This window comes from Eretmochelys imbricata, chromosome 16 (assembly GCF_965152235.1).
Source record: "Eretmochelys imbricata isolate rEreImb1 chromosome 16, rEreImb1.hap1, whole genome shotgun sequence".
NCBI classification, from domain to species: domain Eukaryota; kingdom Metazoa; phylum Chordata; order Testudines; family Cheloniidae; genus Eretmochelys; species Eretmochelys imbricata.
Window position 1 is genome coordinate 23,246,771 of NC_135587.1, and position 121,748 is coordinate 23,368,518.

Genomic DNA, 121,748 nt, shown 5'->3' on the forward strand with positions numbered 1-121,748 from the left:
ATGGATTGTACCACTTGAAAGATCAAAGAAAAGGCACTCACATTCATAACATTTCAAATCCAACTCTTATACAAGACTATCTTTATAGGACATCAATCACAAGATGAGAGAAACTGTACGCTATTTTCTAGTAACACACTGCCAATCGCAAGACAAATGCCAGATGCCACAGAACGAGAAGCAACCATTTTTCAACTAGTGAATGTCTTCAAATATATTACAATAGAAGTGTGAAAAAAGATCCTTTCAGCTTCATCTGTTTTGACAGATGCCAAAACTTGGAGCATGGCATTTTATCTTCATACTGCAATAATCTTTATGAAACTTAAACAAGGCTGAGGATGGTGGCTTCAGCCTAAAATTACGCTCTTCACTGCACAATACACAAAACATTTCAAGCAGTCTGGCCATTGCAGGAGAAAAGATCTGCCTTTAAAACAGGAGAGGACAAGTCTGAGAAGATAAAAGTACTGCACCATCTGACATTAACATGGTCCAGTTCATATTGTTTCTAATTGGCTTAGTTTGTCTTCTCACTGCACTCTGCAGTACCACTACTGACTACCATTAGTAGGAAGTTATAGGCTGCATGCAGCTTTTCTCCAATCAAGAGCATAAACTCTAAATTTTGCTTGTGTAAATTCATTTAGCCCATTATATTAAACAGGTGTCAAGCTGCTAAATCCTCCACTGCAGCGGAAATGTATCCCCAAAGGTCATGTTCAGAGGAAAGATAAAATCTTGTGTAATCTCAGGTATTTCTAATATGCCCATCACTGCAGTATCTGATTTTCTGCATGCCTTAAAACTGGAAGCAGTAACTTTTCTGTGAAAATGCATGTGAAATCAAAATATACTGTACTCTTTTGGGCTTTTCATTGTCCTAAAGGACAGCAGGTTAGAGGTTAGGATGTGTAGGTCCGAAGGGAGACAGAAAAAACAGTCTGACACCACTGATGTCGTTACAGCCCATTGCATGAAGGCAAAATCTGAAATATTTAGGAAAAGTGGATATATTATTTTGGAAAGCCCTCAGGTACCACGGTGAAGGGTGGGATATAAAACCTAGAGAGAGAGAAACTGTCCCAAATCATCTGGTCCAAAACCAAAGATTGTTATACAATTTTCCCAAGACATTCCGCTTGTCTTTAAAATAGGGTGTGCAGATTTTCCTGCCTCTTTCTCTTATTCTAGAACTAACATCTCCTCTACTGCAGTCAATGCAAAAGCCGATCTCCCCTCTCCATTTGTGTTGCCCTATAGTAGGCTTCCTCTGTGGTGCCCTGAGGTATATCCATGGAGTACAGGATCATGTACGGTATTTCATTGTGTAACATCTTGTGTAGAACTTCAGCACCACAGAACTCCATTTGGGAGAACACCCTAATGATGGTGACCTTAGTGATGTTTAACAGAACTCTGAAACATCAAGCGGTAGTCGAATACCAGTGTAAAGATCACCACTATCAGTCTGACACTGAAGTATTATCGTTCTCGCCCCTCTGTTTAGGGGACAAGCGCATGGGTCCCAGGGTTCTCGCTGTGTTGCCTGGGAGACTATCAGCTATGCAGACTACATACAATTTCATTAAATATCACAATAAAGACAGTGGGTCAAATCCTGTCTTTAGCTACACTCACTGCAACCCCATGTAGGCTTAAGTGGGACTTAACTGATGTCCAAGCTTTTTGCTAGCATGCTGCACGTGAAGGAATGAATTCACCTGATTACCTCTGACAATTGAGAGAGATGAGATAGGTGAGTTAATATCTTTTACTGGAGCAATTTCCAATAAAAGCTATTACCTCAACTACCATGTCTCTCTCAGCACCCGGGACCCACACAGCTACACCACCACTTTGGAAATTCTAAGATTTGCCGTTTTCTTTCTTTACTAAACCATAACCAGTTTTTAATGAAAACACCTCTTAAAATGCCTCTTTTTTTGCTTGATTATTGAGTTACCTCAATCCTATAATAAAGAGGAAACATCAAATTTCAAAATTCGAAATTCTGAAATTTAATCAAAGATCAAGTTTCACAGCAAAAACTGCTGAAATTTTAATTTCAAAACATACCATTCAAAATCTTTTTTGCAAATAGCAACAATTTTTGTAATAAAATCCAGTAGATAATTACTAACATTTTTCTGAAATTTACTGAAAAATAGGTAATTTTATAACAGACCTGCTTGCAGAATTTTGCAGTAACCGTGCAAAATTTGGCCCATCCTATCTTAGATCCTTGTACAACACCTGCCACCACAGTATCGGAGCACCTCACCATCTTTACTGTATTTATCCGCACATTATCCCTGAAAGGTAGGACAGTGCTATTATTGCTGTATTACAGATGGGAAAATGAGGCACAGACAAAGTGACTTGCCCAGGATCTCTGAGAAAGTCAGTGGCAGAGTACGGAATTGAACCCAGGCCACTCAAGTCCCAGAATGCCTTAAACACTAGGCCATACTTCCTCCTCTTCATGTCCTGTAACTATGCTAGCTCGGTGACAGCATGGACAGCTTTCAAATTAGCCCTGGTTCTTGAATTCTAAGGAATAAAAGAAAGGATTTTTTCCTGCAGCCATTTGGGTAAGTGCATTACCATTAGCTGCAATTATACAATGGAAGCTTCCTTGTCAACCGTACAGAAGTTCTAAGTGTTAAAGTCTTGCTGAGGCTAGCCCCCCAGTAAGGTCAATGGGAGTGCAGACGAGTGGGTCCCACAACTTCTGTCCTATGAAATAGGAGTAAACTATATAATTGTGTTTAAAAAGAAATCTAGTAACATAATCCAGCAAGGATTACTGTGTTCTTTGTTCTAATACATATTTTTTAAAGAGAAATGTGAGGACATATGCAAAGGTACGGCTCTAGGGACCATTCCCGGTCCAAAAATGATAGCAAAAATATCCAATATGCAATTTGTCTAGCTTTTTACTGTTAAATCCATTAGTTACAGTAACAGACACTTGAAAAACTAACTCAGCACAGTTTGGTGCTGTACTGTGACAGAATATTAATGACGGCATTGAATGCTAGCCAAAACATTCTACAAGTACAGAGAAAATATGTACAGTAGCTGTTCAAATAATTATTAAAATAAAAAACAAAGTATGGAATTGCTCCTATCTGCAGAGCACAGTTACAGGGTAACATGCAGTGGCAGAGAGAGCTAGTGCTCATGCAGTAAATAAAGCACTAAACTGTAATGAACAATTCTAGTTGTTTTCCTCTCCAAAGGACCAAACAAGAGAATTACCTTCATTTTAATTTGCAGTCTGGCCCCAGAGCATCGCTCTTTTTTATTGCTGTAACGGTGCCCAGATGCCTTGAAAGCCTCTCAGTCAGACGGAGCTACACCGATCTACACCCACTAGGACCTGACCTAGATCTTCATGAATTCAGAGGTCTGCCATAATACTAAAATAAAGGCGTAACTAAGGGCCTAATCCAAACTAATGGGAATCTTCCATTGACTTCAACAGACTTTGCTTTCAGGCCCTATGGGCCTGACTCTACATGATGCTAAGTGCCCTCAACTCCCAACCCAATGGGAGTGAAGAGTGCTGTGCCCTGAATTCAAACTCAGACTCTCACAGAGGCTTTCAGGCAAGAATGCCCTCATACTTGTCCCAGAAGATGAAATGCTTGGATCAATCCAAATTTCTTTATTAATTGTGTTGGACCATGGGAAATTGGAGATCTCAATGGCGGGGTCCTCAACCATTCAAGGCCATGAAGATCATAACCAGCAACTTGGGATCTGATCCTGCCAACTGTGACTCACCAAGGCTTGACCCAAAGGCCACTTAAGCCCCACTGACTTCCTGGGGCTTTAGGTCTGGCTCCTAGGCCCTGACCCTGAAAAGAGAACAATGTTGGGGTGAGCCTTTGCAGTTCTCTTTGCAGGATCAGTGCTCATCACTCCATATGTATGCAGTCCTGCTGAAGTACCACCTATCAGTTTAGTGAACTTAATGGAGCTGGTTTTGGATATACAGGTGAGCAGGATTGGTAGCCATTTTAACCTTTTCTTTTGACATAAACACAGCAGTTGGAGTAACAAAGGCTGTGTACAAAGAGCTGGGTCCCAAAAGTAGTTATGATTTCAGCACTTTTGGATTGACTTTTTAAAAAATCCAATATGTAGCTGCTGGCACCCAACAGACAAAATCTGTATTAATACACACAAAACAAAATACAGTTAAACCCTCATAAAAGAGAGACAAAGCCTAAAATGTGATCAAATGCATAATTTTCACTTTTAGTTTTTAAAAAAGCACAAAATTTATAAATGCCAGTTTGCATCTCCTTACTTGATTTCAAAACAATGTCCAGAACACACAGTGCAGCTCAAAAACTATGTTGCTCATGTTGCAGAAATTGGCTTCTCCTAGACATTACTGAGGCTGAAATTCCTTCCGTGAGGTTGCTCCTCTCAGTCAGTGCTACCAACCCCATGATGCCAGTTATCGTAACATTGCATTTTTGCCCCTTTGTCTTCATAAATGATTTTCTATAAACTCTGAATAAAAGGTGCAGTTTGTCATTTCAGCTATCTTGTATGTCCACTGGGGAAATAATAAACAGCCATTTCCACTGAGAGTCATTACGTGGAAGGGGAAGTTTGCAATACAGTCATTTCTGAAGACCATAAATGAGGGAAAGCTGTAATAAATAACGGTGACTGTCAGATGGAAGAACTCAAGAGCATGTATTCAGGGATCAGTTTCCAGCCCTGTCATTGTCTTTTTTCCTTGATAGTGCCCATCAAGACCGATAATTTCTGTAATCTGTAAGTTTATTGGCAGCAGTCATGCGGTTCAGAAGAGGCGCAGGAGTAGCTGGGGTGAGGTGGAGTCCATTTGGCTGACAGGTAACCAGTGCTGCTCGGCGTTCCGTTATTCCTCGGCTGCAAACCAGGCGCTTCTCATCAAGGATGGCTAGATGGTATTCACAGAAATCAATCAATGATGCCACTTGCTCATGAAGTGGGAGTGACTTGTATCTTCTTTGAGCCAGGCAAAAGAAAGCTTCTACGAAGGCTTGCAAGCACATCCCTTCAAATAAGAAGAGAGTTTATATTAGAATCGTGGCACAGACTTCTCTCACACGCTGTAGTCTTGTAATCTAATATGTCTCATTTCTATACCCCTGTTCATCCCAAAGACTGGAAGTGAATGTACACACACACACACACACACACACACACTCTCTCTCTCTCGCTATTAGTTAACTCCTTTTTAATTCAAGAAGCAACTGCCTAGAATGGTCACAAGCAAAATACCCATCCTTTGCCCTTCAAAGACCAAAATGAGACATTTTCCTTGTATTTGACACATTAATCAAACAGCTCAAAGATTTAAAAGAAGTGTCCCAGAATAGCAAACATGCCCAAATTGGGTTATAGATGGGTGACATTCCTAAAAGTAGAACCTATTCATAGGGATATGCTGTGATCTCTACAAGCATCAGTCTGACCTGATATTCTGGCATCTGGAGGTAAATGGCTACAGGAACTACTGATTCTAAGAGGTTGTGAAATTGAATTGACACAAGATCAGCCCCGATTCTTGTTGCTTCAGACATTACATTGAAATTGAGTCTGACACATACATGCTGAGCTCCAGAGAATATAATCTGCCCAAGGAAAAAACAAGTCATATTTGCAACTGAAGTGTGTCATTTTAAACTTTGCCTTCTTAGAGATTGGACCAAACCAAAAATCTAAGATCTGAATATACTCCAGATTTCAGGGTGTTTCTGTTTATGGCTCTGTAAACCTGGTCCCATTAATGGGTGCCCTCAGAAATGTACAAGTGAGTTATCCTAAACTTCCTATCCTCTTTGCTGACACTGCCTTTTCCAGCTAGCCATATCTGGTCTTTCTGCTGAGATGCCCGCTAAGGCTACCAATTAGTGACAGTCCTGGTAGTGGTGTTGGCAATGTGGACACTTTTCCACTAGGAACTGGACTGTGACTCACCAACTCGTTTCACATAGGTCACCAAACAGCCATCAGATGGTAACAACTTGGTCTCTACTGACCTAGGTTGGATTCGAACTGGCACCTGGAAGTGAAAGGCTCAATGTTCCATCATCACTCCTCTCAGCAACTCAGTCCCTCCATTTTTTTTGAAATTTACACTCTGTTGTTGCACATGCAAAAGCAGAACTTTCCAGTCCACAATTCTTTGCAGCTGCTTTTCCTTTCCAACTAAAGGAGGCCACAAATGGGAGGTTGGGGCCTGGCTGGCCACACAGTACTTCACAGGCCAAGTGCAAAGACTGGAACCTGCACTGTGGGCACAGATGGGATATTCAGCTCATGGCACCTAAGTGCTCAGATGAATTCTCTGCAGCAGCTTTTTGGCCTACTTTGGCTTTTCTAAAGTCTCTTTCTCTGGCTCCAGGGAAAGCTGCTCCTGCTATGGTTTTGCATTTTTTAGATGTTTGCTGTCAGTCCTTACTGCACTAAGGACTGGTACTTTGACTTGAATGTTCTTCATTAAGGGATTGCAGATGAATACTCAGATTCTCTCTCCTTCCCAACAGCAGCCCTTAGCTCCTGCTGCCTTCTTCACCCTGCCTTGGTAAGACTAAACATTCAGTTGAAACACCAGCGCTAACACCCCTGCTTTGATGAGAGGTGCCCTGAGATCTTCAACAAACAGAAGGGGTTAGGAACTCAGGTTTCTCCCTCCTCCAGGAGATGGCACCTCCAGCCACACACACAGCATAGAATGCACACAGAACCCCTTACTGGGTCACCATCACCACTGCCTCCAAAAAGCTGGGTTCTCCTTTAGGTCTCCTATCCAAGTACTAACTCCCAGCCCTTCTTACATTTGTACGATGGTAAATTCATATCCCAAGGTGGGACAGACGAAGGCACACAGCAGATTGGTCATATGCACCTCAGTTATTCTAAAGGACTGGCTCCCCTAGTCGGCTCCAAGAAAAGAGCCTGCTAAAATTACTTGTGGGAAGATGAGTTCCACTCCTTTTTCTACATATGTCCCAGGTGAGTGTGTAATTTTACTGACATCAGGAAAGAGAATCTGCTTAACCTGAACAGAGCCCTCTAGCACAGATGATCTGTTTCAATTGTAGGAAACCCAAGCTCTTGGAGTGTGCAATAAGGGAAAGCAGAGCAATGGCAAAGATTCCTCTGCAAAGTTCAGCTTCCCTGATTCCCCGCAAACAACCCGTAGAGAAGCCAGACACTGCAGAACATAACTTCTAAGGTGTCCTCTGATTGTATCACATTAACAGCATGTTACAATGGCCAGGGGAAAGGGTAGCAGCACATAATGCTAATTCCTGCATTTTGGAACCTTGCCGTAATACCCTATTTAATTCTTAATTAAGGACCTATGCACCACTGTACCTTTGTAGAATGTCAGCAACAAGGAGCTGTCATATCTGGTTTGCATCTTAACTGGCTCACCCAGTTAGAGCACACACTTAAGGGGATTATTTTAAGATAAGATGCTGAGGGGTTTTTTTAAAACTCAATTTAGGTTTAATTGATGTTGCAAGAAAAAACATCTTTTTAAAAATTACCGTTACAGTCTGAAGTATAATTTCTCTTAACTAAGACGGCAATTGGGGTCACTTACAAGCTCCGTGGTAAAACAGCTTGGAAAGAAATTGTTGGGTTATCTGAACGCAGCAGCTGCCAGCTCAGTACATTATTTTATCAGTCATGGGGAGCTACCATGTGGGGAAAGGGCCAATTCGCTAGCACACACATTTCCCCCCATAAGTGACACTCATGCAGAGTATTTAATGGGAAAAGGTAAAAGCTGCTGTTTTACAATAACAGAAACAGCTACGGTGTGATTTACAGTTGGAAGTGGGCCAAATTCAAAGCCAAATTGCCACAGATCACTCAGGAAGATTATTATGTACAGATATATCACATTCCATTTTTATTTTTCCCAGAAAATTTCTGGTTCACTGTAACCCTAAACAAATCTGGTAAGTCTCGAATGCTGAAATGCTGGGCTTGACGGTTCACCTGCCTGTGATTCTGTTGCTAATACAGTTCGGTCAACTCATCTCAAATAAAAGACTCGGTCCCACAGTGAAATTCTAAGGGGAAGTCTGCACATTTTCTGTATGATTCCTCTCTGTAGAAACACCACCACCCTCCCTCTGCAGAGACAGTACTTTGAGCACCTGGAAACCTCATTACTGTTTTGTCATTGTAAAAATAAGGGGGTTCCTAATGTAGCTATACCAAGTACAGTGCAGCGATTCAGACATTATTAAACATCTGATGACTACTATCTTATTTTCAACATGCATTCAATTTTCCCCTCTGATATTAAGACTACATTTGTTCCCTCTATCACTCCTTTGAGCAATATATTTTATATATTCCCCCATGTGCCTGATGTGTATGTCATCTGTTATATATAAGGCTAGTATATAGTATAGTTTATCTTTTGATAAACTAGGTAAAATAATACCTGTCTAAGGGTGCAGGTTTCATTACCATCTGTGAAGCATTTTTAGATCTTCAGCAGGATCTAAGTATTTTTACAGGTGTGATATCTGGCCACATTCTAGCAAATTACCATTGTGTATCATTGAGACACTTGGTGTTTATGTAGGAGAGAGATAAGAGCCATTCTGTAGAAATAAAACACTGATAAATTATGGAAGGGAATTCTCAGCTGGAGTGATTTTTTATTATTCTACCGCTTTGTTCCTTAAAAAAAGAAAAAGTACATGCACATGTATATGTGTATACTTAGAATGACTCTATATGTGTGTGTGTGGAGAGGGGTTGTTTGTTTTCGATTGGAGGTGTTGGTTTTGTTGTTCTAAGTACACTGGGTTTAGGTCTTAGTTGAAAGATACTAGCCTGACAGCTCTTTAGTTTATTATAAAGCGAGCATTTGAGTCTAAACTAATACCACCTAACTGATATAGTGCTTTTCATCATTCAAAGTGCCTCACATCCTTAGTGTATTTATCCTCATCACAACCCCCCTGTGAGACACGGCAGTGCTATTATCTCCCTGGTTCGGATGGGAACTAAGGCACAAGGTGGGGAAGTGACTTACCCAAGTCACAAATGGAGTCCGTGGCAGAGTCGGGACTGAATCTGGGTCTCCCAGGACCTAGGCTAGTTCCAAACCACGGATCCTTCCTTTCTGATTCATAGAGCAAGTGCTGTACAACAGGCAGTGGCAATGCAAGGTTCCCTCAAACACCCCACTGTGACTTAATTCTCACCTTGAAACACCACCTTTGTCACTGTGAAGGCATTAGGTCTCTATGGTCATTCCATCCATAAAAATAGCGAGAAGTCCTTAGAGGTGCCCCAAGGACTCCACGTTATTTTTGCTGATACAGACTAACATGGCTACCTCTCTGAAACCTGATTCCATCCCTAGTTTTACAGCTATAGCTGCCAACAATGGCAATGGTATTTTTTGAGATGGGGACATCTGTCCAGTAAAAAACACCAGACTTATTTCACAAAAGCAACTAAGCAGCTGTCAGAAACATATAGCCTTATTTTCTTATTGGAATGTGATAGCAATTTTAGAGTTTAAGTTATAACACTTGATATATTTAAGCCATTACTGCAACAAGAAAATCACCTCTGAACTCTATCTTGACAAATTAGCGTGTCTCAGGTTTACGCATGTGAATGGAGCAAGTATGGAGATCATTATCCACTAAAACAGGCTAGTGAAACTAACTATCAGACAGTAGTATGCTTTCTTCATTTCATTAAATGACAGACAAGCCAGCTCACTAAGAATGGTGATTAGCAAACTGAGGCTGGTCCAGACCGAAAGGTCAGCCTAGACTCCCATTAAACAATGTAATTTATATTTCACCAGAATACAGACACACATTGCCTAGAGTATTGCTAATTTAGCTGAAGATGTCACAGCATCAACTCATCGTTCGTTGTGATTGTCTCATGGAACTTTGGCTGTGTAGAATACGATTGACTGCTCATGAAACGTTTTTAAAATGTATTATGCAGAAGTGATTTGTTAGTTACGGAAACATATTTTGCGGCATTCTTTATTTATTGAGGAAGGCAAACCTTGTCTCCCACTAATAAAAAAGGGTGGCAAGACCGTTAACAGGTAAAGTGATCTTAGATATTTCTATTTAAAGAGTGTTAACTGCAAATGTAAAAGTACTGTAACTATTTTATCAGACAGTAATAGACTGAATGTTAAGTGTTTACTGAAATCAGTGGATTTTGCAGAGATGTAAAATAGGTCCCAAAGGCTTTTACATAAACATCGACTTCTACCCCGTGAATGAATCAAGATTTGCTAACAGGTTCTTAACACAATCTCAACTAAATGTAATAGTAAAAAAAAAAAAAAATCCAATGAATCAAAGTCTGCCTTAAAAAGTTACAATAGTGTCCTGATCTTGACCTAAGATTTCATAGCATGGCTTTAATCCAATTATAAGGTACCTATGGGACATATTTAAAAGAATGATTAGTAAACATACCTCAGGCACATTACATATATACTAGACTACAACACCTTCAAATAATGAGTTTGTAACACTAAACCATACATTTAAAGGCTAGCTAAATTAAATGATTCATTACCTTAATATTGTCCTGCCATATTGTACAGCACACAAAGCGAAGTCTCATTTCAAGAAAGCACTTAAACATGTGCTTAACTCAGTCCGTGCTTAAGTCAAGCAAGTGTTTAAGTAACATTTCTGAATATGGATACTTTCCTGAAGTGGGGCCTGACTGATTAATATATTAATTCCATGTTGTAAGATGCTCTTATCTGTGCAAGTTTCTGTCCCGCACTGTGAATACTACCAGCAAATTACAGCATATTATATACTTATTAATCTGCTGATTATACAAGTAAAGTAATCACAGATGTGTTTTCCCAGAGAGGTATCAATATAATACCCACCTTAGTGCAACAAAGCAACAGTTGCAGAAAATAAGACTCTATAGCGTAATCATTTACATGAGGTTGGCCTCCATGATATACCAAAGCTTTTGATGATTTAGAATCTACTCTGTGACTAATTAAATATGCCATTCCTTTCTTCATATAGAACCTAGATGGCAAATCCAATGAGCAGCAATTCTGCATACACTCCCCTCCCACACTATGTATATGCAGCAGCTCTTTATACATTGCCCTCCTCCACCCATGCACAGGGATTTGAGGCAGGCAACAGAACTGTACTGTAAAGTCCCAAAATGGCATCACGTGGCTTTCAGTTATGGCTGAGTATTACAATTGGCTGTAGTGCAACGTGTTGGGCTGGCTATTTTAATATCAGCATAAGAGGAAGACAGTAGACAGCAGGGGATCCCTTGATTTTCTCCATTTGAGCCTCATGCTCAGATGCCAAGGTGATGGGTGCCATATAAATGCTCATGATAATAATAATAATATTTTGAAGGTGCATAAGAGCAAGCAGCTTTGTTTCCTATTTTACAGAGCTTAATCCAGACAAGAATTAATGGAAGAAAACTACTGTCTATCTCTAGTAGCCAAACCTTCTCATAAACAAATCATTTTCTTTGGTGACCTCAGGAAAATATGTAATGCAATTTGCGTTAAATAGCAGAAAATGCAGCCATCGTAATAGCATCTCCACTGTCCGATATTGCAAAGTCATTTAATGGTGCAGCAGTAATTTGCTGAGCATTAAGTACAAAATTGTAAATTAATTAATTTGGAAAACTAATTTTGCAAAGATTTTTGAGGAAAAAACCCTCCTCTATGCTTAAAAACAGAAAATGTTAAAACCCAAGTCAACCCAATGATTTATGTGTGTGCACTCATCTCTAGTCCCATGGGTTACCAATGTGTACTCAAATCTATTATTACCATTGCTCACCGGGGGGAAAAAAGTAATTACATAAAAGAAAGTCTACCCTTTAGTGGGAGCAAAAGATAAGTGCCATACTCTGGAAAGAGAAAAATGCTGAGATTTCAGTTAGCTTGTTTTCCTTTGAAAGGAAGTAACAAAAACACCATTATATAAGCAGAGGGAGTAAACACATAGCAACCCTTAGAATAGGCACAAGTCAGCTAAATACAATGGCCCATTTTTAAGACTAAACAATAGGATTTATACTGCAGACATCTGTGTGGTGTATTGGAGACTTTTGTTTAGGGGAGATGAAACCACTTTTAAGATCTACGTATAAAGCCACAAAAAGCATCAGGTGAATAGTATACTGAGCATGTTAATATACCACTATTTAGAATATATGTCTTTCAAAGAATTCTATAAAAAGAACGAGGAGGACTTGTGGCACCTTAGAGACTAACAAATTTATTTGGGCATAAGCTTTCCTGGGCTAAACCCTACTTCATCAAATGCATAGACTGGAAAATACAGTAGGAAGATATAGATATATATAGATATAGATATATACACACTGAGAACATGAAAAGATGGGGGTTGCCTTACCAACTCTAACGAGAAATCAACTGTCACTTTAATTGATTTAATTAAAGTGACAATTGATTTGTCTCGTTAGAGTTAGTAAGGCAACTCCCATCTTTTCATGTTCTCTGTGTGTATATATATATATATATATATACACATATATACATATATACACACACACACACATATATATCTTCCTACTGTATTTTCCACTCCATGCATCTGATGAAGTGGGTTTTAGCTCATGAAAGCTTATGCCCAAATAAATTTGTTAGTCTTTAAGGTGCCACAAGTACTCCTCGTTCTTTTTGCTGATACAGACTAACACTGGCTACCACTCTGAAAAGAATTCTATGGGACAGCTTATACAGAAAGTCCTTGAGCTTGAGAAATGGAGTTTGTATTGACTCCTGCCCCAGCTGGCATCAGACTCTGTACCTTTCATTGGAGACCCTCAAACCTATCATTGTTATTCATTATTTATACTGCCCTCATCAGGAGGAGGACCCTATTGTACTGGGTGCTTTACAAACACAGAGAAGACACAGTGCCTGTCCCAAAAAGCTTGCAAACTAAGAAAACAGAAAATATAGCAACATACAAAGGGCAGGTGAAATTTGGACATTAAACTCTGGTAGATTTCTTTTAATGAGTTAAGCAAAGGATTAAACTTCACACGCCCACTGTGTGGAAGGTAAATATTAATACTCTCATTTTACAGACCACTAGACTGTGGTACGGAGAGGCTAAGTGACTTGCCAAAGGTCACACAGCAAATCAGTGATGAAGCCAGGAATAAACCCTCTTACCCTAACAAACATTTTTCATTTGGCTTTTGGATTCAAGGGGTTCAGCGTTGTTCTTTCGGAAACATCCTGTTTGCAGCCTTTGCCCTGGGGTTGTTCTGACTCCCTTTCAGCTGCCATATTTTTTATTTAAACAAAAATTCCAGGTGAGCAATTTCTAATTTGCCTGACAGAGACTGTTCAACAGAAGGTGAAGTCTAAGTGGCAGAATGCCCTGGCAAACTCCACTCCACACTTGAGCTCTCCTCTCATCGCACTCACTCTCTTGGATTAGTGCTTTCTCATCTCTCACTGAGAAGTGGGAATCTGTAAATATTTCATTATTACAAGCTCTTCCATTTCTTCAGCCTGGAGAGGCCCTACTAATTCCCCTTCTCTAAAGCCGACTCTCGTGGATTGTGTCTGGAAAGTCATTGGGCCATGGAAACAGATGCAATTCTCACGAAGTTTCTCAGCCAAATTGGGAACTTATTTAAAATGTGGTTTAAAATCACAAGTTGGATGTAAAGAAGTTCTAAAGTGGGTTTTAATGACAAAGCAGCCTAACTCTGACTGATGGTATTTGGTGGGTATGCACAACTAGTCAGAATTCCAGGTAGGGGGGTGGTAGTAGCAAAACAACCAACTCGGGGGAGAGAATACGATAAAATTGGCTTCCTGCTCCATATTATTGCTGGTTTCAGAGTAACAGCCGTGTTAGTCTGTATTCGCAAAAAGAAAAGGAGTACTTGTGGCACCTTAGAGACTAACCAATTTATTTGAGCATGAGCTTTCGTGAGCTACAGCTCACTTCATCAGATACATACCGTGGAAACTGCAGCAGACTTTATATATACACACAGAGAATATGAAACAATACCTCCTCCCACCCCACTGTCCTGCTGGTAATAGCTTATCTAAAGTAATCGTCAGGTTAGGCCATTTCCAGCACAAATCCAGGTTTTCTCACCCTCCACCCCCCCACACAAATTCACTCTCCTGCTGGTGATCGCAAAAAGAAAAGGAGTACTTGTGGCACCTTAGAGACTAACCATTTTTGACACTGAGGTTAGCATTCTACAAAACACAAGCATCAAGACTGTTGCTGTAACCAAGGCCCTACAGACTACAAGACAAGACACAGAAAGATAAGAGGCCCTGGGAGAGCCAGAGGAAGGAGTGTACGGTTTATCTCTTGATCCAGTCCTTTTCTGTGTGTGCCATATGGACCTCATGGAAGAAGTGGGTCTGTAGAAGAGATCAAAATGAGGAAGGGCTTTCCATGCACTAGGGCAGAATAGTAGAAGGCATGAAGGCAAAGGGGGAGAAGGAAATTATGTAGAGGATCAACACCCTCCCACCACTTTGAATGAGAGTCTCAGTAATTCTACAAAAAGAAAAGGAGTACTTGTGGCACCTTAGAGACTAACAAATTTATTTGAGCATAAGCTTTCGTGAGCTACAGCTCACTTCATCGGATGCATTCACACTCACTAGGCTGGTACAAGTTGTTCTGCTTTGCCATTTACATCCATTTCAGGATTAGTTTGTACCTGATGCGGAATTTATGCTGTGGCTTACATCCTAACTGACTTTGGCCCACTGCCCTTCGTGGCTGCCTTCTCTGCGAGCTCCTGAGGTACAAAAACAAATGGGCAGACGTCCCCCAGGTGCTCCGCACTTTTGTTTCTCAGCAGACACTGCAGATATACCACAAACCCTGGAACATGACTGATGAGGAGAGCTTACATCTAATAACTGCCTTGGCATGGCTAGTTTCACAAAATTTGTTTGCTTTATTTGCCTATGTGCAGTTAGGGGTCCCAAACCCCTTTGGCTGACAATACTGTCATTCACATTTCCACTTCCTAATACAAAAGTTACATGAGGATATTATAAACCCAAGCCTTTCACATTTTTAATAAAAATGACAATTAGATTGGCTCACAAGCAGCAGAGAAGCTATTTAGAGCTACCTATTGTTCAGTTTCATCAGGGTCCCGAGTACATATTAAAACTCTAATAGAGAAAAAAGTCATTTTTAAAATAAATGTCATCGTTTTCTAAATGTGCGGGTTTTAATTTGCTTTTTAACACTCTTGCTTCCTTTATGGGTCCTAGGTGGGAGTCTGTTTAGCTCTGGCTCCCCTCCATGCAGGTTTATCTTCATTCAGACAAGTATCAGACATAAGGAGTTTATTCTTCCCTTGTTGTGTGCACATAAGTTTCATTAAGCTTATTGGAAATTCTATGAATGCATAAAGAGGCCCCTTTAGAGCTTCAAAAGAGACTTGTGAGATATACCAAAAACTAGTCTACTGTATGTGGTTGGTATGTAGAGTAAGACAAAGTATAAAGCTGATACTAGTGGGAATAAAGGTAGCAATCTAGTATAAATATTTTAGGTCCAACTTTTCTGCCCCTGCAAAGCTGAGGGGAACTGTATTCTTAGATCACAAGCTTTTTGGGACAGGGATTGTGACTTTATAGGAGATTATACAGCACATAACACTATCAGGCTCCAATTCTGTTGGGAGCTTCTAGGCACTATCACAGTATAAATGTTTAATAAGAGTAATACATAGTAATAATACTCTGCTTTAGATAAGGGAATTCTGCAGAGCAAGGAACAAAATCCTCACTGCTAAAGCACAAGTAAAGAAAAGAAGATGAAAGGGCATTAGTTGGGAAAAGTACCAGACTGGCCAAGATGGTCAAGAGTGACTAATGATTTTTGGGTGTCCAACCTGAGACACCCAAGAGAAGCCAGATTTCCCCAGTGTCCTGAGAATCTACTCTAAGTCTCAAATTGGGCGCCCAAAATCACTAGTCACTTTGGAATAGTTTGACCTCTAGTCCTATTTATCCACACACAGTCCAATGCAAGCTTGTCAAGATGGAGTAGACTGGGAAAGACTGAATGGTCCATTTTAATTACAATAATGTACCACGAAATCCCCTACTTTGAAGGGCTAAACCCCATTAGTACCTTAGAAGTGAAAGGTTCCATATCCCATTATCATTCTCCTGCATTATCAAGCCCTCACGGCTTTAGGACTAAACTCGGAACCATTATAAGCAATTGCATCTCCACAGTCTTCAGTAAGTAGCATCTGCTTCCATGAGAACTGAACTAGCCCTTAAGGCCCAGCCAGAACAATGTGAAGAGACTAAACAAATATTCTTACTATTTAATAAAACGGCAGCTCCCCAAGCTTCCAGTCAGGACTGGGAGGGCTCACGGTACTGGACACTGGACATGCTCACAGACAGTAATTCCCCTTTCCCCAAGCAGCTGACATCTAAGCAGACAAGAAACACAGGAAGGGGCGTGAGGGAGCCAATTAAATGGATATCTTTTTAGGGACACTTGTTGGGGAGGTGCTAGTTTTCTAACTATATAGATAAATCAGGACTTTTCCCAGCTGCCCTCAGCCTAGCCACTAAACATTTGCTGATTTCTTGAAGACATCATGGCAGAAGTGGGTCTTGAGAAGGGATAGGACACAGGAGAGGGTAGCAGTGTAACTGATCATTGTCATGCATAAAGGGTGTCACCTGGGGAAGTGTGAAGGCAGTGGTGAGCAGAGCAGACAAGTGGCAACTGAGGCTGGCATAACCAACAGAGCCCAGAGGATGAGGCAGCAACACAAGAAGAGAACAGATTGGTTAAGTAGGAAGAGACAGAATTAAGACAAGAAGCTTGAACCTGGGTAGGTGGTAAAGGGGGTGTCAAAAGCTGATCTGCATTTTGTGTGGGCCAAGGAGGGAAATGGAGGCGTGAGGGAAGCCAGAGAGGAGGAGGATGTTGCAAGCTGGAGTGTACAGAAAATAAATCTCTCCCCCATCTCCTTGTTCTGGTCAGCAAAACACAGAGAAACACTGAGAAACAAACCAACAATCTGTGCTAACACAACTACACGAGTAGACTGGACAGATTTTGCTTATACACAGTAATTTACGATGCAAACAAAACATGAAAAACTAATCCAGAATTAACAATGGGCCAGATGGTAATGCTAGTTTGAAGCAATAAACATGAAAAACAGCTTCCTTCTGCTACTACTGATCAATTTCCCTATTTAATAATGCAATCAAAAAAGGCATGTTTCTGCTACCACACATATTCAGCATTAGAGATGGGGTTTCTTTTTCTGTTCTCTTCTTCTTTGCTTAATCCAGCAGCAAAATTTCAGAACTCATTTAAAACATGAGAACTCTTAGCCCTTAAAATGATAATTAAGATGAATCCTTACCCACAAAGGTTCAGATTTAAGCCTCGCTCTCTATTGCCAACAAAGCTGTAGTAACTTAGCTGCCATCTGCAGTACCTTGATAGGAACACCTACCCTTGCTGCTCCAGTGAATTTTGTTATTTAATGAATTTCTCTTTTGAAAAAAAAAAAACAAGCTTTTTGATATCATTTAAATTTGGAGCCAATTTAACAGCTGAGTTGTAGTGTAAGTTCCTGCTACAACGCATCATACATCCCTTGCTCATCACAAAGCCAAGGACAGAGAATGAAGAGCTGTAGGGTGGAACGGGCTATCTGAAAAGTAAATGAATGCAGTACTTGGATTTTACCAAAAGTAACCCAGTTGGGGAGCAGAATTCACCAACAAAGCAGCTAGACATATCTGTTTGGAGCTCTTGAATTGATGTCTGTTTTATTAGCTGTGTAAATTACTGTCTGAATGCACGGTGCACCAAGTTATGCTGGAATGGAGACCTCACTGGGAGTGTTATTAAGGATACTATGGATTTGGTGGACCTGGATGAGGCATCACAGCATCTACCTATGTGAACATAAATGTAAGGCACTTCAGCATGTGCATTAACAGGTGATTGGCAAGTGCCTTGAATTCAGTGCAAGGCTGAAGACAAAGTGCCGTCAAACACCAGATGAGTTTGCAGGTGCAGACGACAGTAAATGCACCTCCAAAAACCAAAATTACACTTGCAAAACTGCAAGCACAAAGAAGAGGCTTTGTGAAACCCAGGTCCAATGAGGACCTGAAAACAAGGGTGACCTATCCTACACACATGAAGGGAAGCTAGTATAGAACTAATGGGCCAAATTCTGCAGTCAGATGCAGAGGCACTGTTCCCACAAATTTTAGTGGAAGCTGGATGTACATTTATAAGGGCAAAATCTATCTAGAAACAGGAACTTACACACTCTCCCAGTATGGAATGGAATTACCTGATTCTCTTTGGTCTAGTCCCATACTATTCCACCTTCTTGTGATATCGATGTACAGAATATCCACGGAAGCCATTGAAAAACTGCTGTTACTCAGCTTGCAGTTCCTGTTAAATATAAACCAAATAAAGAAAGAAAAAGTCTGATTACTTCCAAAGTTAGCTAAATTGTGGGAAGGGAACTGGGATAAAGGGTTTATCCAGGCCAGATGGGCAACTATTAAGGCACACAGAGCTCAACTGAAAGCCATGGCCACCTAGCTTGCTGCAGATATCAATCAGATTAGCACTCGTTAAATGTACATGGGCTATAACGGAGAAAGTCCTGTATGGTCTCACTTACAACATCACGTATACAACCAGCCTTCCCATTTGCTCAGAGCACTCGGACACCAGCTCTGATAGGGACTAGCTATCAGCAGATCCAGTGTTGTGGATACTGCCACACCTCTAAGTAAGTTGTGAATGTTCAATGTGTTCAACTTCATTTCAATATCCTGAAAACAACAGGATGAACAAGCTGCTATATACGTTTTTCAATCAGCTGGGTTTTGCAGGAGATAACCAAAAAATCCACTTACTATTTCTCATCAAAAATATGGCTTGACCAATTGTTATGACCTGCTACCCTTTAAAAGAGGGGTGGGCAAACTATGGCCTTTTAATCTGGCCCTCAAGTTCCCGGCAGGGAGCAGGGTCAGGGCCTTGCCTCGCTCCGGCGCTCCAGTCAGGGAGTGGGATCAGGGGCTTTCCGCGCAGCTCCAGGAAGCAGCAGCATGTCTCCACTCTGGTTCCTACGTGTAGGGGCAGCCAGGGGGCTCTACACACTGCTCCCGCCCCAAGCTGCCCTCCCTCCCCTCCCATAGTTCCCGTTGGCCGGGAACTGTGGCCAATGAGAGCTGCAGGGGCAGCGCCTGAAGACTGGGCGGCATACAGAGACGCCTGGCCGTGCCTCCGTGTAGGACATGGCACTGTGTCCGGGAGCAGCTTGAGGTAAGCGCCACCTGGAGCCTGCACCCCTGGTCCCCCTCCACACACACACCCCAACCCCCTGCCCCAGCCCTGATCCCCCTCCCAGCCTCTGAATCCCTCGGTCCCAGCCTGGAACACCCTCCTGCAGCCCAAACCACTCATCCCCAGCCTACCCCAGAGCCCACATCCCCAGCCAGAACCCTCACCCCCTCCTGCACTCCAACCCCATGTCCCAGCCTGGAGCCCCCTCCCACATCCTGAACTCCTCATTTCTGGCCCCACGCCAGAGCCTGCACCCCCAGCCGGAGCCCTCACCCCCTACCCCAATTTCGGGAGCATTCATGGCCCGCCATACAATTTCCATACTCAGTGGCCCTGAGGCCAAAAAGTTTGCCCATCCCTGCTTTAAAACAAACAAAAGGAAGTTTTGTTTCTCACAATGCACAGTCAACTGTGGAACTCCTTGCCAGAGGATGTTGTGAAGGCCAAGACTATAACAGGGTTCAAAAAAGAACTAGATGAGTTCATGGAGGATAGGTCCATCAATGGCTATTAGCCAGGATGGGCAGGGATGGTGTCCCTAGCCTCTGTTTGCCAGAAGCTGGGAATGGGCGACAGGGATGGATCACTTGATGATTCCCTGTTCTGTTCGTTCCCTCTGGGGCACCTGGCATTGGCCACTGTCGGAAGACTGGATACTTGGCTAGATGGACCTTTGGTTTGACCCAGTATGGCGACTCTTATGTTCTACCCTCCTGGAGTTATTATTATTATGAGTCTACCACTGAATGATACTCACTGATCCATTTGAAATGCCTGTATAAAGCTACACAGAGTATCTAAGAGATTGATCCTGCAAGATGTTTCTGCTGGAAAATATTACGTGTTTTGCTGTTTCACACTTCCAAGTAGCTTTTTAACCCACTTAGCTATAAGAGAGATGGTAATGGTTCTTTAGAGGTAAAGGAGATCTAGAGTGTGGGTTGAGCTGTTCTAGGTACCCTAGGTGCAGCCAAGCATGGGCTTAGGCTGTATTTCATAGTATTTCATTTTGAGTTCCTTTTGTGAACAAACTGAACCCACCGAAAGAAAGTAAAGCTTTGATTGGCTACAACTCGTGAGGACAGTTTGTAACCACCTGCTCATTACACACACACATTGATATACCTTCCATTTCATTCTTGAGGAAAGGAATCTAGCAAATGCTCTGACATGGGCAACAAGAACAGAATCTTTTATAAATTTACTAGAGGATTGTTGGAAGAAGGGCACAGAGACTGGAGAATTCTGAGAAAAATCTAGATTTTACTGATATTAGAGCTGAATTGAAGAGACACCAGAGAACATGAAGGAAGACATTCTTGCAGTGAGGTATGTTAGGCACCCATTGTGGGCCCACTTGCCCTGCCCAGATTTCTCTGCAATTTCTATGTGGCATGAAGAATGGTCTGCAGCTAAAGTCAGAAACCATTCTCTTAATAACTGACCACAACCATGTTTGTACCTGGCTTTGATTTGCCACATCACTCCTCGGTCTTTCTGAACGGATTCTGAATGAGCCAGGTCAGCGTGCAACTAGCCTTCACGCCTATGGCCAATGAGACGATCCCACATGCCAAAGGCAGACAACATCACACATCACTGACGAATGCCCTGACAACATTTGATGGTGGTCTGAGGGCTCTGTACTTCGCCAGTGAGGCTGCTGCAAAATGGCTTTGCAAGTTCAACATTCAAGGACAAGGAGAAGAAGAAGAAGAATTATGGAATAATCTTTCAGAAGAATATCTATCTGTCATTTATAGTGAAACGTTTATACTATGCTCGTCACCAAGGTATCTAAATCAAGGCTTTATTCAACAGTAAAAAACACACTGTAGTGAACAATCCTGCACTGGCCTGTGGATGGAGCAGATGCCCCACAGTCTTTTCTATCTATATAACTCTATTTGTTTTTATTCATTCTTGACTGCTAAGGGCATCTGCATGGAAAGAGGATCTCTGTATTTTAAGAGTGCATTTGCTCCTGCTGCTTATTTATTTTGTCATAGTCAATGAAAGACAGAAAATGGGATATGTGTACCATAACTGGAACATGTACAGCCATTAAAAAACAATGAAAATGACAAAATAAAAGTATATGAAAAAATAAATTGAATTCCTTGCCACTGCAAGTTGCAATTTCCTGATGCAAATCATTAGTGCACAGTGTAACAGTGAGCAGCATTTGGAAAGCCTCCCTCCTGGCTGGGAACAGCAGGGTATACACCCACAGCTAGGGAAATCACCCTTCTTCAATATCTCCTCTTCACAATGTCTCAATCCAAACACACTCACATTCCTCTGGTTTACTAGAAATTAAACAAGTAGATCTGGACTATGAAAAATACTAACATTTGTTAGAGACCATCAACTGGCAGTGGAGTAAAGGCCCAAGTGTTCCTACTGAATAAAGCTTTGGACCACAGGTCAGTCTATGCCCATCTTCTTTTAAGGATCTTACCTTTCTAAAAAAGCTAAACACGTATCTAAATAACAAGTATTGTAAAAGGAAATTATCTTTGTCTCCAATGCTATTACTTTCCTCATTTGTGATATCTGAATTATGTTTGCTACAATGTCCCAGAACTTACTTTTCCACATACAAATATGGGAGGAAAAAATAACTCTTCAATAATGTCTGTCCCCAACAGATTCAATCCACAATGCCAGCTGAACTGAGTGACAAGCCTAACCACTTCAGAACTGCCGTTTGTATAAGCAAAGATCCAGATTGACATTTAGCTGGATGTTTTCAAAGCAGCACAGGCAGGTACACAATCATTCTATCTGGAGCTTAATTCTTCAAAACAGCAGGCAGGAGTTTCCCAAAAGGGTGAGAGGACAGGTCAACGTCAGCACCAGGAGGTGTAATAGACTCCCTTACTCTGAACACCCACTTGTACTCTAGATTCCCTCCAACCTTCTCACACCTGCTCCATCCAAGTATAAGGGAGTCTCAGTTGCTCAAACATGCATACTGAAGAGCTGGAAAATGGAGCAAGAGGGAACAAGTTAAAGCAAAATGGAGGCTTTAAAAAAATAAACTAAACTAAGCTCTACGAATAAATTCTAGATTCCTGTTTAACTATTTTAGGAAGCCAGTCATACGAAACTAGAGTCCTTCTGCTCTTCCAGCTTGTTCCCCAGCCAAACGGATAATCCTCAATTTGTGGCATCACAACAGTTTTCATGACAGCTAATGCCACTGTCACAGACAGCAAGTACACCATCATCCAGTTGCATAAAAAGGGTACTTAATAAATGCTGACGTACACTGTTCTTATGCGCATAGTGAGACAGTGATTTAGGTGAGATAAATACACTTAGATATTCCCCATTTTACCAGAAGAAAAAAAAATATGGGGCTTGCCAGATATTAGCATAATTCACTCAATAAACTGCTGACTCATGTAGCACATTTCAAGAGATGGACACTGTGAAAACGAATTAAGACAGAGTATATTATGTTTATTTCCCCACTCTGTTCTGTTTTGGGAGGTACAAGTTAGAGTATCCGTGTTGCCAGAATATAGTGCAACTATATGGCTCCTGCAGATTATATCTACTGTATTTTCAGAGAAGGAAATATGATCAAAAAATTCATTTATAATGAGGCAGAATTTAAAACAAAAAGTACCTACAGAGAGAGGCTTGTTAGTAACTACAAAACACTAAATCCACCAGCCAAATAGCTTCGGAAACTCAGCTGTATCCAACGCCAAAGGAAGATAAACACAGATTACCAGAGTGTCCTTTCATTTTGAAGAGCTTTTGATACTGAATGCTAAATTTTGAAAAACATTCCACTCAGTAACAATTCTGTTCATAATATTTGAGCAATTTCTTCTTCCCTCATTTACATCAAAGGATACTGGTATGAGAAAAATACCCAAGATTTTATTTTTGAGACCTTCTGCTCAAGCTGCTTGTTCCTTTAAAGAGACAATCCCCAATTTAAGGAATGACAATTTCTACAGCTGCCAATGGCAATGTCACCTATTAGCCATTTCCTTTTCTTTTCTTGTTAAATACCAAGACAAACTGCAAAAAATGGGAACTCTCTTCTTGTTCCTATTAACAAGAATTCAGGTAGGGTGTCCCCCAATCCTATGCTTGTGACACCACAGTTCACTACCATGCAAACAAGTGTGTTCTCTAATACTGGATGAAGCGATCACTAAAGGAATCAGAGCAATAGACTGATTATAAAAGAAGAAAGCTTTTGTATTATGCACATGTATTTATTTCAGTAATCAGCAATGACAAGAAGGAAAATACAGAAGGGTGTGCAGCTGTTCAGCAGGATTTGGGGGAAAATGTTTTCTCTGGTCTTAACTATTCTATCACATAAACACAAGACTAGCAGTGCTATTGGATAGGTCTGGGAGATCTTAAATCCTTTACTACTAACCTTATAAATGTTCTGAAACCTGTTGGTCCCAACTTCATTGTCCCTTTTACTCCAAGGAATCGGATAAACAATGCAGCCATTCTGTCCACCAGTCGCAGATAGTTGAACTGTTTGGCATACTTTGGAAACACTTGCTTGAGACAAAGGGAGGGTAAGCTGGCTTCAGGATTTTTGCTGATATCATGTTCCAATTGGTCTGTTGATCCTGGTTCCAATAGGTCGTCTTTTGTGTCTGATGAATTCTCAGACAGTTGAGATCTGTAGCACAAACAGTAACTGTACCTTGTGAGACACTGTATCAATCCACTATGATTCTGTCAGCATCTTTATCATTAAAACCTATTTCCAGGGATTTAAAATTCATTCTGGGCTGGAAAAAACCATACAAGCAACTCTGTTCAAAAGTAGAAGATTAAAAAACACTCAGCTGAGCTGTCTAAGTTTCAAGAAGGAAAAAAGGATTTCTGGTTTCGGAGACCTTTATACTCATACTACTAGATGAGTAGGTAAAGAGAGATGGGCCAGTTTTCAAAATCTGCTGCCTAAAGTTAGGCACCTAAATTTATATTTAAGCACAAAACTAAATGTCCTGATTCTGAGAGCTACAGAGTGTCCATAAGTCCCATGTAAATGAAAGGGAGTTTGGGGTTCTCAGCACCTCTGACAATCAGACAACTTTTATGTAGGTTTGAACATTCAAGGCTGTATCTCATTTCCTTTTTTAATTTTAAAGTGAATTTCCACATTTGTCAAAATGCTGGATTAACAGCTCTGAGAATGTCAGCCCTGCATTCATCCAAAGACCAGGGACAGCATGAGCAGTGGCAGAGCAAGCTTCCCAACACGCTCCACTGATGTGCTTCCACCTGGACATGGAGGACCCACTTCTAGGGTGAACTGTTTTTTCACTCTCAATGCCAGTTCAGTCTGTCATTTCTGCACAATCTGCCATCAACAATGCCAATGGAGATGGTGGTTTTTGTGACATGGACCCTGGCCAAGGCAGAAAAGCCAAAGCAGGGACTGCTGGACTTTCAGGAAACTCTCTACAGTTTTGGGTGGACTCTCTCTGGCATGTGCTGTTTAGCTGTTTGCTCCAACCCTCTCCCTCCCTCAGTCTCATTGCCTCAGCAGCACTCTTTTTACCCTCTTCTCCACTTCTTAGACCCCCTAATCTCCTTCCCTTCAGCTGATCCCCTCTGAACTAACTCCCCACACATCCCCAAAAAATCATGGAACTAACATGACGTTTGCTGCCATCAAATTATTCACTCCACTCGTGTGTTATCCCTTTCCCCTACCCTGCATCGGTCTTGTCTGTTTAAATGTAAGCTCCTGGGGCAGGGTCTGTCTTTGTGTTTTAGGTTTGTATAGCGCCTATCAAAATAGGGTCCTGGCCCATGACTAGGCCTCCAAGGTACTACAGAAATACATATAATAAATCATAATAATAAAATGCTGAACCAGTACCCAGCATGACATGATGGGTCATGATGTGGATGGAGGATGAGCTGAAGCTGAAGTCCAGACAATTTCTGGTTTCAGAGTAACAGCCGTGTTAGTCTGTATTCGCAAAAAGAAAAGGAGGACTTGTGGCACCCTAGCGACTAACCAATTTATTTGAGCATGAGCTTTCGTGAGCTACAGCTCACTTCATCGGATGCATACTGTGTGCATCCGATGAAGTGAGCTGTAGCTCACGAAAGCTCATGCTCAAATAAATTGGTTAGTCGCTAAGGTGCCACAAGTACTCCTTTCCTTTAGACAATTTCTGGTTATTGAGATCCTATGACACTTTTTGAAAGAGTGATGTTATTAGCCTAGGTTTTCTGGGCACAGTCTGTTTTGGTTAAGAAGATCCCGCCTATTGAAAATGAAAATACAATATTCTTCTTCACTTCTATTCCTAAACTATCATGTGATGGTGCTGTGAGCTGTTAACATCTGCGACCTTTCACCCTAGAGTTAGGTGAATTGATTCCCATGGATAGTTATGCAAAGCATTTGAAGGGTGAAAGGGGCTAGATAAGAATGATCCTCTATTGTCAATATGGTTACCAGGGAATCTACAAAACAGCCAGGAACACAACTTTAATACCAGTTACCTCTGGCACCCAAAGTTGTTATTTGGAGGCAGAGATGATTAAGGTCTGGGAAGAAGAACAGAGCTCTGGTCTCTTTTGTCTGCCTCAGTTTCACTTCATTGTCACTATGTGAATGATCCAACAAAGGATTCCATTCTACGGCATTGTAAGTCCCACCACTATCATGTCAGTGCAAACTTTCCCACTTCTGGGTGTACATATACCAGGTGTCCTTCACAGCAATCTCATTTCCCCCAGCTCACTGTGGTAGGCTTCCATCCAATACCTCAACCTTTCTGAGTCTCATTTTTGTATTCCTTGTTACCTGCCTATGTTTATCCTAACAGCTCAGAAATATTTCTAATTATTTGTGAAAAGTACTTAATTGGGTAGACAATGCAGGACTAATGTCACAAATCACCAAAGGAAATGAAACCCCACACAGAAAAAAAATTCATGAGTTCTAAATTAATTAACTTTCTTGGACTAAAACAGTTCAATCCACCTATTATCATAATGTATTCTCTACTTCAGTTTTCCATGGTCACAAACAGAATGAAAATGTGATTTATAACAAATTATATCTTTTTCTTAATGCAGAAACATTATTATATAATCCATCTGAACACTCTTGTGCTACAAATCATTTTATTATTGCAATATCTGATATCCCAAAGTACATGGCATCAAACTGAGATAAGAAGAGCGAACAATTACATCCTTCCCCAGTTTTCACAAGCAGAAGATTATTCAATCTTTAGGCAACACTTTTCCTATAATACCTTAACATTTAAAATGAGGTCTTCTTTAGTTCCATTTACATAGTATGTTTGCATACAGTAATATGCATTGATTTACAAGATGAATCCAGTTTATGTTCTTTAAAAAGATCAGGTCTCTATAAATAGATTGGCTCAGTTATTTTAATGTCAGCCAGTGATTCATCTATTATTGTTACAAACTTTCAAAATTATACAGTGTGAAGATAACAATATTTTAGACTCGCTTTAGCGCTTCACTACTTCAAATTACAAGATGCTCAGTCAGTAACTGCCAATCTAGGCCCTTTGCAAGTTTATAGAAAACAGAAACATCTTCATATCTGGATGCCCTCCAGAATCTAGAGGAGTTGTTTCATTTACAAGCAAGATCCCTATATATTAAGGTACACAGGGAGAGATTACATGGAATTTGGCCAACTTATGCCTGTGACTTTATTTAAATAAATAATCACACACACAAAATACAGATATGTTTAAATTTTCTTATATCTCTGCATGCACTTAACGTCACTTCAGTAAATTACGAGGCAGAGAGCTCTAATGAACTAAAAGAACAGTGCTGGGTGCACCCAGCTACTGAGTTCTAATTGTGTCTCTGCCAACGACAATGTTATGTGGCATTCAACAAATTGGTTAACCTCTAAAAGTCCCAGTTTCCTTATCTGGTGAGAGGGGGGAAAAGGTAGGTTGGGGTGACAATATTTAATTACCTCCCTCAATGGAGTGTTTGTGAGGATTAATTAATTAATTAATGAACGTTTGAACACTTTGAAAACACAAAGCTCTACCTAAATGCTAAGTGCTAGCCAGCTACTCCTACCACTGCCAGCACAGTGATAGCAGAGAGCTCCCATCTCCACAATACGCTATTTTTCCCACTTACTTATATTTAATTTCTCACCCATTTTGTCCTAACATAGGAAAGAACAATTCCTCCTTGGCTGCCTGTCTGATGAATACCTCAGGGAATTCCCTCCCCCGATCTCGCACTGGCACAGTCCTTTTACTGCCTCGCTCAAAGCAGGACGCGACGGTGCTAATAACGCTGGTAATCAGTCTATAGTAGCACTCGCGAGACCAATGCAGGAAGAACGCCTCAAAATTCTCAGTGTAGACAAGACCCTTGCAGACAACCTACAAGCTCAGGCTCCAGTTCCAACAGCAAAATGTTTGTATCAGAGGGCAAATTAAGGTGTTAAAAATGTTTCTTAAAAGCAACACTTTCTCACATATTTAAGTCAAAGAGAAGAGGTATTTTATGAACCATTAAAAAACCCCTCACCTTTGTGCAAAGAAAACACACAAGAAATTCCTGCCCATCAAATACTTTTCCCAAAAAGTGGTAAGAACCTTTAAGCAGGCACTTAAATGAAAATCTCATCTCTGCCCTAACTATGGGTATCCTGTCAGCACGGCTGAACTACATACTGTACTGTACATCTTAGCCTCCCTGTGGCCAGCCTGACCATGGCATGTCTGGAGAATGCAGCCAACTGAAACCCTGCATATTTGCATTAAGGGCATGCAATTCACCCAGCTTCTGCCCTAGATTTAAAGCCAGCAGGAGAAAAGTAGAGGAGTAAACCTATGAGTATAAGCAACAGAAGCCTGATCATTTGCGTGAGCAGAAGAAAACTATCTCCAGGTGTCAAATCCTCCCCCACAAAATGTGCTACACAGATGACTATTCTGCCTGAAGTTTGCCACAGGTCTGTCTGAGGCCTCCGTCTGTTTTAGCACGGGGCGTCTGGGGTCATTTTACATGCAGAGTCAAAAATAAAGGCAAACTAGCACAGAAATCCTCATATTTATATAAGAATTATAATCTCATTACTACTCCTCATTATAGCTACAGGTATATAGGAGCTAGGTATTATCATTATATCATGCCCATGACATATTTCAAGCTTCAGCTGCTTTTTGTTTAAGTCCTCCTTAAACAATTTTTCTTCTTACAAGGGGCAAATGCATTCAAATCTTCCCTTAAAACACCTTGTGTTTTCACTGATAATTCACCAAAAACAAAGAAAAATTTCCAAAAGTCAAAATCTGCACCACCTTCAAACCTGGGCTTCTACCCTGCCAACCAGTGAATTGTGCATGGGCTAAATTATCACTGGTGTAATCCAAATGACATTATTGTGAAAACAAGAGTCATACTAGAAAAAGTTTAGGAAGTTTAACTTTAGGATTCCTATTAGATTCTTATTAAATATTTGTATAATGATAGTGCTCAGAAGCTTCAGTCAGGTCATGTGCTAAGTGAGACAGCAATACATATGAACATATGGTCCCTCTTCCAAGGAGCATACTATCTAAGAAAATATTCACATACAGTACAGTACATGTATCAGCTTCAACACCATATTAAAAAAGACAACGTGTGGGCAGTGCTGTTATTTTTTCCTCAAAATCTCTTGCATACACTGTCACAATACATTATTGTGCAGATCGAGGGACATGATCATTCCCCTCTATTCGACACTGGTGAGGCCTCATCTGGAGTACTGTGTCCAGTTTTGGGCCCCACACTACAAGAAGGATGTGGAAAAATTGGAAAATGTCCAGCGGAGGGCAACAAAAATGATTAGGGGACTGGAACACATGCCTTATGAGGAGAGGCTGAGGAAACTGGGATTGTTTAGTCTGCGGAAGAGAAGAAAGAGGGGGATTTGATAGCTGCTTTGAACTACGTGAAAGGGGGTTCCCAAAGAGGATGGATCTAGACTGTTCTCAGTGGTAGCAGATGACAGAACGAGGAGTAATGGTCTCAAGTTGCAGTGGGGGAGGTTTAGGTTGGATATCAGGAAAAACTTTTTCACTAGGAGGGTGGTGAAACACTGGAACGGGTTACTTAGGGAGGTGGTGGAATCTCCTTCCTTAGAAGTTTTTAAGGTCAGGCTTGTCAAAGCCCTGCCTGGGATGATTTAGTTGGGGATTGGTCCTGCTTTGAGCAGGGGGTTGGACTAGATGACCTCCTGAGGTCCCTTCCAACCCTGATATTCTATGATTCTATGATCGTATCTTTCTTGTTATTGCCCAGTTCCCTAAACAAAAGCTGAGATAGATAATGATGTTCTCAAATAAATGTTACGTGTTTATTCAGCATGATCAATTTTTACGTTTTTTCCTCCTTTTGGCATTTTTGGATATAACTGAAGGTTGCTATCATTATAAGTTCAGAAAGTCTAAAAACTGATGGTAATTACTTGGCACCTACTAAGCATACTCAAGTTTTCATCTTCTTTCCAATAGTTTTTTTAAGTGCCTATTATCAAGAATAAGTTAAATTCACACTAGGGTTCTAACAAATTACTGCTTTTAGTACACTGATCTTTTGTGTTCCTGACTAGATTTAGTGCACCTCAAAAGTTCAGTTCAAGTACCGAATAACAATCAACACAGCCATTAGCCACCTACAGCACCACAAAAATGATCAAGTCAGACATACAGTAAATCTGTACCGCGACATATTCAAATGGTTTCAGAAATGGAGCAGATTTCCTTAGCCCTGTTGCAGCCATTATGTGCTCACAGTCAACCTTAACACACCTGTCCCTATGTAATTATTTCCCTTCCTCTTCTTTTCTGCTAACTTTTCCCGAAAGATGTGACTCAATTGGCAAATCACATTTTGCCCTCTTTCGTTGAACTCCTTTTTGTTCTAGAGCTTTTTAAAAGTTCCTAGTAAAGTCTCAGTGGCTTCTGTGTCACACAAACTGCATCATCAGAAGTCATGCTCAAAGTGGAAAATGGCTGCAGCTCTTTCCAAAGTAAGAACGTAAACCAAAAGCACCACCACTCACTGCATGTATTCAAACTGCTATAAAAAATATTGGGTGAAATTTTCAAAAGTGCCTACATGACTTAGGAGCCTATGTTCCATTTACCTTCCCTTTTGAAAATAGGACTTAGGCTCCTAAGTCATCATGGCTTTTTTGGAAATGTTGCCAATTATCTAATTAATCCTCATACCACCACAGTGAGTTATGTAAAACTCATCCCAATTTTACTAATGGGGACTGAGACACAGAGGTTAAGGGTGGAATTTTCAAAAACACTTAGCGTTGGCGTAACTGTCCTCCCACTGAAGTCCATAGTAAAACTCACAGAGATGTCAATGGAAGCAGAGTTAGGCCAACACTGAGCATTTTGGAAAAGCCCACCTTAAGTGCCTTAACCAAGTCAACAAGGTGAGCCAGTAGCAGAGATGCAGGTTAAAACTAGGGAGTTCCCATCTTCCAGACTCCTCCTTAGTCCACTAGACAATACTACTATCTAACCTGCTCACCAGGGCATACTTAAAAATGATTTCAATGCACCAGTCTGAATATTTTCTCTCTAAGGATTGCACTAATGTCATATGACAGGATGATATGCCTATTGTATTTATATAGTGTATGCATTTTAAATCTGTTGTAAAAAATGAGGCAACTCCCAGTATATTACACATGTATGAATGAGGATGAACTACCACCATCAAAACAGAGCCCATCTCTGTGTGTCATTGAATGTCATGATCGGGTCCCTAAAGTATAATACATATCTAGAGAAGAGCTAAGTAATTTTAGCTCTCATCCCTATTAAAGTGCATGTGCCACACACATAATAACAAATATAAAGATGGGGGTTAGATAACCAGTGTTAGACGTAACAATGGGCCCAAAAGTGCTACCAGAACTAAAACCGCGCAACTAACTAGTAATACGGTATAACACTTTTTGCTCCTAGTGATGTATGTCCACATTTATGGCAACTTTCCTTGCAGGAAAACCGGTTGCACTAATCTACTTTATATATAACCAAAAATGAAAAAATATAATTACTAAGATCACATCTATTTTCTAAACATTTTTAGGGACAAATTTTCAGACCAGCTTCAAGTTGGACTCTGAATTTATGCACACATTTTACACTTGCAAATGTCTGAGCTGCGAAAGACAGCATCCAACTGCAAAAGCTAAATGGCTGAGCATCCACATTAGACAGTGCAGTCAATTGCAATCACAAAGTGAAAATTTGTCCCTAATGGTTTCCAGAAACAACACTTAGTTGCCAATCACTGGCTCGTGGTACTTTTCTTTCACTTTGTAAATGTAAGCATCTTGTTAGAAGAAACTATAGAGTATACTTTGTACTTTCAATGAGTTCACAGTAGTTCTTCATATCAAACATTTGTGTCTAGCCTCTCCTAGTGCCTAGTAATTGTAAATGCCAGGCCATTGCCTGCTCTCATGAGACTATCATGCTAGGTTACACAAAGCATCTGTTTTTGGAACAAGACTGTTTTGTGAAAACTCTAGAGATAATGGTCTGTTTTTTGTATATATGCAACCACAACGTGTTCACTGAAGCTGAATATTTCTATATGTGACCAATTTCTTAAGAGACACAGGACTCAAAAATTCTAACGAAGTACACGATAATGAAGTGCACTCCTATATGTTCCTCATATTCTCTCTGTAATACCAGAATCTACAGCAGTTAAATTGTTCCCTGAACCTAGTGCCTGTAGAGATTGTGCTTAATCCTGCAAGGCGGTTCTTTTCAAAATTTCATACATATGGATCTTCCCATCTGCTAGATGGTAACCTGCAATTTCTCATCAGCAAGTTATTCATCTCCTGTTGGCTACTGTAAAATTGACTGGAATAGGTGTGCTGGCACACATACCAACAATCCTCCTTCCTGTGTAGCACAGATGCTGTGGATTCTATTAAATCTGAGAGAAGTTGTGATATAAAAGACAAGGATAAGATTCCCATCATCAAATAAATAGGGACAATGTACCAATATGGTTAATAAACAGGCTTTATACATAGTCTTGTGAATATCAATAAGCAGATATAATGAAGCAAGAATAGTGAGCTCCATCAAATAAGAATTCCAAAAATGTAAGCTTGTCAACTAGGTGATCCCACTGACAGTCCCAAATATAACGAGAAATGTTATAACAATCTCTGGTGTACTCATTGTAGACAAGGGACCAAGCAAAAAGACTCAAGATTCCCTGAACGAGCCAGAAGAGTTCCATCACAAAAGAAAAGCTACAGTTATTTCCAGAATTCCCACCACATTGGGATTCTAATTGCTGGCACAACTTAGAAGAGTTGTTCTCCACAGCAATATCCAAAACTGTAAAATTAAGTGAATAAAATTTAAATAATAATAAAAAAATAGTGAAAACAAAGCTTCTTTTCTGGCTGGTGCTGGAGGAATAGCTGGCAGGAGATTGCTATTGTCTGTCCAGCAAGCGGCACAGCAGATAAGGATAATGTTATATTTGTTTTCAATTAAGTAAAGCAAAAATTATCACTAGCTCTCTTCTCTTACATGGAAGATCTGGTGGTGGTTGCACAGAACACGGCATACTCTGCAGTTGCCAAAGAGCATACATAAATGTACGCAAGAAACAGAAGAGATATACTCTATACAGGTTTACTGTTTTCTGTTAAAATATTTCTTCAGGAATTTAATAATCCCAAATTTTGATTTTATTGCAACTGGGCCTCAAACTAAACTTTTGCTACTCCAAAACCAAAACAAACGGCTGTACTTGGCTTACAACAGTCATAATTTTGCTTTCATTTTAGCCCAGTCTTTATGGCTTCCAGTGAACTTTTGCTGTTCTGAAAACACTGCATACTTTTTAACTGCAAATTCAAGATTATCTCGAACTGTACATTCATCTGTTAGTGTGGCCAATTATATTTTCAGTTTAGCAGTATTAAAGCTTTGGTTTTGTTGCAATTTCAGTGGCTGTGCTAGCTGCTAGCTCTTTACATTTAATTTTCAGAGGGAATCCTCAGGAGCCAGTTGTTAGACTGATCAACTGTGGGAGAAATCAACTATGCCAATGCTTATTGGTTTGTGTGGGTGGCTGACTTCATATGCGGTGTAGCTGAAGCATTGCTCATCATATCTCCATGGTTAAGAAAAAGAGGTATGGCCTGCTGAGACCACAGCTCCCATCGTGCAATCTTGAGCTGAAAGCCCAGACCTCCTTATTAAAAATTATGGCTACCGTATGCCCCATTTTATGGAAACTTGGGTGTGGCCCTCAGTTTTATAATCAAAGGCCTGATCCTGTCAGGCGCAAAGTCCATTCTGAGAATTTTGTGACTAATACGTCAATTTCAACTTATTTTCTTTTACAAAACAATAAATCTGGACGTTATCAAGACCAGGAACAAAGCCTTCCAGGAGAGAAGCAGGAGACAGCAGGGAGCCAGAGGCTTAAAGGCAGGCCCCATGAGCCTCGACAGCACAAGATTCAGGTCCTGGGGGGGGATGGGATCCCAGACTTGTGGGTAGAGATGCTACAGATCTTTCAAAAAAAAGTCCAATCATGTCATGAGCAAAGATCGACCTGCCTTGGAACGGAGGATGGAAAGCCAAGATAGCAGCGAGGTGGACCTTGATCGATGACAGGGACAAAACTTGGGAGTTTGAGGTGCAGCAGATAATACAGGATCTCCTGCAGTGGGGCCTGCTTAGTCCAACTACCGCACACGTGGGTGGGCGCACACCAAGAATGAATCGACATGAGCAAGCACTTGAAGAAGAACAAAGGGCTGCTTGTTCTTACAGATAGGATTAAGGGGTTAAAGATGGAAAAGACCTATTTAGAGTGTAAGCTCTTTGAGACAAGGACTGTCTAGTACTCCGGGTTTGTACAGTGCCTAGCACAACAGGGCCCCAGCATTGGTTGGCTCTTAGGCACTGACCTAACAAACATGATTATTACTAATAACAAAATCTCCCTGAAAGTGGAAGCTATTAGTCTCCAGAAAGGGGACATTTTAGATCGTAAACTAAGAAGACAACAAGAAAAGGAGTACTTGTGGCACCTTAGAGACTAACCAATTTATTTGAGCATAAGCTTTCATGAGCTACAGCTCACTTCATCGGATGCATACTGTGGAAAGTGTAGAAGATTTTTTTATACACACAAAGCATGAAAAAATATCTCCCTCCACCCCACTCTCCTGCTGGTAATAGCTTATCTAAAGTGATCACTCTCCTTACAATGTGTATGTTAATCAAGTTGGGCCATTTCCAGCACAAATCCAGGTTTTCTTCTCCCCCCATTCCCCTCACACAAACCCACTCTCCTGTTGGTAATAGCTTATCTAAAGTAACCACCCTCCTTACAATGTTTATGATAATCATGGTGGGCCATTTCCAGCACAGATCCAGGGTTTAACAAGAACGTCGGGGGGGAGGGGGTGATAGGAAAAAACAAGGGGAAATAGGTTACCTTGCATAATGACTTAGCCACTCCCACTCTCTAAGTTAATTGTATCCAATTTGCAAATGAATTCCAATTCAACAGTCTCTCGCTGGAGTCTGGATTTGAAGTTTTTTTGTTGTAATATCGCAACTTTCATGTCTGTAATCGCGTGACCAGAGAGATTGAAGTGTTCTCCGACTGGTTTATGAATGTTATAATTCTTGACATCTGATTTGTGTCCATTTATTCTTTTACGTAGAGACTGTCCAGTTTGACCAATGTACATGGCAGAGGGGCATTGCTGGCACATGATGGCATATATCACATTGGTGGATGTGCAGGGGAACGAGCCTCTGATAGTGTGGCTGATGTGATTAGGCCCTGTGATGGTGTCCCCTGAATAGATATGTGGGCACAGTTGGCAACGGGCTTTGTTGCAAGGATAGGTTCCTGGGTTAGTGGTTCTGTTGTGTGGTATGTGGTTGCTGGTGAGTATTGCTTCAGGTTGGGGGGCCGTCTGTAGGCAAGGACTAGCCTGTCTCCCAAGATTTGTGAGAGTGTTGGGTCATCCTTCAGGATAGGTTGTAGATCCTTAATAATGCGTTGGAGGGGTTTTAGTTGGGGGCTGAAGGTGACGACTAGTGGCGTTCAGTTATTTTCTTTGTTAGGCCTGTCCTGTAGTAGGTGACTTCTGGGAACTCTTCTGGCTCTATCAATCTGTTTCTTCACTTCCGCAGGTGCGTATTGTAGTTGTAAGAATGCTTGATAGAGATCTTGTAGGTGTTTGTCTCTGTCTGAGGGGTTGGAGCAAATGCGGTTGTATCGCAGAGCTTGGCTGTAGACGATGGATCGTGTGGTGTGGTCAGGGTGAAAGCTGGAGGCATGTAGGTAGGAATAGCGGTCAGTAGGTTTCCGGTATAGGGTGGTGTTTATGTGACCATCGTTTATTAGCACTGTAGTGTCCAGGAAGTGGATCTCTTGTGTGGACTGGACCAGGCTGAGGTTGATGGTGGGATGGAAATTGTTGAAATCACGGTGGAATTCCTCAAGGGCTTCTTTTCCGTGGGTCCAGATGATGAAGATGTCATCAATATAGCGCAAGTAGAGTAGGGGCGTTAGGGGATGAGAGCTGAGGAAGCGTTGTTCTAAGTCAGCCATAAAAATGTTGGCATACTGTGGGGCCATGCGGGTACCCATAGCAGTGCCGCTGATTTGAAGGTATACATTGTCCCCAAATGTAAAATAGTTATGGGTAAGGACAAAGTCACAAAGTTCAGCCACCAGGTTAGCTGTGACATTATCGGGAATAGTGTTCTTGACGGTTTGTAGTCCATCTTTGTATGGAATGTTGGTGTAGAGGGCTTCTACATCCAACATTTGAAGACAACATTTGATCTTAGCCAAGAGGCCAAAATATGGGTTACAGAAAATTATTATTATTATTAAATAATGTCAAAATAGAGGCATTGCTGTCGGGTTCTTCAATGTAGCTCTCACTTAGAATTTCCTTTCTTTCTTTCTCTAGTCAACATGGCTGTAAACCACCAAGCTCCTTTGGGAACCTGGGTAAAAATGTCTGAAAACCAATTTACTATTTGAAACTTGTATTAGAATAGCTCTTAAACACAGTTAGGGCTTAAAAAGTTTATCAAAAACATATTTCTTTTTCCAAGCACTATTGGATGTCTCATACACCTTAGAATGAAGGATTTTAATTCTTAATAGATTTTCCTAATGCAGTGATCAGAACAACTATACTTAATTCAAACCTCCATTGTTAAATCTTGAAGTTGCATTAAGTAAAAAGACAATTTAGTTCTTTCAAAGACCTTTTGTTGTTTTTTTATAGTACAATAAAATTTAGTTTTAATTTGTTTTGTATTAGCATTTACTTTTTCTCTCGGATTGTTACAATATATTTCTATTTTGATATGCTGTAGAGCTTAATTATATTAATAATATTATATATTCAAACTGTGAGGAAAAGTAATTCAAAGTGGTAATGATGAGGTCTGAGAATTTTGCATTTTAAACAATTATACACATGCTAAGAATAAACCATACTAAAGTCAAAGGCTTGTATGAGCAACCTACAAGCATGAGAGTTCTCACCCACATCTGTGAAATTTAATCAGCATAAAGTGGCCTATTCTACATGCTCATATTAACCACAAACATGTTCAAAAAACATATTCAAAGCTCAATTTTCAGTTATTACCCTAGATACCAAAATTGGTAGTTTTACTTTCTGGAGATTTAATCCCTTCAAGTTTTACACAACCAATTTCTGTTCACTGGTTGACTTAAATATGTGGTCTTAATGTGGCTAATTAAATAAAGCTACCTAGCTAAATGTACCAGAGCCAGACACACAGTCAGCTTAAGTTTGATCTGCATTTTTTTGGCCAAGGAAACAATGCACAACATATTTTCCTACCCTACTGCTAGATAAATTTTCCTTGTTTGCAAATGCATCATTACATTTTTCAGCTGCCATCTGCCATTTATGCAACACAAGGGTAAACTGGATGACATAACTCCCAAAGGGTCATTCAATCAAGGAACAGTGTGAGCACTGTCATATGTGCATTAATGAAGAGGAGAAAGTATAAAAAATTTCCAGAAACAAAGGCCAAGGAGAGAGCAATCACACAGACAATTTATGGCAGAATTTCCTTTTCCATTTCCACCATTATTTCAACAACTAATTGCAAAATACACATGAGCACAAGACATATCCCATTTTTCTAATGTTGCCTGTGAAGTATGGTACAATAAACTAAAGAGGAAACACAAACTCAAAACCTGATGTTCAACAAGACTCCTATGCAACATTTTCCATCCATTTCTCACCTGCTCCAAAAAGCAACTTCCAAGCAATGCCTCATTCAGTCCTTGATTCTGGAAGTCCCTGCATTATTGCACAAGGTTGTTATGCTGCAGTGTCAAGTGTGACTGGATGCTATGCATGGGCATAAGGCTAAACACAAACCATAGTTAGATACGTTTCAGGCTTGCTCCACAGCCACTCAAATATGCAGGATAACAAAGCAGTGGGGTACAGGGATAGAGAATGGGTGTGTCTGAAGGGACATGAAGTGAAATCAACAGGAGTTAGGTCACTGATCTCAATGGGACCAAGATTTCATCCACGCTGTTAAGCACTGTCCTTTATCTTGGCTCACATACATACTCTTACTGATAGGTAGAAGTAACCTGGGGGTTGTTCTCATTAATGCAGGGGTGGGTTCCCCTATATTCTTTGTTCTGCTCATCACCTTGTGCCTGGATGCAGCGTGTTACACACCAGTGCTGTGCAGGGTCAAGCCTTGAGATTCATTTTTATGTAAAATTACATTGCTCTGAGAGCATGAACAACTTTACAATAATTCAAACTACCAAGCCACAAAGCTGACTAATCAACCAAAGAAGGAACTCCTCCTGCCATACAACATCCCGCACTATGCTGGCACTCTCCCTCAGTCTAAACTCCAAGCAACAATTGAGCCTTGCAAGCATACCCTAAACTTCAAACTGTCTCTGCTGGACCAAAAGTTGGAACAAACTCTAGGACTTCAGTCCCCTAAAATTCTTACCAACCCCCCTCAGATAGATAGAATGTCCCAGTTGAACTCAACTGCCAAGATGGTGCATATGGAAAGAGGCTAGTTTTAATGTGGTGAAGACTCAAACCATACCTGCCTTTTTAGACCAAAACCGACTTTCTGAATTGCTTCTGGAAGTGCACTGGTAGCTACACATGCAAACATGCCTACTAGACTTGTTAATTACACATTTAACATACTTGCTAGAACACTGTGTATTGCAATTCAAATTCTCACTACCCCACTTTGAACCTTGATAATTAAAAAAAAGGAAAGAAGGAAATTAGATTTCCTCTTGCTGTGGTTCTTAGCCCTGGGTGCGTCATGGAAACAGCTTATTTTATCTAATAGGTTGATACATATATCTAGAGCTTTCAGATCATTCTTCTCTTGGTACTGGTGATTAATAACATTCTTTGAACACAGAAGCAGTAAGATGTGTTCGGATGCCATTACAGTGAAGTTTCATAAAGAACATTTTGTGAACAACAGAGATCAGAATATACTTTTTAGGGAGTGCTCTGCAGGATGATGGTGCTGGTGAGGAATCCACCCCAATGGAACAATCTGGGGCAAATCCCCAGGAAGAGAATCTTGCAGAGATTTCCTCTCCTTTAGTCCCCTCCTCCTGGGTTTCCGGCCAAGGAGAACTGGGGCAGGGCACGGCAACTGAGCCATATATTTTGAAGATATTATTTAGAATTAATTGTTTTGACTGACATAGTCGAGTTGGGCTAAATGAACAAAAGGTCAAATATCAGGTAATGCTCATAGTGGCATACAGAATAAAAACAAAGTTTAATTTACATATTAATGTCTGACCTCAATACATTAATTTCTGTAATTCTGTAGCTCATGACAGATCTCTCTTTAGAAAGGATCAACAGTGGAGAAAATATTAACTACATCTTAAAAAAAGAATTTCAATTTTAAATAAAGCTTATGGAAATGACATCTAAGACTACTTATCTTTTATACATGATTACTAATTTATTAATGTTTTTTCCCTGTCTGTGTTATATCCCCTTCATTCTTACTGGCCTTAATCTTTATGCAAATACAAGTTGCTGAGGGACAAACAAATTTGCAACTACTAATTAAAGGTTTCAAGATTCACAACATTGTGTATACCAGTATCTAAAATTTAGCTGTCAAGTTCAGAGTAAAATTGGGAACGAGTTGCTATATTAATATATCCAAGAATGCTCACTTGGTGTATTTCCCATTTGGGGCATTGCTAGAAGTTAAGATTAAGCAATTTTTGCATCAGCTGACTGTTACTTACCTAATAAAAGGAAATGCAGTGTTCTGGATTCTTAAGCTTTAATTATTCCCTCAGTTGAGCCTCTATTCTCAATGCAATGGATATACTAATATAGCTCAAAAATGCTGGAGATTTTGCATGACAAATGTATGTACATTCTAACATATTGTTGTAGTATTTGAGCACCTCCCAAGAACTGAAAACAAACAATAGTATCTATAAAAACAACAAGGAGCATCTTAAAAACTAACAGATTTATTTGAGCATCAGCTTTCATGGGTAAAAACCTCACTTCTTCAGATGCATAGTATCTTGTCTCCCATATCAGTAGCTAGGAATCTGTTACCAGAGAGAGAGAGACAGACAGACAGACAGACAGAGTGTGTGGTTTTGCATTTAGTCCTAGATGCAGTGAGATCTGTGGTCATTCTCATCTTTTGAGGGAGTAAGTCCCATAGTTTAGGTTCAGCTCATGTGAAAATTTTGTCTCCTTTTCTCAAGACTCTGCCCCCATTTGTCCACATTTCATGGTACCAGCAGAAGCAGCTCTTGAAGGAGAACATGGCCACAGGGGCCACTCTTACTGAAGGAATATCGGGCTCACAGAAACCATCCTCAAACCACTCACCACACTAAGGGCCAGTTTCCTCCAGGACACAATCGACTTTCTCCAAAAAATCTGCACATTAACAACCTCCCTCAAAACACCACATCTGCCACCCTGGATGTCACCTCCCTAGACATCAACATCCCTCACAATGATGGCAATGCTGCCTGTCTCAAATATCTACAAGACAATGGACAATATTGTAACGTTAACAACCTCCACCCAAAACACATCACCAAGCTCATCCATTTCATCCTCACCCATAACAACTTTACATTCAACAACAAACACTTTGATCAAACCACAGGAACTGCCATGGGTTCTAGGATGGCTCCACAATATGTCAGTCTCTTCATGGGCCATCTTGAGGAAACATTGCTAGACAAATGCAGCACAAAACCAAATGCTATAACTGAAATACAATGATGGTGTTTTCATCCTCTGGACAGACGACCTAAACTGCCTCATAGATTTCCATCACAACTCTAACCACCACCACCACCCATCCATTAAATTCTCTCTAGAACACTCCCACACCAGCATCAACTTCCGGGACAATACAATCAACTTCAACAAAAGACCCCCTCCAGACAACTCTACACAAGAAACCTAAGGATCACCATACTTATTTTCATAGATCCAGTATCCACCCCAAACGCACCAATAAATCGGTTATCTATAGCCACACACTCACATACCACTGAATATGTTCCAAGGAGAAAGTCGAGGATATGCATCTTAATACACTGCAAACTACCTTCACCAAACAAGGACACTCCACCAGAGAAGTAGATCACATAATGGAATGAGCCACCCAACTACCCCAAGTGAAGCTGCTTCAATACAGGAGGGAAAAAAAGAAATCTCCAACTACACCACTAGTTGCCATCTGTCATCCCAAACTGGAACTCATACAGCGTACCATTAGACAATTACAACCCATACTCGATGGGGACCACACCCTGAAATAAATCTTTCCCAAACCCTCTCTTCTGGTCTCCAAACTCACCAAACTCATCAGCATAAGAAAGCTCCCCCCAGACCAGGACATATCAACTCAAAGTAGCACCATACCATGCCAGAACAACAGATACAAAACCTGTAGACATATCTCCACTGCTACGATGATATGCCCCACAACACACCTTTCAGGATGCATGGCTCCTATACATGCCTATCACAACACGTGGCGTACCTCATCCAATGTGCTAAATGCCCCAATCACAACTATGTGGGTGAAGCAAGACAATCAGAACGCTCTCATATGAATTCACACAGGAAAATGATAAAGATAAAAACACCATATCACCTGTGGGTAAACACTTTCCACTAAACAATCACTCCATACCGCACCTCTCAGTCCTCATTCTCAAGGGAGACCTGCATAACACCTTCAAAAGAAGAGTTTGGGAGCTTAAATTCATAACTTTGCTAGACACTAAAAATCCTGGACTCAATGAAAACACTGGATTTATGGCTCAATAGAACAATCCATAACCCACTAACCCTCTTTTGTCCTATGACTTCAGAGGTGTTACCTGCCCACTTCACATTTAATGGTCTCTTACAACATGTGTTAACTCCTTAAGCTTACCAATCTATTCCACCGTATATTTAGTTGTGACATTCTGAGTACCTTTCCCAGACCTGAAGAAGAGATCTGTGTAAGCTTGGAAGCTTGTCTCTCTAACCAACAAATTCGGTCCAATAAAAAAATAGTACCTCACCCATCTTGTCTCTCTAATATCTTGGGACTAACATGGCTACAAAAACACTGCAAATAACCAATGTTATCATGTTGGGAGTGACATTTGATGTTAATGGAAGAGGATACTACTGTTAGTATGTATTATTTGTTAAGCACCTAAGAGAGCATACTCTGTGCTGTACAAGACACAGAAGATGACATGGTCCCTATCTCTAGAAGCCGAGTTAAATCATACATTACAATCGTGGCATTGTTGACAGCCAACTAGTTCCAAATTACATGCAGCACTCTGAAGCAATTTTATAATAATAGAGCATTTTCAGAGATAACAGAATGTTATTAATTGGCTCTCCATTATTAATTTATATCCAAGTCATTACATACATTTTCATATAACATTTATCTTCTGCATTTAAGACATTTTACATCAACCGAAAATCTTAATTTTTTTCTCTGTGATATTTCACATGGTCTATGCACTGGCATGTCCACAAAGTATTTCAGCTGTATTCAGTCTATTAGTAAATGCATCTACTGCTAGTAATTGATAAAAATAAATAGCAAAGGTCTAAGAACAGAACATTACTGTCTCATTAAAATGAGAAGTTCCCTGCCATGTTTACTGATTGGAGCATCTAGTTAAAATAATTAAACCATTGTACGCCACAGAGGACAGACGTAAGGTACAGGAGTATTTGTTCAATGCGAAAACAATTTCACTGGTAACATTTTATAAATGAACAATTTGTCAGTTTGTTTTGAAATCCAGATTATCTGTCAAAATTTAATTTATTCAGGATTTTCTGGTATATTTACATTTCTGTAAATTTGGGAAAATGGCTTATTTGTTTGGAATTAGAAATTCTTCAGGCTATTTACAGCTTACACAGAAGATGGTCATTTATTTATTTATATATAGCACCCACCACTGTAGCATCTGGGTACCTTACGTTAAGTACCATGGGGCAGACCTCAAAGACACACAGGGTTATGGTTCAAGGTCAAACAATCTCAACCTGGAAATCTTTGCCAAATGTGACCCCAGGCCAACACTCTGCACCAGAAACATACATGTGCTATACCCCTGAACCCTGAGGATGGCAGTAACCCACTCCGGGGTAGCCACATTTGGGTGAAAAAATTAAGGGGAATTTTTTTCCTTCCTTATGCCTGTAGCAGTTGCTTTAAACCCATGGAACTTCCTTGGGGAAAAATCACCTAGACTATGTGATGAGAGACAGAGGCATGACAGAGGAGCGCTCACCTCTGGGCATGCAATAAAGGCAATTAGGACATGGAAACAAACTTGGAGGTGGAAGGAATAGACAGGAAAAGCCTGTTCCACTTGAGGGATTTTGCTATACATTCTGCATGCATATTTTATGTCTGTGCTAGTGTTGAAGGACAATGCAACAGGCCACCGCATATGTTAATGGTGAATCCTGCATAGGAGATATTATGAAGCTTACTCATGCCTTTAGTGCCTCTAGATTATATAACTGTAATGCACAGATTCGTGGTTCACCAAGCAGAATGATTACTAAGCTTCAGCTTGTGCAATCTTCCACTGCTAGCCAATGCATCTTTTACAAATAGGCAAACAAATAGACATCTCGGAATTAGTTGCATCTATTTATAAGACATAGGGTTGGTTTAAATGTAATTCACATTTATATAGCACCTTTCATCTGAGGATCTGAGAGCACTTTATAAATATTAACTAAGCCTAACACCACCCTTTTGAAGCAAGTAATTATTATCACCTTTATGGAGTCCTAGGGAGGCTAAAAGTTTGATTTTCAGAGCTGCTGAAGAGCTTCAGCTTCCATTGAAAGCAGGAAAAGTTATACGGTAACTCTGCCCCTTTGAAGATCAGGCCCTCAGTAACTTGCCTTAGGTCACAGAGTGAGTCAGTGGCAGACCTGTGAATGGAACCCAGCCGTCATATTTTTAAATAGAGTTCCATTTTTTCCATTACCATTAACTTCAATGCACATCAGAGTCCTAATTGTACGACGTTCCAACTATTGAAACTAGGAATGCGGACAACTTTCCAGAGTGTTTACAAATTATTTTTTCTACTTCGAAGTGGGTACAAAAATCACTCTTAATAAGGTATTTAGCTTTTCAAATTAAAGAGCCAAATACAAACCTAGGACTTCAGTGGGACACTGTGTGGGAGCCAAGTTCCACTCTCATGAATTAAGCAGAATAGGGTAAATTTAACAAAACTGAAAACAATTTTGAGCCAAATCAGCTGGGAAGAAGAATTTACACAGAAAAATGTGAATGATAATTGGGAATCATTTAAGAACAGAGACCCCAAAAGCCACTAGCCCACAATCAAGAAAGAAGACTGTACTGGTTAAAAAACTGACTACTTTAGAAGGGAAGTGAAAGCAGCCATTAAAAATTAATAACATAATATATAAAATGGAACAAAGGAGAAGCAATGAATATGTATAAGAAGCAAGGAACTGTAGAAAATTGAGAAGGGAAGCAATGGGACAAGGAGAAATCTATGGCTATCAGAATAAAGCACAAGAAGAGTTTTTAAATATATTAGGAACAAAAAGAAAAGGAGTCCTTGTGGCACCTTAGAGACTAACCAATTTATTTGAGCATGAGCTTTCGTGAGCTACAGCTCACTTCATCAGATGCATACCGTGGAAACTGCAGCAGACTTTATATATACACAGAGAATATGAAACAATACCTCCTCCCACCCCACTGTCCTGCTGGTAATAGCTTATCTAAAGTGAGCAACAGGTTAGGCCATTTCCAGCACAAATCCAGGTTTTCTCACCCTCCACCCCCCACACAAATTCACTCTCCTGCTGGTGATAGCCCATCCAAAGTGACAACTCTTTACACAATGTGCATGATAATGAAGTTAGGCCATTTCCTGCACAAATCCAAGTTCTGTGCAGGAAATGTGCAGGAAATGACTTAACTTCATTATCATGCACATTGTGTAAAGAGTTGTCACTTTGGATGGGCTATCACCAGCAGGAGAGTGAATTTGTGTGGGGGGTGGGGGGTGAGAAAACCTGGATTTGTGCTGGAAATGGCCTAACCTGTTGCTCACTTTAGATAAGCTATTACCAGCAGGACAGTGGGGTGGGAGGAGGTATTGTTTCATATTCTCTGTGTATATATAAAGTCTGCTGCAGTTTCCACGGTATGCATCTGATGAAGTGAGCTGTAGCTCACGAAAGCTCATGCTCAAATAAATTGGTTAGTCTCTAAGGTGCCACAAGGACTCCTTTTCTTTTTGCGAATACAGACTAACACGGCTGTTATTCTAGGAACAAAAAGAATTCTGAGAATGGTATTGGTCCATTACCAGATGGAAATGATAGAATTATCAATAATAATACAGAAAAGTCAGAAGACTGACTTTCCCCACCCCGTACTGTTCCTCAGAAGTTCTTGTCAACTGCTGGAAATGGCCTACCTTGATTATCACTACAAAAGGTTCCCCCCCACCCCCCGGTAATAGCTCACCTTAAGTGATCACTCTCGTTACAGTGCGTATGGCAACACCCATTGTTTCATGTTCTCTATGTATATAAATCTCCCCACTGTATTTTCCACGGAATGCATCCGATGAAGTGAGCTGTAGCTCACGAAAGCTTATGCTCAAATAAATTTGTTAGTCTCAAAGGTGCCACAAGTACTCCTTTTCTTTTTGCGAATACAGACCAACACAGCTGCTACTCTGAAAGAAGACTGACTGTTTTTCTAAAAGATCTGCTCTAGGAATTATTTTGGGGGAGTTCTATGGGCCTGTGTCATACAGATGATCACAATAGTCTCTTCTGGCCTTAGAATGTATGACTATGGAGGTCTCAAGTGGGGTTCCACAGGGATCTGTTTTGGATCTGGTGTTATTTTATATCTTTATGAATGACCTGGATGTAGGATTAGAGAGCATACTGATCAAATTTTCAGATGACACAAAGCTGGGTGCGGAGGATAGAGCTAAAATTCAAAGGGATCTTGATAAATTGGAGAACTGGGGTACAGATAATAAAATGAAATTCGTCAAAAACAAAATGTAAGGTGCCACAGGTAGGGAAGAAAAAACAAAAAGCAAAAATATAGAATGGAGGGTAACTGGCTTGGCAGCAGAACTGCTGAGAAGGATCTGGGAGTTGTGGTGGATCACAACCTCTCAACATGAGTCAACAATGCAATGCTATTGCAAAAAAGGCAATTTTAGATTGCATCAACAGAGGCCAATGGGAGTGTGGAGCCAGTGCTTGGGGCAGGGGTAGTGTGCAGAACCCCGTGGGCCCCCCACCTAGGAGCCGGACCTGCTGGCCACTTCCGGGGCACAGCACGGTGTCAGGACAGGGAGGGACTAGCCTGCCTTAGCCCTGCAGCACTGCCGACCAGACTTTTAATGGCCCGGCCAGTGGTGCTGATCGGAGCCGTAAGGGTCCCTTTTCGACCGGGTGTTCCAGTCGAAAACCAGACACCAGGTCACCCTAGTGAAGGCAGGATTTGACCCCAAGCTTCTACTCTACAGTATATATTACCATTCAGATGCTGGATAGATTGTCTTCTGATGTGAAGAAAACTCTGACTGCCAGATGCTGGGACTGGACTATGGGGGATGGATCACCTGAGGACTGCCCTATTCTGTTCATTCCCTTTGAAGAATCTAGCACTGGCCACTGTCGGAAGACAGGATAGTGGGCTAGATGGACCATTGGTCTGACCCAGTATGGCCATTCTTATGTAATCATTTCCAATATTCCACAATAAATGAATACTAATCATGTACATTCCATAAAAGAGAAATCTGACCCACAGGCACCAGTGAAATGCAGCCACCCACAGACTCCTTACTCTTGCACATTGTAAAGATAAAGTTTTGGCCAGGGACAATGGAGTAAATCCCTACTCTCCTTAGCAGGTAGGTTGCTTGGTATCGCTAATATCTTACTGCGCAGACAGGACCTAATTTTTTTCAAGGTCTCAAAGACTCACATATAGAAAAATCTTTTGATTCTAATCTTTCTATTTTGGATGCATGAAAGGCTCAGTTGGCTCTCCTGAGATTTAAACCGGAAGTTTCAGACAGTTAAAGCATTTCAAACCCAATGCTTAGAGCATTAAGACTTCCCCAGTGGCACAGGGGACGAGCCTGATTAGATTAGAGTATATCCAAACACTCTGAATGGTTCTGATTATTTAAGAAGTCACAAGGGAACAAGTGTGATTTGGCAGAAATGAGTACGACAGCACACCACAGTGATGAAAGACAGAAAGGTTAAAAGCACAGGGACCAGGGTTCTATTTCCAACTCAGCCACAGAGTGACTTGCCTGACCTCAGGTTTCCCCAGCTGTATCACTCATCAACCCCACATGATTTCTGAGAGTCTTAATCCATTAATCTATGAAAAGCATTTTGAGATGCTATGTGCTAAAGAAATACAAGATACTATTGTTGTTACTAAATGACATTAAAAAAGTTTTAATTTTCTTATTCTAAAGATATATTTAAATTATCTAATTATTTAAATGTATTCTTCAAATTATTTAAAGAATAATTATAACAAAATTAATATTAGCTAAAAGCTTATTACTTTAGATGTAACTGATTCTGCTGACAATACTGCCTAGAATATTTTTGAGTGCTGTAAAACACAATCAAATACTAACATAATGGAACCTGAATGTAACATGCACTGAAAGAGTCTATTGTACTCTAATAAGCATTCAATGTGGAACAAAGATGATGAAATTTGGTCCCCAATCCTTGCATATTTTCCCTAGAGGTAGATATTATTCATAGTAGATTTAGACCTGCTCAGTTAATACTGTTTCTAATAGTACTTCACTGATATCTTAATTATATGCACTTCTACGCTTTCCATCTTTATCTACTCATGCAACCTATTGTTTCTTCACAATATGTTTTGTTTCTGTATTAATATGTACTTTAAAATCAAAAACACAAGATGCCCCAGAAGGAAAACAATTGTCTCATCAAGTTTTACAATTACCAAGATCTTAAATTAGCCCATCACATGGTTTACAGCACAATAGAGAACACAGTATTTCTTTCGTATGACGATTATTTTTGGAGAGCAATCATTTCCATGTTACAACAGAAAAGAAGCTTTATAATGCTCTTCAATGGAGTGGGAACAATACTGAAAGTGCATTTGATCAGTAGTAACCCTGTCCCTGAAGAGGATGCACTCTATAGACACCAGAAATGCTGCCAGTGATCACACTGCTGCAAGTCATGTGGCTTTATACTTTCTTTCTGTGGAGGTTAGGAAACAGTTTCATTGCTTCCCAATTTTTTCAGGGAGTAGAGACCAATTATTACTGAAAAATAAGCCAATCAGTCCCCTTTGTAAAGTAACACTAGCAGTAGAAGTTAAATAATATAGTACATGGCTGCCCCCAATACATTAATTTCTGTCACTGTAAAAATTTACAGCAGATATAATATCTTTGAAGGGGGATCAAACTGTAGAAAATACAAGCCTAGTTTTAAATAGAATTTTAATTTTAATGAAAGCTTCAGGGAATGCTGTTTATGCTGCTTATCTTTCATACCTGGTGATTAAGTTAATTTATACTTAATGGAAGAGGATATTTCTAATCCCCAAACAGGCTCAACATCTGTCTGTGACTATGTTTTTGGAAGCCTTAAGCTGCTTGTGATGGATGTAATAAAACCAGGATACTGCAGAACTGACACCTGAAGGATATTTGAAAGAGGGAAAATGTTATTTTTCTGCTCAATGCTTGTGCTTAAGTCAAGCCAAAATCCCAAGCACTTAATTTTGCTGTCCCTTAAAATCCTGCTTTGCAGTCCTTTTACATTATTATGTGAATATGAATGGAAAAAGGAAAGTAAACAGTTCCCCAGATATGGTGATGACCTAATATTCATATTCATTATGTGTGGTATCTAAGAAGGACTAGCTTTTCAATGGCCTGGAGCCGATGAGAGTGATAAAGTTTTGCAAAGTTGGAGAAATGATCTCTTAATTCCATCTCCAATTCATTTCTCATTCCACATGCATTAAAGGCCAAATGCTAAAAAAATAAACACTTGCATTTACCACTCAATTATGACAGAGAGTTATGTCTCTTGCTAGAACAACAGTACTATATATGGCTTTCAAATTTTATCCCAAGAATTCACATAATATTTCTGTAACTAAAGGAAACCAGAAAATTATGTTGAGAAAAGTGTCCTTTCCAACTATCATGGACATGCTTAATGATTTAAAGTGAATCCCTTCTTCAGAGTGGAAAAAACCATCAGAGAGCCTTACTGAAGTAAAAAGAAAAGGAGTACTTGTGGCACCTTAGAGACTAACCAATTTATTTGAGCATGAGCTTTCGTGAGCTATAGCTCACTTCATCGGATGCATACCGTGGAAACTGCAGCAGACTTTATATATACACAGAGAATATGAAACAATACCTCCTCCCACCCCACTGTCCTGCTGGTAATAGCTTATTTAAAGTGATCAACAGGTTAGGCCATTTCCAGCACAAATCCAGGTTTTCTCACCCTCCACCCCCCCACACAATTACTGAAGTAGTTATTCAGTATCCCCGTATACCAGAAAGAGAATTCCAAATGTTCAAAGCAACACAGGAGTTTTGGCAAAGAGACGTACAGATCCAATGGAACTCAAGTAGCAAAAAACACTGCATCCTGCTTTCAGAATGGAGAGTTCAAAGACTCAAGTGGGATGTATTTCTAGCAAGAGGACAATGTCCAAAATACTGCCCAAAGAAATCTCTGTTAGAATGACAAGCATTTTCTTGACTGCACACAATGTGCATGTGTCAAAGGAGGGCAGGAACATTTACTGTCCAAATAAAGTGTCTTGGGTCAATGTCTACAGTTCGTAGCTATCATTTCCTCAAGCCTATAAACATCTTATTACCTTCAACGTACACCAGAAAACAGTGACTTGCGAGAAGGACCTTGATATTAAATTGGGAGTCTAAGCAGTAGCTTGTTCGAGGCAATCAAACAAATTGAGGGCCATTCATTTTTTTCTTTTCAAGTAGCAGTACTTGTACACTGAGAGTCAGGCCAGTTCTCTCTCCTTGCAGACAAGTTTGTTACAATAACTATCTATTGAACGCACTGTGGCAAAGATGATTACCTTGACTGAGAGGAAAGGATGGCAATCCTAGAATAAATGTTTTCATTTAAAGTGATTCTTCCAGATCCAGACCCAAAACCATACATGCAATTCCAGCATCCCACTAACAAGTCTATAAAACAAGAAGCACTGTACATAAATGTATCAAAAGTATCTGTTGTATAGTTTTCACAGGTCAGGGACTTGAATTTAAAAATTGTCCTCCTCTAACCCTTGTATTAGTAGGAACAACAACTTCCACTGGAGGTGCCCATCTGTAAAATTAATTTGCATTCCCAAAGGCAAATTAAGATACTCCCTAATTCATCTTCTTAAATAAACTTTATCCAGCCGTAATTCTGTTTCCTAATTCCCCTTCCATTTCTGTGGGCCCTTAAATTTGTTTCACCTTCCTCTTCCACATTCTTCTCTTAAAGACATCACTTTATAGCTTAGGGTAGGTGATGGTTTAGAGGGTGTTGAGTTTCTCATCTCTCTATCAGTATTTTCTTGAGTTGGAAAAAGGTCTTATATCAACTTTTGATGTCTGATTTCAGAGGTTCCTGGTTGAAAATACATAATTTAAGTAAGAAAAATCATTGGGTAAGAGACTAAATATCTCAGCAGTTCCCTGGTGTAGTCCTCTACACTTACATTCAGATCTTCTAAGTGTCAAATGGAATTTTTCTAGTGGTCCCAAACAATCTTTAGCCTGATTTTGAACACTCTTCATTCACAAAGAACTCAAAATGTTAAAATGTTATAACAACCAATTAGATTACAGGTGAAATGTCAGTGTGAACAAGGCTTTGAGTCACTAAATGATTTCTCAGTTTCTCAAAGGATGGTGAAAGAATTCATGGTTGCAAGTGGAGGTCAGCAGAATTAAGGTTATGCAATTGTCTATGGATCGCTACAAGATCCTTACGATTAAGAACATAAGAATGACCTACTGGGTCAGACCAAAGGTCCATCTAGCCCAGTATCCTGTCCTCCAACAGTGGCCAGTGCCAGGTGCCTCAGAGAGAATGAGCAGAACAGGTAATCATCAAGTGATCCATCCCCTGTCGCTCCTTCCCAGCTTCTGGCAAACCTAGGCTAGGGACACCAGTCGTGCCCATCCTGGCTAATAGCCATTGATGGACCTATCCTCCATGAATTTATCTAGTTCTTTTTTGAACCCTGTTATGGTCTTGGCCTTCACAACATCCTCGGGCAAGGAGTTCCACAGGTTGACTGTGCATTGTGTGAAGAAATACTTCCTTTTATTTGTTTTAAACCTGCTGCCTATTAATTTCATTTGGTGACCTCCAGTTCTTGTGTTATGAGAAGTAGCAAACAACACTTCCTTATCTACTTTATCTACACCAGTCATGATTTTATAGATCTCAACCATATCTCCCCTTAGCTGTCTCTTTTCCAAGTTGAAAAGTCCCAGTCCTATCAATCGCTGCTCATACAAAAGCCATTCAATACCCCTAATAATTTTTGTTGCCCTTTTCTGAACCTTTTCCAATATATCTTTTTTGAGATGGGGTGACCACATCTGCACACAGTATTCAAGATGTGGGCGTATCATGGATTTATATAGAGGCAACATGATATTTTTTGTCCTATTCTCTATCCCTTTCCTAATGATTCCCAGCATTCTGTTCGCTTTTTTGACTGCCACTGCACATTGAGTGGATGTTTTCAGAGAACTCTCCACAATGACTCCAAGATCTCTTTCTTGAGTGGTAACACCTAATTTAGACCCCATCATATTATATGCCTAATTGGGATTATGCTTTCCAATGTGCATTTCTTTGCATTTATCAACATTAAATTTCGTCTGCCATTTTGTTGCCCAGTCACCCAGTTTTGAGAGATCCTTTTGTAGATCTTTGTAGTCTCCCTGGGTCTTAACTATCTTTAGTAATTTTGTCTCATCTGCAAATTTTGCCCCCTCACTGTTTACCCCTTTTTCCAGATTGTTGCTCATCTCAGAAGCTCTGTAGCATGACAAATCAGCCTGTTTTGAGATTATTCAAAAATATCTTAAAATCATTATGAAAAAATGCCTCTATTTCTATTGAAATTCCCAACACCAGAGCTGACCTGACTTTTAAGATGTCTAGAGCCTTTCCTGAGACATGCATCTGAGCGAACTTACTACGTGCTGGAACTGAAGAGAGGAACGATCAGTTATTTCCAATACGTCATGAAAAAGATGGAGTGCTCTTTGCTGAGAACTAACAATATCAAAGAACTGGTGTTTATATGTTTCAGAGCAGTAATTAATGGCTTGCATCAAATGAAATGAAAACACATAAATGAACAGTGTTTTTCTTATAACTACATGGGGCAATTATAAAATCATTAATCTCACTCCATAATTCACAACTCCACCAAGAGTGAAAAATTACTTGCTACCACAATTCACATTCTTAGACCTGATATTTTATTACATTACAAATAACTAATTCTTAGAACACATTTGTATATAGAAAAAAATTGCTGTGGGAATCACGCACATAATCTATATCTATCCATTAATTTATTCCATCTTATTCTAACATTAATAAGGTAATATCACATAGCCCTATTTCACAGAAATGATTTGTAGCCTTTATTAACATGGAAGGTGATGTATCTGAGCCAGCACCTGGCTGATCTATTCATCATAATATTGTCCAGATTGCAGCAGTCATATTTTTAAAATAAGTATGTTTCTGGACTGTGTCATTCTTGAGGGGACAGAAAGTACAAGCTGCAATTCCATAGCCACATTAAGAGTTTTCAAAGCTATTTGCATACCAACAAGCTAGGTCAAAGGCCATACAGACTGTCTGACCCTGCACCTCCGTTGAAGTCAGTGTGAATTTTAGGTGAACAAGAAATGCAGGGGCAAGCTCTAAGACCTGGTAGGGTTGGGGCCAAGGGGTAAAGCATGGCACCCTTTTACAACACAGAATCCTTCTTCTTTTGGTCAAAGGCAATATGCTTTCAAATAATTATTTTGGGCAAACCTCAGCATTACTATCAAAGGGGAAAAAATTAATCGCAATTAATCGCAGTTTTAATTGCATTGTTAAACAATAGAATACCAATTGAAATTTATTAAATATTTTGGATGTTTTTCTACATTTTTAAAATATTTTATTTCAATTTACAACACAGAATACAAAGTGTATAGTGCTCACTTTATATTATTTTTATTACAAATATTTGCACTGTAAAAATGATAAAATAAATGATATTTTTCAATTTACTTCATACAAGTACTGTAGTGCAATCTGCTTATCATGAAAGTGCAACTTACAAATGTATATTTTTTGTTACGTAATCGCACATAAAAACCAAATGTAAAACTTCAGAGCCTACAAGTCCACTCAGTCCTACTTCTTGTTCAGCCACTCACTAAGACAAACAAGTTTGTTTACATTTATGGGAGATAATGCTGCCCGCTTCTTATTTACAATGTCACCTGAAAATGAGAACAGGTGTTTGCATGGCTAGGTATTTATGTGTCAGGTATGCTAAACATTTATATGCCCCTTCATGCTTTGACCACCATTCCAGAGGACATGCTTTCATGCTGATGATGCTCATTAAAAAAATAATGCATTAACTGAATTTGTGACTGAACTCCTTGGGGGAGAATTGTATGTCTCCTGCTCTGTTGTACCTGCATTCTGCCATATATTTCGTGTTCTGGCCATCATGGATGACGACCCAGCACATGTTATTCATTTTAAGAACACTTTCACTGCAGATTTGACAAAACGCAAAGAAGGTACCAATGTGAGATTTCTAAAAGTAGCTACAGCACTTGACCCAAAGGCTTAAGAATCTGAAGTGCCTTTCAAAATCTGAGAGGGACGAGGTGTAGAGCATGGTTTCAGAAGTCTTAAAAGACCAACAATCCAATGTGGAAACTACAGAACCCAAACCATCAAAAAAGAAAATCAACCTTCTTGGTGACATCTGACTCAGATGATGAAAATGAACATGGGTCACTCTGCATTGCTTGGATCATTATCGAGCAGAACCTGTCATCAGCATGGAAGCATGTCCTCTGGAATGGTGGGAGAAGCATGAAGGGACATATGAATCTAGTGCATCTGGCATGTAAATGTCTTGTGACACTGGCTACAAAAATGCCATGCAAACACCTGTTCTCACTTTCAGGCAACATTGTAAACAAGAAGAGGCAGCATTATCTCCTGTAAATGTAAACAAACTTGTTTGTCTGAGCAATTTGCTGAACAAGAAGTAGGACTGGGTGAACTTGTAGGCTCTAAAGTTTTACATTGTTTTATTTTTGAGTGCAGTTTTTTTTGTACATAAAACTACATTTGTAAGTTCAACCTTCACAATAAAGAGATTGCACTACAGTACTTGTATTAGATGAACTGAAAAATACTATTTCTTTTGTTTCTTTCGTTCAGTGCAAATATTTGTAATAAAAAATAAATATAAAGTGAACACTGTAAACTTTGTATTCTGTGTTGTAATTGAAATCAATACATTTGAAAATGTAGAAAACATCCAAAAATATTTAAATACATGGTATTCTATTATTTTTTTTAATCATGCTATTAATCAAGATTAATTTTTTTTAATTGCTTGACAGCCCTAATTTGTTTTTATTTAGTGCTGTGACTATAACAAAGCCAATATTTCAAGGGACACTGTGGTAATGGCCCTAACAAACCACAATAAATCATTTACACTATTTGCATTAATATATTCAAAGTATGAATGCAAATTTTCTTTCACTGGCACAGAAGTTACATTGACTAACCATATACATCGTCATTCTCTCCACAACCAGAACCAGAATGGAGACACCAACCTAACTAATGTTTTAGTCAACAGAAATCTGATCTTTGTCATTTTGTTCCTAGACAGTATATAGTTTTCATACAAAGGCAATATAAAATATGAACGATTCTTATTTATGACAGAAACAGTGGCTAAAGTCCTTTGTTTTGAAACTCTCTTCACATACAGAGATCACAAAATACAATTATCATTAAAGGCATTAAATTTAGTTTTCACAGATATAATTGCCATCAGGAATCAAAGGTAACAAAGATGGGCTGATAAGATAATACTTAGTGATAGTGAGCATCTCTTAAATTTTTAACCTTTTTAAAGTAAATCTGCTTTTCTTCATTAATATTACTGTATTGCAACACTGTACTTTATTTAATATGCACATTTAACGTATCATCTGTCTAGTCGTAACAAAAAGGTTTTATTTGTCTCTTCCATTCCGTTCCTTTTAAAAATAATAAAATTACTTTAAATTAATTTAAAGTTTCTACCGTAAGAAAAAAAAACAGGAAGTCGTCTGTTTGGTTTCTCTCCCCTGGAAATGTTTTCTGTACTTTTTACCATTAAGACTCATTGAGCCGGATTCACGTTTACACTAAGGACACCTTTCACCACCATTATATTTTACTTCTGACTCCCAACTATGTGATCGGCCATCAGATTAACACCTTTTCCAGTGCAAGAGAATTTTAGGTGTCACATATATTTGGAGACAAAAGCTGTGCAGAAAACTAAGGATTTCAAGGTTTCTATCATAAAGCACTCCCTGTTTTTTCCAAGAATAAAATCACACTCACAACATCTCTTATTGTGGAACATTTCACACAGGCATTACAAACTTAAATGGATATGCATAATTTACAAATGTGTAAAAAGAAGGAAATATTTACCTACAGGGGAGGTTACTGAAAATGAAAGCAATTACCGGCTGATCTACATTATGGATTAATTGTCTGCAAAATCTAATTTAAAGATAGAGCTGTTTTTAAGTAATACAAACTGGTAAAACCTGATATCCAGGAATAATACTTGTAATAAAGCCCCAAAATTAAACATATACACCTCCACATACTGCACACACACAAACTACACTAAAAGAACATTAAGGTTGTTAAGTCAAGAACTCAGTAGTTAGGAAATGCCAGGTTGCCTGTGCAAACTTCATTCATCCTCCTTGTGACCATTCATTATGATACAGTCTTTAATTACATTATCATTTCCAGGGAAAGTCCCGCTCAGCCCCAGGCTAGAGCATGCCCAGTGTAGATGACAGCTTCAGGGAATTTACCTGCAGAGCTCAAAGCAAGTCTCTACTGAGCATTTGTGAACTGCAGTTTTTCATAGGCTTAGAACTTGCCCAAATTTGGGCAGATTTTCATGAGGATGCCAAAAGGCATATTCCTGGCACAAAGGCCACCTCCTTGCCAAATTTCAAGTCCCTGCACCAAAGCCTGGAGGCACTTGAGTTTCCTAAAGAAAAAGATGTCCGAATTTTTTAACATGAGCAAAACAATTTATCTTTTCCTAGTCTCATTCTTAGAAACAGCTGAATCGTTTTGGCTGAAATTTTCAAAGAGAAATGAAACCTGAGGTGCACTCCTGGCATGGAAAATTTCAGCCTGATTAAAGTTTGGCAAAAAGTTATAAACAACTGAAAACAGCATCTTATGATGGGAAGTATTGGGCAACCTTCATACTAGGTGGAGCTACCAGCCCTGCCTATAACATTATATAATGTTCCTAGGCTGAGAGTCTGTAAACCAACTTTCAACCAAGAACACATTTTATGGTGGAAGTTTATAATGGGAATTGTGGCAGACCCTTAAGCAATAATAGAGCTACCTTCCAAGGAGTATAATGGAACGTCCAGATTCTCCTCTAGTGTAAATCAGTGTAAACCAAGGGAGTAAGAGTCAAGGAAGCTAAGTCCATTTATACCAGCTGAAATCTGGCCCAAAGAAATGAATAATCAGCCTAGAGTGAGTGCAGAATCTCAGATTCATGTTAGTGCAGGTACCTTTGGGAGGAAATGGAAAGGAGAAGCAAAGGACTACCAACATGAGAGAGATGGTGAGATTAAATTTATTGACACACTGGCTTAAATCTTGCTCACCTTACTCACTTGAGTAATGCTGCGCTAAAGGATGGCAGCATGCCAACTTGTGTGAGTAAAGCAAGCAGGCTTTGGTCCATACTCCAATACTGGATGTCCCAAGACTTAAGAAAATATGTATCATTAATTGCAAATGCTGCAGCCTTTTCTATGCTGAAAACGAAGGAGTAAATTATGCCAGACCTGGAAAGAAAGACACCGCATATCTCGTAAAAATGTATGAATTTTTTAAAAAGGCTGAGCAGCTCCCCAACACCGAAAACATCTGTTCATTTTTCTTCTCCTTTCGGGCGCCAGACAGGCTGTGATTAATACATTATGGCTGAGAAAGAGATGAGATGGCATTTGCAGAATGTGAGCCAAGGCATGTTTTTTTTTTCCCACAGAAGGGACAAAGTACATTTTAATCAAATCAATTTCATAGGCAGAAAGTTACTTTCCTAACTGGCTCCTCAGTGACACTTCAGATTCCTGGGCTAGGGTTACCATATTTGAACATTCAAAAAAGAGGACACTCCGGGGGCGGGGAATTTGCTCGCCCCCCGCCCCCCGTCCCAACTCCACCCCTTCCCCAAAGTCCCCTGAGCCGAAGCCCGACCAACCCCCAAGGTCCCAGCCTGCGTGGCCAGCCAGAGCCGCCAGCTGTGCAGCAATGTTCACGCTGCTATTTTCAGCACACTAGCTCAAGCTGAGCTAGCATGAGTCTGTCTACCCACACTGGGAATCACATCTCCCAGCTGCAGTACAGACAAACCCTGAAGCCGAGAGACAAGGAAGAAGCAGAGCCACACTGAAAATAAATTAGACATTAAGCCCTTGCTAAATCCAGTGACATTAACCCCTCTCAGCTTGAAAAGGTGCAGCTTTGAGGTAGTACACCAAGAGTCCGGAATGCTGGAGTTAGATATTTCTCCATTGTGTTAAATCAGCAGGCCTTCCTTAGTGTGAAAGGAAGATCCACGAGTCTTACGAGCTACACCAATTTTTCTGTCTCGTTCAGTAAAGCACTTATGCACATGTGGTACTGCATTGACGAATCCTGGCCTAAATGGTTAATTTTCTTTCATCACTTCCAGGGTAAGAAAGCAAATATCACAAGTTCAAATTCGTGATTGTACTTAGTTTAAATTCCCATTTCTTTCAGTGGAAGTTTGCAATCAGCGAGGGCTGAGGCCCTTATTCAGCAAACAATCCCTATTCAGCAAAACATTTCAGCATGTGCTGAAGTGCTTTGTTGTATTGAGGCCTCTGTAAAGATGGCAGGATTGAGTCCATAATGCTGCAAAGCTGGGCAAAGTCAATATTTATTGATATTGAACTCAAAATGATTATTAACATTTTGAGAAAAATCCATATGCAATCACAGGACTGTGAAAGAAATCCTTTGCATCGGTTAATGAATTCTAAAATGAAAACCAGCTTTAAATGAAAAATACTGGTAGCTTAATTATAAATACTCTGTAATAGGCTACCATATAATTACTGTCTGTGTAAAAGGAGACACAGCCAATCTGCAACTTTGGCATTTATGCTCTTAAATACGTTGGTATTTAAATATTCAACTCACACCATGTCCTTGCTTTCCGATGCATGTTTGGCAGATCAAAACGAGCAGCTCATCTTGGTCTGGTTCAACAGAAGTTGGAGCAAGAGTTCGTGGAAAACTGGTATCAATACTTTACTTATGGCCTCAGATGCTAAACAGCGTCCAATACTACAAACCCGTACTGTTTATCATGAGCACACTGAAATCAAAAAGATTGATTATGCTACTGAGTGCTACACTAGTTGTAAGTGTTTGCAAGTTAGTATCATAAAGCAGGGCACAATATTTGACTTGTTTATATCTCAGTTCACTGTATGTACACAAAGAGCCATGCTCTGCCCTCATTTATATATCCCTGCAGCCCCACTGGCTTTTTATGCTGCTTAGGATGGCTGTTCTCCATTTTCTCCCAGCTTCTTCTTTGCCAAACCACCATTTGCTGCACAGACCCATAGGTTACAGAGAATTTTTGTGGCTGGACTACAAGAGACTGAAGGGGTGGAAGGGAGGAATGTGAGCACCTTTCCTGCCTATACATTATATCCCATAGTTTTGTTCCCATTGAAGAATCACAGGGAGGGAAGGGGAAGCCAAAAAGCTTAATAATGATCAACTTAAAATCTAATAATATGAAAATAGCTATGATTTAATTCTATTTTTGTGATACAGCAGGATGACTGACCAGTTTACACTGTATGGAAACATGTTTAATTTTGAACAGGTTACATTCTCTAGTTCATTTTCAAAAGCAGAAACTTTTAATATGAGAATGAAAAGTAAAAAGAAAGGAAAACAGATGCCAATAAAAATTTAATTAAATTAGCTGCTTCTCAAGACATTATGATTCAACTCTAATTGGACAAGCAGGTCTCTTTTCCCAATCTGATAACATCTAAACAGACTGAGGTTAACACTAGAACTAAGGGCACTGCAGCATACCAATTACTGCAAACGTATGGTACATTTTTGGGCCAATTAATTGCACTGTGCTGAAAACGAAACCTTTTAAAATTCTGCAACTCTCATCAATTCTTGTCTATTAACATTTTTAAATGAACTGGGCCTGTCATTTGTCTTGCTTGCTTGGTATGTTCTAAGCGCTTCCAGCTGTCCCTCAACATGGGGTCATTTCAGAGATTCAAAATAAAACTGAATTCACTCTCTGTCTATATACAGGAGTTAATGTAGTGACTTTAAAAATCATAAATAAATGTTCAGAACATTGCATATGAATACACAGAAAACCTTGAAGAAAAGTGGATTGTTGATAGCAGAAGTCTTATGCAGTGGTGAGAATTAAGACAGTCACAATCCTAAATGACAGGTTTCAGAGTAGCAGCCGTGTTAGTCTGTATTCGCAAAAAAAGAAAAGGAGGACTTGTGGCACCTTAGAGACTAACAAATTTATTTGAGCATAAGCTTTCGTGAGCTACATCCGATGAAGTGAGCTGTAGCTCACGAAAGCTTATGCTCAAATAAATTTGTTAGTCTCTAAGGTGCCACAAGTACTCCTTTTCTTAATCCTAAATGAATCTGTTGTCGAGCTTGCAGCAATTTAGTGCAATATTTATGTGAGTCTGAGTGACATTTCATTAGACCTCTGACTTCCTAAAGAAAGAACAGTCAAAATGAGAATGAAATTGTGAGAACAACCTCATTGCACTTTGTGTGGATAACTTTGAGGAGACACCCTCTGTTTTATTGTAATGTCAAGATGAAAATGTGCTCAAAGTGGTGCTTAAGGTACCGATTTAAGGTGTTGTAAAAAAAAATGTAAAGATTACAGGAACTGTGGGCAGTAACTATAGAGCACAAACGGAGTGGATATAAGATGCAAATAATCAGTAACTACTGATCTGAGTTACTACGAAGAATTCTTTCCTGGCTGGCTGGCTGGCTGGTGAGTCTTGCCCACATGCTCAGGGTTTAGCTGATTGCCATATTTGGGGTCGGGAAGGAATTTTCCTCCAGGGCAGATTGGCAGAGACCCTGGGGGTTTTTTGCCTTCCTCTGTAGCGTGGGGCACGGGTCACTTGCTGGAGGATTCTCTGCACTTTGAAGTCTTTAAACCACGATTTGAGGACTTCAATAGCTCAGATATAGGTGAGAGGTTTGTTACAGGAGTGGGTGGGTGAGATTCCGTGGCCTGCATTGTGCAGGATGTTGGACTAGACGATCATCATGGTCCCTTCTGACCTTAAAGTCTAGGAGTCTATGATTCTAAGATGGCAAAATGAAAGTATGCCTGGGAAGGGTTAGTAGATATCGTTGAGGACAAGAGAAGAGTGCACAGTCTCACCTTACACTTTCCTTTTTGAAAATTTGTAAGTTTTACTGCAAAATTACTAACAGTGCAAAGTTATTAATAATTATTAATTCCTATCTACATTACAGTAGCACCTAAACTGAGACTGGGCCCCATTCTGCTAGGCACAGTATATAGCGAGTGAGAGGCAATCCCTACCCTGAAAAACTTACACTCTAACCAGACAAGAGAAAGAGTGGAAAGCACTATTATCCCCACCACTTCAATGTAGAACTGAGGCACAGAGAAATTAAATGATTTGGCCAACATCACACAAGAAGCCTGTGAGAGAGATGGAAATTTAATTTGCATCTCCTGAGTTCAGTCCAATGTCTTAATCACAAAAGCAATCTTCCTCTTTTAAAAATACCTATGATGGTTTGATAGAAGAAAGTATTTATGTGGATTATTGAATATATCAATGCTAGGGATATAATTTTATTTATTTCTGAAGACTTAAATCTATTACTGTCCAGATGTAGCTAACTGAACTGCAAATTTTTGTCCATTAAAACATGACAGATTAAATGTGAGTTAAATTCCTTTAATAAATACAACAAATCCATCTCTCTATTAGCAGATCTCTTCTTCTCCACATTACATTTAGTTCCAGGGCATGTACAAATTATTTGCTGTACTTTTTAATTGAAGTTTGCAGTGCTTGTTGTAGTAACCTTCTCCCATCAAGTGGCTTTCCAAGCCATTGTCAAACAACCCCCTACCACCATGCAGTGGCGGATTCAAGATTTTGCCACCCCTAAGCCCTGAAATAATTGCCACCCCCCAGCTCAGCTCCACTCCTCCTCCTCCCCTGAGCACACCGCCGCGTCCTGCTTCTCCCCGCTCCCTGCCAGTGCTTGTGTGCGAAACAGCTTCGCGAAGGATGGGAAAGAGGGGGGAACTTGGCGCGCTCAGGAGAGGAGGCGGGGCCTGGGTGGGGATTTGGGGAAGGGGACCAATAGAGGCAGGGAGGGGGCAGGGAATGGGTGGAGTTGGGGTGGGGGCATAGGGCACAAACCGGCGATGGGGGAAGCAGCCTCTGGCTGCTATTATAAATTTGCTGCCCCTGCAAATTTGCCGGCCTAGGCATTAATACACCGCTGCCACCATGCCCACCACCAGCATCATCTGCTCCTCCTCCATTTTACAAATTCTTAAACTTGGAGATGTTCGTTATAAGGGAACCATTTTAAGTCTGTAATTAATCAATGGAAGCCCAGACAAAAAACTCTTGAGACTGAAGGACGAATAAGAATGGAGAAGCAATTCTGGAGAAAGATGGTACCCAGGCATCTACTAGATTTGCTTCACACACTTTTAAACACAGTAATTCAGGCTAGTACTGCTCAAGCATTAATTGATATAAGTTTTAAGTTACCCATCACCCTAGTCTCTGTACAGTACAGAAAGACAAGGTTAACAGATTTCACCGATTTGCTTCAAGACACTTGAGACAAAGGGTCACTTGTGAATGTTCCTCTCCATATGGCTAACTCAGAAGCTGACTGAATGGGTAAAGGAAACAGAGAAGGAATGATACTGAACTTGGCAGATTGACTGATGAAGGAAAAACACAAACCATGTAGGGAGGAAAAAGGGTCTGCTCAGTGTACTCAAGAATCTGTATGCCAGAGAGCTCCTGAACAGAAAACTGGGTCACATTTAGAAAAACAGTAAGATGTTAACATTAAAGGGCTTAGAGAGTCCAATGTCAAAAGAGCAATGTGGATGCGCTTTGTCCACTTTAAAGCAGAAATATGACTTGGAATGGAGAACTGGAGGGTAGAAAATTCCTTGAGAAGCACTTGAGTAGCTAGAAACTTGACCAGATTTCTAAAGAAGAACAAGAGAACAAAGATTTCTGTAAAAAACAACGAGGAGTCCGGTGGTACCTTAAAGACTAGCAAATTTATTTGGGCATAAGCTTCCGTGGGTAAAAAACCCACTTCTTCAGATGCATGGAGTGATGTATATAAAAGCCAGGGCCAGCGTTAAGAGGTAGCAAGCAGGGCAATTGCCCAGGGCCCCATGCAACGTTCCCTCTAATTTTTGACAGGTTGTGTGCGCAAAAAATTTCTTCTGTGCAAATTTTTGTGCTTCTGTGCAAATTTTTATGTGCACGGTGTTTCGCCGTGTGCGTGGGGTTTAGGATCTGTGTGTGCACACAGCTTAGAGGGAACAGTGGCCCCATGTCACAGGGAGCATCATGAAGCTAAGTTGCTAAACTGCATGAAGCTAAACTGCTTCAGCCCCAGGTCGGGGGGGCTCAGGGCCCCATGCTTCAGCCTCTTGCAGTGGGACTTCAGCTTTCTGCCCTGGGCCCCAACAAGTCTATCACTGGTCCTGCTTGGTGGACCCCCTGAAACCTGCTTGCGTCCCCCTCAGGGGGCCCCAGACCCCTGGTTGAGAACCACTGTGCTAAAGGTTCTAAACAGAATATAGACATGATGACTCTTTAATTGCTTCCAGTACCATAGCTAAGAATATGAATTCTGAAAGTAGAAAAGGGGACTCTAACATCAGCAACAAAAATGCCAAGATTATACGAATGGTAAAAGAAGAACGGAAGAATGCATGATAATGTAGTAAATGGATAGTAACAATAAGAAAAAGGAAGTAGCAGCTAAGTATGTATGGCTGCAGAGTGAGCACAGTGCAAAGCACTGATTGCACAAGGACATGAAGCAATGCACTTATCTATCAGGAATTGTCTTGATGAGCTACAAAACCACCCTTGAGGAAACTTACATGCAGTGGAATGTGAAAGAGCATGCTCCTGTGTAGTTCTATAACTCCTGGCCTTCATGGACGCAGAAGAAACAAAGGATGAAAATTCAGCGGTCTGTTGTAGTGAAGCAGACTGGGTATCGAGCAGCCCAGTATTCAATGGCCATCAACTCAGAGTAGTACAGAATTTTGTAACAGGGCACTTACACTAAGTATTAGGTGAAGAGATGAGTCCTGTTTGAGAAAGAGCAACATGGAAAACCAAACTGAGATGGACTGAATCTTAGGGTGGAGGGCATCAGAATGCAGCATATGGAAGTAAGGTCTTTTTTGATCTATAACATAGTTCTACTGCAGCAGTGCTTGTCTAATGCAGCAACAAGCCAGGACAGGATATAACATAATGGGTGTAGGGATCATTTCTGTGACCTTCAGTGATGAAGTCTCATCCACTTAACTATTAGGAGCTAGTGCAAATCTATGACATCAAAAGGCACAGCTGCTCAGAATGTAGCTTCAGACAATCAATCCAAATCTCTTGTTAGATCAATGCAACTACTGTATAGCTCTTCCTTTATTAAGCTGGGTGCATGCCGGTAACTTGCTTGAAACTATTTGTCTCTGATAATGGGCCCAAAAAATGTACAATTTATGCCAGAAAAGCTTTTTTTGTGTAGGGCATGCAAACTCAGCCCTTTTTCCAGTTAATGAAGAAGCAAAAAAATTGAACAGAAATGTGCCAACATTGGTTTAATTTTGTATCATGCTACACTGTAAATAGGCCAATTAATAGTAGCAAAATAATAATACACCTTTTACAATTTTCATTTCTTTAACTCAGCAACACACCAAAATTAATGCCATTACTTTATCTGTCAAAAACTGATGTTCAAATATTATAATTAAAGATAAATCAAACTATGGTATAGATGTAAGCTAACCTAGAGTTTAATTTTGAGAACTCTTATAAACATATCAGGAAGTCTTAAACTTTCCCCTTAAATTATACTGAATCTTTAAATATTTGCCAATTAGCATAATAAGCTCCCATAAGATGGATCCTAACATCAGGACTTCTACTTTTTGAACACTAGGTTAATTCACCACTGTGTTGCTCCCGTTCTAATGGAATCACACCAGCCCAGAAATGAAACAACACAGTGGTGAGTCAGGCCCGTTATTTTTTAATGTATGCCTTTACTTCCCTATTTAACAATGATCCAAAACATTAAATTTGTATTACCTCTATTTTTAATTCCAGCATAACACTAGGGTCTAACAGGAGATACTAGCACACCATGGTTTCACACTACACGCTCAAGGGGATTTTAGTTTTAAATGATCTCAGCTGTATACAGTGACTGCTAATTTTCTCTCTCTTATTTCATTCCATTGTGTTCACAGCATGGTTTTCATATCCTGGCCAGCTCCCTAACTGTAAAATCCATTTATACTGGCAGGGTTATTTTCTTTGGAGATGAGGTAGAGTATTCCTTGAAGGAAAAAAAACTAATTATTAACAGGGGTTAAAAAAAACAGCTTAGGCAGCAGTAAAGAGTAGCTCGTTGGCTTTATGGAACTTGTAGTAGATGAATTCAGTCTTCAACAAACAGTGCTGTAAGTAGCAATAGAGAGAATGCCTTTAAATAGTGGGTTTGACTGAGTGACCCTGCAAGCCAAGTATACAAAACCACAAACCAGATCTGTGCCACAAATTTTGGTTTAGATAAGATTTTGCTACACCAGTCCCGTTGTAGACTGATTCACTAGCCACTATTGTAATGGTTCTAGAACAGGGGTTCCCAAACTAGTTCCGCCGTTTGTGCAGGGAAAGCCCCTGGCGGGCCGGGCCGCTTTGTTTACCTGCCGCGTCCGCAGGTTCAGCTGATCGTGACTCCCAGTGGCCGCGGTTCTCTGCTCCAGGCCAATGGGAGCTGCTGGAAGCAGCACAGGCTGAGGGACATACTGGCCGCCGCTTCCAGTGGCTCCCATTGGCCCAGAGCAGTGAACCACGGCCACTGGGAGCCGCGATGGGCCGAACCTGCGGATGTGGCAGGTAAACAAACCAGCCCAGCCCGCCACGGGCTTTCCCTGCACAAGCGGTGGAACAAGTTTGGGAATCACTGTTCTAGAAGATGTGGTCTACTAGAGGGTGATGACAGAGGAACATGTCAAGAGCACAAATGAAAAATTGGAGGTTGAAGATAAAAGGAGCAGATTGGGGTTCTACAGCACCCATGTAAAGTTAAAGCCAGATGTGGCCTGAGAGAACCATGCTCTGAACATCAGACTGGTGCACTTGGTCCATGGCCTCTCTGTGGAAAAATAACTTAGGATTCAAATGAAAAACGAAAATTAAGCAATGTGCACTTGTCTAAAGTTATACGGTCTTAAACAAGTACAGCTGTTCTTATAGCTTGACAGCAGCGCATTTGTTTGTGCATGCTGGAGGCCTGTATTGTATTCCCACTAATGACCTCTCCCCATAAATTAATTTATTGAGTGTGCATCTTGTGATGTCTGTACAGAGATTTGTGACAGCTTCCAGTTGTGTAGATGTAAAAACAGTTACATTTCAGAAAGTTGGCTGCTGTGATAACAGCACAGGGTTTACATTAATTCAGTTTCCACTTTCCTTCCTGACTGGTAGATTGTCCTCTGATGCTAGCAGTCCGATGGGTGACTACAGAAGATGCTAGCAGTCCGATGGGTGACTACAGAAACGCAGCAGTATTCATTGGAATGGACAAAACGCATCCTTTGGTGACAAAAGCCAACATGTTTAAATGAATCTTTAAAAATGAAAAATGAGGTGAGTTCAGCAGTGAGAGGAGTAAGTGTACAAGCATTACACCTCTGAAGGCTGTAGCTTAAATTAGGAATAAATGAGAATGGGCTGTGGGTCTCTGCTTAGTCCCCTTTTATGAACATCACAAAAATCACTGCATAATCCAACTTCCTCTGCACAGGAGAAACCTAGGACTAGAAGAGGAAGTGCTGCATGTCAGGGTTCAAGGCACTCTGAGAGTTGGGGGAAAACTCTGACTGGAATCACAGGAACTGCAGTAGGTCAGGCTTTGTGTGCACTGGAACTACAGGAGAGGGAAAACTGCCAGCTCAGATTCAGATGCACTAGTAGTGGTGTTGATTGGGAAAGTTTAAGATCCTACTCCCGCCTTCCCCCCACACACACACACACACGCCTCCCCCTCCAGGCAGTGTTACTCCTTTATTGTTGTGAGCACCAGACTCCAAAATAAAATATATGGAAAGGAAGGCACTGGCAATCGTAAAGATAAAATCACTGCAGACAATCATACAGTTACCTGCATAAGCAGACACTAATGGTTCTAGAGGATACTAAAATAAACAAATTTACAACTGAATTGCAGAACAAATAAGGTCACAGAGTTTCTCATCAGTGAGAGGTGTAAAACCAGTATTCTATCATCCACCTTCTCGACACATTTTGCATTGAGACTCTTAAACCTGCCAGGGTCACAATACCCTTGTCACAGGCCCCATGATTGAAACATGATTGTGTCAGAGCTGGTGCTCCCAGCAGAGCCTATTAAAGGGGTGGACCTGCACCTGGGCTATAAAGGGTCAGAGGAGAGGGAGTTCAGTGACAGCAAGGCTAGAAGGGGAACTGCAGAGTGAAGCTGCAGGGAGAGAGCGCCTCCTGCAATACTCCTTGAAGAAGGCAAAGAAGGCGGGCCCAACCTAGCATCTTCTCCAGCTGCTCAGGCAGCCGGAAGGGACAGTACCTCAGGGAGGAGAGGCTGTGCCTGCCTTAAGGCTGAGCGGAAGGTTGCTTTGTGGTTGCTTTTTGGAAATTTGTGTTAATAAAGAAACCAGACCTCAAGAATGGTTGTGATTGAATAATCAAAACTGTGTGGAGTTTTGTTTAAGGATCCTGGAAGAAGGGGAAAAAAGAAGCAAGGTATCCCTGACCAGGAGGGGGCATCGGGTGGTAGCCACCCTTTTATAATCATAATCTCAGAAATATGTACAATGAGATAAATCAGTAGTCAATGGCGCGAATGATTGATTTTATTTTCATAAATATAAAATACACCATTACATATTCCATATTTCTGTATTCTCTTTAAACAGAACTTGGGAGCATTGGGGAAGGAAAGATTGGGAAACTGACTAAAAAGCACCTGGAAAATAAACTAAACGCAGCAGTCTAGGTGATCCACTCCTTTTTTAAAATGTAAATGCAAATACCAGAGGCCTATTTAATTCTCAGATCTAGGTATTAGCAGTAATAGTAAGAAATGGGACCAAGTAGTAGGAAGGTTCACAGCCGTCTTATAATGGTTTACAGCTCAGCTGGCAGAATTAGACCTGCCAATCACTGGCTGAGAGTGGGAGCAAGAACATAAGAACGCCATACTGGGTCAGACCAAAGGTCCGTCTAGCCCAGTATCCTGTCTTCCAACAGTGGCCAATGCCTGGTCTCCCAGAGGGAACGAACAGAAAAAGTAATCATCAAGTAATCCATCCTCTGTCGCCCATTCCCAGCTTCTAGCAAACAGACGCTAGGGACACCATCCCTGCCCATCCTGGCTAATAGCCATTCCTCCATGAACTTATCTAGTTCTTTTTTGAACCCTGTTATAGTCTTGGCCTTCACAAAATCCTCTGGCAAGGAGTTCCACAGGTTGACTGTGCGTTGTGTGAAAAAAATATTTCCTTTTGTTTGTTTTAAACCTGCTGCCTATTAATTTCATTTGATGACCCCTAGTTCTTGTGTTATGAGAGGGAGTAAATAACACTTCCTTATTTACTTTCTCCACACCAGTCATGATTTTCTAGACCAAGAATATAAAGAATATTTCATTCTTTCATATCATCACTGCAGAATATCATGTTCTCCCCAACCCAGAGCCCACTATTTTTGCCCCATATCAGCAGAAGTTGCCAGAGTGAGGCAGATGTGTGACCTTTCCACTGGAAAAAAAACCAATTACTTGTTTTCTTATTCTTCTGTGCAGGAGTCTCTGCAAGTCCTTAACTGAAGTTTCCTTCCTAGCTACACACAGTTAAAATAAACCCTGATACAAATTAGAATTATATTGGTCTCTCAGAACAGTGTGGTATCAACTAATACTTGCACACTGATCTTGTAAAAATTTATGGACTTTCCTGAGCAGAAGAATAGTTAATCTCATCTGTCACTTGCGAGAGCCACGTAGCGAAAGAGTGGGAACTGAGCATATAGCACCAAGTATCTTCCAAGAAAGTAAATCAACCACAATAACACAAATAAATTACAAGACTGAACTCAAAACTGAATAACCCAGGAGTTGTCTGTTCTGACAATGAGCACTTAAGAAGCAATACAGATGGACAGTACAACAGCAAGATCACACCAGATAATGAACTGTTTTTGCAAACATGATGAACTGATTATTTTTGTAAAAGCCATAGATTAAATTCCACTTGGTTTGTAAAATGTTTCTTTTCTGTTATCATCATTAAGGACTTCAGTGCAGAATAAAAGGCGTATATTACTTGTGGATTTGCACCTCCATCTTTTTTATTAGGTGAGAAGCAGGTATTATTCCATGACAAACTGATATCTTTAATAATAATAAATATGAAATAATTGTGAAAATGCACTGCTAAAAACCCATGCCCTGTTACATTTTGCATGTTTTCTATGTCAGAAGTACAGAATGCTTAGTATCTCTCTTGAGCCATGTAGGAAATATTCAGCTTATTCTAAGATAAACATGTAAATCCAAATGATCATAATGGGACCCATAATAAGCACTGAGATTTAAACAATAACTATAACAATGGGTTACTATAACTGCAACTCTTTTCTGAAAAACAATTCTCCTATTTTCTCCAGGCTAATTAGCATGAAAAAGCCAAGACTCCAACATTTCCTTTCGGCACAACAGGGAAGCAAATCATCAGAGCCAGAAGGAAGAAGCTAAGATAATATGAATGATTTTCAAAAGATATTTAGAGCATACACACTCTAAATGATATACATGACTACCAATTAAACACCAGTCAAACTATCTGCATCTAACATCCAATTGCGAATATGTAGAGTGTGCTATCCACACTTAAGTTTAAGTCTGCTAAAGGAATACACTCTCCTCCTTAAATCCAGAGCTTTCTGAAGAGGAATAAATTGCTTACAGGTAAGAAATGGCTATTAACCATTTTAATTTAAATCCTTTATTATTGCTACTACAAACACTTAAAATTAGGTACCAAAAAAGAAAAAGTTTTGTGAAACCTTCTGAAACAGATTTTCAATTGGAGACACAATCTGAACAATGATTTGCTTCAGTGATTATCTTAATTAAACTGCTGTTTACATGAGCAAAGTTGATTTATTTCAGTATTGCTTAGCATCATTACACCATCCATTTAATTGTGCAAATTTCCTTTAGATCAAATCACCCACTCCACCTCAAAAAGTTATGAAATGCATGTGAACCACAAAGAGCAAACTTGGAGCAAATGTAACTGTAGGAAACATTGTAATATAGTAGGATGTGTTTTACATCACAAGATATAAAAGACTAATACTACGTCACAAGACTATCGGTCTAGACCAGCATTTCCCAAACTGTGCTCTGCGGAACACTGGTATTCCGCACAATGTGAATAGGTGTTCCGTGAAAGAATCGTAATTTAAAAAAAGGGTCTTGAACTTGATTTTTGTACTACTTTATACACACTTTCCAGTTAGAAATTGTTAGTTCAAGTTATTTTAAATTTGTATTTTTGCTTTATATTTTATTTTATAAAACATATTTGAGCATAAGTAACAATTTTCTATTTGAAAAACCAAACGACTACAAAATAATATTATAAGTGTTCTGTAAATATATACCAGATGTTCCGTGGCCAAAAAAGTTTGGGAAACGCTGGTCTAGATGATTTCAGAGTAGCAGCCATGTTAGTCTGTATCTGCAAAAAGAACAGGAGGACTTGTGGCTCCTTAGAGACTAACAAATTTATTAGAGCATAAGCTTTCATGGGCTACAGCCCACTTCATCAGATGCATAGAATGGAACATATAGTAAAAAGATATATATATACACATACAGAGAAGTTGGAAGTTTCCATACAAACTGTAAGAGGCTAATTAGTTAAGATGATCTATTATCAGCAGGAGAAAAAAACTTTTATAGTGATAATCAAGATGGTTCATTAGACAGTTGACAAGAAGGTGTGAGGATACTTAACTTAGGGAAATAGATTCAGTACGTGTAATGACCCAGCCACTCCCAGTCTCTATTCAAACCCAAGTTAATGGTATCTAGTTTGCATATTAATTCAAACTCAGCAGTTTCTCGTTGGAGTCTCATTGAATACCATTGTATGCTAACCATGACCACCAAGAAGGACATACGTCTTTTTATTTTACATTCAATTCCGCATTAATCTTGACAAGAAAATACGCTCATGATCTGATAGTAGAATACTGGCTATTAACGGTGCTGAGATAAAGATTTTCAGCAGATCTTAAGTTTGGGAACAAAATAACTACAGTTGCTGATTAATAAATGAAACCTGGAAAACACATTACTTTATAGTGTAGTTCTGAAATCAGAAGTGCATAGAGGTTCAAATCAGAAATTAGGAGGACAGTGCATTTATTGGCCATTCATTCAGTAAATATTCATGCTGCAAGAAAACAGACAAGTTTTCAATGATGTTATTCAACAGATTTGTCGAGAGTTCCAAATACAGGCTCTCCAAGGAACAAACTTTGCCCCCAAGTTATTGGGCTTAATGCCAAAATTACTGGGTAAGATTCTGTGGCTGATGTTCTGCAGCAGATCAGACTAGATGATCATAATGGTCCATTCAAGCCTTAATATCTATTAAAACAATACTACAGCACAAAATGAAACTCACTGAATAGTGGATTCATTAATGTTTTATTTACTTCCTTTTACTTATTGTGAGTGAACCTCCAGTTCTGAATTAAGAATGCCTAACGAAAGGAGAATTAGGGCTGGAGATGAAAGCTACGGCAAGAAGAAAACCTAAATTTTGGCTCATGGGAATTTATTTGATAATGTCTAAAAAAGAGGATTTTTCTGTAGTCTTTAACAATGCATTTTTTTCAGTTGGACCCATTTTTTAAAATGAGGAGAGCAAAAAGGAAACGAGCAATGAAAACATGTATTTAGTTAGCTGCCTTTTTGCTTTAGTTCTCATAAGAGCTATCCTAGGCTCTTGTATGTAAACTACTGAGCAAAAAACTGCATATACTGGCTAGAGTTATAGGGTATGCTGAAGGAAACTTCCCAGATGAACCTCATGGAGTTGGCTCTGAATTCTCCGCTGCGGGATACGGAGGGATTTTGTCTCCAGGCAAGAGGCATAGAGTCCCAAACCGGAAGAGATTGGGGATTCAAAGGAGATAGGAAGTTCCAATCTTGTAGATTCTGCACCCTCAGAATAGTATACCTCTCTTGCCCAAATAGATCTCTCTCAGGAAATTTTGCTATGATTGGTTCCTCTGCAGGCAACTGGCCCTTAACAAAGAATACAGACACAAGGAGGAAGTTAATGCAGCAAAAAAGAGCATTAACTTGTACAAGGTTATCTGCCAGTGCTAGACAGGAACATACTGCAGACAGTGGGAATCTCATGCCTCCTTTCCAGCTCAGGACATACTTCAAAAATACTCAGCCCATCAACATTGTTTTGATAAGAAAGAAGGGCTTCCATGGGCTTGGGGGAAGAAAGGGAGAATGCCATGTTGGTTCTGCTCTTCCCTTCCACTCTGTTTTGCGTCTGTGTAACCTCACATCATTGGGCAGCACAGGACCACTCTCAATACTACACTAAAAGAACTCTGTTTCTCTATTATTCAGTGGGCTACAGAGCTCCCGATCATGCAAACAAACACTTCTGCATACACTTAATTGTAAGTACGAGTGGTCCCATTGAAATCAATTGGGCTACTTTGAGACATAAAAATTATGCAGATGTACAAGTATTTGCAGGGACAGGGCAAACACTGTAAAGGGCTATAATGCTAATCAAATGCCAAATTCAGTACACATAGCAAATATAGTCCACAGATGCATTTAGTGGTCCTCATTGAGCTGATCTGTATCACTGTAAATTTTCAATGACTTCTTATTGGCATTGCCAAAATAATTATTGGCTCTTAGTGGACCTGAAGGCTCTGACTGTTGCGGGAGATAATCAGATGTACAGCATAATAAATGCACTGCTTTGATTTTGCTTAACTCGCACTTTCAATGTAATATATCACTTCACAGGGGAAAAAAAATCAAAGCTCCATAAAGAGTAAAAACTAAAGAAAAAATTAAACTACAGAATATATATGACCTATTAATTTTGCCTGATAATGAAGTATTTTTGGATGATTTCTAAAACTCACTTTCATTTTGATGCTTCATTTATTTTAATCTAGGAGATAATTAGAGGGAAATCAAATCCATCCCCAAAGCAGAATAGTCACCTGTCTAAGATGACATTCATTTGCAGCTTGCGATTTCTTTCTAAATTTTTTCCCATGTGTTCAAACTGAGTGTTACATACACTGCCAAATTTCATTTAAATCAATGTCCATTAACAACTTATCACTAAAAATAAACTGGAGGATGTTTGATGCATGGTTGGTTTTCAGAACATGACTTCTTTATGTTATTTTACTGGTCTTAATGGGCCTGATTCAGTTCTAACCATGCAACCAATAAGAACTGGAATAACAATAATATTGCAATCGATACATATAATATTTTGCTTAGTCCTCTGTGTCTTTAGCTGGTTATTTAGCTATAATCTTTAAGCTGGACCCTTACAAAGAAGGAATTTGTGTGGAAAGGGGAAACAGGCACATTTTAGCACTCACTGAAATCCAGCTGAAATGGGTGAGAGAGGAGAGGCACAAAATGAAAACGCTATAAAACATTTTCTAAGAAAACAACCCAGAGGTATTTGGTGCTTGAGTCCTATCACGCTAAAGTTCTGCACTTTATTGTTACACTAGTATAATTGTTGGTAAAGGGTATCAGAATCATATAATATTGTTACACTAGTATAAAATTGGTAAAGGGTATCGGAATCAAGCCCTTGACCTTTGTATATAGTGAAGTTTGCACTATGGCCCACAGCCCCCACCAGAATCTACATCCAGTCAACCACCTTAAAGTCCCCTGAATGTTTTGAGTACAATTCTGCTCCACCTTTGATTGACTACCCATTCCCCACTAGGCAACTGACTATTTTCCGGACATACTAGCACATGACTCCAAAAGCTTTTGTAGACTTTAAACAAAATTAACCCTTGTTGCACATTTTCAGTGACAGTCAACCCTTGAGTGAATCCTCCTGGAAGAGGCACTCTGGCAGGAGCATGCCATCGTCAGTACAAGAGACGGTATTTACAAAGAGGAGGGATAAATCGTATCTTGATGCAAGGAGAGCTGTTGCACCTGAATTGCTATCCATTCAGACGAAAATATAACACATTCTAAGAACTCAGCTCAGACATGGCAAAGACCTCCCTGAGAAGCACTGAACAAGACTGTCTTGTGCTGATGATACCAAGATACCTAGTAACAAGATCATCTGTAACCAGATTATCTTGAGAAAAGCTATGTCACTGATGAATTCACGCTGTGATGAGACAGTGGTTTATCTCATCACAAGATAATCCTATTATAAATTATTTTGCAGTGAAAATGTGCCATAAAAGATGCTCAATGGGTGAGTATTCCAAGCACATACTGGAGTGCTTCACTAACTTCCTTATTTGTAACCATATGCTGCACCTTGCATCCCATACTTAAATATAGTTAATGAATGCATGGGATAATGGCTGAATAAATATAAAGGAGGCATAGCTTAATTACAGGAATAGAAAATAAGATCCACTTTGCAGATCTCAGTGTTGAAGTACTCTTACTAAGGGTTAAAATTAAATATAGTTAAGATCAGAGAAAGATTGCTAGGTAATCAGTCAGCATATATACTGGCTGCTACAACAAATAAATGTAAAAAACACTACATTTGAAAAAAATTAGCTGATTTTGTCAAAAATCATGCCTTGATTGCATGCTCCTTAGCAAGCAGAAGATAAAACTTTCCAACTGTATATGAACCCCTCCCCCCCACACATATACACAATTCTACTTTTCCTGCTCTTTCTTTCAGCACAAGGATAGCAAAATTGTCCTTGAACTCATCATAGAATATGAATAACCAATTTAAGCTTTCTGCTAAGTGACAAGAGAAGAAAGGCAGACATTTTAGAGTAGAGACAGACCCATAGGCAAAGGTTCCTTAGTGAAACACCATTTTCCCCTTTCTTGGCTCCAAGAGATTGCTTAAAAACAAGGTGTTTCATTAAAACAGAAAGCATTTCTGCTTTCTCTTCTTAATCTTGTCCCACCACTGCCACTTCTGTGCAGGCTGTTTTACTGTTCCTCCAATGTAAGTCTCATTCCCAGATCAGCTCCAACTTTAAAATACAGTAGTAAGTATTACTAGTTACTGACTGACTATTGTGCTTTAGAATGATTATGTTTATTGTCACAGAATAAGGAAACAATTTTTACATGCAATTTCTACCTATTTCAGCTCAGATGGGGAAAAGTCATTCCTCAACAGAGCATTGTGTGACTTTCAAAGCAAATGTATATACAAATCTGCATTTCCTGACTTTGTGAGTCAAAAATGATGCTTGGGAACCAAAATTTATGGATTAGTAGATCACTGGCACTAATGATGGATCAATTTATTAGAATAAAAGTGCTCAAAAACTACTAGGATGAGTATGCAATAAGGAGCTATGCACAGGTAGTTAGATCTGATCTCACTAGATCACACTATAGTTCTTTAGAAAAGCATGAACAACTCTGAAAGCAAGGTTTTAAAACCCAAAAGCTTTTGAGCATTACTTTTAGGATTATTGGTAGGCACTACTGACAAACAGAAGTCAAGTCAGTAAACTTACTGATTATCTTTTCTCTTCTTTTTGTGCGGGTCCATTAGACGAAGGGTATCTCTGATGACAGCTACTTTTATTTCTTCATCAACGGGGCTCGGGACATTTTCAAACACTCCTGGAGAAAGCTTTAATTTGCAAAGGATACAATTGTTCAGTGTAGAACTGCTGCTATTTATTACGTAGCTGCTCAAGTGTTATTCATATCCCTTAGATCATAAATATACAATGACAGAGCATAGAAGTCTTCAGTAAAGAATAAAAATTATCTGTTAACATATACAAAATGACACTATGGAAATTTTAGTCAAGTCACCTAAATACATTGAAAAAAAGATCATTGCCGTCAATGTTACCATTTATATACACAAACATGAAAAATGGTTAATATTCACCCAAATATAATTAACTCAACTGCCAGGATGTGGAATAAGTACATTTCTGACAAAGATGATGGAGAGCTTTCAAAATTCCAATAAGTCATGTTTCAAGAGTATCAGATTAGCAATGATTACAAAGCCAAATATTACAAAAAGCCTTACAGGTTTCATATTAGCCAACAGCTTCCATCTTTCAAAAACACAAAAAGACCAAAAAAACCAACCCCCAAACAATTACATTCTAATATCATGTCAGGCTGGAAGGTCTTACCTCTTGCTCATGTTCTATTCTCATGCTGGGGTTTGCATTTACTTCAAGTAACACAGGCTTCAAATTTTTCATTAGGAGAATGTCAAATCCTAAAATCTGTGCATAACGCAACACAACATTACTTTTACTCGCTGTGATTTCTTTTAGAGAATTGCACATAACATTATGTAGTCAAGTTATCCATCTAACTAAAGAAACTTCTCTCCCATCCATGGAACTGGAGAGCTCAACATGATTATCTAAATTCTTTGTTTTCCACCCATCATTGGGGAAGCACTTACCCAGAGTAGGGACACGCAGAATCCCATTCCCACAGAACATTTTAATAATGATCTTTTTAAACCCCTTCCTTCATGAACAGGCTGTTATGACATCATGCTGTAATAAGAAGTGGAATGATGGGACTGGCTAAGGAATTTGAGTGGGATTCAGGAGATCTGGGTTAAGTTCTTAGTTCTGCCACAGCCATCCTGCATGGCTTTAGGCAAATCACTTAAGTTCTTCATGTCTCACTTCCCCACCTATACAACAAAGCTAATATTTCCCTTCTCCTGCACTTTATCTGTCTTGTCTGTTTAGACTGTAAACCCTTTGGGACAGGGACTGTCTCTTCCTATGTGTTTGTATGGCATTTAGTGCAATGGGGACTTAAGTTGTACCAGGATTTCCTTGGTGTGGTCATCTTTCCTTGCTGAACCCTCTGAGTCTTCTCTGTAGCACACCAAAACACAGTGTCTGCTCAGCCTTTGCAAAAGTCCTGCTGAAGACACTACCTGCTTGCCTTCAGCCTGTTAATGCAATTGTGAGATTTGTTCCGATCTTGTTTAAAGAAAAGTGACCATCCTTGCCTCCAATTTCTCCAATTCATTCCAGTATCTTAGCTCTACACTCAACCTGCCGTTCCTTAGACAAAAAACCAAAGTCTGATTTCACAAAACCTCTTTTACTGTGACAGTTTTTTCCTCAGATAATCTGGTGGTTTGTACAGCACACCGCAACATGGACTTCTCCCTTCCTGAGGCTGCTAGCACACTATAGAGACCATTAAGGTAGGTGAAAACCCGCCACTCTCCTGCAGAGGAAACCAATTTACTGTGGACTCATCTAGTTGTTCTGTGTGACCAGAATACAGATTTGCCAATACCTACAGGCTCTTTGTTGTGGGGAGGGAAATAAAAAATGTCTGAAGTGTAGTTATCAGTAGAGCATTTTATTGTGGAATTAGACACTAATTGGTAAATTGCTGCTTCAGAGGTCATCTCCACTTTAATGATAGAGTTTGTTAATATAATCATAGCCTGCCATGGTTTTCTGGTGAGACCTGCCCGAATTACAGTTCTGCAAAGGTCATTTGTGATGCTGGACATTTCACAGCATTCTTCCTGTCCTCTCTTACAAAAAGAAGCCAGCAAAAATCCTACATGGATGGAGGAAATTTTTCCTGGTTTAGCGAGTTGGTTCATAGAACACATAAACCATTTAAACTGACTGGGCCAGTTAGAAATCACAATGTGACAGACCACCTAACTTATCAAAGTGGCAATAATCTGAACTGGTCTTTTATGTGGAGAATACAGATGGCCATCCAGATGTCAACATTTGGAAGGCAGAGGTAAAAGGGAATGAGAGGGAGGGTAGGGGATTTGGAAATGTGCTAAGTGCTCAGCATTTCCCTTATGTACTGCCAGTGGTGACCTTCCTCATGCTGTTTATACTACATTCATCACTATCTGAGCATCTATGATTATTATGATTTGGAGTTTTCAACATTGCCATCTGGAAGCTTCAAAGAGGAGTGTTTGAATGTGACTGAAACCCCACAGAAATGATGAGGGTGTTTTTAAGGGCGGTGGGAAGGTGGCTTCAGGGACACTGATGAGGGTCTGCAAGCCAAAAAATGTGGTGAAGAGAATATAAATTGTGAACTTGCACAGGACATTGCCCAATTTTCAACTACTATCCCCACTAGTGATCAACAAACAGAATTCGAGAGAAAACTTGTAGAAAGAGAATTAAACATACAAGCTTAATCTATGCATAAAAAAATACCATCCCTCCAATATTGTTACAGGAATGGCTATAGCAATGATGAGGTTATATTACATGGGAGTGCACCCCTTACATAAAAATTCCTCACCTACCTGGAAGCAAGTTGGCCCAGGCTTTCCAGCTGGTATATCAGATTGGTAATAAACTTTCAGCTCTGGAGTCAGTGCAAGAACAGTCTTAATCACCAATGAAATTATATCCGACCACAGTTTCTTGATGTCAACCCCTTTGGAAGACAGTCTGTAGAGGACGCTTGAAAAAGTCCTTTTGCTGCCGGTGTTTACATTGTCCGAATGGATGAAGTTGCCGCTGTGAATATTCAGTGAATAGTTGGTTAAGTGCATAAATACCTGGTGCAAGTTTTTCAGGGTGGGTTCTCGATAGGGCTCTGTACAAAATCTAGAGAGTCCATCTTTAGCTATATAAATCTCTAATGGTTCTAAAGATTTCAGTAAGACATATAGACGAATATCAAATTTCAGTTTGTCAATCAGCAGCGGTTTGCTGATATATTCCTGGACTACAACTGGCCGGCTCTGTAGGTTTCCTGCCAGTCTAATGTCGCTGGGGTCTTTAATGAGGTAGATTCCATCCCCTTGACACCCGCCATCAGGTTTCACAATGAAAGTGGGCTTCCAGGGTGGATCGCTCTCTTTCATCATGCGAACCTAGAAGGAAAGAAGGATGATTAGATCAAAGAAGGACATGAATACAAGGAAAACACCTTGCTTATTTCTGAAGGAAAAGCTTTAATGCTACAACAACAGGTGAAAGGAAATTCCATGTATAGGTAAAATACACAGCATTACAGAAGTAAACATCATCCAAGTAAGAGTGGAAAATACACAGTGGTGTTGACAAGAACACAAAAATCAGATCAAAAAAAGTGGGAGAGGAGTTACCAATGAGGAGGAGTTGCAGTTTATATAGCATCCCAACCTGTAAATGGCCCCAGGAACCTCCTTTTAATGCAGTGTGACAATATACAGCCTGAAACATTTCTTGTTCTTTATGTCCTCAGCCAGTGAGGATGCAGAACGACTCACTAACGTAAATGGAGTTGTGAGACTAAGCCTTCTGAACACTTTCTTAACAAAAATCATGAAACCTGGAAAAAAGCAGCCTTATTTTTTCAAGTTTAAATTTAGGCAAACAACACCGAGGAGGGGGAAGATAAAGCAGTAACTTGACATGACCCTGTTATTCATTTGTGATTAATGCTCTCTAAAATGGTTTGAAATAATAGCCTAAACCTTAAAGGATGGTGGCCCTGTCCTGAAGACACTGCATCTACCACTATCCAGCTATGACAAAATAGCTGCCTGCATCTTCCCAACAGTAAATCTTCCAATCTGAAGTTCACTTTTCACTATGTCCCAGTCACAACGGTATGGAATAAACTAAGGGCTTGTCTATATGGGGAAAGAGCTTGAAGTAGCTGGTGCACACTAGCTTCCCCGCACTAACTCCTGATGTGAACACTCTTACTCTGCATCAAGACTGCCTTTGTGCAGCCTAGCTTAAACTGCACAAAGGGAATAGCTAATGCACTTGAAATTCACATCCTAGCTTACTCCACATGTAGACAAGCCCTTAGAAGATGCTCTTTACACCAGTTAACCAAATCCAGATCTTAACTTCAACATGAATAGCACAAATGTTTGTGGTGCCTTTTACTTAATGAAGCTTTTGCAAACTAAGGTTTTATTCAAGAGACATGCACTTGAAGTTTCTGCCACGTACTTGCACCCTCCCGGTAAGGCTATGTCTACACTTATGGTGGTGTGTAGAGTACAGCCACTACACATGTAGCTACAGCCACAGGGACAGGCTCCAGCTGCCGGAGCCTTTCACTGGGGGGTGAGGAAAGGTTCCAGCAGGGAGAAGGCAGTGGGGAAAGGACCATCATCAAGGAGCTCCCAGAGCCTTTCATTGCAGCGAGGAAAGGCTCTGGCAGCAGGACACTACAATGTTAAAACAGCTGTGTAGATGTGGGAGGCATAGCTTGGCCATGCAGAGAACTGTGTAGAGTATATATCTTGGGGGTTCAGGCATGTAGGAACTCGACTCTATTTGCCTAAGCTGGCCTTACTGTCTGCACCGTTATTTAACCCCACACTAGCTGGGCATGCTGGGTCTGTACTCTACACAGCACCATAAGTGTAGATGCACCTTTGTGAGCACGTAAAAAGGGAATGAACAATGAAAGAACATTCAGTGCCGTAAGAAAGGCTGACTCCAATTATCTTCCCTTGTAAGCATTACAAGGAAGTCCACTCATTTCCACCAGTCTAAGACGTTTTCTTAAAGCAACATTTCCAGGCTAACTGGGGGGACAAACAGATCTCTGAATTTTTCTCCAATTTCAACTTCCAGTCAAAAGTATCTAGTTGTCATGGTTGCAAAGAAAACCTTCAAAACATGAAACAAGTGGAAGAGATGCAGAAACAGTAGCCTGATTTTGCAGAGAGAGTGAAACAAAAGTTCTGAGGTGTAAATTGCCCCATTCATTTCCAGAGACACTAACTCATACCTTAGTTCAGGTCTTTAATAACATGGCAGGGTTGCAGGCATGTGCAATTGGTTTTGTTTTCCTGAAACGCAAATTCCTCAAGTGTGGGAAATTCAACTTTAAGAGGTAAATATTGAAAATTATACTCAGTTTTAAACTGAAATGGATATAGATCAAGAAACAGGGATAGTTCAGACTGGCTGGCAAGGATGTAAACTGGCTCAGGAGGGACCCATCTCACTAGACACAGATCACTGTGTTAGTGTGAGGTTTATTGTGGATGCTCCAGGGTCATGCAGAGTGGAATACACACATCTACATCAGGAGGCCTCTCCCTATCTCTCTCTTTCTTCTTCATGAATTACAGGACCCCTACCCAAGCAACCCAAATATACATCAGGTCAGGTCCTATTTCCCTATCCTCCCTTCCTCCTCTAGTCCTGCAGGACTAAATCTCTTCTGTTGTTTGACATGCAGTTTATGGCAAATCCATGGGATTACTGCACACAAACTCTTGGGCCTTGAAATCAGCACCCCCTCCAGACATACACACCCCGTTAGATGTGTGGCAAGCACAACTTTGATGGAACCAGATCTGTCAAGAAATGAGAAATGTTCATTTTCCATCAATGTGTGGTTTTCATCAAAGAGATAGCTTGCGTTAGTGAAGCTAGGGCATACTAACAATACAATGTATCACAACAAAAATATTTTTCCCCATTGAATAGCATATTCTACATATGCCTCTAGTGGCCACTGCTCTTCAGTTTGTAACTGAATATTTCCTGTAAATTACACCAATGCCATATTCAGGCCTGGAGCTCAACTACTAATTTTCTGATCAAAAGGAGCAAAAATTTCTGTCCACCATGATCACAGCAACTTCTAGAAGTGGTTTTACATCACATTAGAGAAATCTGTTCCTAGTGGATTACAATTTGTCTGCACACACAGTGTGAAATAAGCAAGTGAAAAAAGTTAGCCCAGAGAGTTTGATGGTATTTAATATTGTAGCTAAACCTTTGGTTGAATCTGAAATGCATGACACGCCTAGCCTTGTATCCTTTCCAATTTAGCACGCTTCTGAGATTTTCAATTTGCCTGTGTTAGTTCTCCTCTATTGTATTAGTTTTGCATGACATGTATTGCCCCCTAGTGGACAACTGAGTAAACACCAATTAGTTATTTGAAACGAAAACATTAAAGACAGGTTTCAGAGTAGCAGCCGTGTATCCGTAAAAGGAAAAGGAGTACTTGTGGCACCTTAGAGACTAACCAATATATTAGAGCATAAGCTTTCATGAGCTACAGCTCACTTCTTCGGATGCATTAAACAAACAGATATAAATGTGAAAAATCTGTTCAGGGAAACCATCACACAAAATAATTGTTAGTTGTTTTACAGATAACTTTATGTGCCTAGATAAATCCTCTTAATTTGCATTTTCGTACTGTGGATTTCTCAAGAATTGAGTCAAGTGTTTTTTATTGTTACTGGGCGATAATGTATATTCCAAAACGTTTTCTTTGCAGAAATGCATATTGGCTATTGACTTGATAACCAGTGTGGGTTGGACTGGGGTGGGTAGAGGGAGATGCCATTACTAGAAGAGAAATTACTGGGTAAGAAATACTCCATTCTACCATATTTCATCCCCTAATGTGCACACAAATGGAAAGCAGCTAGTCACCGAGGCAGAGAGCGAAGGGTAGGAAAATAGGACTAAGATGGACCTTATAAAGCACATACTTTCCGTTCATTTTGGTACCATGGCTCACAGCACCTTCCTACAAAAGAGGTCTCTGTTGATGAAAGAAAATTGACTTTGTAGTGCTTACTAAGGCCATGTCTACATGGGGACACTCAGGAAAATTAAGCTGAATCAAGGTGTGACATGAGAATGCATATAAAGAGCATTAACTGCCCTGTCACTCCCACTCCCCATGTGGATGCTCTCATCCAAGGAGGATTAAGTTACAGCAAATGAAGGCCACTTTGCTCTTGATTGAGACCATCCACATGGGGATTAACATGCTTTAATTTATGCACATTGACTTCCAGAGGGTCCCTATGTAGACATGGCATAAGAGCATTGCTCGTAGACAGGAGGCCTCTTTTCAGATTCCTTCCAGTGTAGCAATGTCCTTTCTGCTTACGGTACAGAGTAGGCATATGAGTCTTGATTACTTCTGACACTTGTTTGACTGATACTTAGGCCTCCATGATACGTAATGCAAGCCATCATGCCAGAGAAATGTTTAACTCTGTAATACAGAATCTGTATCCTAGATTCTTGGGGTGAATATAGGGCATGGTAACCCCAAATCCCTATGTAATATGGTCAGCCACTTCCCAAAAGCCTCCTCATGGCTGGGTGGCTCTGCAGCACCCTGTCTCAGTTTCCCTCTCTCATGGGGCTTCGCAATAACTCACCCAGTCCACAGCATTCTAAAACATTCCCCTTCTGGAGAGGGATCAATGTAATTACCTCAGACACATATTAATACTTCATGCCAGCTTCATCCAAGGTTCCACAGGTCCAATAGTTCTCTCTCCTTGATACAGGAGCCCCCAGTCCTGCTTCCCTGTACTGGATTCAGTTCGTTCAAACTGTCCCTTTATTCCTTGCAGCACTCACCTACAGCTACTTTTCTTCAGTCAGCTGCAGTTCCCCATGCTTCTGGCATACTGCCACTCCCAGCCCTCCTAACTGGAGAATTAGGAGCTTGAGTGGGAGCCTCTCTCTAGGGACCGCTCCAGGAAGGCTGTCCCTTCCTCCCTTATATTCTCAGCCCTGGCCTCTTCATTTATTTTTAACCACCTGAGGAGGTGAGCTGATCTTGTCACAGGTGGGCTGAGGCCCCTTTTCCCTTTAAAAAGTCCAGTCACCCTGTGATATCCCATCTCTGCTACCATTAGCTGTGGTCTTGTCAGAACCCAAAACCCCCTACCAAACTCCAGAGGTGACCTATAATGCTCAAAAGCATAAATGAAGCAGGTAGAAAGAGCAGGTCAGTTATGCAGCAGAAAGCTTCCATTTACACACAAGTGTAGAACAGCAGTAATGACAGTGAATGGGAGTTACAAAGTTCAGATCTGGACCCAAATGCCCCCAAAGTTCGAAGGCATATAGATTTGGAGTTTTTGCCTGGTCCTCTGTAATTTCCAGACATCAGTATCAGCAGGCTTTTAACTTTGGTTGCATTAACAGTGCTGGCAGTAATAACAGAAGATGGTAAACACAGACTTCTATGGTAACTACTGTAATAACTTCTTGGACCAGCATCAATAAATGTCTTTTTACATGTCAGCATGAGTTCCACCCAGGAGCGAAAAAACATCCTGGCCAGTTTTTCTTTCCTAAAGAACCAGTGATCTCATCTGTAAGAAAATCAGACCATCCCTCTTAGAAGAGATTGCGGTATTTTGGCAGAACAAAATATAATTATTTTTAATTCTAGTTGGCCTTTGACCACCACACGTTAGTTGATACATTCATTTAGTAAGTAGTGTTTGGAGGCTAACAACATTCCTAATTGGATGCAAAGAATCAGAATTTAACAGGATACTGATAACTAATCGCTGGGCTTAAGATCTGCCTATTTGTAAACTGCACCTCTTCTGTCAATTCTTTCAAAGACAATATAATTAAATTATTTTTACCTTCGAACAATCATGACATCAACAATTGCCTACATTATTACATTCCTAAGAAAAAATAAAACCTCATGAACTTCAACTTTTTATTTAAGAGGACAAACCAGAAAAGTAGTAACTAGGTCACTGGGAGGACCTGACAATACAGCTGGATATATAGATCCCTCATGATGCATCAATAACTCCTACTACCTAAGTTTTATTTTCACCGTAGAGCGCAATAAAATCAAACTAGAGAGACTGTCAGGTCTCAAGAAGGACAACAAAAATTGTGATAGAGGGGCAGGAAAGCTTCAGAGCAATCTAAAATAAAAAGCATTCAAAAATATAGCATGCTTTACAACATGTTACAAGGAAAGGAAAGAGCACAGATATATTTTTAAGTTAGTGAAGTTGACATGCTACAGAATTCATGGGCATGCCAAGGATAAATCAAACTACTTGGGAACTGGAGGACTCGGGAATCTCTCTCATGTACATAAGGAATTCAAATCCAGCCAATGTCAGTGATGCCCAATGGCTGTTACTATTATGGTTGTTTGGGATCGTAAATGCACTTAACGGTTGGATCCTTACTGTACATCTCAAGAATGGTATAAAACTACCAGGAGCTGACTCTAATTGGCAACCTTGTTGACAGTCTCAGCAGAAAGGCCAAGGATTGAGTGAGACTGAACTATTCTCTCACCCTTTAAAAGGTGGTTCCTGAAGTTTAGGGTTAAGGTTCAGTGACAGAGCCAATGTGAGAAAGCTTGCACTGCTTCTGTCAATGCCATATATGATCTACGATAGTGCTACAGTCCACAGGGCTGGTTTTCCAGCCACTTTCATGAGCCTTGATTCACAAATATGTTACATTTTAAAAGTGTTAAGGCACATTCTGTGTTTTCCAGTTAAAAAACAAACCACCACCACCTTACAAAATCCAAGATCCCATGGAAAGAGAACGATAGGCAGGAGACCATGAAATTCGGAACAATGCAGACAAAGGAGCCCCAAACAACAAAGGTGCCCCAAACAACAAAGGAGCCCCAAACAACCAGGGGCAGCCAAGGTAAGCGCAGGATGTATTGCGGCGGGCTACACTGTCTACTACACAGGAGATCCAGTGGTTCAAGTCTTCAAGAGACTTTTTAAAAACAAACAAACAATCTTCTCTCTCCAAAGCAGGTGGAAACTACACTAGTTTCTTGAATACCAGGAATAGTCTTAGTACATTCTGTTCTTTTCTTGAATTCATACATCACCAAATAAAAACAAAAACAAAAAAAGAAAATGAAAGAGGCAGAATTAAATTGCCAAACTAAACTAATCTAGCAATACGCAGGAAGTGGCTGGTGCTGTTGTTTTACATGTGTTCACAGCAATAGCCTGCCCTCTCTCTGGCACTGCTCTGAGATTATTTTTCTTCCTTAGCTGGTATCCTGAGACACCAGCAAAGTCGATCGATTTCCACAAGCAGTCCTGGTACTGCAGAGGGAAAGAAAAATTGGGACATAGCAGAAGGCTAGCTATCACTAGGAAAGTCATGGAATTTCAGGAGTGACTGTCTTTTTCTAGTGGCTTCATTAGCTAATCCATCCACACTACTTAGTTCTCTTATACCAGCCCTCAGATTTTCAGGGGATAGTGCAGAAGTTTTTCCCATGTGACTCATTTACTTTATTGGGAACCACACCACTCTTCCTCTTCACTATTGTGTGAATTCAAATCTAATTATTTAAACTAGGGATTTTCTCAGGGACAATTAATCTTAATGGAATGAAAGGTCCTTTATCAGAATAGGTGGTCACTTCAAGGGATAGGGAGGCAATGGACAGCAGATATTTTCCCATGTTTTCTACATAAGGCCAAGTCCAATTAGATCAATGGGACTAGTTGGGATGGGAGAATAAGGAAAGCAGAATTTGGCCTCTAATGCTTTTATCCACAAGGGAATAACTGTCTTCTCAATTATGTTAAACTACAGAATAGATCTTTCCATAATAATATTCCAGTTTTTTATTCACTATTAGAAAGTTAATGTCACAAAAGGGGTATTTGGTTAGGCTTATACATTAAACTCCCTGCTATAATTTTTTACACACACACACAAACACACACACACACACACACACTTTTGTGCCATTAGAAGGACAGAGAATCTGTCTGTCTCCCATTCCCCATTTCGGGCTGCTCCTGCCTCAGGCTTTTTCTGTTCTGCTGCACAGGCTCTCTATTAAAGAGGAAAGTGCTTTTGGGAACCACTATATTGAGGATACGGTGGCAACCTGCTTGTGCAATATTGTATTTTAAACATCATTTCAACCGCTATTCAAGTTCAGAACAAAACACCTGTTTCCTTCAGACAGAGGCCAATATTTTGTATCAGCACTAATAAACCAAGTGCTCCAAACCTGTTATCTTCAAAGGGCTCAAGCAAAGAGCTTCCATCCTGTATGCTCCAACATCAGACATGACAGTAACTCATTTCTCTGACCAAAGAAAAAGCGAGCAGTGTCTCAGACTAAAGTCTGTCTGGACAAAACACAGATGAATCACACTTCAATCCATGCTGGCTCAGGAGAGATGCAGCACACTCAGCCTCATAAAAAAATGGCAGAGTTGGTTTATTAGAAGATTTGTTACATTTAAGACAAAGCTGGTTACAGAAAATATCAGGGAGAGAATGCAAAATGCAAGAATGAGAAAGGAATCCCACACACAGAGTCAGGGTAGCCCATCAAAGGAAATTCAGAACCCAAGGCTAAAATTATTAGTTACAGCAACGTTGCTAATTCAAAGCCCCTATTTGTGTTATTAATGAAGATCAACCTCCCTTTACTGAACTCCTTCCACAATTCATCCATTTTCACCGGAAAGGGCATCATTTTTCAACTTTCACAGACATTTGGGTAAATCCATTGAAACTGACAGAAGTCTGGATTTTATCTATATACTTTTCTTAGTCATTTGTATTTCAAGACTAGTAATAAAGCAGGAAGGCATTGCCCTATATTTCCAGGTGAGGTAAAACCTCTGTTCCTGTCCTGGAAACTACTCACTGCTCTCCTTAAGCCTTCCAGTCCATCATATCTTACATACACCAATCAACAAGAACAAGTAGTAAAGAGAGGATGATGATCTGGGAATGGATCAATCTACCTTCCAGCAGATTGACTGTCCTCAAGGAAGTAGAATTCTTGGTCTTGAAGGTCTTCTTTATAACCAGCAGAAGCCTTCAAATACTTTCTTTGATCAGTCATGGTTTGTGTAGACTGGGAAAATAAGTCATGTTGGAAAATGAGTTAACTAACAATTTTAAACACAACTTTGCACTTAAGGCATGTTGTATTTGGAAACATGTTAGCTGGTCATGGTCAACACTGGGAGGAGAGAAGGGGCCTAAGACTGACCATGACCATATAATACATTTTCAGCATGACTGACCTCATCTACACCTTGTGCAAAGTTGTGTTTTTAACAAACATAATTTTAATATCTTCAGACATGCCTTATTTTCCCCATTTATACAAACCCAAGGGGAGTGGAGAGTATAGTAAAGGAATAAACCTTGGATGACGACATCCAATTTGGACTTCAAGCAAAGTTCATACATTTTTACAGAAAAAGACGAGATCTAGAACACAAAATAGGTCTTCTTGGCAGGCAATAAACCACCACCATGATATCTGCCCACTAGCTTCCAATTCTGTTTGACACAGATTCTTAACAAGGAAACACCAAGATAAGTCTAAGAATCCTTCATTTTATTTAACAGGACAAACTGCTAAGAGTGAATACCCTTGAGATATTTCCAGATCTGCTAAGCAAGCTGAATTTCAAATTTTCTTCTACGGCTATGTCTGATGTGATGAAAAAATGTTTTTTTTATAAGCCAGGTGGAAAAATGGCTTACTCAAGAAATGCACCCTTCAACACCATAGACTAGTTAATATCTTTGGGCTGAAGCTAGTCCATATAAAGAAACTGTAATGAGTACCTATAATGGGTAGACTTAAAATACTGTATTGTTGGCAATGTTAGAAGTATGAAACAAAGCAAGCTGATACAATCAGGGTTGACTGTTTTCATCCTGTAATATTGCTCCCTAAGAACTAATTTACTCTAGTTTAATACCAGACATGTTCCCTTAAGTGAAAGTGCAAGAGATTTCACACCTCATGACAATGCATAAGAAGTGGACCATGGAGTTTTCCAGAATCAGAGAGAACATGTAGCAAATCCAGACCTCAACCTTTGTTTATTAACCTGAGATTCAGAGAAACCAAATTGATTAGTGTAATGTATTTTTTTGTTTTTGAACAAAGGAAATCTGAGTCTCATTCCAGGTTTTATTCAGGGGTGGGGAGGTGTGCGGTGTTCCCCTGGCTTAATCCAGATAAGTTTTGATTTAACTTCTTTGGATAACACTCTAAAGATACCGAAGGATCTTAGCAAATGAAATCATCTTTACAGATTTCAAACCCCTCCAAAGTGAAGGTCCCACTTGTAACCAAAATCTCAGTGAAATAAAAATTCCTTTCATGGAAGCATCAATGCAGTTTGGAGATAAAGAAATTAGGTAATTTTTGGAAAATGAACACTACTATGCCACTGCCTAAAATGTGAAGTCTAGAATACTAAAAGGGATTAAGTTCACATCCGTTATTTTAAGTGATCACAGAAGAGCTACATATTTGATATTCTCCTTTAGGTCAGGTAGCTAGATGTCTACGTTTTCTAAACACACACACAAAAAACTATGGGCAAAATTAATTGGAGTACAAATTGAGAAGCCAGATATAGACCTGGTTGAAAATCTGGGACAACTATGGGTTTTCTCTTTAGGTTTCCCTTTGATGGAAATATTTTAGTTGATGATTTGGCAAGAACATTAAATAAACACGCTGTTGGATTTGACTGTACAGAGACTTGAATGCCCATACTTATGAGGTCTCCAACATCAGAAAACCAGATTAACACAACCTATATTATGCTCTGCCTGAAAATTATACTGTCTAAAATTAGATTCTTATTAAAAATTTAAAAAAAAAATGCCTATTCATCATGCCCAAGACAGGCAACTGTAAGAGGCCTATGTAAAAGCAATACCATTTAAAGCTAGTGGGAAGATGAAGTTCTGAAACTCTTTATTGCATCAAGACAAATTTTGCAGAGCTTTTGGTAACAGAATAAACAGGATATCACTCCTTCTTTGAAGTGGTTGGGCATCTGACAAATTACAAAGGGTAGGTGTAATATTTTACTGTTAAATATACTGTATATAATATACAATTATATATACTGACTGAAAAGTTAACTTTTAAAACTATTGTTAGAAATACCAGTCACTATTTCAATTTCATATGAATGATGCTCAGAGAATTGCCATTTTCCTGGTATTTCCCAAATGCACCAAATTGTCAAGATGGCAGTTCTCTTGCCAATTATTATTTTTTAAATCAGGGAAAATGTTACTGAAGTGGTTGCAGTATTCTCTGACTGGGAGTAGGGTTGGGGGAGGACAGAAATGGGAAAAAATGGACACCACTTGGCTGGTCCAGTTATTTATACACATCCACAATATGACCACAGAGTCTTGTCCATAGAATCTGAGGAATGTTAAAATATGTAACAGAAGATTTTATTTTGGCACGCCGTGGGGACGCAGCAGAAAGAAGCAGGGAACTCTGAGAGCTCAGGGAATTGGTAATGATATAGCAACTTTAGGTGGCCTGTTCAAATACAGACAAATCTTATAGCTGTTTGGTGTCTGAGTCTAGCTCCAAGAGACAATATCTCACATCACAAGGCCACAAACATGGATGACACTGAATTATCCTCTCACACTCGGAGGTCATCTTGCCATATCAGTGCTAAGGCACAGTGGGAGAACAATGTGGGGAAGGTTGTGCAGATGTTGCCCATTCTGTATAGTACTTGTCTGGATAAACAGAAGACTTCAATCTCCAAGGGCTGCCAACAACTCCTCACCAGCACTAAATTCCCACAACAATTAAAACAACTGAAAAAGCAAAGCATGGAGAGTTCCTGTTGGGAATGGCCTCACCAAGCTACAAGTGACATGTTCTCCAAGCTCCACCCAGTCATTTATGGTTTATGATACAGAGTTTTATTTATTTTTTACATTGCAAACATTTTGTTAAGTAGAACAAACTCTTACAGCATAAACTATATTGTTTGATAACAGAAATGATACTTTTCTCAAACACAGATGGAAGAACACATGCAACAGAAACTCCAAGCAATGTTTTATTGGACATCTGCTCTTCTTGGAATGGAAACCAAAAATAGTCTTCACATTGATGAGCACTTACACAGAGAGCCATATTTGTTTATCTGCAGTGCCACCTGCTGACAGCATCAAGGTATTGTCCTTCTAAATTACTCTACGGTATGATGCATTTGCACCGCTGCCCAAATAATCAGTGCATAATAACTAGGAGTCAGCATGGCTCTCAGGAATCAGTTACAACCCAGTGTACTACTTGGAAAGTTTGCTCCCAAATGGTCTTCACACAAGTGCTTGCAATACCTAATCGGATTGTAATTTACACCTCCTTTTACAAATCTGCTTTACATCGACAGCTGAGGATACTATATGAATCTTGCTCATTTTTACTGTCATTAGTAAAGTGTCAGAAAGATGACCCAGCACATTGGAAGAGTACACGTTAGAAGATGATCATGAATTTAACTGGACTGCTGATAAAAAGTATCATATTAAAAAGTGACAGAGTGTAGAGGTCTAATAAAATCTATACCTTTTCCTGCTCACTTTTCCAAGCAGAGGATACTGTAGAATGCAAGAATGCACTGGGTGAGTCAGACAAGGTTAAAATAAAAACATACAATATTTTAAAATACTAGCAATAACAAAACAATAAATCGTTACACAAAAGCAAAAAAAAAAATTTCTGGGTTTCATGAAAACCAAAACAGTTTTATTACATTTTGAACATTTAAACAAATCCTTCAAACACCAGTTAAACACAGAGGAATATGCAAGTATATACAAACACCAAACACATTAAGAGAGACTGCTTGGAAGGACTCATAAAACACACAGGATATATTAAAAAGACTTCAGTGACAATGACACTGGTGGGATGTCACATTCCACAGAGTCCAGTCTCAGAACATTCTGCTACTCACTCTTTCTAAACTCAGTAAAATATGCTGGGGAAAGGAGTTTAAATTTCTGCTGTGTTTAACATTCAAATACCCTTTTTGGTGGTGAGGAGGAAGCAATGTTGTTTTGATATCAATTCTAGAGCATAACAAGTAAGAGCAGCTCAATTAAACTATGTCTGATCTGAGGCAAACTGAAAAGGGTGGATAGATTCCGTGGAATACAAATGCAGTTTTAAACAGTCTAACCAATATGGAAGTAAAGTAAGTGAAGAATGACATGGTCACAAATATCTTACTCGTTTCAGAGTAGCAGCCGTGTTAGTCTGTATTCACAAAAAGAAAAGGAGTACTTGTAGCACCTTAGAGACTAACAAATTTATTTGAGCATAAGCTTTCGTGAGCTACAGCTCACTTCACTGGATGCATGCATGATGTAGCTCACGAAAGCTTATGCTCAAATAAATTTGCTAGTCTCTAAGGTGCCAAAAGTACTCCTTTTCTTTTTGCAAATATCTTACTGGCAGCATTATTCAGAGAGTATGGAGAAAATTGATCTACCTCAGCAACAAAGAGGGGAAACTCTTCTGGCAGAATCCATGACTGGGGATAGAAGTTGTACTCTTCAGGAAATAGATCCTGCATTGTTCGCACTGCCCGACTCAGGGTAATTTTACGCACCATTTCTGTCATGCCTGGAGAAAATAAAGAAGTATTTGGAAGTGTTCAAGATTATTCACTTAGGCTTTGCTCTGAGCAGCAAAGTAAAGTAAGCCTGTGTGTTGTTACTTACCATATGTTTATGTGCTCTGGCCGTTGTTTCCAATAGATAACTAAATATTTGAAGCTACAAGTGATACTGAGTGATTTGTAGCTTTTCACTTGGGTATTTATTTATACTGCACTTACCACCATATCACATGGTTTGGGAAAGCTTTAAGGTAGTTGCCCAAATATAAATGGGAATAAAGGAAGGAGAATTTTTGTCGAAACATTAACTGACTCTTTGCTCCAGTCTGGAATTTTTAACTTATTTTGCCAGTGTTGCAGAGAAGGAACAGGAGACATCAATTGCTTCAGACAATTAGAATTGTTCCTTCCTAAACTATTAACCCTTATTTAAACAATTACAGTTTCACATAAAACAACTGTGAGGTCTAGTCTTTCAATGGCCCAGTTCTGCCAAGAGCCTTCAAATCTCATGGAAGTAAACGGGAGTTGAAAATGTTGAATACCTCACAGGAGGTGCTTAGCAGATCATGGGATCAGGCTCCATTAACATTCCTGGGAGTTAAAAGTGCCTTGTGAAGGGACTTCAGGATCTCGCTAACCTGTTTTTGTCAATTCTGCATCCTTCTCGCTCACCACATGGGAGGCAGGGTACAGCTAGGGTAAATATCATACACATGGCATGAGATTTAAACAACCAGAAAACTACAGAGCTATACCAGTGTAGGTGTATTGTCCACTTTTGTCTATATTTTTGTTCACAATCAGACAAAACTCAGTAAGTGGAGCAAAAAGTTCTATATATGGGATTTCTTACTCACACAGCATACTAACAGTAGCAATATATCTGAAGTGAAGGACTTATATAAGTCAATACCTAAGCTCTTAATTCTTATTCAGTGGGGTCTATGCTGGAATTGAATGAGAAATAACGGATCTTAAAAAAGTAGAATAGTCATAATAAGATGAGAGTTGACATGAACTCTTCAATATTAAAAAATCCATTTAAGGAACTGTGCTTTGAGATTTTCCCAGAAACAAGCCAGAGCTCAATACAAAATAGATTTTTTTTTTTTAGTAGAAACAAATCCTCTAGGAAATAGCATTTTTACTGATGTTACAAGACACACAAGAATTGTTTAAATTATTTCAATTTAATTACAACCTAAAGATCAAGTTTCTCTGAATTAATGTTCTATATATGTACTGTTCCTTAGTGTCCCATTATACTCTCAATCCATAAAGAGCTTGAGTTACCCATTCTGGTATTCATAACATGTCTTAACTAAATCTCTAATTATTATTGATTCATAAAACATGCCCAATAACATGAGTCAGAGTGATCCAGTTTGAACATCTTTTTTCAATATAAAACTACTCACAAATGAAGAATATGGTATACTGTGAATCAAAATATCTACTGATGAACACAATAGGAAATTTGCCATTAATTTCAATTGGACCATGATTTGATCTGATAGATTTTTATCTGGGCAATAGTTGAGCTCTGGGGTCCACTCCCAACATAAGAAGCCATGAAGCCCGGTTTCATTTCATATTTATCTTCTGGTTAATGAAGGCTTTCAGTAGCATCCAAAACGCTCTTTCACTTTACTTAATTACTGGTTAATTTTAGCATCCCTTTTACTTGATCAAAGCCTCAGGATCCAAATCCAGTGTACTTTATGCGACTTCTACCCCTTATCATGATTGCATCTAAGAATTTAGATATTTGATAACTGCAGAAAGCTATCAACAGGAGAGTGCAAAAGACTGAACACAATCTAGACAAAAGGTCCAAGGAAGATTCAAGATAACAAAAGATGGCACCATTTGTTTAAGGCTTTGTTATTCCAACTGTAATCATCACTACGCAAGCAGCAAACACTCTCCTTGATGGTGAAACAGATAATCAGCCATTTACTTGCATCAGGATGAGAACACCAGACTTTTGATCAAAATAAGATGAAACCTTTCCTATTTTGCAGAGCGTTACAAGTGGTAACTGCCCAGCATATTACCAACAAGGTGGGTGAATGATTCAGAAACAGCATGAAAAACAGTTTAAAAACATTTCTTTAACTTCAAGCACAAGATTAATTACCTGGAAACTTGTTGACTTGACCTGAGAATATGTCATTATCATGAAATGATACCCCATGCCAATAGATATCACAGGGCAAGCGTCGACCAAATGGAAACTGGAAAAAAGATACAATACAGATTTTGAAAGAGATTGGCTACACGTACAAGTTTCTTACCTTTGTAAAAGTTCAAATAAAATATAAGCCCTTCAAAGAACAGCATTCTGGACATCAGTAAAGTCCACGCTTTATATCTAGTGCCCAACTTTAATGGGAAGAGCTTATTGTAAGATATCAAAGTTGAGGCCTCTGCTAGTGTGTGAATTAAAAGCTATTTTAAAAAAAAATTATTCAACTTTCTTTCTCTCATTAAATACGAGAGAAAGATGTGGGCTTCTTTGCCACTACTCTTTTGTAAATAATTATTGTTAAAATTTAATTTACTAACTTAACTCTGGACACACAAATTAATAATAATTTAAATTAGCAGTATTTAAAGTATTACTTTTTCCAAAATTTGACTGCAGCTTTTCAACCAAACTGAATCATATGTTTGAGCTCAGGCTCAAAACTTAAAACTGAGTGCTCAGAACAGGATGTTTAAATTTAAACACAGTCGCTTTACATGGTTTTAAAACTCCTCATTGGAAACCAGGAAAAAAAATCAAACTGCATAGGAGCATGGGGTTGGGGGAGCAGTGATGCACAGATAGGTCTTGTCTCCTGTAACATTTCTCCACGCCCCCTGGGGGCTGTGAAGGGGGAGCAAGGAGCATCACTTTTCCAACCTGGGCTGTGAGGCGAGCATCAGAAACTTCTGCTCTCCTACCCTGCCCTTACGCAGGGAGCCCTGACATCCCTCCTCACCCCCCCACAGCCCTCTAGGGGTGCATGGAGGAGCAATGTTCAAGGGGGGCAGCGAGCAGCAATGCCAGCTGCTCCATGCATCCAGGTCTGTTTCCCCACATGGACGCAGGAGGAGAGTGCAAGAGTTAGGGGCGCAGGAGCAAAGTGCAGGGGTTAGGGACACAGGAGGGAGGTGCAGGGATTAGGGGTGAAGGGGGCACAGTGCAGAAATTAGGGGTGTAGGAGAGGGTGCATGGGTTGGGGCAAAGGGGGCACAGGGCAGGGGTTAGGGGCAAAGGGGGGGATGGGGAGCCTATGGATCCCACAGAGGCCAGTGACAATGGGGGGGCACCACACCCACAGGGGTCAGGGAAATACAGGGGTCAGGGAAATACAAGTTCGCCCAGGGTGCCATTTTCCCTAAGGCCGTCCCTGTTACCAGATTTTAAATAAATAACACGTATTTCTAAAGTACAAAGTGAGGAAGATGTACTATACTTTTCAGTATCAACCAGGTGCGAACTATAATTTATACTTAGGGGCCTACCAAATTCATGGCTGTGAAAAACATGTCATGGACCATGAAATAAGCCCTCCACCATGAAATCTCGCTATTGGAGAAGAGAAGAAGGGGCAGGGCTGAGGTCACCCCATCTGGGGGCTCCTACGGTTCCCCAGGCTCCAGCTGCTAGTCCCCGGGCTGGACAGGGACGGGATTTACTCTTCCCCTGAACAGCCACTCTCAGAGGGAGACCAGACCCACTTGTGGGTACCTTCCCCCCACCGCAGGAATCTCTGTGGCAGCAGTTGGGCTCTGAAGGCAGCACAGAAGTGAGGGTGGCAATCCTGCAAATTCCCCCCACACACACACCAGCTTTGTGACCTCTCCAGATCCTTCTTTTGGGTTGGGAACCCCACCATTACAACACCATGAAATTTCAAATGTAAACCTCTGAAAATGTGAAATTGACTAATTTTCAAATCCAGTGGCCATGAAATTGACCAAAATGGACCTAAATTTGGTAGAACTGTATTTATAATATTTTGTTCATTTTATTAGCAGCAAATGGACAGCTTTTTAGCTCTGTGATAGGAGGTACATAAAGAATGAATGAGAAATCCATATTTGTCATTTTCTTCTGGATATTAGTATTATCTTTTAAAGACAAGAAAAATAATAACGGAAGTTAAACAAACAAACAAGCAAGCTTGCAAACAGACCAATCATAGGTGAAATGTTTATTTGAATTTATCAACTGGAGCAGAGAAATTATCCGTACAGCATTAGCCACTCACACATGTGAAAAGGTAATTCTGCCATAATTACATATACCGCACTTTTGCTTCCTATTATCAAAAGATAGGTCATTCAAAAAATTAAGCAGTGAATTAAAACAGTGTAAAGCCTCTCAACCTCAACCAGTCAACCCTAGCAGGAAAGGCTATATTCATGAGGTCAATTTCCCAAATACACAATATGTAACCCATAAATCAAAATGTTGTTTGGTCAAAATGTATACACTAATTTTCTCTAAATCACTCCTCTAGGGCTATTCTCTTGAAAAATGGATTACACAGTCATTCCTACCTATCCAAAATCAACATCTTTTCCTCCTGTGAATCTGTGTAGGTGCATTAATTAAATGTGTCATATAGAGAATTATTTGCAAGAAAATATTGTACTAGGAGATTAAATCACTTCAAGACAAACAAGTTATACTTCCGCTTCCAGTCATAACACTTTTAGGATCCTATCCTGTGAAATTTTAGCATCCTCAATTAAGCAATTTAACTATTAAAAACAAACTCTAGCAGCACATTGAGCCCTTACTAAACTCAATATACACTACAGCAATTTCTCTGGCTGTTTATGGTTAAGTTCAATTTCCCTCCATGAAAGAAATCCTTATTAGCCCTGACTTATTTTAGACAAAAGAAAGAAAATTTAAAAAAAAAGTTAGAAACTTTTCATGAATCTGTTCCTTTATTTGCAACTTTAGTTAAAATTTCAGTTTATTTAGTAAATAACTTTGAAAAAATAATCAAAACACTAATTCCTTTCTCCACTTCCTAATTCATAGGAGTAACATGCACAACGTAACAGAGCTAGAAAGCTCTGGTCTCATTTCATTATTATTCAGACTGCAAAGAGAAAAAAAAATGTGTTTTTGTATGTGTGAAAATTAATTCCGTTAGGCTCTGAAAGACAATCAGTGGCCTTAAACCTTCTCTCCACAGGTATATTCAGAATAGAAATTCTTTGCTGGTTCTCAGACTGCCCTTCCCACTAAAAACTTGAACAATTTATTTATTTATTAAATGAAATTGAAATGAAGTGAAAAAAATTTGCATTTATATAGCACCTTTCATCTACAGAGGATATCGAAGAACTTTACAAACACTGCACAGAAACCATTTCACAATGGATGAAGTGTAAGCACCTCAGGGCTGGAACATGGCTGCATTTTGCACCAGAATGTTACTCAACAGTTTGAAGGTGAAAGGGACTTCCCCACTCTGAGCAAACCAAGTGAGTATTTACGCAAATAAAATTCTGGATTTACCCAAAAGCAGGTCTAACACCCTGACTCTTCTGAAATGCCACAGGTTCTTCAGTGTCTAAACCAGGGGTAGGCAACCTATGGCACTTGTGCCGAAGGCGGCATGCACGCTGATTGTCAGTGGCACTCACACTGCCCGGGTCCAGGCCACCGGTCCAGGGGCCTCTGCATTTTAATTTAATTTTAAATAAAGCTTCTTAAACATTTTAAAAACCTTATTTACTTTACATACAACAATAGTTTAGTTATATATTATAGACTTATAGAAAGAGACCTTCTAAAAATGTTAAAATGTGTTACTGGCACGCGAAACCTTAAATTAGAGTGAATGAATGAAGACTCGGCCCACCACTTCTGAAAGCTTGCTGACCCCTGGCTCCAAACCATGATTTAAACTTCAGAATATAGTTTATAAACAAACAGGTCAGCACCTTGGGCCTACTCTGGCAGCTAAACCCATTTTAAATCATCCCTTTGAGGAGTCTCTCTATGTTTTAATGGCTCTTTTTTCATGCCCACCTGATGCAGAGGGAAAAGGGGACATTATTATGGCATCCCTTGTACCCTAATAATACCCAGACCTATGGTTAGCTGGTATAAGCAGCCTCAGGTCTCTAATTTATGCCAGGCACTGGGCAGATGCACAACAGCCACAGGATTTGGGGACCATAAAAATAGCTAAAGCCACCTTTCTCCCTTTCTTCAAAGTCTTATGCTGAGATGACAAGAGAATCTGGTCCCTGGAGCTTTCAGTACAAAACAACTTTGAGGCTGTGCCTGTAAACAATTAATCTTAACTCTTCAAGCCATTTATTTAATGCCCTCCAAGTCTGAACAAAAAAGATCTTCGTCTGAACAAAACCAGAAGAGAGAGCATAAAATGAACAGATTTGTTTTCACAACTCTGACCCAATTAATAATCAATCAATCACAGTCAAACTGCTCTGACAAGGCTTTTCTAGCTCTTGATAGGAAGCCATTAATTTAAACTGTGTCCCGCGGGTCACATCAGTCTGTTCCATCATGTTACGGACAAGCTAAGTGACTCTTGGCTTCTTGTCAGCTTTTACTACCATAGAATTTCAAACTGTTTCTCTGCTGCTGTGCCTCTACTGAATAGATAGATAAATGGAGCATTTAATGCTAGGACATTTGAGGTCTCAGCCACATACTTCTTCCATTTTCCTATTTGTGTCTAGTGAAAGGTTAATCTACTGAGAGACGAATAAATTCAAGGTGCAAGCTTAATTTATGCCCATTATTTTATTTGGCACATCATGTTCATTTCAAGAATCTGACACACTAAGTCAGATAGTCCACTCTAGAGGCATTAATACTTGCTTCAGTGGTATGCACATTACAATTCTGCAGTGAATGTTGTGAGCTCCACACCTGTGCATCAGCCAAGACACAGCTCTTGTTGTTGTAATTTTATTCAAAATTCCCACACCTGAAAGTTATATTGTTTTCCTATTTGTTGCTTTTGATACCAGAATTTGAACCTGTCAATTACCCTCCTCGGAATCTTTCCCATCTTCTTGATATACCAATGTTAGCATATATATGCATTCTCTACTCAGCTTTAATGTTATTGTTCTCTATGGTATATTTAAACAATTTAGCTTCATTTACTCAACCAACTTTGACCAAGCTGATTGTCAGTCACAGCTGAAAATGGTAGACAGGGCCCTCTTTGATTACTAGCTAACAAGGCAATCACATTATCTCTCACAGATCATATTTGCATGGCCCATCACCACTGTTCCCTCTAAGCTGTGCCCACACACACAGATCCTAAACCCCGCGCACATTGCAAAACACTGCACACATAAAAATTTGCACAGAAGACATTTTTTGCGCACACGGCCAGTCAAAAATTAGAGGGAACGTTGCCCATCACTGCAAGTTAAAGCAAAGCACTTCACCCTTGGTTTTCAGTCATCTTCCTAACTACAGAATTTCAAATAATTCCTCTGCCCTTTTTTATTACTTGATATACCAGAATGTCCCAGGATATTAGAGAGACAAGGTGGGTGAGATAATATATTTTATTGAACCAACTTCTGCTGCTGAAAGAGACAAACTTTCAAGCTTATGCAGATCTTACCTCACCTATCTTGTTTCTGTCCAACATAATGATCTTCTGGAAAGCACTGAAGAGTAAAAGTTATTCCCAAACAAAATGTTTATGAAAAAAAAAAAAGTTATAATGTGAAGGTTGATAGTGTTTCAGTGAAGTCCAGCTAACCTTCCTCTGCTATACCGCACTGAGACACAGTAGCATCCTGGTCTCTGAGGTTGCTACAGTACTGGGAAGACTGCAGATGTAATTAAAGTCAATTAACCCATTTTGGTACTGACACTTGGGTGGCAGTTATTGGACTAATGAGGCAATTGGCTCTGTACTGTAATTGGGAGGATATATATTTGGGAGGAAAAGGAAGTAAAAGGGACTTAGAGGATGAGCATGGGAGAAGAGAGGAGAGGAGAGAAAGCTGTGTGGCAATCACCTCCTGCTATATACCTGTGGTTCTTTATGTTTTAAAACTGAAGATTAAATGCACACATGGTGAAAGAAAACATCTTGCACAGATTTGTAGCTAGGAGACCACAAGAAAAGGCTAGGCAGCAGTACTCACACAGCAGGTGAAGAGATGCCTTGTGACAGGCACCCGAAAAGTTATACTTTCTTTATAAAAACTCGACACAGCTTTGAGGAAAAAAATTAAATGACAAAATATTAACAGTTAAAGGATCCAGTTAGTTCCACACTGCCATACAATCATTCACTAATACCCCCAAGCAATTTCCAACACCCACCCAAATTAAACAGTCACCATATTTGTTCTGTAACAGAAATATGATGTTGAATGCATACAGATTACTGTTATATGTTGTTTATTAAATGTATAGTTAAGACTTTGAAAGAAATATAGTCCCAGGGGATACTATAGCAATATTCGATAATTCTCATCATGTAGTATGTTGGAGTAGAGAATTACATTTCATTAATAGAATTGGAATATCAATCTGGTGTTATGAAATGCAATTGATTATATGGTGATGTATTTGGAGAGAAGTTAGGATTAGAGTTTAAAGACAGGCTTATAATGAAAAGCTTACTTCAACCTTAACTATGGAGCAGCAGCACAGGAATGGGCTAGTTCCTTATATCCGCATTTGAGATATGAGATGAAAATGAGATGAAATGAGATGAAAAGCAGGGACTATACTGACATTCAGCATGACAAGTCAAGTTATCCCTGCTACAAAACAATTCTTTCTAAAATAAGAACAGGAAGAAGTCAGTGCAGCCTTCCAACATGTAACAGCAAGAGAACACACAAAGGGACGAACTAGTCTCTAATGTAAGGACCTCCATGGGTTATACAAGGGGTGAATTTAGCCCAACAGCAATATCAGCCTAGTCATCTTTTGTGATATGTAGGATACATATAAGGGGCAGGGATAGTGAAGCTATAAACACAGGATGCAAGAGTTTCAGAAAGTGTCTTTTTAATTTTTTTAGACAATAAAAACAAAGTTAAGCTTATTTTGAATATAACCCCCACGGACATGGTACACTAGTTCTAGATGTTCTTACATTAGTCACTGCTCTGTGTTCTTGGCAGTTATACCATTACTGTCCTTGTTAGATCCAGATGTGCTTTATGGTATAGGAGCTCTTCCCAACATTCACATCTGTCTGCAACTGGCCCTCAACATTCTAGAGAAGCAGGTAGGTGCTATGCTACCAGAGCTGTTGTGATGCACCTCTCCAATGCAGGCTGTAATACTTGGTGCTTTGAACTTTATTTTTCTTTCCCAAGTTCCTCAGAACTTATTTGTTTCACAATGGCATTTAATCCAATTTGCCAGACTTACCAAGCACTATTTAGGGGAGAGAAAAGTATTGTCTTCATTTTATTCCTGAAAACCCAGTTCTAGGATGCCTATCTGGTAACCTAACAGGCAGCAGACATCCCAGATAGATCCTAGTTCTTCCCAGCTCACAGTAATGAAGACAAGAAAGGGCCTTGGGGCTGCTGGACAATCAAAACAATCAGATATCTCCATCTGTGTATGGTCACATTGATAAAAGCCACAACAATACTCTAAGCCAAGTTAACAAAAGTGGGAGTTACATAACAGCCTGGTTACCTAATTCCCTACAAAAATGGGATAGACAGGGGTGGGGTGGGGGGGGGGAAAGAGTAACCATACACCCTCTTATTAGAAGATAAACCCTTATTCAGACACAGAAGTTTTTAACAGGTAGAGTAAAACCCCCAACCAAAGTCAGGCATACACAGCCTGTCATTCTTCCTTTGTCCTTCCTCGGCCTCCACCCACATCTCTCCCAAGGCAGCAGAACCTTACACAGCTGAAGATCCACCTGGGCTTGTCTACACACACAATTTGCACTGGTTTATACTAGAGGTGCGATGTTGCACCAATTTAGCTATCATTGCAACCTTGTATGCAGATGCTCTTAACACACTTTAAACAACAAAGGCAAGCTACATTCGCACACAAAGTTACAGTGGGTTAGCTAAACTGGTGCAACATTATCGGTGCCTCAGAAACTATTATTACAAAATAATCAGAAAGGTAATTTACTGCTCAGACTGTGTTCCTCCTACAAGAACTGACAAAGAAGCCTATAACAGAAATGGGAGTGCAAGAAAATTCTGTTCTTTGGGCCACAAGGGAGAATACCATCTGCAACACACGAAATACAAATTTAGCTTTGGTAGATATAAGAAAGGAGTTATTTGACTTTAGAATATATTTGCTTTAGAATATATTCATTTGTTCTAACACATACAGCTATTGAGATCTTAAACTTAGTTTTATCTTCCCTTTAAGAAAAGCATTTCAACTCACCTTTAAATCTACATCAAACATCTAACAGAAAATATATTTGGAGAAGACTGAGAATGATTGACAGAGATGTCTGTGAAAGAAATCCTTATAATTTCAGCCAGAGGAGATAATGATCTTTCTTGAAATATCCTTGCAGAAGTGGAAAATTAATTTCTAAAATTCCAAATGAAAAATCTCTTACAAAGATGTGAACTTAGGGGTCAGTATGGGCACACTGTCTATGTTTTTTCTAATTCTCACTGTTTTAAAAGCACCCCTTATTGTTTAGGCTTCTATTCCTTCTCTCATGTTAAATCCAGGATAATGTGGGTTTCCTAATAAAATTCATAGAAAACTTCATAGCATTGGGCTGATGCAGTTTAGCTGTTTGTATCATGGTGCAGCAATATTGCTGAAAAAAAAGCCATTCTGAAATGCCGCTGTAACTATGGCAACCAGTTGTCAGAATGTAAGAATCCAACCAGAAGTAGCATATGTCACACTGTAATATTGCTTACTATTAGGAATGGAAATTACCAGTAAGTGGATGCCTACTTTATGAGAACAGAGTCTAGCAGTGCCTCCTGCCAGTCATGTAAGCAAACACAAGTCAACCTGAATCAAATATTATAAATAAGAGCAAAATAAAAGGATGGAATAGGCTAGTTAAAAAATATGTATAAAGGAGGGAGTAAAAGGTAGGGACGGGAGAGAAGGGGACATAAGAAGTTAAAGCTCAAAATCTAACAAACCTAAAAAGGTATTTAATCTGGAGCAGGAGAAGGGGAAAACCTCCAAATCATTAGCTTTAAATATATAATTTTTACTCTTATTGCCCAGAAGTTTTAAGAAGTTGCATTTTTTTTTCTTTGGGTTTTTTTTTCCTGGTGGGTTTTTTTTTTTAAATGATGGTGTGGGTGGCTGCAGGGCTCCCACAAGAAACAGTTTGTGGTCCCTCTGCTGGGTCTGTAATACAAGTTGAACACTATTCCCAGAGCTGTACCTGCGTCAGTGATACAAGTTTAGGAAGAAGGTGGCAGTATTATTGTCAATATCTCATATGCATAGTGTAGCCTTGCTTAAAAGTAATTTGTTTCTTGGATCATTAGAGTTTAGTGTTGCTCATTTTATTTTCTGTTCCATATTTCTTGTCTTTTCTAACCCATACACATGTATCAGCTAAACAATAGATTTCACTTTCTTCACTCTCCTCCATTGTACCAAAACAGAATATTCAGCTCTTATTAGTATAAAATCTTAATTTACATTTTTCTTGTTCCTTCTTTATATAATATATACTTATTATTTCATAAGAGGAATCAAATTCAAATCTGATGGTATGACACCAGACTTTGAAGGTGAAAATATATGTTCAGCATTTAGTATTCAATATACAACAATTCTAACGAAATAAAATCATTCCAGAATTCCATTGTAACAATGGTAGCATACATTCAATGTACTTCAACTGAAATACTACTATAATTGGAGGAAAATGTGTCCCTGGAGTATGCATTTACAGTACAGAACTCCCTTCCCAACATCCTTATGGAGAAACTAGTCCTGTGTGTCCTATACTCAGTCAGGATACAAATGGTAAGCCAGTTCAAAGTGATTAAACACCTCCAAGTGCTTTGTAATGGAATTTAAAATGGGATTTTTTTTGTAATCAGTACTACCATTTTATTTTCCTTTTAAGTGTCTATTTTCCTGGCCTTAGAGACAGTGTGTGATGAACTCCCACTAATGTTAAAGTGAGCTTCAAAGCCACAAGAGAGCATTAAGAGAGAGAGAGAGAGAGAGAGAGAGAGACTCTCTCCCAAACTAGCCAAAAGCAGCCTGTGTTTGGGGATTTATCAAATAGCCACAACTGGCCCTACCATAAAATGAAGCCTTTAAAACATGTAGGAAATATCATGGTATTTTTAGTTTGAAATTTCTTACTCATGAAGAACAGCACTATTTAAAAGTTGTTGGAACTTTGTAAAGAAAAATAAATTGTCATATAAGAGAAAGATGGAAAATGAGTGACTAATTTACAACAAATAGTCTTTCTGAATACAGAAATCACAGTATAGACTACACCACATACTGGATACATGCATTTCTCTGGTGGCTGCCCACTGTCTAATCAGCATCTGAAAATGCACAGCCCTACAGCAAACAAATAAACAAAACTGAATCAAAGACGTCAGTCTAGAATTCTGTAGATTAATTAATTATCCAGCAAAGGAAGACAAAGCATTCAGCAAACAGCAATTCTTTCTGAATTAGGTGAATGTTGCTGAAAATAAAAACAGCCTCTGAAGCTTCAAAAGACTGAGCAGAAGCAGAATACATCGAACAGGATCCCTCAACATGTGTTAAAGCATTGTATTTTATACCTAGTAGTATATATTAATAATTATGCACACTTTCTGTAAGGTCCTGGCCTCTAAAACTTTCACCACTCTCTCTAGTCTTAATATTGCACTAAAATTAGTGGCTCTCAAAGAAAATAATATGATATCATTTGTGGAAGTCTCTAGCTTTAGGTTCTCTCAATGTTTATTAGGCTTGGCACCCTTGCACTTGGCTCCTGAAGGCTAGCAGTGTTGTGGAGTTTCATACGAAGGCCATGTCTACCTAGAGACCTTATAGTGGAACAGCTGTACCGATGTAAGATCTCTTGTGTAGCCACTCTATGCCGACAGAAGAACAACATAATTAACATGTCTCCTGTCAACATAATTAAACCATCCCCAATGAGCAGCAGGAGCTTTCCTGCTGACATAGAATTGTGCACACTACCACTTAGGCTGGAAAAATGTATATCACACAAGGCTGTGGTTTTTCACTCCCCTGAGCAACATAACTTTTGCTGACATAAGTGGTAGTGTAGACATGGTGTAATGTTAGTTAAGATATGTGAAAAGTCTTACATGACTAATCCCTGCACAGCCAGTGATGCTGACAGCTTGTGAAGGAAGAGTCATTCTCCTCCTGCCTCTGGCAGAGGACAGAGAAATGAAGCCATGTTGGAGGATTGCTGAGGCAGTTAGAAGGGGTAAAATGCTGTGGGGACCTTTATGGGCAGCCCCAAGCAATTAAAAGAAATGCAGAAATCAGACAGATACCAAATGACACAAAAAGATAAGAAAGAAATAACAGAAGAATTGTCATCTGGAGCAGCCCAATGGCCCCTCCTATTGGCAAATTCCATAAGCAAACTTTTTTTTAAAATCAATTCATCTTTAATCCACTTGCTAAACACTCCCTTGTAAACACTGATGACAACACAAACATCAGATGTCAAAACAGGCCAAAAAACATTTTGCTACATTTCTCTGTATTGTTTTTAGATGTTAGTAGCAGCATTATTTAAAGGAAGTGAAAATACCTCCTAAAGAAGTGAATCCGCTGGAAGAAGAAGGGGGAGAAAACGAGGTTTGTTTGGGACTGGATGGGGGGGTTCTTTTTTAAACAGATTCAGAAATAAAAAGTCTCCCAGAAAATCAAACTTTTTACATTTTCAAAATTAATCTGTGATGGTAAAGGTAACAATCCTGCATAAAAATTAACAGAGCTTCAATAAGTGAAGAGTCTATTTTTCTACAGGTGTTTTATTAATGTAAAATGCGGTGCTTCAGTGTTTTTGTATGACATTCGTTGTTTCCAGTTATAAATACAAAGTATTGCTTTTAGATTCCTATTCTCATTAGAAGCCTTTAATATTACTACATGAATGACAAATTAATATTTATATTTCAGAAAGATATTGTGCTTGATTCTCCATGGTCCTGTTCTCTGTGTAGTTATTTACATCAGTGTAAAGTGGATATAAATTGCTACCCAATTTGCTCTGGTGTAAATGGTGCAGGGTAACAGAGAATTGGGCCTATTGTTTACCACCGACGTTTCAGACATCAACAATAAAGCTGCCCATTAAGTTAGGTTAGACATGTTAGCTATTTTCAATATAATGATCTTATATTGAAGTAGCTCCTTTGATCCCAAAGGATTCTAAAGCACTTTAAAAGCTATCTATAGAAATCACTTCACTCACTACTGAGTTATAGCCACCTCTAGGATGAAACATGATAACTGGCACATACAAGCAACAGTACAGAAAAGTTTAGGACCAGAAGTGACGAATGCTGCAACCAACAGCAACTGCAGGAGCCAGAAAAAAGTACTCAAAGTGGAATTTAAAGAGGATTCTTGGAGGTCTGAAGGCTACATGCCTGCTCCTTCGGCATCCCCTCTCCCCCTCATCCCCTCCCCACCTTTGCCTTCCCCCTCTGGAAATCAATACAGGAGACTCTGAAAGCACTGCAATTGTTTACGTAAGTGATTACTGAAAACACAGCACAATATATGCTGTTCAATACAGGTAAACCTAATTTTACAAAGTTCTCAGAGACATCCAAACCCTTCATAAAAAACTGGGGGCTTTGATAATCAGGAGATTTGTACTACAAAGCTGTGAAGCCCAAAAGCTGTGAAGCTCTTAAGAAAGCAAGTTTTCAAGTCTTCAGAGCACTTACGTGTAAGGATGCAGCAACTACCATGCTGCAACTAGTACAGCAAGGTGTAGTAATCAGTGTACTAGCTGGAGCTTCAGCCCAGTGCAGAAGACTAGCAAGGACTCATAACAGAACTATGTGCCCAATGGAAAGTGTGGTAGTACAATGGCCAATGAATACTTTGGTGTCTTTGTCAGGGCCACCACCCAGGAGCCAGAAGGCAACCGTCCTGGGCTGTCCCATAAAATGAACTGTTCAACAGCAAGTCACTCTTGATAAAAGCAGCAAGAGAGGCATGTCTGACTGATGCCTGATACAGCCATAGAGAAGGGATGCAGGAGCCACTGCAGGGAAGATGTTCAGTGAATAGATCACAGAGACAATATGAGGAGCCTGGATTTGCTAAGGAATTTGGAGGACTTCAAAAGATCAGAAGAATGTTCAGGGTAACAAAAACAGGGAACATAGAGAGGGAGGTTGCAAGAAAACAGGAGAGCAGTGGTCAAAGAAAGGCATCAAGGAGGGAGAAGGGCCAGAACCATGTGGTGGGGCTACAAGGGGTCAGGTCAGAAAGGAGCTCTAATCCCATCTTGCCCCAAGCACTATGAATCCTTCTAGAACCCATACAAGTCAGTGAATCAGCATTGCCATCCCTATTTAATAAACTGCTTTCGATCAAAGTTACTTTAGTTTTCTTTGCTCAGATTTGTCTGTTTATCCTCATGTTTATTTTATCATTACTCCTGCCTTTATACAGACAATGCTAGCGCTTAGCTAAATGGACAGATAACTCACCTAGTTTCACTATAGCCTCTGTGAACACTTCTAAATGCTTGGCTGAAATGCTCTTGGGTAAGTAACTCTTACAGCAACACTCAGTGAACAACATATCCTTGAACCAAAACTCTTTGGAGGACAATTTTTCCTCTCTCCATTGGTGACAGTCTACTACTGTCAAAAAAGCTCTGCTACTTCAAGCATTTGTCCTCTATATCACATAATGTGGCAGACCTAAAAATTGCTTATAAATGAAGAAAAAACTGCCAGGAATCGAGTGTAAGTGGAGAGTGTCATACTGCAGAAGGTATATATGGGTCACAGTGAATGGTATTTGCCACTAATTAGCAAAAATGGCAAATCTTTTGGATAGTAAAAGATTACTACTAATGCAAAGTAAGTGTTGCAAAAATAAGGTTTCCTATCTTGCAGTTGTAAACACTTTTGTCTCTTTAACATGCACTTGCTATTACACCAGAGACATTAGACCACTACTTTGTATTATACTCCATTTCTCTTTAAGGAGAAATGTCACCATCAAGATGGACCAAGAACAGAGCACTAGAAAGTTTCTTCATGGCTGATTACACAAGAGATCAGAAACACATATGCTACACCCATTTCTTACAGAAACTGACAGTTCATGCTTAAGGTAAAACCTAACACTGCTATTAACAGCTGTCCCTTAATTCTGTATACTTTATAAAGTTCCATTAAATATAGTGCAATCAATACTAAAGTCAGTGAACTAATATTCATGTCAGTATAGTAAAAGTAACTCAGGAGTTAATGTACGATTTTCACTATGCTATGGACCAGATTTTAAACTGCCCAGCAACTGCCTGAAAAAGAACAAGTCCTCAAAGACATTCAGTGAACATCATTGCATATTTAGAGGATAGAATCTGGCCCTTAATGAGATAACAGTTAGGCCTAACCTACATATGCTATTTAAAAGCCCCTCTCCCCCCTAAAAAAACTGGTTTGCTAAGCCAGTTGTTATTATAGCAGCTGCTTGCCAGTTGCTCCAGTTCAGGTAGCAGGCAGTTTCTTGTCATAAACCTCATTTTCAGCTTCCCTAAAACCAAAGAAACTTCCATGCAATTTCACAGGCAGCATCTTGTTGTTAGATTTTGGGGAGGAGAAAATTTGGTGGAAATCAAGACATGAATTTCACAAGCTTGAATTTTTTTCTTATTTCAGCATTTTCCTGAAGTTTCTTTGCCATCCCATATCTGACAAGTAAAGACACTGTACTTATACAAGTGCATTTTCATAATTTTAAATCTCCACTAGGTGTTGGGAAAGGCAATTTGCGTGTTCCCTCTGCAAGCAGGCAAGGGAATCTGACCTATTCTGTCTATTCAGTGACAGTGTAGAATAACGATAGTATGGTATGAGTGACCAGAGCGCAGCCTGAGTATATGGTCCCTATGAGCACATAAGATTCAGCCGCTGCTCAAAGGGAAAAAGGTGCTTTAATCTGGGACCTAAGAGGAAGCAAAAGGCTTAAAAAAATAACCCCCTGGTCAGATGCCACAGCAACATGAAACTGCCTCCTATTGTGAATAACTATCCTGCTCAGACACCCTGTTCACCTTCACCAGACCTGAAGAGCTCTGTGAAGCTCAAAAGCTTATCCCTTTCACCTACAAGAGTTGGTCCAATAAAAGAGATATTACCTTAACTACCTTGTCTCTCTCTTTATGGTATATCATGTCATTTAAACTACCTGATAACCAGGGTTCCTAGTTTTACATGATAAAAAAACAAAATTCTCCAATAAAAAACATAAAAATCCAAGTTTTTCCACAATTAAAATGAAATGCTGAACTTTAGTTTCCCTAGCCACAGTATATATATATATATATATATATATATATATATATATATATATATATATATATTTTATTGATATATTTACAATTTTCAAGATGACAGCCTAAGCCCCACCCATTCTCTGAATTTTTGATTATCTGACCTGGCCCCGGTCCCAATTAGATCAGATAACTGGGGTTCCACTGTAGATGTTTTTATTTTTTCACAAAATGTAAAAACTAAAGATTCTCTGTAAAAACACAAATTCTGCATTTTTCCACGTTCTTCTGCGGCAAATGGATTTCTAGGATCCCTGCCGATGACTGAATATTTTTGGTATTCAGATAAACGAAAAAACTAGAAGGGCTTGTTTTAAAATAGCAGACTTGGCATGTATGTCCTGGATAAGGTTGATGGTGGGGATAGGCGTGTTATCAAAATCTATTCCAATCCAGTCTTTAACTTGGGGATTACGCATATTTTAATGAAATGCTGTCCCTGATCGTTCTCAGATAAGGACCACTCCCTTCAGTCACACAATAGTTGGCATTCTAGGGCTATGGCTACACTACACTGCGTCGCTAGAGCGCTGTTAGGGCAGATGCTCAGCTTTACTCCAGCCCCTGCAAGTGGTGGTCGCTCTGTCAGAGGGAGAAGCTCTCCCGCCCACACAGCGCTATCCACACCAGTGCTTAGGTTAGTGTAACTTAGGTCACTCAGGGAGTGTCTTATTTCCACCTCTGAGCGACATAATTTATACCGACATAGCCTAAACTGTCACCACTATTCCTCATTCAACCCCCTCTTCTACCTGAAATGTTGTGTTTGTCACACATTAAAATTTGTTCACATTTTTGGGGCATACATGGTAAGAAATGAAGTGTTTCTATCACTTTAAGGGAGGACCCATCCTTTTATTGTGATAAAGTTCCTACGGCAGAAACTTAAGATCACAAACACTTCCAGCTAATCTACTAAATGTTTAACATCTTTGTCTTTCTATCTGAGCTTTTTAGGCTCATAAATTTCAGTCACTCATGCAGAGGTAACAGAATCTGAGAGAGAAAGCAAAATTTTATAAGTATACCATTCAAAACAGGCACAGATCATCTTTGATGAACTACAGAAAAGACATGGTCTCACTTGAATATATCTAACCCTCTTTACTATAGTGGGTTGCAAACCTATACAAATTTATTATGAGGACTTGTTTGGGCAGAATGAATTATGACTGACTGTAAGTGGAATAGCCAAATGCCTTATGAGTCACTATTTTGGTTGAAAAGCCATTACTAAGAAAAATGGAAAAGAGGTCAGAGGGAGAAGCAAGGCAGACTAAATGAAAAATATTGACTGAATTAATGGTTGGAGGAGAAAGGATATTTGTTTATTGTCTCCATCAATAAAGATTAAGCAAAGCCAAAGTGATTGCGACTGTGGGATAAAGAGCTGGAAGAAGAATGCTGAAAATACAATGTACTTGTTCAAGAGGAGAACAATAGAGTGCGCATAGTTCCGTTTCTGGAACAGAATACATAATACTGAGCAATCTGGGGAATCAGATGCTCAAAACAGGTCAAACATATGAGAAATAAATTTAGTCCTGTGGATTACATTTATAATCAGCTAAGTTTATCAGTTAATTTTAATATTTATCAGACTTTCAGAAGCACTCATTACAATAATATGTGGATAAGTCTTGTATAAACTTTAACTCTACAGCTGACAAATTAAATGGTAGAACACTGCTGTTCTGCACTTTACCTACAAAAAGACTGGAGAGAAGCTGCAGGTGGACACTCAACAGGTGCATCTACATATCAGTGTAACTAGGAGCAATTCTATCAAGTTATAATTTCACACCATTGGTTTTGTTCCTATTTTGTAGTGTGCACATAAGAAAATGATTTGAGCTTTTATGTAAGGGAAGATTGACTTTCTGCAACAAGATTTAAAAAATAAAAGGCTAAAATACAATATATTCTGTTTCCATAATGTTTTAAGTATATACATATCAAATAATAGGAAACAGGAGCAGGGATGTATTTAAAAATACCGTATGAAATTCATCTTGGTTTACAAACTCTGTTGTCCAGTGCCATGAGTCAAACCTAATAATGATGAAAGAAGTTTCCAGCATCCACTGAGGAGACCGTTTTCTTTTTCCCCCAATCAACTTCACATGATGGATCAGTGAATTGGTGTTTGTAATTATCACTGCACGTATAATATATGGGCTGAAATCCTGGCTCTGCAGACAGTCAATCCAAAACTCCCACTGATTTCAGCAGTGCTACAATTTCACCTACAGACCCCATCACTGCAGTGCCAGAAAGTCCATGTGGTTCAACATGAACACGACAGGATTTTGTTCATACTTTAAGATGAGTGCATCATCTACTTCCCATTGCAAAAAATCAGATTCTGAATCTGCAAATACTGAAATTTTTTTCTAATTAGTGTTATCATACATACTAATTAGAATACAACTACAGCCATGATTATATTACAGTGTTGCTAAATATAAAAGCAGACACTGAAACTGTTGGCAGTCATAACAAATCTATGCAATGCAATGTTACCTTAAAGAAATGTACAGAATAAGAGTTAATGAAGAAATACTTCTCAGTTTTCAATTTATAAGTAACTCACACAAAAAACTGAGGAAAAGTAAAGTTATCAGAAGTGTTCAGTCCTATTCTACCTAATAGGACACTACGCAATGTCATTACTTGATAATTAATGCTACCTACAACTGTCTAACAATACAATACACAAGCACAAGGCAAAAGTTAGACTGCAGAAAACAACTGATTCTAATGTTATATACACACATTATTAGAGTAAGTAATATCCAAGTTCTTCATGGCAGGGAATGTGTCTGTCTTTGTGTTGTACGGCATTCTGAATATTATAAATGAACAGGAGAGTCAGATTTACTCTGGACCAATTCTCCAGAAAATAGTTTTTGGGGTTACAAATGTCCAGTTCTGTTTGGTGTAGTGGACTGGATTGTATCCCTCAGATCTATACCGGGAGGGCCTCCTCCATGCAAAGTTCTCTCCCTCCCACATGGAAGAGGCGGCAGCTACCTTCATGGAGCTATGGGATCATCTGTGGGATGAAGGGGAGGAGGGCATCAGGGAGAAGCTGGCATATCAAAGGCAGCAATGAAGCGGGGAAGATGTGCCATGTAACATTCCCTCCCCCCTCAAACTCTGTAGGACTCCAGGTGAAAAGATAATGCATTCCCAGGCCTTATTACAACTCTGTGCTCCCAACCACACTATAGAGATCCTTGGGGAAGTGGCCAGCTACAAGAGACCTAACAGCACAGCTCCATGGAGCCTTGAAGCCACTGCAGGTGAGAAGTCTTTAGAGTCTGAGAACTGTTTAACATTTTGCAATTGGGGAATATTTCTGAAATATTTCAGTGTTTCTCATGTGAAGTTTTAAATATTATCTTTATTCTGTCCCCTATACAAACCTTTCAAGGAATTTCCTATCCTTTTCAGGTTTAGTTATTTTAAAAAGCCAAAGACAGTTATTTTGTTAAACTCTTTAACACTGTCATTTTGCTATTAGTACAAAATGTTCTTTATCGTGATTTCAAGCTCACCTGTATCTGAATTTACTTTTACAACATAACAGAGGATTTGCCATATCAGATGAGATTTCTGGTCCATCAAGGCCCCATTTTCTATCAGTGGTGGTGACCTATATTTAACATTTCTTTGGGGAGGAAAACAAAATGCTCCAGGCAATTGTTTCCTTCTTGCCCCTTACCATGATCAATTTAACTCATGAAGCACGAAATCCAATTACCCTATTTTAGCATGCATAACTACAGACGGTATTAACGGTCACAAAATTACCAAGTCCTTTTAAAATCCAGCCAGGTGATCTGACATATAATTGTACAATACAAGAAACGTCAAGACAGCAGCCAGATGAGTCCAAATGGAAGGTAACCTTTGCTACTGAGCCCGCTGCTGCACAAGCGCCATCCCTGGACTGGATTACAGAACGACTGGGGGGAAATGGGGTGGTCGAGACAGCTACTGGAGCACAGCAAGAGACTCTGGAGCAGGGCTTAGGGAGCACTACGGGCCTAGCAGAGATCCGGGGGCTGACCGAGGAATGCGGGAGCGGGCAAGTGGAGTTTTGAGAGAAGGAAAGAGGCCGGGCGAAGGGTGCCGCGCAGAGAGGAGTCCCGGGGGCTCGGAGGGGCCCACCAGGGCTATAGGGGAGCACAGAGCTCGGGGAAGGAGCACGACTGGAGATCGGGGGCGCGGGGAGAAAGAGCCGCTAGGGAGCCCGGCCCTGGGGTGCGGTGCCCCGCCAAGGGCCAGCCAGGCAGGTCTGCGGGGAGGAGGCGCTGGGGAAGGCCCGGGGAGTGGGAGCGGGTCCCTTACCTCTTTCCAGCGGAGCTGCCGCAAGCTGATCTTCAGCGCCTCCAGCGAGGTCTTGGCCTTGGAGCTGTCCACGGTGACATGGGCCCGCCGGGCGGGCCGGCCCCCCTCCTCCCCGGCACGGCGGGTCGAGCCCCGCTTGCCCCGGCTCCCCTTCCCGGCACCGCACCGCTTGGCCTGACCCTTCGAGCCCGGGCCGCCGGGCCGGCTGCCCTGAGCAACCGAGGCCAGCGGGGGGACCCCTTCGGCCTCCTGCTGGGGCGCCGGGGCGGCCTCGCTCGGCTCCGGCTCCTCGGCGGGGGGGGCCGGGGACGCTGGCGGCTCCTGGGCCGGGGAGCAACTCTCGGGCTCGATCCCGGGCGGCTCCATTACCAGGCGGCACCACGCCCCGGGGCCCCTCCAGCCGCTGTCATCGCCGCGTCCCTCCGGGCGGCGCCGGTTGCCATGATCGCTCAGAGGGTTGGCAACGGCCGAGACGGGGAGCGCAAAGGGCCAATCAACGTCAAAGGCAATCTCGCCTCCCAGCCCCCCCCTCCCCTGGGGAAATCATAGATACGAGGGGCGGGGCGTCTCCCCGTGGCTATGGTCACGTGGCTATGGGTCAGTCCGCCATCTTTGCAATGGGCAGAAAGCTGTTCACCTCGAGGGCTGAAGCTATGATGGAGGCCATTTTGGAAGTAGGAGGCAAGCTCTGAGATAACAGACCTGAAGCTATCGAGGTAGCCATCTTGGAAGTGGGAAAAAAGAAAAGAACTGCAGCTCCCCCGCCTCCCCTTGTCCTGAGTGCCAAACCCTAAGGAATCCCTCCTGTGGGCAATGTGTTTTGGGGATAGGGGAAGAAGGGCGAATTGGTTGAACCACAATAACAGTGGGATATGTAATGTACTGTAATGTATGTAAGCTTCTTAAGGGGCAAGCTGCTCTTGCTTACAGCTTGGAATCCCCAGGTGTTCCAGTCACAGGCTAAAAATCCCTTTAGCCTGGGTCCAGCCATTCTCCCAGTTCAGGCTTTGTTCCTCAGTGCTTCCAGGAGTCTTCTTGTGTGGGGAGCGAAGAACACCTGATGATGTCACTGCCTTATATAGCTTTTGCATATGGCAGGAACCCTTTGTTTCCAAGCTTGGTTCCCAGACCAGTCTGTGGAAAAACAGTGACATCCAAGATGGAGTCTAGAGACATGTGGTCTCGTCACATGTCCTTGCAGAGTCCTAGCACCCATTACTGGAGGCTGTCTGTAATGTTCTCAGGAAGGCTCCCCAGGTAGGAGATAAGCTTCTCCTAAGGGCCCATTCCCCACTCACTGTCTGGAATGAAAGCAACTTGCCTAGTGGATATTCCAGAGGTGTAACTACATTTGAAATGCAGAGACATAGTCAATATTAATAACTTCAGATACAAACAAAATGATAATGCATGCAAGTAGGATAATCATATTCAGTAAATCATAACCTTTTCAGTGACATGTCACATGACTTATCTTGCATAAAATACATCATAACTATGTCATAATCATATCATAATAATATGACTGAAGAATATGGGCTGCAGTGTCACAGAAGGCTTTCGTGGGAGGACTTCCTGTGGGCAATGTTCGGCATGGTGTGCAGGGATTGAGGCCTGCAAATTAATCCTTTTACGATTAGCAGGGAGCAAATGCATCCTCCCCCTAGCAAATGTTGTAGAAGTTACCCTGTGTAGGGATCTTTGTCTCTCTCCTTTGCAGTGAACAGTTTCAGTGAAGGGAGGAATGACTTCCCCATAAAAATCCCAGGCCAGCCAAGGAAAATTCACCCTTAGACGAGGATTATCAAATCTCTGTCTTTAGTTTCAGGATACATTTTAAAAATCTAGTACAGCCCAGCAGATGTACAGTCTGACCTCCCCCTTTCCCAACCTTCCTGCCCAGTCTGGCTTTTACAGCTGGGCTATGTGGAATAGGAGAGGTAGATGGGAAGAGTAAAGTGGTGTGATTTCTTATTACCACTCTAGTTTGGGCTTGACAAGATTCATCACAGGCACAGTTCCACTAGTCCAAAGCCAGTACAATGTTCTGCAGCAGTGCCTTCATCTTCATGGTGGATTTCCTTTCCCTTTCTCTGAAATGACTTGTCCTGAGATTAGAAGTGTGCACTGGAATAATAACATCTCCTTGGAGTCAGACATGTCTTTTGTTTGCCTAAAAATAATAATTCAAAAAGGTGCAAAATTAGAGAGCAGCACAGGAAGCCGCCATCCCTGTGTTTGCAGAATGACAGTTTCCTACATTAACCCTGTACTACAACAGAACTTGCCAGCAGAGGGAAGACCCTTTGGCAAAGCAATGTGGGGAAATTTACAGGCTCATGGCTTGGCTGTACCTGTTCTGTCGTTAGAGAACAACCATTTCCAGCTTTGCCAAACTGATGTCTTTCATCAGAAAATACTTGAATCATTTACTGTAAGATTGATATAAACAAGGACAGAACTTAAGCAGGTCCAAGTTCAAAGTTTCAGAGTAACAACAGTGTTAGTCTGTATTCGCAAAAAGAAAAGGAGTACTTGTGGCACCTTAGAGACTAACCAATTTATTTGAGCATGAGTTTTCGTGAGCTACAGCTCGTGTGAATCTAGTTTGTAAGAAAATTGTTAATGAAGCTACTAATCCAACATACCTAATTTAGCTGATACAGCGCTGGCCAATACGGCCCTTTTTTCATCTTGAGACTAGAGGACTGTAATGCTTTGCATACTGAGACCACTTGGAAACTGAAGCTAATACAGAACACAGCAATACTCTTATTAAAGTGAGTTTCATTACACCAGTGCTCTGGGATCTGCACTGATTGCCAGTAAGTTTATAGATGAGATTCAAGACATTGAACTCCCCAAACAAAAGAATTCCCCAAGTTATTTAATGGATCAAATGGATAGCATGAAAATAATAGACATTTTTCAGTGAAAACAATTACTCTTATAGATATATAAAATAAGCGCTATAATACTTTGTTTTATGCTCAATTAAATCAAATATATCAAAATATTAATTCAGGAAAGACAATGAATCTGAAAACTCCTGAGGGAACCTGAAGAATAGTTTTTAAAATAGCAGAAGTATGTCTTCTCTTTGGGATTAGTAAAGTTAAATGGAAAACAAAAAGTCTTGGATGACATGTTTTCACTTTGCCTGTAGGTGGCACTGCAATCTGCTGTGAAATTTATTTGTTACTCCAGAAAGTGCACCACAGTATTCTGTTACAAAAAATTAAAATATTCTGTGTGAGGCAGAAGGATCTCCAGAACTAATTAGAATTCAGGACAAGATGGTAGCTCAGACCATGCTATCAGTCACTGGAATCATGTTATTTATGTGGCAAAGGGGACAGGGCTGAATGGGAGGTGAGGAGGAATCACTTTAATAAAAAAAATATTTTTTTTTAAAAGGGACATCTAGACAATGGTGGGAAGTAGAAAGGAAAAGCACTGTCAGGAAAATTAAGATACCATCTTTGGATTCTAAGTACAGAAGATAGGAATCCAGGAGTTACCAGAGTAGGTCAGATTTTAGGAACAAGACTGTGTCTAAAGACTGGTATCCCATCTTCATCCACCACCTCCTGTTTCACAGAAAAGGGGGAAATAGAAAACAATGTACCTGACTTATTGTATGCTTCTGCTGAAGTAGGAACAGGGGTGACCCTTTCCCACAGGTGGTCAGCAACTCAGCGCACATCACAAAGCATGAAGTTTAATCAACCTGATGACATCTTATTACAGCAGCCTGCATAGCCTCACCTGAGATCATAAAATTAGCCCCATCTTTTTAAAATCCAAGTGCAGTATCTATCCTTCTGACATCCACTCCCTGCAGGGCACTGAGAGATTAATTAGGGAAAGACTCTACCTAAGAAAGTGTCAGTCATCGCCAGATGGCTATTAAATGTAGTGCCTTGGCTGCTTGATAGCTGTACAGATTCTTAATGAAAAACTCTGGAGATTCCCTGAGAGCATGACTTTTATGCTAAAGCACTGAGGACGACTCTATTCAGTGTTGCACCAAGAGCAAACGGTGCCTCAGGTAGGTACAGTCTCTCCAGATGTTGTTCCTTATGCATGTGTCCTTTTAAGGTTAATGATCGGCTCTTCATATCAGGAAGAATCTTTGTAGAGTGTGAATGTAAAACTGCTGATTTCACAGACCCGGAAGCTGAAGTCTTCTATCTATCAGATACAGCACAGAACATGGTAATGTCCCACACTAACCAGCATATATCTAAGCCTTTTCTGAAGGGACCACCTCTGGGAGGAAAAGAGGAGTCTCTTTTCTCATTGCTCATTCAGTCTTTGCCGTCTCTGTTAAGACTGCCTAAAAGGGTGCCAATTCTAGCGGTGATTTTAGTGACGACAGCTGTCCACCAACGCCTCTCACACAACAATTATGATTCACCAACTCATGTCACACAGATCACCAAACAGCCACCAGATGGTAGCAACTGCTGGTGACTGCCAGCTAGGGTGGGATTTAAACTGGTGACCTAAAAGTGAAAGGCTCCTTATCCTATTATCAGCCTCCTGAGCCATTTAGCCCCCTGGCATAACACTTTGAAATGTATGTTAGAGCTTTTTCCATCACAGATGTCAGAAATGCTAAAGGAAAACCATGGATTTAGCTGACATGGGCCAGAACATTGACTAGCTTTTTGAGCACTGGAAATGTCCTGAAGATGCCAAATAAAATGACTGCATAGGAGTATTTTTATATACAATTTTGATAGAGCCATATTTCTAAAAGGTTAATAATTCACTACCTACTTCTACCCAGTCATACACCAGATACCTGGTTTGCTTTATGCTACAGGCATAAAAGCTTCATTTCCTGTTGAGATAAATGGGGATGGTATGTACTGTACGGCGTGAAGTCAGACTGTATGTAGTATTCCTGTACTGCAAGGTAAGGGAGTAAAGTATAGGTTGAGTAGTAATGAGGTAGCAATGGCACAGCAGAAGGAGCAGGTATCATGCTGTATATTGCAGGTTAGATCTAGTGGCAGGGGACAAACAAGCATGAATTTTTAAATTCTCTCTTGTAAGGTCAAGGGAAATTGAAAGTTACTGTGTGCTGCTAAACACAGATTTATATCCTAGAGAGCCCCTCATCCAGAGATTTGCTCAAGCAATCCTTGTGTAATAAAGCTCAGACACATATTCCCGGTAGGAGCTATATACAGAACTATGCTGGGAAAAAATATTTATGAAGAGTGTCTACCTGAAGAAACTCTTACATCTAGCAGTAGCCATGTCAGCTTTGGTGGGCCTGACAATACAGGGGGCCACCATGATACCACAAATCAGATGAGGTCTGACATTCTGTCATCTGAGGGCACAGTGGTGCTCTCATACACATTAGCCAATACATTATCCAGTCCCAGTAATGTACCTGATAATGGAGTAATCTGGCCAGTAAGAGACCTGGATTTGAGTCCTACTTTAATGGCCTTTGTAACTGTATTACTGTAAGACAGGGCTAACAAATCACACAGATGGCAGGCTCACCCCCCAGGGAGATAGCAGGCTGGCTGTGAGTTCAGATTGCCCTGTACTCTACCTGTCTCCTAGCCAAAAGCCTTGCTCATCCCTGTGCTGATTCATACTTTATTGGGTCATCTACAGCATGGTATATTACATGTGTGTACATGCCTTCCCAAAAGGTGTGTATATAACAACTGCTCAGTACTGGATCGATATCAGGTCTACTCCTGCGGGATCACATTGCCATTGAATGGCTGCAGCCCACTAAAGGGAGAAGCCTTAATACTACTGTATAAGCACAAACATTATTTCACTGACTAATGCTAAATGTCTGCTTTTGATCTGTAAACATCTGAGAACCTGATTCTATGAGTTATGATCGTGCAGTCAGGAAACTGACGTGTACCGTACGACGTCCAAATCAAAACAACACATTAGGAATATCAACAGCATTGCAAGCTCCAAGCATGCAAAACTCATGAGTCAGGCTTCAAAAAGTATCAGGAGATTATCTTAAAATTCATGGGAATTTTGTGAATAATAAATTTGGGGATCTTTTTATTTGTCCTCTGGTTTCTAAGTCTTTACAAAAAGAAAAGGAGTACTTGTGGCACCTTAGAGAATTTGTTAGTCTCTAAGGTGCCACAAGTACTCCTTTTCTTTTTGCGAATACAGACTAACACGGTTGCTACTCTGAAACAAGTCTTTACAGTGAACTTGGGTCACAGTTTCATGCTTTTCCCTGTAGCCATGAAAACTAGCAACTTACATGAAAGCTGAGATTCTCATGTAATCACAGGACTCCAGAATCTGGTTATTTAGATCAACATCAAATATCATGAGACTTGTGATATAAAAAAAAAGTCACAACTTTTGTACCAACACCAACACCAAACTGGTCTCCTGCAAGCTGCAGAACAAGAATTATTTGCAGATATTATTCAGCAAATCATTTTGAAAACAAAATAAATTTGAGAAAACCTATGATGCATTCATGGACAATTCACAAACAGACACAAGGAAAAGTTAATCAAATAAAGTTATCCATAGGAACTATCCACTCTGCTCTATAGTAAGCGGTTCCTTCTGTAACCCTGGTGGGAGGGTTTTGTTTTTTTTGTTTTTTATAATTGTGCCTTTACTGGTCAACAGGAAAACAATGTTTTAAAACTGAAAAAATCAGGAGAAAACATGTCTGGTAAACACAGTCTCTCTTTGGGAAATGTCTCTGTTGTAATTATACTTCCCAGGCTGGGTTTAAATTGGTTTACATAAGCATATGCTCACAATGTTTATGTTAGACCACTGAAGATTTGTGGTTGGCCTACAAATGCAAACAAAACAATGGCTGCATACTTTGGAAAAAATGTTCATGATAGAAGATGATGAAAATATGCATAATAGTAGATGACATTTCTCATTCCTGAATCCTCTTGTACACAACTTAGGAACTGGCCATGCATAAAAGAGGCTTGCAGTTGTAATGGAGAGATTTTCTGGCTACACTACAAATCTGAACCTTCAAGACATTAGGCTTCTGTTTCTCCCCGAACACCACAAATCTGTATAAACCATCTAACCAAACAGAACTGCCACCAGCCGAGCAGATATGTGACACTGAGAGAGACGGACTGACAGTGATGAAACAATGACAGTGCTACCCAGCCTGATCCACATGTCACTTCCTGATTTGGTTCATGTAGCAGCTCAAGAGCCTCACTGCAAGATTTTGCCCTATTTTCATCTAAACCGCACTGCAGCTGAGGGTAATACCAGCTAATTTCAACCAATATTACCTTATTTATCTAACCTGCTCCTTTGGGTTTAATCAAACATTAGCATTTACAGACATGTGAGGGTGTCTCCAGGTATTTTTGGCT

General features: G+C 39.9%; 1 protein-coding gene across 3 annotated transcripts; it reads right to left on the bottom strand.

Annotated features, from left to right (window-relative positions):
- Positions 1-1,812: 1,812 nt before the first annotated feature.
- TTLL11 (tubulin tyrosine ligase like 11) lies at positions 1,813-114,802 on the bottom strand. 3 transcript variants are annotated; one of them, XM_077836000.1, is made up of 9 exons: positions 114,367-114,802; positions 94,599-94,695; positions 92,327-92,460; positions 78,554-79,129; positions 76,413-76,508; positions 75,771-75,889; positions 23,854-24,111; positions 18,430-18,536; positions 1,813-5,065 (listed from the first exon to the last, which is right to left on the bottom strand). In XM_077836000.1, exons 1-9 carry the CDS (start codon positions 114,730-114,732, stop codon positions 4,776-4,778), a joined length of 2,043 nt encoding a protein of 680 aa, XP_077692126.1. In that variant the 5' UTR covers positions 114,733-114,802; the 3' UTR covers positions 1,813-4,775. The 3 variants fall into 3 exon arrangements, with proteins under 3 accessions (XP_077692126.1, XP_077692125.1, XP_077692127.1); XM_077835999.1 differs by having other exon boundaries at positions 23,854-24,129; XM_077836001.1 differs by lacking the exon at positions 23,854-24,111.
- Positions 114,803-121,748: the final 6,946 nt, after the last annotated feature.

Bases quoted from the DNA above. Each gene is read 5' to 3' on its own strand.
- TTLL11 (XM_077835999.1), bottom strand. From the start codon at position 114,732: ATGGAGCCGCCCGGGATCGAGCCCGAGAGTTGCTCCCCGGCCCAGGAG. The intron at 24,130-75,770 runs GTAAGTTTACTG...CACAAGGTACAG, and splicing joins AAGAAGAGAAAAGATAATCA to TTACTGTTTGTGCTACAGAT. The intron at 5,066-18,429 runs GTAATTCCATTC...TCTTATTTGAAG, and splicing joins ACTAGACCAAAGAGAATCAG to GGATGTGCTTGCAAGCCTTC.